This window comes from Phallusia mammillata, chromosome 6 (genome assembly GCF_965637545.1).
Source record: "Phallusia mammillata chromosome 6, kaPhaMamm4.hap1.1, whole genome shotgun sequence".
Taxonomy (NCBI): Eukaryota; Metazoa; Chordata; class Ascidiacea; order Phlebobranchia; family Ascidiidae; genus Phallusia; species Phallusia mammillata.
Genome location: NC_137257.1, coordinates 7379981 through 7501876, shown reverse-complemented (window position 1 = coordinate 7501876; position 121896 = coordinate 7379981). Strand labels below are relative to the sequence as shown.

Genomic DNA, 121896 nt, shown 5'->3' with positions numbered 1-121896 from the left:
ATCGCATCACATGGGATTGTGGTAGACCGCAAATTCTTGACGATCGTCCAGAAGACCTATAGGCGACCGCGCTACCCAAAGCTTTAAACTGTTTTTATAAACTAACAATAAAGTAATCCTAAAATGTTTTTAGCTTATATCTATATGCAGTTTCATATCTTTTGCAGTATATTTTGTATTTCCATGACGTTTTAGTCGAAACGGTGTTCACTGATTACCTGCGTTCAAAAATACTAGGGTCAAATCAAATATGCAGATAATGAAAAGTAAATGAAAGATAGTGAAAACTATACGAGACTGTGATTTTTATTAAACGTGAAAAGGTTTTGGCAGTGTCAATTCGCAAAAAAATAAATAATAAAATAGTAATGATATAGCCAATAAAATATATTTAGGTAGCCAACACGATATTGATGTATTTGCGGTTATTATGTGCATGATACATTAGCAGCAAAAACACTGAGATATTAACTAGGTTCACAATGCAATACAACTAAACAAAACACAGTGATAGAAAGCCAGTACAGGTAATAAATAACGTTTGAACTCAAATCATATTTTTGCGCAAATGCAACAGTCCAAGCAAAGTTAAAAAAATAGCTTTAAAATGACATTACGAGCTTTTCGTGCATATTGTTTTAAAGTGAATATGCAGCGTACGACATACTGTTTAAGGCAGAAAGAAAATGCCAATTTTGTCATTGGCACCTTATCAAACACCTCAAAACGAGAATTTAAACATTTGCAGTAACTTCTGCTGCCTGACTTGGCGCTTTTGTTGTGGTGCCAACAGATATTTCATCAGCCAATACAACTGTGGTTTTAAAAACAATGACATTGTGCAAGTCAAGAGACAGTGTTGATATGAAGATGATAATGGAATAAACACAAATCCATTCGGAAATAATGGATATCATCCTGTACGGTCCTTCATGCTATAAAAACAATTTAAACGGTAATACATTTCATGATCTAACATGGTAGTATTTTGGGCTCAGTAGATTTATACTAACTGTGTTTTACTTTATTTACATTGAACTGTTTACTGATTTACATGGTTTCAAATAACTATTTGTTTATAATAACACACGCTTTTTGATAAACAAAATGTTAGGTTTGAATTTCTGTCATTCCACTTTGTTTCCCTTAAACTTTAGAGACTTTAACTTTGATTAGAAGGCAATAGGATAAGTAGAGGCAAATATCTAATTCCACATTTTGCGGTTTTTATTTTAGTGCGCCGTATTGCTTGATGTAAAAGCACGTGGTTTCCACTTTTGCCTTTAATAACTATTTTACATTACAACAAAACTGCTGCAAACTTACCTTTAGCGACACTGCAAGTCCGATTCCAACTATAGAATATCCCGCAGGTCAAAGAAATAAAATAACAAATAAACAATTAAACGGTAGCCTAACCATCACTTAAATTCGGTAGTCTAACCGTCACTAAAATCATTATCTATTTTGTTAATAAAAAACATATCTTGATAATTGTTCCCATTAACGTATTACATACAAGAGACTGTAGCATAAAACACAGATTGGTAGACGTTATTAGCCAAAAACTGATTTGGGAGGGTTATCATACGACCAGATTACGTAAACAAAATTTGCATTGATCGGTCACTTCAAACGGTAAAGTTAAAACTTTGATTAAAGTAATAGAATCCAGTAGTTGTAAAGCTATTGTTTTGTTGTTTGATTTGTTTTTTCTTGTCAAGTTGTCATAATCGAGATCATACCGTTTGAAAACGGTTTACAATTTGCACAGAACCTTTTTTAATCGCCCAATAATCTTATAAAAGGTTACGATGTATTTTTAAAAATCAGGAATATTAATTTAATTTAAATTTTTGCAAAGGATACATAACAGTGTACCAACAGTGATTAACACCGCTAGAACAGCCCGAACCCAGACTATGACCTTGCCATGAACGTGAGGTACGAGCTGTTTCCAAGATAAAACAACCACAAGCCAACTGTAAACAGCTGCTCCAAGCACCGTGGCACCCGCTCCAATCAGATGTGGAACTAACAAGACATCCCACTACAAGCAAAAAACAAACAAACAATTGAATTAAATGGACCTTTGTATGGCAGTTTTTGAAATCAAAAGGTGCTAAAGGTGGGAGACACGGTTTTTTTCGGTGTCCTTGCTGTTTACTTTAACAATGGAACTGTGATGATAAAGTGACAATGCAAATAAATCTTGACTGACTAAAGATGTATTGTTTATTATTCTGTATACCTTTCAAACGTTTATTCCTATAATTGGGACATAACAGTTTGAATATACTTTTTCGAACAGATAATGTACTTATCAAAACGAATTTATAAATTGAAACCAACAAATGCTTTGGGAGGGAAATGTGACATTTTAATGCCCAAAGCAAGTCTAAATACCAAAATCTTGTTTATGTCTGTCGAAAAAATGCCTAAACCACTCAATGAGAAATACTAAAAATCGTGTTTTTAATCTTTAAAACGTAATGTTTAAATTTTAAGTCCACGTATATTGAAAGAACAAAATTGAAAACATCGCAAATACTTACTTGGAACGAACCAACGAAGGTAAGGCCGACACAAGCAAATACACCAGCGTACCATGCTGCTCTATTGTGGCCCGATTGCTTGCCATGTACGATTACGTATCTAAAAGGATTTGTTGCGTTACCAGCATACATGGACATGGAAAACCAATTTTATTTTTTTACAGTTTATTTTTTTGACATGAAGCGCTGATGCATTGAATGAACTGTTAGGTTGTTTAATTAACCTGTCAGTTAACAACTACACACAGCACATCATAATATAATGCACTTTAGGCATTTCACGACACATGATAAAGGCAAGTTGTAAGATGGAACTAACGCGAATAATAGTCGTGAGGTCAACATGCATCCCAATCCTGGGTTCACGGGATCCAAATTAACACCTTAGCTGATTCGGTATAGCGCCTTCAATGGGCCTGGCGTACTGTGACTTAACTTTTCAAGGGTTTTAAAAGAACGACAGAGTAACGTCAGGCGTCTAGAACTCAGTAAAGAGCGGAAGGTGTAACAAACACTCACTTGTAATAACAGTGAATTATACTAAATCCAAACAAAGCACCAAACCCCATAACCAGTGTAAAAAGGCATCTTTCTGGGCCAGAAACTCCTGTGTCGCTGATATAAGGAAATTCATCCAGGTGTCGGCCGTTGGAACGACCAATTCCGTAACTGAAAAAAGCACGTAAGTTTGTTACAGTCAAGATAGTGGCTGACCAGGAAGGGCTTCAAACCGAGAAGATGGGAACCCCAAAACCTTATAAGGTGGTTCCAAAAAATTAAGATTTTAAATTACAACTACACTGGGAAAACAACTAAAGTTATCTCATAGCCAAAAAGTACCAAAGTGATTGCTAAGAACCACTGCTGTTCAAAACAGTTGTCCACTGTGGCCCTAAGGTGCGTTTTTTTTGCGAAATCCTCTCATTTGAACCTAGAATGGGCCAAAAACCTATAAATTGTGTTGCTGATTTTACATGCCCGGAAACTTAAACCTTGTACAGTCTTGTTTAGGAAGCACAAAGGGCTTTAGGAAATGCACATGCATGAGAGGTCGCCACACCATGACGTTAATGTCGAAAACAAATTCCCAATGCATAGCTGGTCATGTTTCAAATTATTGCTCGAAGCTTTATCACAGTTTGACATTAAAAAGTGGAAGAGAAATGGCCGCCGGGACTTTTTCGACCCGCTGAGTCATACGCACGCGCTTCAAGTGACGTTTGTGAACTGTGACGTAATAAGTAAGCTGCTGAATAACGTAAGTGAAAACCAGTTTAACTGCGATCAATTTTTCGTGGGCAAAGGCTAACAAAAAGATTTTTCTCTTTTTTATTAAAACAACCACTCATTTAAGCATTAATAAAGCTTAATAACCTCATATGCTATAAAAGTTTATCATGTATATATTACATTGATGCATCCACACGCTTTCGTGTTTTAAAATATAGATTAACGATAGCCTACCATGCAAGTATTCCGCCACCAAGTAATAAGAAAAAGGCAATTGGCAAATACACGAACGACTTGTATTGCATGTACATTTCTCAGTTTCAAACTAACTTTAACAAAATTACCAAAAAATAACTTCTAAAGTCAAGAAAAGTCAACAGTTAGGCGAATAACATTAATAAAAGAAGAAATGATATGCAAGACTGTGACGTTGGTTTTGAAAAAGTAGTGTTTTTACCACGTTTGTGAACGTCACACTTGGCCTATTGAAGCACTAAAGTAGAGATGTACCGAATATTCGGTTTGCCGAATTTATTCGGCTGAATCGGTCATTTTTGCAAAGATTCGGTTTCGGCCGAATAATTTGTTGCGATTCGGCCGAAACCGAATCTTTTACGAGCACCCATTCAAAGCGTTAAACGTGTCCTTTCTTCTCAGTACCAACGAAAATCGCGTCAAACATTATATTTTTTGACATATTGACGCTTTTCCCACCGCAGACAAAAAATCAGTTTTCCATTGTCGGGTTGGCAATCGTGGTTGGGACAATGTTAAACCCCACATAACTAAAATACGGACGAAACACAACCATTCTGCACTAATTGTCTGGTAGATAAACTTCTGCTTTCATGTCAAACGCGTAGGATACGACTTTGCGTGAAGTCATAAATGATTCGGTTGATTCGGCAAAGCCGCCGAATATTCGGTTTCGGCCGAATCGAAATTTCGCCGATTCGGTACATCACTATACTAAAGGTGCCGAGCCACTGACATGACAAACGTTGCAGTAGGCTAGTGTAGCCCAGGTCTTCTCAACAACCTTACTCTAGCTACTGCTGACTATTAAACTATTCACTTTTACACTCTAGCTACTGCTGACTATTAAACTATTCACTTTTACACTCTAGCTACTGCTGACTTTTACACTGTCATAAACAGGTTGCCGTGTAGCTCATGGAACTCTGAAACATTGTATGACCTAACTGCGTATACCACCTATCTGATTTCCTGAATGCGCTTTGACGTGAGCAGTGCCGCCAAAGTCGAGTAGCCTAACCGTGGTCTCGCATTATATGTTGCACCATAAAGATTGCTTTGTAGCTCGAGGCCAGAAACTCTACGTGCTATTTATGCACATGGAGAGATGACACTTAATGTTACCATGTCAAACTTTCATTCTGTTCGCTAATTTGCGTCCCTTCTTAATCGTCGGTCTCATTCGTGTTTGAGAAAAAAGGCGAAAAGTGCTGCTCACAGTGATGTCATAGCCAACATATCATTTTTGTCTTCTCATGATCTTAGTCATGGCCAATATTCGCATGTGGGAAAAAATGCAGTAAAAAATGCACTATCCGGTGTATAGCCTAAGTTTAATGTTTATTGCACTGCTTTGCTACTTGGTATTTTCGACGTTTATGAAATTTAATTGTTGTGACATGTTATTGGAAACTTTTTTTTTCAGTGCAAACTCTGCTTTGCACCCATATTTAAAAAATAATGTAATTTTATGGTAACAGTAGTTGTAACGTAAAACTCAACAAACATTTTTTGACATTTTCCAGGTAGGGATTTTCCCTTATTAATTCCACTTCGCCTATTTTTTTTCGGAACGCCACAGCTGTCTTTTAACTTTTCAGTAATCTTTTAGGTTTTAACTTTATTGCGAAATAATAAGCTACTACAAAATATTTTTCGGTTTTTAGTTCCTTGTTTAGTTGTTTACGTTTTGAAACAAAGCAGAAACAGGAAATCACTTCACCACACGACTTTGCATCTTAGTTGTGTGACACTGGCAGACGAGGTGGTAGGCTGGTAGCCGTTGATGTATTATTGTAATTGGAGTTAAAATGGTGACACGAAAGCCTGTTGTTGTGCTGTTAACATGGCTCGGTTCAAGCCCCCAATTAACTTGCAAGTATTCAAAAATATACCAGGATATTGGCCTAAAAGTCATTTTAAAGTGTCCAAGCTTAATGAGCTTTATATGGCCCAGAAGTGGTATAAAGGATGCTTTACAGTTTCTCATCAAGTTAAAAAAAGAAATTGGACCACATGGTTGTCCAATAATTGTACATGGAATTTCAGTCGGATGTTACTACTACAGCTTGATTATGCATCACTTTAAAACCAACCAAAATATGTTTTCAGTCATAGAAAAGAATATACGATGCCAGTTTATGGACAGTCCAGTTGTTAGTGATCCAGCGGGTTATGCAACTTCCATTGCAAACATTGTTGCCAGTTCAAACATTGGCAGTTTATGCATTTGGGCATCTATTTCCTCATACTTTTATTTAACAAGTCCGTTTACTTGCCGATACTATGAATATTTTGTGCACCTATTTTTGTTTGAGCAACCAGTTGTGCCCACTTTGATGATGTCATGTGTTGGTGACCCAATGACAACAAGGGAAAAATTTGATTATGCATATCAGTGTTTTGTACAAAGAGGTTGTGAGACAACTAAAAAGTATTGGGAAGATTCTGTACATGCGCAACATCTCAAATACCACCCAGTTGCTTACAAGGAACTTGTTTACAATCTGATAATTGAAAGTATTCCTGAAATGGGAAAACCCAGTTCTCTTCTTTAAGGCCCCATCCACACTGCTCGCACGATCTTTGTTCATTGATGTTTTGTCCGCAGGCGGCGCGAGCTTGATCTCACGCTGCGTGCGTCGCTCGCAGCCGAATTGAAAATCCATTGTTCGGGCAGCGCGTGCAGGCAAAAGTGAACGAATTTGCTATGCAGGGGTTGAGCCACATGGTGTTTATGTTAGTAAAACTGCATATATATGTTCTTTGATATATTTTGTGTATCCCAAACGATGTTACATAAATACCAGATAATGTTTAAACTCGTTATGTTGTGCTAGCTAGTAATCACAGATCAGCGAATATATAGCAATGAGTAATAAAGTAAATATTATTCAGGAAAAATTATGTTTAATAATCTTATGCGGGATTTCATATCATTTAGTCTTGACAAAATGTTAGCAGTCAACCAAGCATGAAGTAGACAATGTGGTTAACGCCGACGCAATTCCAAGCCAAGCGAGCGATCGTGCGTGCGAGCAATTAACCAGTGTGGATCGGGCCTAACTGTAAACTATAGCTGTGCCATAAAACTGCCAAATATTTTATCATGATCAAATAAAGTTTTTTGTTGGATGAATTAGACTGCAGTGTTATGTTTTTTGACCCAGCATATGGATGTGTTGTAGCGAGGTGTTTAATCGAGGTACATCGTAATAGAATGACACAACTTGCGAATACGCCGCATAAGACGAGAGTCAGAGAAAGAAGGCAATCTGTCCGGTTCGCTGTAGTATGAACGCACACGATAACGGTAGTGAGAGAGTCCGCTACAGTGTTTACATTGTACTGAAGCACAGCAAAGAATCACCACTTTTGACCATAACCTATGTAACATGTATATTGTTACTGTTTTTGTGAAATTATGACTGCCTTGAAAATTGAAAACTATCAGGAGTTGCTGTTGTTACAGTTCTGGCCTAGCTTATATTTTTTCTTATTGTTTTTATGTATCCAAGTTTGTACTGTGTAAGTGTCTTGTAGTGGTACTAGAAAACATTCTTCTAGTTTGTCTCATTTGTTTAGTATTTTACACAACATTTTACTCAAGAAAAACTGTTTTATATTGCTAAATTAAATCCTCAATAACCTTCTCAATTGATATTGCAGTCTATAGTTTTTTGTCCGATTACACAATTTCCTTTTACTTTATTTTTTAAATCCTGTAGTCTTTGATTAGTTACTTATCCTTATTTCTGGTTTTTTTTGTAATTTGACACAAAACATATGCAGTGATGTTCAGGATAATGATATTGCCATTCTAGTTGCTATTGCAACTAAACATGCGAATGTATATGTATTCCATTTTTCATGAAACTAATACACATGAAGTATATTTTGCCTTTTGTGTGTTTACCAGTGTTGTAGCGAGGTGTTTATTCGAGGTACATCGTAATAGAACTAGAAGAGTGGCTTTCTGATATACTTCCATTTTATATATTCTATACGATATTTACCAATTTACTATACACATCATTTGATCTACACATATGATTGTTTTTGTAAACAAAAACAAATGGGTCCCCACACGCGTGTTTGTGCAGATTTACGGTAAACAAGTGTTGCGGTGATTTTTAGATTCTTAAGGACAATTTTTTAGAAAGCATTAACCCAACAATAAAAAAATGTTCGTATTCTTTTTGCACTATTATTGTCATGTAATTACAAAAACATTAAAAAACGTAACAAATACTTTAATCTAATCTCTTGCTTTGACCCAGATATTGTCGTCCAAGGTCGGGTTTTGAACACATTTTTTTAGAAAGCCTTAACAGTTGTGTTACAGACACTTTAAATTAAAAAGCAATTTGCTACAAGTGTATACATAACAAATTGTTTTTCATTTAACTTTGTTTCGCAAAACGAATACCATTGGCCTGTAGTAACCTCTCAGGGTGCACACGCCAAACGACTGTTTGACCTTTTGACACCGTTTTCAATAGCACGCCGCCCTTCGTGTTCAACAATACTGTTAAGCCTAATTTATACATGCCTTGAGTATTGACTCCTAAATTGATTGTCAAAAAACGCTACGTTATGAAGAAATTTCTGAACTGTGTTTGTAATACCGACTAGTTGACCTTAAGTAACCCGTGATGATGCGGCGGCCAACCTGACAACGAGCATTTAAACCAACATTTATTTGGCAAAAAAGTCAAGTTAATTTTTTCATCTTTACTTTGATTAACAAAGTTTTTCTTGACATATACAAAACCGAAGCACGGTTATTAGGTTAAAACACGTCATAGGTGTAAAACCTTCGCCAAAACTAAAAATGTGAGTGATAACTTAATAAAACGACATAGCATTGCTGTGCAATACAGCTGATTTCTAGTCACCGAAACGACGTCTCGTAAAACGTCTGTCCGACGTCAAGCTGAGCCCTTCTGCTATCGTAAACCAGTGAGTTACTCTCTTGGGACTTCTGCCTACAGTGTCTTTCTTGACCAAACGAGCGTTAGACACATTTACGTTTCGGGGGCCTGTGGGTGAACCTCTGGATCATTCGGGGTCAAACTTCTAAAGGATCAAGTTCAGATTGATAACTAACATATGTCCAAACTTGAATAAATTTGAAGCACTCCTTCTTTACCACACGAGCGATAAAAACCAGCGTTAAAAATTTTACGTTTCGGGGGCCTGTGGGTGAACCGCTGGGTCATTCGGGGTCAAACTTCTAGAGGATCAAATTCAGATTGATAACTAACATATGTCCAAATTTGAATAAATTTGAAGCACTTTTCTTAACCAAACATGTGTTACAAACCAGCGTTAAAAAATTTCCGTTTCGGGGGCCTGTGGGTGAACCGCTGGGTCAAGCGGGATCAAACTTCAGGAGGATCAAATTTGGATTATTAACTAACATCTCTGTAAATTTGAATAAATTTGAAGCACTGTTTCTTGACCAAACGCGTCTCACGAACCAGCGTTAGACAGAAAAAAAAAAAAAGGGGGTGACCCATAATAACACAATGAGCGAATACGCCGCATAAGACGAGAGTCAGAGAAAGAAGGCAATCTGTCCGGTTCGCTGTAGTATGAAGGCACACGATATAACGGTAGTGAGAGAGGCCGCTACAGTGTTGTAATTTCGTAATGCTACATCCAGAAAGTCTCCAAGCTATCATACTTGAGGCAAGGATTAATTGTCACACATGGAAAAGGGGTGGCAATTGTTAGCATTTTACAGGATTAATAAAAAAAACTTTTGCACTATAATACAGAACCAAAAAAACTGGTGCAAAACCTTCATGCCCCATGAATATAAACTCTGCTTTAAATATGTGTAATTTTTCATTAAGATTTGTTTAATCGTCTTGGGTTATGAATAAACTACAAACACAAGGCACCATTACGATACCTAATCTTCGTTCGCGAAAATGAGCTTAGAAATATGATATCAATGTCGTATGGTTTAGTGGTCATGGTTGATTAGACACAAGTAGCAACACCGCGAAGCACATGTTTGGATTTGTTATGTAACAGTTCAAAGTTCGCAGTTACGTACATTACGATTGTGCATGACTTGATCGCGTGTTTTAACATTAAAGTTTTAAGTGCGTGGCATAACGATTTAGGTTACAAGGTTTCATATTTTGTTGTATGATTTAAAGTGGAAGGCACTGGCTCTGGCAGACCAGGTGGTAGCCGATGATGTATTCGGTGACACGAAAGCCTGTTGTTGTGCTGTTAACATGGCTCGGTTCAAGCCCCCAATTAACTTGCAAGTATTCAAAAATGTACCAGGATCTTGGCCTAGAAGTCATTTTAAAGTGTCCAAGCTTAATGAGCTTTATATGGCCCAGAAGTGGTATAAAGGATGCTTTACAGTTTCTCATCAAGTTAAAAAAAGAAATTGGACCACATGGTTGTCCAATAATTGTACATGGTATTTCAATCGGATGTTACTACTACAGCTTGATTATGCATCATTTTAAAACCAACCAAAAAATGTTTTCAGTCATAGAAAAGAATATACGATGCCAGTTTATGGACAGTCCAGTTGTTAGTGATCCAGCGGGTTATGCAACTTCCATTGCAAACATTGTTGCCAGTTCAAACATTGGCAGTTTATGCATTTGGGCATCTATTTCCTCATACTTTTATTTAACAAGTCCGTTTACTTGTCGATACTATGAATATTTTGTGCACCTATTTTTGTTTGAGCAACCAGTTGTGCCCACTTTGATGATGTCATGTGTTGGTGACCCAATGACAACAAGGGAAAAATTTGATTATGCATATCAGTGTTTTATGCAAAGAGGTTGCGAGACAACTAAGAAGTATTGGGAAGATTCTGTACATGCGCAACATCTCAAATACCACCCAGTTACTTACAAGGAACTTGTTTACAATCTAATAATCGAAAGTATTCCTGAAATGGGAAAACCCAGTTCTCTTCTTTAACTGTAAACCAGTGTTTCTCGAACTTTTTTTGTTGCGACGCCTCTGGAAAAGTTGTGTCGACTTGCGACGCACCAGCAAATAAAAGTTAATGAGGAAACTTATTATTGAAATTGTGTTTATTGATACAACAACAAAAAACATGAAACGGAACTATTCTGCGACGCCCTTGGAAAATTGAAACGACGCACCAGGGCATCGCGGCGCACAGTTTGAGAACTACTGCTGTAAACCATAGCTGTGCCATAAAACAGCAAAATATTTTATTATATTTAAATAATGAGTGTATAAAGAAATTTTACTGCAGTGTTATATTTTCTGACCCAGCATATGGATGTGTTTACATTGTACTTGAGCCCAGCAAAGAATCACCTTATTTAACCAATAACCTGTGTAACATGCATATATTGTTACTGTGTGAGTTTTACTGCCTTAAAAATTGAAAACTCTTAGGAGTGCTGTTGTTACAGTTCTGGCCTAGCTTACATTTTTTCTGATTGTTTTTATGTATCCAAGTTTGTACTGTATAATTAAGTGTTTTGTACCACAGAAGTAGAAAACATTACACACTACTTAACTTCGTCTAATTTCTTATTCGTATTTTACTCAAGAAAAACTGGTGTATATTGCTAAATTAAACCCTTAATAACCTTTTCAATTTATATTGCAGTCTATAGTTTTTCGCCCGGTTACACAATTTCCTTTTGCTTCATTTTTTAAATCCAGTAGCTGAAACATAAAGCCTACCTCGAGTTATCAAAATTTCATTCTGTTTTTAATTAGTTACTTATACCAGTTTAAGTATTTTTTGTAATTTGACACAAAATATGTGCAGTGATGTTCTCAATAATGATATTGCCATTCTAGTTGTTATTGCAACTAAACATGTCAATGTATACATATTCTATTTTTCATGAAACTAATAAACATGAAGTATATTTTGTCTTTTTTGTGTGTTTACAATTGTTGTAATTTGGTAATGCTACATCCAGGAAGCCTGCAAGCAATCATACCTGAGTCAAGGCTTATATGTCGCACATGAGAAAGGGGGTAACCAAGGCTTGCATTTTACAGGATTCAAAAAAGCATTTGCACTATAACACAGAATCAAGTAATAGCTGCAAAACCTTGATTTAATTATTCGTCTCGGGTATGAATAAATTACATACACAGCATCATTACCTAATCTTCGTTCGCGAAATTGAGCCGAAAAGTATGATATCCATGTCATGTGGTTTAGTGGTCATGGTTGATTAGGCACAAGCAAAGTCTATATAAAACACAAGTTGTCCAACCTATTGTTACGCAATAAAGCCTATGTAGCCATTTTGTGTCCAAAATGATACTGTGGGTAGAGATAAATAACACATAAACTGTCTGATTTTTACAAACTGGAGACCATAGACGCGAATTTGATTCTCCAAATTGAATGAAAATTTCGGGTTCTAACATTTCAACGCAATATTAAAAGCTAAATTGCTGTTTTTCATGTAAATTTGGCCGCTTAATTTTCATGTAAACTTTAAATATTTGCGTTCAGTGTGCATTATCACGTTCAAATGTTAGAACCCAAAAGTTTTATTCGATTTTACCTATCAAACTCGCGTTAAATCCCACCAGTTTGTAAAAATCAGACAATTTATGTGTTTTTCCCTATACCTGCTGTATTAATTTGGACACAAAATGGCGTCCATGCGACTCTATCGCGTAACAATGGGTTGGACTACTTGCGTTTTATATATACTTTGGGCACAAGTAGCAACACCGCGACGAAGCCGGGAAACACACAACACATGTTTGGATTTGTTATGTAACAGTTCAAAGTACGCAGTTACGCACAAAGCGATTGTGCATGATTCGGTCGCGTGTTATAGCTTGAAGTGCGTGGCATAACGATTTAGGTTACAAAGTTTCACACTTTGTTGTATGATTTAAAGTGGCGAAACGAGTCTCTGTTGTGTGTCACCATTGTTTTTTCTTGTCTTGTGGGTAAAATGTTTTTTAAAAGTAACTGTTTCTAGTTTATGAACCAATGGGGGAACGTAGACCTATTGTGGTTATTTTTCCCTGGCTTGGTGCAACACCAAAGCACATTGAAAAGTATGCCAGTATTTATACGTCTGTGGGCTTCAGAGTGCTGGTAAAAGTACCAGAAACAATGGATTTTCTGTGGCCCAGAAGAGGAATTCAAAATGGGTACAAATTTTTAGAAAACTTGAATAAAATGATGGGAAACGAAGAGTGTTCTATCATTATCCATGGCATGTCAATTGGATGCTTTTTCTACTGTGTTCTACTGCTTATTTTTGAAAGACAACCTGAATTATTCAAAAGAATTCAATCAAACATCAGGTGTCAGATATTAGATAGTCCAGTAATCGGCAGCTTGGGCAAGATGGCAGAAGGAACTGCTAGATCTGTATCAAATTCAGTCACCATTCAACACATTCTTAACGCATTTCTGCATTTTTACTTTGGGACCAGCATGCCATTTACTGTTTGGTACTACAACTTATTTAACCAAATTATAAAGGAGCGTCCATTGCAGATTCCTACATTGTTACTGTCCTCAAAAGATGATCAGTTGGCTTGTATAAAAGAATTGGGCAAAGTAGTTGATTGCTGGAAACAACAGGGAGTTTGTTTAACCCAAAAAGTTTGGGAAACATCAGAGCATTGCAGTGATCTTCGAAACTTCCCTAGCCTTTACAAGGATTATGTTATGAGGGTGTTATCAGATGCCATTCCCGAATACATGCAGAAAAAATCATTGCTTTAAAGCATTTCAAATCAGTATAACAAATCTTCAATTTTTAAACTTTTGGCAGTTTGCTTTTCATTGTGTTCATGCATGTTTATCTGCAACACAAGATATTTTTACAGTTTTGCATGAAATTGATGTACACTGTTTTGTGATTTAAATTTGGAATAGCTAAAATATAACATGTACAGCGAAGAGGCTGTTTCTATGTAATGAAATTATTGACTAATTCACATGTTGTACACTGAAATGTTATGTATCACAGATATTACACATATTGGCATCTAAAACGACACACACACACACATAGGCGCCAACTTTCAATTTTTCCCGGGTATGCCATATTATATGACGTCACGAAATTTCAAATTCGAATCCTGTGGGCACATATGCCGTCAATTCTTGCAGTATATGAGTTTACACAACGTAATTCAACCACCAGGCACTTCTGCTTCTGTCGCAATTAAACGCATGTTTGTGCGCTGTATACAGTGTTATAACACTGCGTTACACATTGTTTTGGACCCATTTACCGAAATTGCTTGGAGGCGGAACAATAAAGATAAAATAAATTTTGCTCGGACATCACCTTACGTCACAAATTACTGTAATGCTTAACATATATTTTCTCTGTAATAACTATCACAAAAAAGATTTGTTTTCACGCAACAAAGCGCACATACTTCTGGCTTAGTCAATACAAAAATCGTTTTAAACGTTTTAAAGTCGCTTGTTTCGTTTACAACGTGTTGCATATTTAAGTGAGTTGTTTGTGACGCGTTATTAAATTTAAAGTTAGTGTACTTCAAACGATGTCCTAAACTGCCAGAAACTTTCGATAAGCTAACACGTTAATTTTAGGAAAAGTACCAACCTATACGTTTGTGACGTAACAACACGCGTTGTTTTTTCGGTTGAAACTAGACCAGGGGTTCTTAACCAGGGGTGCACGCACCCCCAAGGGGTGCGAGAACTGTTCCTAGGGGGTGCGGGGATGCTGAATCATTAAGGTTGGTTAGGTCTATTCTATTTAAGCAATTACAGAAGGGGGTGCAAAAATTGGTTAGTGATATGAAAGGGGGTGCGAAAATTGGTTGGTGATTTGAAAGGGGTGCAGCAAGGAAAAAAGGTTAAGAACCACTGAACTAGACAGTCGTTGTCCTTGCGGTAGAAGCTGTCAGAACAAAGATTGGACTGTATTCTAAACTTTTTTATCACGTGGTTATTGACGTTTCACCCGGGACAGGGGCGTTTGCCCTTCTCCCGCAAGCGAACGCCAACCTTTGTTGTGCTTTTTACCACCCTTTAATGTTTAAATTCAAATGCTTATTGAAGACGTTACAATTGTAATCAATGCGAAAAATTAATGGGCTGTGAAACAATGAACGCGATTGAAATCAATTGTTTATGTTACGTATTGGTTCGTATTACAATAATTTCTATAAACGCATGACTAACGTTGGTCTAATTCTCGGGTATGCGGCATACCCGAGGTTTTCGTTCGGGTATGCCAGGCATACCCGTGTTCGGCGCCTATGCACACACACACTGTTCTAGTTTGTGATGTTGTGAGAATAAATCATGATTTCATACGTACTAAATTATTATACTTTTTTTTCACAAAAGGTGATGATGCTTTTGCTTTGTGTATACTTTATCAAAATGTTGACATTCTATGCACTTACTTGTATCTCATGAATATCTTTGTTCCAGTTCATTATTTGATAGCTTTTTAGCTTTTGATTGAATAAAACTGACTGATGATGTGTGGTTTTTACTTTTTAATGAGAAAAAAAGTAACTATGCACAATGCTATGCTGAAACTGTTGAAATATATATTTTTCCTATGTTCAACTTGCACTAATACAAAATCGAATGAAAATGATAAGGGCAAGGTGTTTTAGATTTTCGCCCAAGAGTCTGATGTGCTAGCTAGTGCATGAAGCATATATAACACCTTGACAACTACAACTGTTGTATTATGGTGTCATTAATGAGTGACAGAAATAACTACATGTGATTAGTGATGCATTGAATGAGGGTTATTTGTTATTGCACTAATAGATAATGTAAATGGAGTCGTTTTTAACGCTTCCAAACACCTTGAAAACATACTCACGTTTATCTACAGATGTACTGGTTGACAAACGAAAGCGTTTGCAATACCACCCAAAAGTTTCTTAAAAATATTTGTCTGTGTATTAGATTTGTTCACGTTAGTACATTGAGCATTGCGCCGCAGTTTTCCTTTGATACGTGATTCAGGAAATTTGTGTTTCCAACCGGGTGCCTTGCAATGTAATTTAGTGTTCTGCGTTGGATGCGAATTGCCCTTTTTTGCGTGTAACTTTCGTACCACATGTTTTGTTTACTACAGACACTTTTCAAACTCCTTGCTACTGCTTTACTTATTCGGCCACATGTTATCCGCTTAGCGATCACCCAAATCGATGTCCAATTAGAATATTAGATTAATTTGTTTCATAACCATTCTTGCATCCACATATTTGTCGTTTTGTGCTGCCTGTTAACAAACATTTTAGCAGCTGGTGAGTAAAACCAATAGGGACAATTTTATCTTAAGTGTTAACCAAAGAATTACAAACCTTTAAAAAATAAGACCTTGCTCCGGCTTGGTTCCGGTATGGAAAAACAAAGAAAACAATTACCACGCAACAGTAAGCAAGGCTATGCATGATTGGTCACGCAGAAAAAAGTGTCAACAACAAGAAGTAGTGAAGTATCAAGAATCGAGATTGACGATCTGTATTGCAGAATTGACATATACGTGTATTATTATTATTATTTGCCCAAAATCTGACGAAAGTTTGAAAGTTTTTAATCAGAAAAGGCAAGACAAAAAAATCCTATATTATGCTGCCTGTACCTACAACTCAAATAGCGTGCAATGTATACAGAAATATGGCATGGACTTCATCTTCACTTTATAAACTCCATCAAAAGAGGTTTAGTAGCACATCCTCACTCAGAAAGGAACAAACAAATCGTCCTCTGGTGTTGTTTCTGCCCTGGCTTGGAGCAGCCCCTAAAGCTTCAGAGAAATATGTGACAATGTACAGAAAGTTTGGTTTTGATGTTCTAAAAAGACAACCCAAACCAATACATATTTTGTGGCCATTACATGGTCTTAAAGAAAGTAGACAGTTTTTGCATGAAATACAAGCTGAATTGAGTTCGGAAAACCGACCAATTATTATTCACTGTGTCTCAGTTGGAGGATACTACTATGCACTCATGTTAATGTTGCTTAAGGCTGAACCAGAGACATTTCAAAATATTATATCTAACATTCAATGTCAAATTATTGATAGTCCTGTTCTTGGCACGGTAAATGAAGTGGCAATTGGTGTAGCCCAAATGGCCAGTCAAAACCAAACAGTGCAAAAGTTGATAAAAATCCTCATGCCTTTGTACTATGCTGCAACTTCACCTTACACAGCAAAGTATTACAATGAATCAATGGACACTATTAAACTACATCCACCAGTTGTCCCTTCATTAATTATGTCTTCAGAGAATGATCCAATGATATTACCACGTTCAATGGAAAGTCATGTAACCGCATGGACAGGCATTGGTATTGATAACAATATACACATGTGGGAGAACTCAGAACATGCACAACATTTAAAAAACTATCCCATTGAGTATGAAAACATGGTTGGATGTTTTGTGAAAAAGGCTTTAAGTAAAAAACAGTAGTACATTTGAATGTAAAAAGCATTGTTGCAGATTAATTTTTTCTTCGGGCGCAAATTTAAATTCTTAAAAAATATGTAAAGTTTCATATAAATCTGAGTCAAGCTTATTTTTATTAGGAGTTATGCTACTTGTTTAATTTAGTATCATGTTTATAATGTCCGAATATTTGCAAACGATATACACAATTTTTGTAGGTTTAATCGAACAATATACACATATGTTTTATTGCAAGCTTGTTGATAAATTGTACTGACATACATTTGTATTCAGTTGTATTTTTAAAAATATTGTAATGATTTTTGCAGTAACTTGCCAATACTGCCAAACTTGTGCAATGTGACATTTTGTTACAGATTGTGTCAAAATATTATGTAACATTGTGTTTATCAGAATGTTCCTCACTTTTTTGCTGCTCAGGTTCCGCATTTCGTTGATTTATTATAATTTTGTTTTATTTACTAAAACAGAAATTGACCAGAGAAAAATTTCATTTGTAAAATCTTTTTCCTTAGAGGCTTGAAAGCACTTGTTACACATTCTTTTCAAAACACTTGTATTATATATGTATCGGGCACCATTGTTGCATAAGCTGACAGGATGTGGCTGGAACACTTTGAGGATTTGCAACATAAGTTCACAAACCAATCAGCGACAAAATCGCCCCCTAGTTGTTCTCTTACCATGGCTTGGAGCAACACCTAGGGCCACAGAAAAATATATCAATCTATACAACAAATTAAACTGTGATGTTGTAAGCAGAAAATCTACAGTAAAAGACTTTCTGTGGCCTATTTATGGTTTGAAAGAAAGTCAGAAGTTTCTGCACAAAGTTCAGAAGGAAATGCATTCGGATGACACACCCATATTTATTCATTCTATGTCAATTGGAAGCTATTTTTATGCACTGATGTTGATGTGCCTGGAAAAGGAACCACAGGTATTTACTCAAGTATCTTCAAACATTTGCTGTCAAGTGATTGATAGCCCAGTTGTAGGAACACTTAATCAGATGGCATTTGGTGTGGCGCAAATGATTACTAAAAGCAAAATCATGCACAAAATTCTGCAGTCTCTAATACAGGCATATTTTGCCACTACCAAACCATACACTGTGAAATACTATGAGCAATCCATTGATGCCATACAGAATAGGTCACCAAAGGTTCCAGCAGTATTTATGTCATCCCTGAGTGATCCGATGATGGTCTCCCATGCGCTTAAAGATTTTGAAAATGCTTGGGTTAGTAGGGGCATTGAAGTAACAGTGAAAATGTGGGAAAACTCTGAACATGCTCAGCATTTAAGAAATCACCCAGATGAATATGAGAATGTGATACAAAGTTTAGTAAACAAGGCTTTAAAGCAATAGTATGTTCTGTTATATTATATAGTTCCTTTGTTGTGTTAGACACTGACATTATGTTATTAATAATTTCACAAGCGTATTTCTGTTTGCCCAACAATCTATGGTGGCCCACATATGTAATATAAACTAAGCTGCAAAGATATTGCACACAACACATAGCATTTTTGTGATTTTAATTGTTTCATGTGTAGCATGATTGGCCTGTTGCATGACTGAACTGATACCAATAGTTTGTTACTGAACCAAATTCAAACAACAGCAACTATTTATGCCATTTAAAATCTTTGTTTTGTGTTGTTGGTCATCAATGCAGCAATGTCAAAATAATTAAATGATTTTATTTTGATTGAAAACACCTTAAAACTTTCAATATTGCATTAAAATGATATAATGGACAGTATTGAAACTTATTGCACATTTAATGACTGTTGGTTATTTACGCTGTATTTAAAATACACAAGCTATTGAGATGGATTATGTATGTCTAAACTCTAAAGCAGGGGTTCTTAAACTGGGGGGCGCGCCCCCCTAGGGGGGCGTGAAGGGTTCGCAAGGGGGGCGCAGAACAATCTGGCAGCAAAGTTTTCACTTGCAAACAATTGTAAATTAATGCATTGGAATTATGTCGGCGCTGATTTCGAACTTATTGTTTAAAGCAGGGGTCTCAAACACGCGGGCCGCATGCGGCCCTCCAAGGGTTTTTGTGCGGGCCGCGAAGTAATTTTTAGAAGTTATGTGTTTTACTTAGGCGGAATATCCTATTAGACCGTTGAATTTACATGGTACAATCGTTCTCTATTGGTGGTATATGCAGCGTTTAAATGAGCGAGATCATTTTTAAAATCAGCAATTGCGATTGTTGCGTCATATTTTGTACATTGTTGCATCATTGTAGGCCATTGTTTCCACACAAAGCAATATAGCACAGTTGCCTCTTTCACTTTGCTACACTGTATATCTGTTTCCTATTTATTACAATTTTGTTTTTAATGTAGTTAGTGGCATTAATGCACATTTCACTTTTTAATCACGCAATGTCTTTTCTTGTCATGTTACACCGTAACAAATGTGTCGATAGTGCGGCCCCCGACTTACTTAAAAGTTTGTTTTTGGCCCCCAAACCAGTTTGAGTTTGAGACCCCTGGTTTAAAGTATAAACGCTTCAATTCTGAAATGGATGACCAGTTGTATTAACCAAACTTTTCCAACTGCGGGCCGCCGCATAGTTTACATGCCCTAGTGCCGTCTTCTCAAACTTAGCCCATGAGGCGATTTTTATATGGGCGCCAAGATATGGTCTTTTTAAAACCCCATTTAAAATCTGTTAAATTGTATAGTTAGTCTCATCTTACAAGGAATGCTTGTATATTACGTCATAAGTGACACAATAAGGCAATTATTTGCGCACAATTAACACTTTTTGTTTTGTCGGTGACGTAATAAACTGGGTTTGGATCAATCCTGGGCGTTGCAATCGTTTGAGAGTCGGTAATATTAATTTTACATGTCGTAATTTGGCAAACCAAAAATTGGGTCGCGAGCCGGATGAAATGACCTCGCGGGCCGTAGTTTGGTGACCCCTGTACTATATAGTCGGCTGTACATTCTTTATTTGTTCGCAATTTCGCATTAGAGATTGCCCTAACTTTGAGTGAATCAACATTTTGTCAACAATCAACAAAAGCCTACTTTTTCGCAACTTATCAGTGTTGAAGTGGCTTTTTCCAACGTTCGGAACTAACTTGACAGTAGCTTAAAGCGGACCTACCCTGTATGTTGTTTCCGAAAAACAAGACAAGCATCATTAGTGCTAACGTTTTTTTGGAGGGGCGTGAGCAGTGGCGGCTCGTGCCTAAAATTTTTGGGGGTGCTGCTCCAATTTTTAGCCTTTATTGGGCAAATATAAGTTGGCAATATATAGAAAAGCCACATTTCTAGTTTTCTAGTCATTGTTTTGTGTAGAAAAACAAGTAATACAAATCTTAATTAGCAACTCCATTGTAACGTAATGGTTGTAACGCAATAATGTACACGGGTGTAAACAGCAGACGGTATCATTGGGCAAGGGCGTCCGCAGGTTTTCGGTTAGGGGGGGTCAAGGTGGTATCACTCTGCCCTTACCGGACCCCCCCCCCCCTTTTTCAAAAAGTTGTGCGTAAATTAAATAGGCCCAAATCGTTTTGTTTACCGCTACATGATAACTGGGAGTCGTTATCTTAAAGCCGCGAGGTTTTAATCTCTTGTATTGGCTTGTTATCTAACGCCAATTGTGACGTAACAAGGGTTGGATAAGGAGTTTTATGCGTTAACAATCGGAAAGTTACATTCCGGTTGGGACGCTGGTTGTTAACTGCACTAAATGCAACGTATCAACCATTTTAAAAATGTAAAATGAGTAAAAAATGGATAAAAACGTTTAATGTTGTATTGTTTCGACCCGCCAAACAGGTAATGGTTTGTCACGAACATTAGATCGATGTTCATTGAATTTATGCCTTCTACAGTTACCAACTTTAGTGCATTCTTGACACACATTGTGCAACTTAACGGTAGCATTATCGATTTAGAAAGGCGTTCAGTCCTTGAGAATCTGTTCCCCGTGTTTTAAGCAACGATTTCGATTACCTGACGCCTATCGCTTATCTTGCAGCTGCAGTTTTGCTGGGTAAGCTAGATGGCAGCGGCGAAATCAGAAAACTACAGCGGCGAAATCAAAAACTACAAAGCTGTCGCGAAAATTATTTGTTGTTTCTGTCAATTGGACGGATAGAGAAACCGCCAAAGTCGAAAGTTGGATTAGGTTTCGGTCTTGTACCTTCGGGTTAAAGTGCTCGGGACAATTGAGTGGTAGTAGTTTAGGCCAGGGGTCCTCAAATACTTTTTGGCGCGACCCTAAAAAAATTGCTCTAAATTCTCGCGACCCAAGCATCAATTCTGTGGAAAATACTAATCGACTCAATATCAATATTATGACTGCTATTATGCTATTGTCAGTTGCTGTTTTCACATAAAACAGGAGGTAAACGAACGTATTTATTCTAACAAATGAGAACTGTGGGCTCTGTGTTGAGAACACAGCTAATCAGAAAACGCATGCTTGCATAGGTGCGCTTAACTTTTTGCATTGTTACATAGCTGTATGTCACAGTTGCGTAGTCATACGTAACAATGCAATAATAATTAAAAGGTTGAAAAAAGCCGAAATTCATTAATACTGCAGATGCGATGCTTATATTCCTGGGAAATTTAAAATATTTCGCGACCCAGACTGGAAGGTCTCGCGACCCAAATTTGGGTCGCGACCCACTATTTGCGGACCCCTGGTTTAGGCAACGGGAAACCACAAAATCACCATATAGCTGCATTTGTCAAAAAACTAAAGAAATTGAACAGAAAGCGTATAATCATTTTTCATCCAACAATTTTCCAGGGGGGGGGTCAGCTGACCCCATTTGCCCCTATGTGCGGACGCCCTAGTCATTGGGGAATTTTGTTTACTTGCACAGCGACAGACCAAACTCAATAACATGCAGTAATAATGTGGCACAAAAACACACGTGACACAGACTCGAAACAAAGCGGTTGTAAATACGGTAAAACACAACAACAGTATATAGAAAAAAATTATTAATAAATTAATAAGTATTTCAATTGGACAACATTTAGGTAAAACTGGTTATAACAATGACTACTAACTAACACACTTGCTATTCAGTCATTAATATGGTCATGTATCATTTAAGTACCTAATAGCCACAGTCAGCATTTTCAACATATTCCATTACACGTCACAGATTATAATTGCCACAAAAAAATAGCCATAAAGCTTTTTATTTGTATCATAACTGACAAATTCAACAACCACATTACATTTGTGTCAGAACTTGTTTATTCAACATCTTTTCTTAATTTTTGTGTACAACTATTAATTGTTTGTAAGTTTCTTAACTGCTAAACTTGCTGCTTTATTTGGTGGCAAATAGCTTATAATTCCTTTTTTGAAGTACAAAACTCTACAAGCTTGGAAAATTACAACACTCTCACTTAAATTTAAAACATATTATTAAACCTTGTGCTTCTATTTTACAACCAACATGGATCATAAAGCTGTAGTTTAAGCAAAATAATTGATAGCTTCTTCCTTGATTTCCAAATGACAACCAAGAAACTGCTTTTTTCTATTTAGTGCTATCACTGCAAGTGCAAGTCTTTTTGGAAATAATGGTGTTCCTTAGAAAAGTTTGCATCATTTTCAGTGTTGACATCCTTTTCAAGAACCGTTTTGCCTTTGAGCGACTCATGGAAATTGCTGGCTAACTGGCTTTTCCTTTAAAAGTTTCAGTAACTTTTCTAACAACAGGATATGTTTGGTGGTCACTACTATCTCCCCTGTAGAATGTTCATTTTTGAGCAACATTTCCTGTGAAGCAATTTAGCAGCTACTGTCTAAAGAAACATAACGTGTCCATTATATCAATACACAAGATTGCAATTGGTTGCAAATACTGTCCACGTGGTGTGTTAAGAAACCAAAACTTGAAATTGTCATCACTAAGGTATTTCAAAATTCCTGTTGCTTGTGCAATTGTTTGTTCTGCATTTAATACTGCCTAAATTTCAGTGAGGCATTTAACTTCACAGTGTGAGTAGTTCTTGTGGTTGCTTATTCCTGCATGACATATTTGGAATAGAAGATGTTTTATCCCAGTTTTCTTAACTTAACTTTTTTATTCCAAAACTGAAGCCCACTTACACTCATCTTAAAAATTCACGCCTAACCTTCAAACAAATAAATTAAAACATGGCAAAAAATTGTTTAACTGTACTCACTGTCGAACTTAGAATATAGCAAACGGGTTTGGTTTTGGAGCACAATATAGACCCGGAACAGACAACACAACTACAGCGGCCGGTTCACACGCTGCGTGATTGGTGGAGCTGAGCGAGCCGCAGCACCCAGTCGCCTATTTCGCCCGGCATGTAGCTTTTCCAAGTGCGCATGCGCACAAGTGCAAAAGGTCATGAAACGTCACGATTCGTCATGAAACTGGAGCTGCAGTTCCACATAGATAACATATAAATGCCATAATTTTTTTTTTAAATGAAAAAAATGCCGATCAAGGCGGAAATTATACTTATAAAAATTATACTTAGGAATAAAAAATAAGTATCATGAAAGTTATCTGTATTGTTGTGGTAGGAATATTAGGTGAAGATATCTAGGGGGTTGCTGCAGCTCCGCAGCACCCTAGCACGAGCCGCCCCTGGGCGTGAGAATAAATAATTCGTGTAAAGTGGGGCGCGACCGAAAAAGTTTAAGAACCCCTGCTCTAAAGCATGTCATTATTTTATGTAAACAATTAACATACCAGATGTTCAGAGGGTGTATTTACGTTACGCAAAAAGGTCTTAAACTTTACCAACAACATTTAGTGCAACCACCAAAAGCTTAACACGCCGTACCATACGGTGTTTAGTACGACCCTCAACACGTATAAGAATAATAAGCGCATTAGGGGTATCTGAGATAAATTTTTATTACTTACCCCTACCAAGACCCTAAAAGCCCTAACCGCCAACATTTCTAAAAGTTTTATAAGTTGATCGCGTAGTTTGCCTAGATTGCATATTTTAGGGGAGCCCCTTTAATGGATGTAATTCAGCGATCTTTTAAAATATTGAGAATGAACTTACTTGCTGCTGCAGACGACCGATACGTACGAGAAGAAAGGTTTTTTATGAAGAGTTTTTCGTCAACAGGCTAGTGTTTCACAAGTAAAGAACAAAGTAGCGCAAGAAACCCTACTAATGTAGGAAAACATGTCTAACCAAGAAGTTAGTCAACAGTCGGGTCCCGTTATTCTTTGTTCTTTTTGGAGGGGGTGGGGATGAAAGGGTGGACTGCAAGGCAACCGATTGAGGGATTGTGCACTGATTGTAGCAAATGCTCCTTGTAACGGTACCGGTAACATCCGCATCACATGTATCGAAAGCTATTTTGTTTTCCAGGCTGTAAAGTGTAAACGGTCGTTTTTCTGTCCACTAACAATCGTTAATTAATAAAATAAACATCCGTTATTACAAGGTCCCACAATAGTTTTCATTACCTCGAATGCAGACTGCAGTAATAAGTGGTATCGGTTTTCTGAGTAAACTTTTGGGCATTTTGTTGTACCTGGCCAAGATTCTATTGTTTTGATACACGCGAAATAACTGAATCATGTTATTTCTGCAAGTCATCATTTGCTCCGACGTACGGCGAAGTGTGTGTCTGTTCGAATGATGACTGCATATAACTTTCTGGCAAGATGACCTTGGGTTTTAATTTTTGCTTGTGTTAGCAACCTGTATCCCGAAATGTCGTGCGTGAGTAAAACTTGTGGTGCAGTGCATTGTAAAGTATGAATGGATGTAGCCGACCCCCGATAATGTCGATTCCTATTCCTATGACAATAAATATTGTGTGTTGTCAATATTACAATCATCGTCGGTAAACGTAACAATGTACGTCGTTGTTTATGTGCTGCATAAAACAAATGAAAACATTTCTGTCAATTTTATTGCTGGTCATATGTATTGATTTCAAAAAATAGAAAAAAGTTTTTGCACAAAGGGTGCTGCTTGGATAAAAAAAACATTAAAGCGATGGATTTTAGTGATTTCGAACCTCCATTATACAACAAAGAAATTGTAGCATACTTGTTGTAGAAAATGTACAAGCTATACATATATTACCTACAACTGTTTATCTTTTACAACAGATTTAGTAATTTGTTTGCAAAAAAAAACATTTGAAAAGAATTGATGTCCCTCAGTCAGGGCACATCACTTTCCTGCAAGTCCTTATTTTCATCTGGCAAGTCCAGCAAAGTCAATTCACCTGAGGCAATATCAGCAGGTTAGTTTCATTTTTGCATGCCATTTATAACAGTCTTCTGCAAAATTTATGGCCAGAATTCTTCTGCAAAATTTATGGCCAGAAATTGGCCATCGAGTCAGCAAAACCAACAAAATGAACTGGAAGACATTTTGACAAATTGTGGAACGTTTATAGTTTTATATCTCAGGTTTGTATCTTAAAACACGGCTACTCAAATAGTTTTGTCAATGCTCCAAGTACAAATGGTAAAAATTTTGAGGTCCGAACTAGGGTTGGGCATTTGACCGGTCAAATAAAATCTGGTCAATTGACCGGTCAAATACTTGTCAAATAGGTCAAATATCGGTCAAATACTATTCCCATTATTAAATTGCAATTTTAGTTAAAAGTTGGAAGTTTAATCTTCTTCTAAACCATAAGTAATGGAAATGAAGGTTTCAACTCATGTAAATTTGTTTGTGAAATAGGAAATGTTCAGTTTATATTATATTACAGACTTTTCCGACTGCATTGCATGCTTCATTTCATCAATGGCCCCACCTGTGTGTCTGTAATTTTCATTCAGTAATCACATTTGTGAACTGGATTCTCATAATATTCTATATACATCAGATTAAAGTCTAATTTTGACTGAGATTTAACTGCAAAACTCGCTTATCCTGCTTAAAATCGTAATTTATGCTGTTAAGCTGTTGTCCATTCATGACAAAAAAGGAATATACAAAAGCTTGATATGTACGTACTTTATCCCAATAAGTACTGAACAGTAACTTATCTACAAAAATCTATTCTGGGCAATTATAATGGTTTAAATTACTTAGATTTTTTATCTGTCAGTAAAAATGTGCAACATTTGCAAAATGCCTAAGTAAATACCAATGAACTAACTTCCCCTCATGGACCTATCACACTCAAATTTATTAAGATAAAACGGTGCTAGAAGTGATCCATGTTTTTTAATTGCATTGGAAACCTTGCAAAGTTTGCCATAACGTAAATCAGATCTTAATTTCAAATGTAAAGTATATCCTAATTGTTATGGGATTTTTTTCAAATGAACAAAACACATCTACATTAGCTTAAAAATCACTTATTAATACAAGAGTATGCCCTAAACTGTTCTACCTGAGGGTTATTAGAAATAAATTACCCTTTTCAACAACCAAAAAGCAAGTCCAAGAAAATTTACCAAATTTTATTTTTGAAATTAAAAATAGTATTTGACCGGTTAAATAAAGTGCTGTCAATTGACCGGTCAATTGACCGTATTTGACCGGTCAATTGACCGGCTTGCCAACCCTAGTCCGAACACTTCATCAGTAATGCAAATGCAACATGTCGTAGGAAATTTGGGTTATAGCTGAGGGAGGAAATTGTGGCCAAAGACATATACATTTGTTAAAGGCGATTGTTTGTGTAAAATAAAATCTTGACTTATGCACATTTACTCCAAGTTTATTGGCACAACATCATCCAGAAGACATTTATCTCATTTTCCATAATTACTTTGTATGGCAATGATTCAGAATTAAGTTTATTAGGTCACAGATAAAACTGTGTGCAAACAATCGCCTTTTTGTTAATTGTGTAGTGAAATAATGGACGTACAGGGGCAAATGACTTTGCATGAGACTTTATATGCTCCATGAAGTCCCTTGATAAATCTCTATGCGGACCCTGGTTTAAAAACTGCTGCTACGTAGCAATGGTCAAGTAATGGATATGGACCACAGTCTGCCATTGGAGTAGCCCTGTCTTATAAGATGACAACAGTTGCATGAGTAATTTAGGCAGTTGGCGCACTGTGTATTTCGACATCACCTTACAATATATCATAATATACCATCAAATAAATATGTAAACTTTTGGCATAAAAATAAAGTTTAATTTTTGAGATGTATTCCTAACTGATAATTATATATGCAGTTGTATTTCATGTGGTTTTAGTTTAGGTACTTTTTAATTATGTTTTTAACCAGTTGTTATGTTTTTTAGAACAAAAAAGTCAAATTCAGCACACCCTTCACATTGAGTGCAACATTGCGAAGGTGAAAGCTGAAATTATAAAAGGTAAATCATATCTTTCTTAGTTTAATTGTTGAATTTACACAAAATAAAATTAACAATTAAATGACAATTTAAAGACTAAAAAATGTGCTCTGCTGTGTCACCATGCAAAAAATTAGTTTTATTTAAAAAAAAGTAATATATATATAAATAAAACAGAAACTTGACAAAGTAGTGGCATTGCTTAAGTATATTGGAAAGTGTAGAAAATAAAGTAGGAAACTAAAAGTGGGCAATGATAAGACAAGTAGGCTCAACATCAACAGCCAGACATGAGCATTGATGGTAGTATTGTAGGAGTGTGAAACACATTTGTAAACTGAATGGCACAAATATAGTCAAGTGGGGTAAAAAAAACAATTTTTTGAAACTTTGTTGCCAAATTTTTATTTAAGGCAACAAAAGGTCAGTTTTTCTTTCCAACAAAGCTGATGGGACTACTTTTATAGTTATGTGACAAGTTTTTGATTTTACTAAAAAACAAACAAAATATTTGACAAAAACTGATGTTGTTTTTTAACCCCAAAAGGTACAAAAACAATGTCGGGTTAAAAAAACAAACAAGTAGACATTAGGGGCAGTTATAACTTTGTTACAATGAATAATCTCAAAAAACACAAGTCACATAACTTTCTTTGTTTTCAAAATTTTGCAAACCAAACTTACAGCAGTGAACAAACTGTTTGTACACTAATTAAACACTTTCAAATGGGTGCTAAGACTTTCCATGGCTTTGTACCTTTATTGCATTGAATTTATTGCCTTTAAATTGCTCTTTTTTCATTTACCAGTCTTTTGTTGGTATGCAACTAGGTTTAAATAGAGCTCACCCACTTGCTGGCCGGTCATGTAACCTAAAACCTTATTGAAATAAAGTTTAATTTTCTATTCAAAACTGATTGAATTACCACAAAATGAATTTATAACCTCTTTTTCCTTACTTTATAGCATGTTTCTCTAGGTCTGGACCCAAATTTGTACTTTTGGCCATGCAGGTATACTTTTTGGTAAAAATTCCTCCGTCCCCCAAAGCAATTTTATACAACTTTGGTTTAAGTACATGTTTTATAGGCTTACTTTTTTATTTTCTAAACTTCCAGGTGACAAATAAAAATGTTTGGGCAAAAAAAAATTTTGTGGTGTAAAAAATACATAGTTTTTGATTACCCCATTCCTATAGAACCGTTTGGGGTAAAAACGAACAACAAGATATCTGAAAACATTAAAAGCTAGCCAAGTGGAGTCTTTTTTGTTTAATAGGTCATAGTTATGACACAACACAGAACAAAGTTCATTAACACCAAACTTGTAATAAAGATCTGCAGGAAAGTTTCTGAAGGTTATTGAAGACTTTTTAACATACAAATTTAACTACTGTTGTTTCAATCTGCAGAACATTGCCTAGAAACAAAATCTGAGAATGGTTTATGGCTTATTGTTTAGGCACAGAATAAATACCTACATCCTATGAAAAAGAAAGCATTTAAAAAAAAATTTTGGTTTACCTAGGAGGATATTGTTTTTTTTTACCCCAACTTAGGCAAATTTTTTTTTAACCCATTTGACTATATGTCATGTTGTATCTAGTGTAGTGGTGCGATTTAGTATTCTCACATTGATAGTCAATTAACTGAATGGCACAAATACGTCATGTTGTATCTAGTCTAGTGGTGGGATTTAGTATTCTCACATCGACAGTCCTATTTAAAATAATGTTATAAATTACAAGCATACATGTTTACAACCCAAAACTTTCAAATACAGTACTTCACGGCTAGAGAATCACCCTATTTGACCCAAACGTTCAGTGTTAACGTTTCTTGACTTGTTTTTGTCTACTTTTTCAGAACAAGACGAGAAGAGAATCAAAGAGCTAAAAGATTTAGTTCCGAAACTAGAAGAGGATAATTGGAAATATCGCCCAATTGATGAACTTCTTGGTTTGACATCATAATGTCAGCAACTGAAAATCCAGCAAAAGAAATAGAGGATGGTCAGCGCCGCCACATGAGTCGTGAAGAGATTATTAAGCAACTGCCTGATGATCTTCACAAATTAGGTGCAGTCAAGGGAATGATGGGACCACCATCACTTGAAGACTATCAACCCATTGCCTTTACTGATAACAGAGCTACATTCTTTGAGACTTTAGTTAAACAATGCAAAGCAAACCCCTTTGTTCCCCTTGGTATGACAGCCACTGTGTTTTTTCTTTCTAATGGTCTGAGGCAAATGGTAAAGCGTAATTCATTGAAATCTCAGCAAATGATGCGTGGCCGTGTGCTTGCTCAAGGATTTACCATTGTTGCTTTAGTTGGGGGTTTGGCATGGGAAGTACTAAAATATGGCAAAAATGATGACAATAAAGAGAAATAAATTAAACTTGTATTTGTTACATTTCAAACTACTTAATTTACAAAACCTTTAATTATGTACTTGTGTTTTGTTTAAAATACAAACCTTCTGACAAAATCCCCTCTGGATTTCTAGAATTTTATTATTGTAGAAATATAATCGTACTTAACTTGATGATTTGCGCCAATTAGTCAGGACAAAAAAAGAAGGCAGTAACTGCCAGGTCAGCTATCTTCAGTATAGTTCTAATTGATTTTCAAGGGTGACATTTGCAACCTAGGTTCAACATCCCTGTTTTTTTTTACGAGGTTCGAACACATAACACCCGTCTAGATTTTTTATTGTCTGTCTGTAGGTGACGCGCCCTGTACCATTCGGCCATCGCGTTTTTTGTCTATTGGTTCCAAGCAATCCTTACCCCAACGCGATTTTAAAAATTATTGCTTTCTCTCATCCGTTAATTTGCGCCTTTTCTGGCGCCGAAACCAAACGACGTTGTTGTTTCGAGGAAAGTGTTTGTTGATCAAAACGGAATCAACTTTGCCTGCTTTTTGCTATGTTTTGTTTCAGAAAAGCCTGTCAAAGTTAGGAGGTTAGTTTGCACCATTTTTTCGTACAGAATCTTTTTGGATCATTCGATATAACGACAAGAAATTTGTAAACACATTCGAACCAAAACTGCAATGGAGTCTAAGCATACCTCAGTAAGTAGTCTCTTTGTATATAACACATAAGTTAACTAAAAAGCAAAAAAGTTACAAAACCTAAAAAAGTTTCGAAAATTTGACTTATATTAAAAACGTCTTTTTGTTGATCTACAGAACCTGCTACGGCTTTGCTTGGTTAAAAACTATTTGCGAAAAAGTTTATATGTTTTATGTTAGATATAGCAAAAATAAAGTAAATCAAATTTATCCAGTTTGTGGTAAATCCACTTAGCTTAATATGATTCGCAACACAAAATTTATTGGACATCTTGGATGTAATTTGTTGGTCTTCCACCGAAGGAAGGAAACATTCCTAGGGTTCAGTGGGGTGGTACTAAATACTGCATGTGACCGCATGGTATTCTGCTTAGAATACTGCGTTGTGTGTGAAATGTGAGAATACAAGTCCCAACAAGGATATATTAGACTACATTGTAGTAGTATTTTAATTACAAACCCTCACCCAATCCGAATAGCTCTAACCGTCAGCGCTTTCAAAAGTCTGCAAAATCATAATTTTCGTTAAAGCATATAAGTCCTTCACAACTTCCTGCCGTATGATAACATGCAGTATACTATGCTATATTATGCGGTATTTAGTAACACTGGTTCAGTGTAATGAAAAGGCTATTCACCTAACATTTTCACATTAACTATTATATATATATATACATATGTAAATACAGTTTTAATCAGATGGAAATTTAAACATTCTTTTAGTTGGAACAGTGCCTTCTCAAGAAACATGGGTTTAGTACATTTATTACATCTGACAGTGCTGATGTAGCACAAGTGTGCAGTGCCAAATTTGAACCAACATTAAGAAAAATTGCCTTTAAGGTTTGTCACGAACACATTTTTGTTTTCTTTGCGTAGGCTGTAATGTAAAAGTTTTTGCATCTATGTTCGATTTAAAAGGTATTTTACAAGTCAATCCAGAAACGTGTGCCTCTTTTACAAAACAAATGTATTACATTTACCATTGCAGACTTGTAAAATTATTATGTCTTTCATTGATTTTTAAAAGTGGTTGGTGCTTTATTCAGCAGCTACATGACCGACCCTGTCACAGGGTTATTCGTAAAACTGTCAAAGACTGAACTGCAGGGTAGGGCAACTGTCCACAACGTTGTTTTTTGAACTCTTTTGCACACCAATTTTTAACTAAATGCGGAAATTTTGCACTAAGGACATTTTATTGTCATGCCTGGTCATCTTTATTAATTGGCTTGTAACTGCTTTTGAACGCACACTTATGCATGTGCACTTGCGAAACAATTTTGACTACCATGTCCCGTATCTTGTCAAACTGTTGATTTAATTTTTTGCAGGCAATGTCCAATGATGACACTGCATGTATATGTATGGTTCTGAGAGTTACTCGATTATTGTGTGAACAAAATGAGCGAAAGGGCATACACATGTTGCTATCAACAGGTCTACCGGATATAATTGGTACATTTATGTTTATCTTTGTTTGTAGGCCAACGATGATTTTATCTTTAAGTAGGCAGATAACCGATATTTTAACGAACTCAACTGTAAAAACGAAAGTCATGTCTGAGCATTAAAGCTTTTGACAATGATTTGCCTTGATAATGATCAGACTGGACAATGCTTAAGGCGAGACACAGTTGCAGAAGAAATAACATAGTTACAAATGTGCCATTTATGGGCCATTTGATAGCAAAAAGGCCCATACCGATAATCGGTCTATATCTATTGCATATTATGTATGGTTATTTATGTACATATATATATATATATATATATATATATATATATATGTATATATATTTATATGTATATATATTAACTTTAATATTAAACAAAAAATTTATTGTTTTTTGTGTCTTAAAAAATTATACTCTAAACTTATAAATTCTGTGAGTTAAAATTATTTTATTTTAAAGCATCTCTCTATTTTAATAATTCATTCATGAAAACATGTTTTTAGGAAGGATATGTGGCTACATTTCTGATTATCTTATTGCTCATCCCAAGCCTGCCATTTCACTACTGGATACACTAAGAATATTTTTGGAAACCCTTGTAGTAAGCAAAGCTCTGTGGACTGAATTCCTTGTTTATATAAAGTCTGGTTTACTGTATTTATATGATATGTTGTAAAGTTTCCATTTTAATAACCTATAATTTTATGTTTGCAGCTTATGGTTCCTCTAATGAAGGACAAGTGTGTCTGGTTTAAGTCTACTTTGTATTTGATTCTCTCACTTCTATCCAAGTGTTACATTTGCCTAGAGATCAACTTGCTGGTAAAACCATTTTATTTTGGATTTCATTCTTTGATATATGTACAATTAGGGTTGAGTTTATTGTGTACAGCAAAAACAAAACATAACGACTCAATCACAGTAAAGGGCAAAAAATTATTGAAAAGTTTTGTTTTCGCTTTCAAGTTTTGTTTTTGGAAAAAAAAACACATATTGTTGAGAGCCCAATCAGTGGCATATCAAGGGTAAAATGACTCAAATAACGAAAATCTGTGTCAGATTAATATCCACATGGAAATTCTCGTTTTCGCCTGTTTTAACTGATGTAATAAAATGTATGTTTTAGGTAGTGGACCCTCTTAACCAAGTATTATCAGTCCTGGGCAAAAGTGATGTCTATATAATTCGGGACATGGTTTTAAACACCCCAGAACTAGTTGCTATGTGGTAAGTTAAAGTTAAACTACTACGTTGAATTGAAATTAATTCTGACATTTGTTTTATTTAGCAAACAATTCGTCTCTGACATTGCACAAGTTGGTGATTTTTTGGCACAACATGCTATTGTTGAGTTGGTGGCACGGATTACATCCAATGCTTTTAGACAGTCGCAGTCATTAACATGGAACAGTAATGATGAAGTTCTGGCAAATTTGTTCTGTAACCTTTCTTACACTGAAATGGATGCGGTAATAACTAATTATGTTTGTGGTGTCCAGTATTTTCTTATTATGAGTCCCCTTTCTTGAAGGGAAAACATCTTAAGTTTGTCCATTCACTTTTTACTTTTTGCATGAAATCTGATTTGTATTAAATATTCATAGCTAGTTGATATAGTCTTAATAATAAATGTGCTAGATGTTTGATTTGACTTGATAGCTCTAGTGCAGTGGTTCTCAACCTTTTTGCCTTTGCGGACCCCTTTTGGTACTGTCAAGCTAATCGCGGACCCCTTTGAAGGTTTTGGTATTTTTGTCCTTTTTTTTATTAAGAAGCAACCCAAAAAAGCTGCAGAATATACCAACCAGGTTTGGTCCAGGACCAAAATTTCAATCACTTTGACTGGGCTGCGACATCGGAACTCAATAATAAAGAGCCATTACATTGTGATGTGAAGTTGCTTGAAAAATTACCACTGTTGCATCACAATGGGGTTGAAATGTCATAATGCATTTTGGTTTGTCGCCTATGAAGAACGATTTCAAACAAGTTTCATGCTATTTTGAAACGCAAAGACATATCTTTTAAATAGCGCTTTATCAATATCGTTGTCTGCAAACTAAGGAAGTTGTCGCGGACCCCCTGAAAACGCTTTGCGGACCCCTGGGGGTCCGCGGCCCCCCGGTTGAGAACCACTGCTCTAGTGGTTACCCCATGAATCCCGAAAATGTTTTTTGTACTTGTTTTGTATGCTGCTAGACACTACAAACTAACAGTTTCAGTGGTACAATGGTCTTTTGAAGGCAATCACTCATATGCGTTTGTAATCTACTAGCAATAAATGCTAGCTACCATCGTGTTTAAGGACCAAGGACTGCCATTGATTTAAGTTATATTCTCAAGAAAAAATATGGTAAATTCACATGTTTTTTAAACCACTATTCCTACAAAACATGATAGTTTAGTAACTATTTGGCCATTTACGATATAATTGCTTTTGCCCAACATCAAAGTTGATCACTTGTTTTCAGACAACACTTCTGTATTTGAATGCTGTGAATGAGAGATCAAGAAGATGTTTGTATGTATTTTATTAATAAACTAACTATTTGCTACTTTTTAATAGAATAATTTAACCAACAGCGTTGTTTCTCAAAAATTTTACGCTAAACTTAGATCAGGGGCGTGCAACTGTTTTTCGCAGTGGGCCACAATTTACTGTTAAATTAATGCTGAGGGCCAGACAATAAAGCAACACATACAACAGTTTATTTAATAGCAAAGCGCACACAATCAAGTTACTCTATCTCGGTACTATTTTATCAATGGGATATCTACTAACCTTTTTGTAGAATAAATCTCAATATATTTAGTGCACCTATAAATCATGTTATTGAATCTTTGCTAGAAATGCATACTTGAAAACCGCATTTCATGCACACCATGATGCAACAACGGGAATATGTCGTCACAGTGGATAAAACCTTAAAACCAAAGTCAAAAATACCAGTAATAGTACAAATAGCGACATTCCATGCTCTAACAGTAAAAAGTATTCATAATTGATAGAGTACTTTGAAGTCTGTGCGGGCCATGAAAATAGGTGCCGCTGGCCCGAGGGCCGTATGTTGCACGCCCCTGACTTAGATCAATCAAAATGTAATGTTATTATAATATTAACTTAGGTGTTGTGGTTAGCTTTGTTTCCACGCTTTTCAGGGTGAGAACAACAAGCTACAAGTCCGTAAAAATGGGAAAGCATGTTTATGCAGAGCCTGAACATGCTTGGGTGCATTTTTGTGAAATTTCAAGAAGAATATCTTTATGTTTTCCATTGGAAGGAGAGGTATATACATCATAAAACAATTTATAAACTGATTTTATTTGCCAAATAAATCCGATTAATAGCATATATAATCGGTTTAATGGCATGAAGGTTGCAAATCCCTACCACAACGTTTCGTAAAATAGTCTAAATGCCAATTATGTTAAACGGTTGTCTTTCTGTTCTACGTTTATTTTTTGTTTGATTTCGGCTGTTTTAGCAACAAATTGTCGATATTTTGTAAAAAGGTTTAAACTCGAAATGAGATGTTAGAGAATTATATGACATGACACTTTTACCTTATACTTTCCGACTCAGCAACCTCTGAAACCCAAGTCTAGGACTTGGGGACATAGCCCTGTTGCTCAAAAAAACTGTAATGCCGTATGTTGGCTACATAAGGCCATAGTGTCATTGTCTTCCCAGCTGCAATGGTAAAATCTTGTAGGTTGACACAGTGTGCACTGCCTGTAGCTTAAACAATGACAAAATACTAAATGCAAAAACCAAGAGCACAAAGGGCCATGTTATCAGCAAACATTTCAAAGAAAGAAGTTTTTTTTACATCAAAGGATGTTTACTTGATCATTTTAAGGCATTTACAAAGTAAGCATAAAATGTAAACATAAACTTTAGCAAATATGTGGTTCTGTTTTAGTTCAATCAAACTTATGAAAGCCTTCAAAGAGATATGATCAAAAACTTTACTGTATCAGGTAGGTGAACTTTTAGTAGTTAAACTAATTATTGTGCCAGGTGAAATAATGGTCAAATCTTAATTGTATTAAAAGCAAAAATAATACTTCCTAATAAAGTGATTACACATTATCAAAAAACAAAGTGGTACGAAATGTACAATACGTTTCAAGCATGTAAAATATATTGCCAAATTCAGTTTAAAGAGAGTTTTGTTTTGCTTGGTAATAATGTAACTTTTCAAAGCCTAGTCAGTATGTTTTTTCATTCAGAAATGAAATCTAAAAATTTACTTATATTATTTATCTTAGACCACGATGGGGATATTGTTGTTGTTATTACCACTAACTGCCCGTTGATTGATCATTTTGATGAGGACATCGTTAGTCAATCGGTTGATGAAATCACAGTAATATTTCAACCAACACCCAAGCTTACACATTCAATTGTGGAGAAATTGCTCAAAAAATATTTCACAGATGAAACAATTTTTCTTGACACTGTAAGTACTGAATTTTATTTTTGTGCTGTATTGCGTAATGGTTTGTTTAACTAAAACTAAACTGAAATAGTTTTATAGACTTTGAAAGAACAATTTTTTAGCTAATCATAGAACAATTAGAACATTTTTTAGCTAATCATAAAGATTCACATGCTAAATCGTCTAAACCCAAAAAGTCAATTTAAACCAGATAATAAGTTTCAGTTTAAGGCATGTTTGCAAACTTTACTACTTTATATCTTCACAAACCAATCACATCAACAATTGTACAATTTAACGACCCACACAGACTTTATTTTGTTTTACTTGTTGAGATAAAAATCATTCATAATGGGTAAATGCAAGAAGTTAAAAAAGCAAAGTGTCGGTTGGTATTTAAAATAATTCTAGAATAATATGCTATTCTTAATTTCCCAAACCTACCAATGGCCTAATTAAAAAGGCCCCTAGTAACTTTATCACAATTCAATATTTCTGCCATTATTTCTTCAGTTTTGTATCATTTTTGTTGGCATGTATATTTTCTTTGTTCTGAGATTACAATTTTATTGAAAAAATGTCTTCAACCTATGATGATGTTTAGATGAAGTAGGTTTTCTGAAGTTTAAATGCTTGCATGTTTTAGGCATTTTGTTTCTGCTAGTTTACATCATGTTGTACTTTTAAGTCTTTCAACAAATCAGCAAGCAAGCCTGCCAGTGGATTTGTTGTGAAAGATTCCATTAACAACAACTCCAAACTTGCCACCAGTCAAAATGTTGTGGTAAGTTTAAATGCAAAACTGTTTTTGCACTTAATTATTGAGAGAAAATGATATGCTTTTTAACCAAAACTGTTTGGGAACTGCTTACACAATCTTAGTGATACAATGCTGCTATTATTGGTCATGACAGACTTTTCACAAAAAGATAAATCGGTGTGAGCCAGCATCATCATTTTCACCTGGCCAATATAACATCCTTAGTGTTAATACATTTTTATTAAAGTTAGCTAACAACCCAAAGTTTGTGGCTCACACCGAAAAATCTTTTAACATCTCAAAGTTGTGGCTGGCACCACAAAAAAACTGTTATGTAAATTTTTACTATAGTCTGAAGCAAAATGTAATTTATAAATTGATTTGAATATTTGTTTTCGTATGTTAAAATTAACATCACATATGTGTGTCACTCCTACACTTAAATTATTTATTTTAGGCAACAAGTCAACCCACCTTAAGAATCAAGGAAAGCAAATGTCTTGTTAATACACACACAGTCGGTAAGATAACTTTCTAAATTTAATTGTAATAAAGATTGTTTTTCAGCTTGTTGATTGAGTGGATGGCCTTTTTTATTTTTGAGATCAGCTTAACTAGTGATTTTGGAAATTTTGGGCTGTATATATGCTGATTCCAGAAATGAATGTGTTTGCAGTTGTTAACTAATAATCTAGCACAGGGGTGGCCAACCGGTCAATGCCTAAGAGCCACATTATACACATAGGCCAACATGAGCGACCTGTATTAGCCAGATTTATTCTAAATGTCGCACACAAACATAATAATGACACAATTTGACTTGAACAGACCACGGGCCAGTCATTTTTAACACATACAAATTAAAATGTCCTTTTTTTCTCTTACTATCAGTAACGAGCGGTGAGATTCATTTCTGGTGAGGTACTGAAATCTTTTTTTTTCTCTGCCATTTTGAAGGCTAACTTGACAAAAATTGCTTACCGGTACTAAGATTTTCCCTGCTTTGAACTTTGCGGTACTTTCATCTAATGCGCTCGCCCAAAAGTAGGGGTCGAGTTTAAAAAAATGCAAGGTGGTGAAACTAAATTTATTGCGACGTCACTAATGTATTCAACACCAACAATCGCTCAACTCAAACCCACAACCATGAAACAGACTGCCCATAAAATAACGTTGGTCATAACCCGAAAAACAACGGATTGAAACATTATTAATTTTGGAACACGTTGTTGTAAATATTGCTGTTGCTTTGTGTTTTATTTGCATTGAACGAAACAATGAGGAATCAGTCATTGTTCAACAATTGAATATGTGCTATCATAATCAAGCCATTTGTCTAATAAGGCAAGGTTTGTGGCCAGACCGATAGTAAGTTTGTTTAAAAGCAAAATTTCATAGCCACAAACTAACCATAAAATCCGCAGTGGCCCCAAACTTCCACAACAACGTAAGAGAAGCATAACACCAGGCAAAGAGCCGCATGCAGCTCGCGAGCTGCGGGTTGGCCACCCCTGATCTAGCTGGTTTAACTTGACCAATGCAGCATATGAGGCAGGCAAGGGTGCTAGTAATTTTTTTTTACCACTCAGCTTGTTTACCTCTTTTTTGGCCATGGACACAATTAATAACCTATCGTTTTTTTCGGTGTCCTTGCTGTTTACGTATTCGTTCAACAATGGAACTGTGATGATGAAGTGACTATGCAAATAAAATTTTACTTGACTTGGCCATGCGCTCATTCCAATCTTCAAGTTCTATTTTTCAATACTAGTTTTCTACCCCAAGCCTTGGCCACTGCTATAAAGAATTATGGGTCCCCTTTCCCTTTTTTTTTTTTCTTTGTTTTTTCTTTGTTTTTTTCTGCCCAAAGTTTGTCCACCTCGTTTTGCCTTGAAATGTTTGATGGATTTGGATGAAATTTTCACAGATGGTAGATATAGTTATGTAGATGTGCCATTTGTTTTGTTTGACTCGATAGCCCCAGTGTTTACCCCACTAGCCCCCTAAAATGGGTAAATTTTGAACAATGTCCGAATTGGATGAAATTTGAAAAGTTTGTTCATTGTGCCATTTTAGGGCATCGTTTGTTGTGTTTTACACTGTAGCCCCAATATTTACCCCAGTAGACCCCTAAAATGGGTGATTTTTTAAACAATGTCCGATTTGGATGAACTTTGGACAGTTTGTTCATTGTGCTTTTTTAGGGCATCGTTTGTTGTGTTTTACACTGTAGCCCCAATATTTACCCCAGTAGATCCCTAAAATGGGTGATTTTTTTAAACAATGTCCGATTCGGATGAAATTTGGACAATTTGTTCATTGTGCTTTTTTAGGGCATCGTTTGTTGTGTTTTACACTGTAGCCCCAATATTTACCCCAGTAGACCCCTAAAATGGGTGATTTTTTTAAACAATGGCCGATTCGGATGAAATTTGGACAGTTTCTTCATTATGCCATTTTAGGGCGTCGATTATTGTGTTTCACCATGTAGCCCAATATTTACTGCTTAAGCCACCTATTTTTTAAAAAACGTCCGATTTGGATGAATTTTTGATAGTTTTATGAATTTGGCATTTGTAGCTGTCGAATATTGTGTTTCACCCTGCAGCCCTATTATTTACCCTACCAACCCCCCAAAATGTGTGAATTAATCAACAATACATTTTGACAGTTTGTATAATATGCCATTTTGAGATGTCAGTGTTTTATGCTATTTAGGCACACAAACTTATAACAATGTCTCAATTGCATGAGATTTAGACAGTTTGTACTTAACATAACTTTTTTTTTTAGGAACACTACCAATCACTGTGTTTGACTTTATAGCACCGTTTCTTATGGTTGTCTGTTTACAACTTTGCGGTTTTGGGGACCCATGAGTTTCTGCCTGCAGAAACAAATCAAGATTATAAAAATGTTGGCTAATATAGGACCCAATATAAATAAATATAGAGAATATATTACAGTTTGCAGAATAGGTTGTAGTGTATATGCTATAGTAAAATGTGCTAAGCCACCCTTCTAGTTTTATAGTGAATTAAAATTTATGGCGATGCTGCCTTGTTTAAAACAATTTAAATATAGCACTATATTTGTTAGGGCACATTACTTTAATAATGTTATCATATCAGTGTTTCACAAACTGAAAAATAGAACATGGTTTGTAAAGTTTGGAGAAAACAGACACAGTTGGTGTTTTTTGTGCAGTTTCAGAAAGGCGTCCAATTCCAGCAACAAAACAGCTTGAGCAACATAACGCCCAAAGAAGTTCTGTTCCAAATCAAAACCAAGTAAAAATTATTTTTGTATGTTCACATACCAAAGATTAGCTCCGTTAAGTCCATATAATTATTTCCATCCTGGATTTCTGTAAAATCCTTATTTTTAAATTTGACATTATCTTTGGTTTGGGTCCTCATCATAGTTGGGACAATGCCAACTTTTGTTTTTCTTGTGGAAGATCTTAAAGACCTACTATTTAAAAATGCCAAGTATGGGAAATATTAAGCGGCATTAGCACTGCAAAGTAGGTTGGTTGGCAGGGCTAATTTGTTGTGGATGTTCAGTATTTTTTTGGCATAATCGGTTTTGAAAAAACAAAAGGCTAATATACAGATATCCTTGTGACCCACATTAATGATTCCAGACCTATAACACATCCGCATATGCTTTGCTAAAAATTAGTTTCTCATAAAAATCGGTTTCTCTTTTTAATCTCTGCAGAGCATGAATGAGTCCAACTTGTCATCAAAATCTACTTCCTCCACACAACATGACTCTTCGCAGAGAGTTTCAATGCCAACCTGTTTTGTTAAAATTTGTAAGTTTTCAAAGATTAGATTTTTATGCTAGAGTTTGGCCAATCTATCTATGTCCTTCAGTAAAATCCTCTTAATAATAAAAAAAATTTGAAACAAACAAATTCATTTTGATTGGAAATATTTTAGTTTTAATGATAACAAAATAGTTTAAGTCTATGGTCATTTTGTATTATTTTGAATAGTCGCCTTATTGAGCATCAAACTATAAAACAGAATGCTCAATACTCAGTAAACACAGCAAAGAAAACAAAATGATAAAACTGGTAAAAATGCTGTTTGTTAACCATTGGGTAAAATGTAAATAGTAAAACTAACAAAAAATTTTTACACAGGTAAGGACTCACAGGAAATTGTTCCTGAAACGCAGGGAATGGGTCTTCAGGAAGAAGCAAACACTTCCAGTGATCTGCATCTATCTCAGCTTCAATCAAACAGAAAAACCCATCCACTGAAAAAGTAAATATCTAGTCATATAAGCTGTTGCTGTCAGGCTTACTGTATACTCAATAAAGCATTTCTGGCAAATGTATTGTTTGTACTTCATTTTGATGTCCTATTCAGGTCGCCTTTATCAGGGATAAGACATGCTGCAGTGTTGTTTCAATTAATACATTTGCGAGAAAAGCATTATTGAGTTGACTTTTATATATCTACTGGTTTGCTTCTAAACTTTAGAATTGATCTGACTACAACAGACGTTGTTGTGTTTCTGAATTTGAAAAGCCATTTTGTAGTGATGGGACGATACCAGATTTTGATGCGAGTATCAATACCGAGTAAAAGTACCACTTGTACATTCCGAGTTTTTAAATATAGTGTTGTACTTAGTTGTATATCACTAGCTAATTTATCTGTCACGGCCGGGGTACATGCACGCACACACACATGCAAAAACATGTAGAAAAATGTGATCTCTACATGATAGCGAAAAATATATATGTAACCCTGGCAGAACTTTTTTTCCAATTTTGTGCTGCCTGAAGCAAAAACTGAGTGCGGGTATCGATACCACTGAAATCATTTGATACTGAGCACTGGGTACTGGGTACTCGGCCCATCACTACTTTTCAGGCAGTCAATGACTTTTCAAATGGTAAACATAAATGAATTGAACCAATGCAATATTTTTTTTCAAATTTCTATCTATTTCTTATCTATACAAACATGACAAAATTTAAACCCTTTATTCACATTCTGTAATCACCTTTTTTTATAACTTTGATACCAGGATCTTTGAGCAATATTTTATATTTTGCATGTAAAAGATACTTGTGTTATAGTGAAAATTTCAAAAAGAGGTAATCAGTTTTTAGCTGTAGCTAAGAACTTTAGTATAAAATAAACAAATTATGCCCTAAAATATACTAAATGCCCCAAGTGCGCCGCAAGCTTAAAAGTTCGAAAACCACTGCTTTCATCTTTGCATGTGATTTAGTCGTAAAAGTAAAGCATATTTTTTTTAAAGCAACGACAGTAATCGAAAACCTGTTTCTGAAACGGAACAAGTTATTCATCACACCAGCAAACCCATTAAAAATATTACAGCAAAACCTAGAGTGCACAAGAAGCAAGTTTCGACGGGTCAGTTGAAGTTATTTGTGAAACATTCCACTGCTGCTGTGGTAACAAAAGTTTTGTTCTTGCATTTGCAGTACATGATTCAGATTCAAAGGACGTTAAACAGAAGAAAGACCAAAAGGTTACATAAAATGAATAAAATTTAAAATTTCAATATTGGAAATAATCAATTTATAAGGGGTTTTGTATTTTAACAGTACTTTACCATTGTTTTTTTATATTTGTCTGCAAACATAGAGTTCATCTGGTGTTGGAAGTGTCAGATTCTGTGAAACTGAAAAAAAATGTTTTTCATGTTGTCCTACAATGTAAAACAGTTTCACAGTTTGTAATTTTTTATTTAATGCAAAGGTCAAATCTCAAGACAAACAAGGGCTTTCTTCACTTGATGGTGCTTCAATGAAAGCATTTGCTTCTTCTGAATCTGCAAGTTGTGTGGAGGCAAAGCCTGTTAAACAAAAGAAACAGCGCAGCACACGTCCCGACAAACAAGTATTTTGAAATATAATATACTGTCGCAGAGATTGTGGCTAAGCTTCATCTTTTTTAGTGTATTAGTTTTTAATTATTTTATTTTAGTTTTTCTGTAAAGGTACATGAAACATGTCAACAGTTCATTTTCAACATTCCTGCCCAATGTTTCAGTGTTGTAAGCCACTTTTATAGTTTAAGCAATTACCGATCACAAAAGAGTAAAATACCAATTCGCTGGATTTAAAATATACATGTATTTGAGAGGGCAACAAACACGGCATTTCTAGTTAATAACGGCACTTTTTTTTGCAAGCCGCCCCATACCATCAGTGACTCCCAAACTTTTTCTCTTTGATAGTAGCAGTTATAAAACTGTTTTAAAGGATTCTGAAGTGGAGTTGCCTATTTTAAAGTAAAGTTTTTTTAGCTTGATTTTATTTAGCCTAGTTATTTTGCGAGATGTCCCGGTTTCAGGGTAAACAGACAACTAAGCAGAGAAGGCAAGAAGAAGAATCCACAGCTGTACAAAGTTCTTCTGCTGAGAGTTGTGATCGCAAAGTTACAAAACCTATAAAACATTATGCAGCTGATGCTTCTGTTTCAAAACCAAAGCAGGTGATTTACTTTTGTTAGTTCAATATTATTATACACCAATATTTCATTTACTCAAAAGACCTTTTCTTAATTTTGTGACTTATTAAACAGAAAAAAGTTGTTTTGTTTGTTGTAATTTATAAAAAAAAATAACTGGCTGTTGTAACAAAAACATAATAGTTTAAAAGGAGTTTGCAATACTACTCTTTTTTTCTCTGTAATCTCTTGTTAAATGTTTTCATTACGGTTGCAGACCTCATCTCGTCAATTAAGAAACAAATCTCACACAACCACAGAAAACAAGAGAACAGAAAAGTCAACTTTATCAAAAACAAGTCTTGCAGAAACAATCAATGCCCAGTTTGAGGTAAAGATCAAAATTGTTTGGCATTCACACTTTTTGTGTAAAGTTTATTCAACACCTGTTCCTCAAATCTTCATTTTAGAATCTGCAAAACACACTTAACACAAGTGCACTGACAACAACTTCATCTGAGGTTAGTTTATTGATATAATATTGTGCAAGCGATTTTGGCTAATCACCTCCCAGTCAATGACACATATAGTTTATTGCATCGTAAATCCTGAAATTCTGGGAATTACTCTGATAGCTGTTTTGCATTTCAGGCTGCAGGAAATATAAATCCCTCAGTAAGATCGTCAATGCAAAAAGTTAATGATAAACAACAGAAGACATTTAGCCGCAGCGCAACCAAAACCACAAAACACAATATGGAGTCAGGTTTGATTAAATATGATGCTAAAATTTAGGGGGAACTTTTTTTAAATAGATGATATGTGCATATATTTGGATCTATTGGCAGACATTAGGTATTTTAGATGCAGTATGTGCATAGCAAAGCAAAATTGATGTGAAGATCATAGCACCATCAGTAACTTCACTTTTTTGGAATTAAAACTTAGGTTTTAAAGTAACTTGCGTATCTAAATGTTTACGAAGTGTTAGCACAACAGAAAACATTAGTAAAAGACCAAGCAGTATCGCGTTTAGTAGAAATAACTCTTCAGTTGTGTACGATTAAAATTGGGACCACAAGGATATTTGCCGAAAAAATGTTGTTGACAAGTTGTAAGCCAGTGGTTCTTAACCGGTGGGAAATTTCCCACTAGTGGGAAATTTAATGTTTTCGGAGGGGAATTTTGTAAGCTTGAAAAGAGCAAACTCGGGCTCAATGGTCAAAACCGACTTTGCATTAACCGTTTAAAGCTACATTACTAAACATTTTCTGCAACAACATGTAAGATTGATTTAACAAAAAGGTTCACAAGACACATACAAATCCATAGGCCCTTTGTTACATCACAGACAAGACTGAAACCATCAATGACTTTGCTATTGTGTACTTATAAAAGCCTTTCATTTGTTGATTGTGATGCAATAAATGACTAATGCAAGCATAGCAGACTCTTCAGTATTCCAAAAAGTTTAATCTCTCACAGAAGCACTATTTAAACTAAATAACATTGCAGTATAACTCCAGACCAAAGCGCTCTACAAAATTATTTCATTTAAAGAATATTTTTTTTGTTAACGTAGGGCACAAAACATGTTTATAAAAATAACAGAGGGGGGAATTCGAAGTTGGTGGTTGACTTTAGTGGGAAACCTCACCAAAAAGGTTAAGAACCACTGTTGTAAGTGTACCCGAACCAGTGTCTTTTAGTGTACCTGCGTGTTAAGCCAGCCTCGAATCAAAATCAATTATTATTAAACTGAAAGCTGAAACTTACTTTTAAAAAAAAAAAACGGCATAAAGGCATTTTTTTATCAATTTTTAAGTCTATGGCAAAGCTCTATGCTTTCGTGCGTTTCATTTTTCTACAGATGGAGAATCCAATTTGGCTCGTCTGCCCTGTTTTTGAATGTTTTTGCACACAGACCACCTAGTCAGTTACCATGTCCCTTTCGACTTGCAACACTTCTGCATACCCTCGCTAGCTTTTAGAGATTGATTATTGCAGTTTGCAGTCTCATATTTTAGAGAAAGAAAATCAGTTGTTGAACCGAAAAGAAAAGATGTCAAAGCCATGCACTGAGTCGTCTGGGAAAAAGAAACGAGTTTCGGGAAAAGGCAGAAAGCAATACACTGCTGAAGATGTAGCAAAACAACTTTTTAACCCAGGTCTTTTTAGAAAGGTTTTTGTTCAGGATAAATACAGTTTAATCGAGTTAACATTGGGCTATATGTTGTTAGACTTTGACAGACTCTCAGAAGAAATGCCCGAGACGGTCAGATGTGAATCTCCAAAAGCAAAGGTAACTTGTTTTTAATTCTTTCAAATTCCTCCAAAAAGTTGTTTTGAGTTTACTATGCCATAAGTTTTAAGTTTTCTATGCGGATTTGCGGGACATTGATTTCAAATTATTTTAACATATTTTTTCATTAAATCTCGTTTCACATATTTTTCATTAATTGCACAGTAGGCTATATTGTTTTCGTTTTTGCTTTGGTCCGGTACATCAATAAACACTTGCTTTTGCTGCCAAACTGCTTTGTGTGGTGATTCGCCGGAACCTCTGGTGTTTGCAGATAGCCAAAGACTTCCTAGCTACAACATCGGACTCTTTGCCGATGGAAGAAAATTCTGTGGATGACATCCAACATCCGCTACTATCCGAAGAGAAATCACCGAAGGTGAACATTTATGCCCCAAAGGGCCCGTAACTGTTGGAGCAGTGCAAAGAGTTTCAGAAACACTGCTCTAAACCGAAGAACTACACATCCAGTCAACCCAGTACCGTGCCGTAAAAGTTTTGTAAATTATGTTGCACATACTTATTTTGTTTGCAGAACAACACTTTGGTTATCAACGGATCACCAGAGCTAAAACAAGATACAACCATCGAAAATCGTGGTCATGCCACCAAGGTGTCGATTACTTTTTGAAGTTAACTCTATAAATGTTTTTTTTTAAAAGCTTACTGTTACGGACATTCAAAACCGATTTTTCGCATAAAACGGCTCAGAAGTCGTAAAAGATATGTCTTGTTTTCATGACCCAAAATTTTCAGACTCCGGAACGCACTAAGATCAGTCCTGCCATCATTGGATCAACGTTTCAGCAACATGATTCTAAAAAAGTTTCTAAACACCAAAGTTTAAAAAAGGTTTTTGTTATTTTCTTATTTGAAAATTTGTCTGCACGACAAGCCTGTACAAGTCGCATGGTTTTAAAACAAGGATTTATGCTGCATTGCGGTTTTGATGCATTAGATTCTAATTGTTACCACTGTTAAATCTCCACTGTATCATACAGAAATAATTTGCTTATGGCGCAGTACGATATATATTTAAAGACATTATTGTGTTGTAGTCCAAAGGAGCCCATGTGTCCTTCGACCCATATGAGATGAGCACCGGACAGACAAAAAGTACATTTTTAGGTTTGTGGTGAAACAAAACTTTATATCTTACATGTCTGTTTTATTCTGTATTGGAAATACTACTTCTTTTCAGTCCGAAAGACTCCAAGACGACGCACCAAGAAAGAAAAACTTTTTGACACCAGTGCATTTTCTTCAGGTAATAATAAACCATGTATAAATCATTTGGGCCAATTCAAGTCTTAAAATTATTTGGGTCAATTTATAAGCATGTAGAGCCAAACTGTACGTATTTTCTCTGCAAGTACTTACAAGAACACATCTCTCACTTACAACATAACATTCGGTTGGTCACTAAATTTTACTTTTTACAAATTAAAAGTTTTCTGAATTGGACATGCTATTGCTTATTGGTGAAGATCGATACCAAGGTATTCGTTTCGAACAGTGTTTTGCAACGTTTTTGAACCATAGAACTCATTATGCATGAAATTAGTTTTGCGGAACACCAAACTAAATTTTGTAATGATGCAATATTATAAACAAGCTCACACAACTACTTTATTGTACGTAAGCACCTACAGTCTACACAACTACATTCTTACTATTACACAACTATTCTATGACGTAACAATAAATGAAGCAAATGCCGATGTAACATTAAAACTTGTAATGGTGGAAAAATATTTTCATAAAAGAAAATCTATTTAAGCTCTAGTGTTAAATCAGTGATTTTCGACCGATGTTTCATGGAACACTAGTCAAACTAATAATTTTCTTGTGCTAAACACCTTACGATTTTCACAGAATACCGGTTGAAAGTCACTAGTTTAGAAAGCCATTGCTGGTAAATCAGTGTTCAACAGAATTGCTACATGTATCTGTTTTAGCTGCGTCGACCTGCTCCGACGTCAGCTGGGTTCAGGAGCACAAGAAAAAGGACGGATACAACAGCAAACCTGCAACAAAACCGCGCACGTACGAACCTAAAAACAAGAAAATAAATCCTCCCAAGTTTTTGTCTGCACCTCCTGTTGCTAAGCAACCAAAGAAGAAGAAAACTACAGTTGAAGTGTTCGTTTCGTCTGACGATTCGGTAATTTTTTTTTCAGTATACCTTGTTGAATTGTTCAGTTATTTAAAAGCATTAAAGTTGTACTAAAAATGTCCTCGCAAAACATACTTGTTAGTTGCTTTTGCCATTAAACCATTACTGGTGTTTTTTTTGTATGAAGTCATCGAAATGTGTTTCAAGCCCCGAAAAAGCAAGGGAAGAAATTGCTTCACCTACTCATTCATCATTCTTTCAAAAAGTACGTTTTATTCGAAATCTTGTTTTTGCTCTGAATTTAAAATTAAAAAACAATATTGTTGACTTAACATGTTGCAAAACAATAGTGTATGTTGTAATCTAATATTGAATAAAAGAGGCTCCTAATTCATGTTAAATAGTCACATTTTTTTTCATAAAGCAATAGTCTGTAATGACCCGAATAATAAGATTATGCTCAATTCAATATCCTCACATTGAAAACTTTTAAAGAGCTCTTCGTGATATTTGATTTGCAGAGTGTATTTATGCATTTAGCCTTCAAAGTTTTTGATCAAGAATTTTCAATGCAAAAACACTTAACGAGAATTTCGTTTTTGTACCAAGGAACCTCTGCTCTTCAGTTTTCCTCCGGATCTTAGCAAATCGTTTGACGACATTATTGAAGAAGAGGAGAAAAGACTAAGGAAGGGGCCAGATCTAATAATCAGCAGTGTATGTTGCTTAACCATAAAATAAAATTAACAACAAAAGTTGGGCAAACCCTCGCTAAAGCGTCCCATGCAAATTCTTAGTTATTAGCCAGAAATGCTCTTGCGATTTGTCCTTTAAAGTTTGCTTCAGCATTATACGGTTTTCGGCATATAAGACCCGAACAGAGCTTATAACGGCCAAGTAACAATCAGAAATGGTCATCCATCTCCCCTGACCAACCTCAACAGACGGTTCCTGTTAATCGCACATTTCCATTTGTTGCATGATCTATTAATCCTAAGCATATTTTCGTAAAAACTTGTTAAAAGCAAAATAAGCTTAGCAAAATGGATATGCTGTTAACCACTATCACTTTGTTACATTTCACATTCGGTGTAAGTGAAAAACTTTCGTTTAGGGGAGATTGTTTAGAAACTCTCTTATAACATTGGTATTGTCTACTTAAGTTCTACCTTACATTAAAAAACATACCTACGAATAGGAGGTTTATAAGTAAAACGTTATTTTGTTTTAGAAACAATCAACCCCACGAAAGATTTCCCCCTCCAAGATAACAGCAAGAAAAACTCCAGTGGTGATTCACAAAGTCGTGCTTACACCACTTTCACAGAAATCAAATGTAATTATTCTTTAACAAAATCAAACAAACGGCGTAGTTGACCCTATTTGCAATAATCACCGCAAATATTCCTATCAACTACAATATCACAAATTGTGTGTTTTTAACAAAGCTTTGTGGGTACTTTTTTGTCATAAGTTAATTTTCTTTTTAGCTTCAATCCTGTAATTGTCGCAGTGTTTTAAATATGTAACTTTTTTAGCCACTGTTAACTAAATGCACACCGGCACAACACGATCTGCCATCAACGCAATATACTCACATATCTTCTGTGAAAACTCCGAGGATAAAGCAGGCACATATACGCGGCGGTTTCGTTTGGAGAACTACCCATTGTGTTGCAACTACCTTAATTTAAACGCGTTTAAATAGTTAAAAATCAAAGGTTTCACTGTGCTAAATTCTTACAGAATGTTTCTATTTTACATCTTTCATTCAGGCTAGCTATATGCGTTAATCCAATGTTTTGAAAAAAAACTAGCGGGTTGTTTCGGGCGACTGGCGTGTGAAGTGTTTTTAAATGGGTTAATTGTGGGGTTTATAGACTTCATTGAATTTTAAGCAGGCCCATCGAACGTCAAAAGCAAAACTACAGCCTTATGCATAAAGAACGGAGTTTATGATTTACTCACAGTAACCTTTCATGCTGAATTTATTGCAAACATATCATTCAAATTTGATCATTTTTTTCGTGGCAGACTTTGGATCAAGATCAGCATTTAAGTGAAGTTGAAACAAGTTTTGGATTAAAATTTGATAATGAACCTGTGGAGATTGGTGATATTGCGACGATCGTGGAACCCTTTATTAATGTTAGTTTGTTTATAGAATTTTTTAAGTTTATTTGCATATTGCATTTGGAATAACTTGTTCTCTAGAAATAGTCGTCAAAACTTTGTCAGTTTATGCAAGCTTGGTATTTAAGTCTGTGCGATAACATTTATGCACCCTACATGTTTTATTTATGTTTATTGATAGATGATTTATTTATTGCTACATTTCGAACCTTAAGCGTTGAAAATTAACGTTAGGTCGTTTACATTAAGCTTTTGTGCTTGAAATTTAATTATTCGTAGGGTGTGGTTTTGTTTGGGCTACAGTTAAGCACAACAAATTAAAGAAAAATAACAACTTTATGGGTGCACAACTGGCGGCATTTGAAATACATTTATTACAATTGTGTACTGGTTGCCGCTGGTTGATAGAACTCACGTTGCCAAGTAGTATAGGCTTGAAACTGAACTAAAACGTTTTGGGTAACAAATATAACAGATATTTACATCATCGGCATCTAACTTCGACTGACACCTTGAAAATTGTGTTAGGAACCGTTGGGGCCACTAAAAAAATTGCAGGCGGCAAAAACCAGCAACAGTCAAACACCACAAGAACTCCAACTCAGTTCTAGCAGTAACAAAGAAAAACAAGAACGAAAACACAGAAAACGGAAACGAAGAATATCCTTTGTTTTTCTAGTGTTACTGGTTGCAACTTATTCTGATAACTTAACGCGAGTAAATAAAGGAATGAATTTCTTTCTTACCGTATCGCCCGGTTTAATTAACTTTCAAGAATTAATGTGCACAAACCGAATCGTAACACTTAAAACCTATTTGCAAGTTTTTACATTTAATCCAATGTATTTATGTTTGCGTTTAAAAAACATACAACGCAAGAGCGATATAGAAAATACGAAACACATCCAATATAGGCATAAAACGTCACTGCGAATAAAAACATTCAAATATTTTGACATTATTCTTAACTTTTCCGTGATGACGTCACGTGCGCCATTCGTGCGCGAGTTCGTCGGATGATAGCACAGAAGAGGATGAGAGGTTGACCTCCAGTTCCTCTTCTCGTAAAAGGACCCGAAAGCGTCCAAAGAAACTGGAATTTTCCATTTTTTCGTCGCTGTAAGATTCCGTGTTGTTCTAAAATATCGTCGAATTCTAGAGTAACGCGAAACGCTTTATAGTCCTGGACTTTTATAGCCGCATGTAGTTGTGTTTGTTTCTTTACAAGTGTTTTGAAATCGGAAATTAGACATAATTGCGGCATCATACTTTAATAGCCATTAGTTCAGAGTTAACATGGAGTAAATTTACAGTTTTACTTTCCGTTTCTTTGAAGAAATGACCGCTTTTGTTTAAAAATTTAATTTGCAACCTTGTCTTGTTCGCATAGGTCAGGTCCATCATCGTCCACATCCAGCCACAGCAAGCACAAACCCTTATGTTCATACCAGGTAATGATTATTGGTTCTAAAAGTTGTAGAAATTTAAACAAGTTTTTCACACTAGAGTCTTTTGTCAAAATTTATGTGAAAATTCTTACAGGATAGCGATGACGTCAGTGATTACGATGACGATGATGAAATGAAGTAAGATAAATACTTCTTAGGTTAACAATAACGACTTGCTTTAAAGTAACATATATGGGTGAACGAACTACATTAAACAAATCAATATTTTTGCAGTGTTGCCATCAATCAGCTTGTTAGAGAAATCAGCGTGGTTTACAAGCAGAAGCGAGCAATGCGTGAACGTCCGATCAGAAATATTTGCAAGGCTATGTCCAAGAATCTAACTGATGTAAAACACCTTTGGAAAAAGTTTAATATCAAACGGTACATTTTTGTTACTAAGCTACTGTCTAACCCAGTGATTGTTAAACTGTCCAAAATGTATGAGATTTCCCGCGATGTTTTAAGCATTGATGACGAAATCAGGCGTACAGGAAAACGTTTTAAAGCTATTTTTTCGAATTTTGTTGTTTTAGAGAAAACTTGTTTGTTAATGCTATTTGACATAAGTTTAAAAACCACGGGTATAACCATTGCATGAGATAAACATAAAAAAAACAGTATGATGACATCGGCCTTACTTCGTATTTAAGGATTCTTAAACTTTCATTAAAAATCCTCGTTTACCGATTTACCCAAACAACAACTGTAGTCGGCATGCCCCTTTGAACCTGATTGCAAACATGTAAATGGATAGACAAAGAAATGCACTCATTCTTCTAGGCCAGCCACTGCCCTAGATGATTTAAAAGCTTGGGAAACATTAGAACGTGTATTTGCAATTTTAGACAGAAGGTAAGTAGTAACTTTGCTATCGGTTGCAGAGAGGGGGACTTGGAAGGATTTAAGTACAAGTTTTCCAAACTCGCCAGACGTCATTCAGCCTCGGTGAAAAAGATCGGGGCGTTAGAGGGCGCTGCGCAGCGGTGTCTTACCTCACTCAACCACCAGTTTAAAAACCTTCTCAAGAACTCCGTAGACACGTAAGTAAACAGTTTGGAATGGGTAAATTTTAACCCTACAACTTATTTACCAGGAAAAATCAGTATTGATAAAAGGATAAGATAATTCTTGACCTATACTCCTCCGTAAATGTTCCCAATGTACTATTACCACAGTGGTTCCCAAACTGGGGTCCGTGAAGCAATTTCGCGAAAATCGCCAAAACCTGGAAGTATTTTAAAACAGTCTTTTACGTCAGGTCGTGTTACTGAATTAGTGTAAGACTGTAAATCAAATAGAATTGAAGATGAACAATTTTGCTTGCTAGAGAACGCCCTTTATTTCATTACTAGTAATAAAAATTGCAATTGTTTATGCACAATTAAACTGTGTTTGTTTTTCTTGTATGTGATGTCAAAAACTGCCTTTTGATCATTGTTATGCGTAATTTTGCAAAACTAGTTAACATTCTGCATCTTGTTATTGTAAATAGAAAAACTTTAATATTGTTTGTGACTCAAGCTGTCGTTTTGCTATATACGTTTAGCTTTGTGAAGTGCGCGTCCTTGAAATTATGTTAAAGGGACAATGGTGGCAAAAAAATTGAAAAGTTTGAGAACCATTGTGCTAGAATTCTAATTTTCTCCTGTGTGTCATCATCAATATAAAGGGGTAGCGTTTAAAAACTTTAAATGTTGGTGTCCAAAGTATTTACCACAGTAATATATACTGCACTTTCCAAGATAACATAAAAACACTTGTTGTTCAGCTTGACTGATATCAAGGAGGTACAGTGCCAACTCGCCGACAATCAACGCCGATCAGACAAGGAGTTTCAACTAGCTGTTAGGCAGGTCAACGAGAAAGTTCGCCGCGATTTGGAGAAAATTTCCCGCAGTTTCAAGTGGTAAACCCCGATCGTTTGCTGCCTGTAAAGTGCGTTTAGTAATGAAATGATTTAGGTAATTCGTTGAAAAGGGCGAAGTTAGTGCAAGAATATTGCTTGAAAGGGTTTGTACTATTAATGAATTTTGCAAAAAAGTACCTTTTGCTCAATGAAATACCTTTAATAACTCACCTGAAAATGATTCTGGAGATTTCCACAAGAGTTACTAGGTTTTTTCAACGAGTTTTGTTCCATCATTTTGATTTGGTGTTGTGTTGCTTTAGGCGTTGTGTTTTTGATGCATTCAATCCGAAGTCAAAAGTGTTCATTGTGTTGTATTTCCTCGTTTTCTATTTTTTGTTTTTGTTGTTACAAATCTATCCGTTCTTGTTGGTGAGATTTTAATAAAAGTTCAACTCAATCTGAGGTAAATGACTGGATTGTGTGTAATTCACACATAACTCTTTAACATGTACTGTAACTTTTACATTTACAAATCGTGTGATCGTAATACTGCCTACCTTCGAGTACAAGAACTCACCAATCAACAGTTTAACGTAATATTGCAAGCTAAATTGCTTTTTTCATGTAAAATTGGTGGCTTATTTTTCATGTTAACTTTAAATATTTGCATTCAGCGTGCATTATCACGCTCAAATGTTAGAACCCAAAAGTTTTATTCGATCAGACAATTTATGTGTTTTTCCCTATACCCGCTGTATTAATTTGGACACAAAATGGCGTCCATGAGGCTCTATCGCGTAACAATAGGTTAGATAACTTTTTCTGTATACTTCGGTTGTGACAACATGCCGTGGGTCGCGACCCCCGTGGTGGTCGTTTGCTATTTTACTGGGTGTCGCGAGGCCTTTTGGTGAACAGTAAAAAAAGTAAATGTTTATCAGCAATAACACAATGGAAATTAGTTCAATCATTGAAAAAACCAAACCATTTCATTTAAACTTACTTTGAGTTGCATTGTGACGATTGCGATGCAAACCAAATGCTTTATTAAGTCACTATGTAGAAAATATTTCAATGTAAGTGCCACAGCAATGCATAGGCAAACGAACGTCAAAACACTTTCAGTAGGTAAAGCATGTCAGTGTGTCGTGACTAAATACTTTATGTGGGTTATGAAAACGTTTTTCTGCATATCAAGTAGCTTAAACCTGCCCAAACGGTTTGTATGATCGCTGTGTACAGTTTACATTACCCAATCGCAGTCTTTCCAAAACACGAGCCAAGTTGTCTGCAAAATCATTTGCATTTTTTTAGTGTCTCTTTCGTCTCTAAAGCTGGCAGATTTGCTGCAAACCCCTCATAACCACGTTTAGCAACTAAACAAACTTCGGCCAGTGTGGGATTCGAACCGATAACTTTCCGAACATTTCCAAGCACTTAGAGACAGTTGAAAGCACAACAATTAAATATTTTGCAGGATTTTTTCTCATGTTTTACGCAAACGAACTGGCATTTGAGGCGAACAGTCGGCACATTCTTTTGCCACAGGACCAGTGATAGCAGAACCTGTCCTGAGGATGCAAAAGTATGTTTTTAATTTTAAATGGCAAGAGACAAGTCAAATGTATTTACATTGTCACTTCATCACATTGCCATTGTTGAACGTTTTTATAAAACAGAAAGGATGGCGAAAAAAACTAGTTTATCTAAAAAAAAATACAACCAGGAGCCCCGCTCTGAAAAGTTTATTTTTTTGCCAACGGGAGCAAATAAAACCACAATCACTAAAGTCATGCATCTGTAAATTGCAAACACAATAAACTTATCACTGTAGCAACTATTGTGTCAAATAAATGAATGTCGCATAACCATATCTACCATGTGTGAAATTTAAAATAAAAGTATTTTATGCCAAAACGCACAAACATATGATAGGAATACAACATGCTTTGGATAGTTAGGTTCGGCTCAGACTCAAGTCTTGCCATAAGGTGATTCAGTCCCGAAATCAATCTTAAAATTCAAAACAAAGAGAAAAGATTTAAACAACTGGCTTTTAAAACATTTTTATTGTGTTCAGACTTGAGCTCTTTTTTAAAAAAAATTCTGAGGTGTTATCTTATCAAGTTTAAATATTTTTAATATGTTATACTGACCATAAACAATTTTTTTGAACTGAACATTCATTTTCAGACCGAAATGACTGAATCAAAATTTTCCAACCTTAGTGCAGAGATTTTCTCTTTATTAACAGTGAGGTCATAAAATCAATTTTCTTTCATTGTCCTGATTTGATTTATCCAACAAAGCATCATTATTGTTGCCTTTGTTCTCAATTCTTAAATGTTTGTTGTCTTCAAACGCTGTTTTGTCCAAAACTTCCCTAATACGAAGTTTTAATTCCTCAGTCCCAGAGCCTTCTTGTGCAGATATTGGAATGATGTGTTTAAATTCCGGTTTATCTTCTGGTAAAAGAGCTTTTGGAATAGTGTCAAGATGAGCTACAAATTTAAATAATTACATAATTTATTGTAGAGTGATTTGCCTGGGTGAAAAATGTAAAAATATAAATAAGAGCATAACTTTGGAACTAAAGCCTAGAGATGAAAATGATTTAAATAACTTGGTAAGCATTAAAAAACTTTTACGAAGTCAACAACAGAGAAACTATGAAAGAATAAGTAAGCTGCAGACAGTACACACTGTTTCAACCGAAAAGGTCTCATCAGTGCAGATGATGAAGAAAAAGGGCCTTATAAAGTTAACTAGAAAATTATGTTTAATACTTACATTCATAGTTGTTAAGTTGATTTATGAGTATTTCAAAATTATCGCTTGAATTTTCACTGTCCATTTTATTAATGGCAAGAATTTTGTCTTTCTTCAAAAGCGATTCGTCAAACAGTTCCAATTCCTAAACAGTAAACAAGAAATGTTAAACACTATATGAATGACTCTGCAAGCTTAAAGTGAGTTGCTCTACAAGTTTCGTGTAGTCAATCAGCGCTTGCTACATGCACAACTTTGCAAGGTTTAAGCTGGTTTCCTAACGAGCTTCATGCGGTCAACCATAGCCCTTGTTACATGCACTACTTTGCAAGCTCAAAGCGGGTTTCCCAACAAGCTTCGTACAGTACCATAGCGCTTGTTATATGCACAACTTTGCAATGTGCCAAAAAAGTGATGAGTTATGTTTCGTATACCTTTGTGAGATATAGAATAGTTTCGAAGGCATTTCTGAAATCATCTCTTGGTGAAAGCTGAAATCCATTCACATCAACAACATAAAGAATGACGTCCGTTCGTTCAACGTGTTTCAAGAAAGAATGCCCACGTCCCTATAAATAAATGCACTTAATTGGTTCACAAAGTTGTCAGCTTTGCAATCGTAACGTGTGTGGTGCTAATTCCAACTTCGTCTAAAAAAATGATCCAGTGGTTAGTGCAGTGGTTCCCAACCAGGGGCCACGAGCTATGTTCCGGGGGGCCACGGGCGTGGATTTACAAGAAACACCCACTACATGTCGTTTTCACTTTAACTTTATTCCCGAATTTAATCGACTATTTCACATACTGTTTGTTTATAGTGAGGTTTATCACGCTCATTTACTCTATTAGACCTATTTTAGGCCAAAATTAATACCGCATTCCAACGCAAGATTGCTATCTACATTTCAAGGGGGGCACAGGTCCTACATGGTAACTTGAAGGGGGCCACGAGGTCAAAAAGTTACTTTAAGGGGGCCATGGTCCACGAAAGGTTGGGAACCACTGGGTTAGTGCAACCCCCTTGCAATCAGGTTGGTAGTTTTAATCCCAATATAACAGTGGTTCTAAAATTGTGGTACGGGTACCACTAGTGGACTTTTGGTACGCGAGTAGCTTTCTGTGATACCTAATTTAAGGACATTCTTTCGAAATTGCTAAACATGCTAGTCAGGGCGATAAATAGGCCTATTTCTTGGTCTATCCACTCAAACCAGGTTTAGGATAGGTGGTAGGCAGCGATAGAAATAGTCGTCAAACTCGTCAGGTGCTTCACTGTCCGTATAAGATTGAGAAACACTGCAGTATAACATACTTTGTTCATGAATGCTCCTTCGATAAGTCCTGGCAAATCGGCAAGTTTTATCGATCGAAAATCATCGTAACTTATCACTCCAATCTCTGGGTTCATTGTGGTAACTAGAAAAAAAATTGTATTTCAACAAAACTGGGAAATTTGTGAATTTCTATTTACTTACAAGGGTAATTTGCAACTTTAGGTGTAGCGTTGGACAAGGCAGTCAACAATGTTGATTTGCCAGCATTCGGAAATCTTTAAAGAAACAATAATTGTGTGACATTAACATGACATCAAAAATCACATGTTTGGTGAAAAAAAATAATCTTGCACTTTCATGAGTGGTTCTCGAAAATTTTTGACAGTTTTTTCTGTAAACACCCTACATATTTCTTTAAAAAACAGTTTTGTTTCAGGCTAAGATGAACATAAATTCATAACTGGGATCAGTTCTGAAGCATCTATGCAGACCAGCGATCACGGCTAGAATTTTCTCGCCTACGCCTTGCCTATAGGCGTCGATTTCCGGGGTGGCAGGGGTGGCGGCCTCCCCACTAAAAATCTCTGGGGTGGCAGCCATTATGAAATAGCTATGCTGCCACCCCAGAAATTGCCTGGCCGTACTTATATATGCGCATTACAGATATGCGTTTATTTCATTTACATGCGCTCTTTCTAATGGTTGGCATATTTCGAGCATGTAAAAAGCAAGCTACGCGAAATTCCTTTTGTTTTTAAACAAGGCATGGGGAAAACCTATTTTGCGCTACTCGCTTCAGTGATTTTCGTCAAGTTTGCTCCTCCAGAGCAAGTCCGAACAAGACGTAACAATGGCAAATTTCACGTTTTTATGTGTTCTGGAAGTTAATTAGCGGTTGGGGATTATATTGTTACATAGAGTGTTGCATTTCCATGCACGGAAAAATTAATTGCAGCGGCCATCCATGCGCGCAAATTTTGTGTCGAAACTGAACACGTGAAATTTATTTACAAATCTCTGCTGATATATCACATGCCATGTTGCGTTTTCTGCGTTATGTTAACTTTTGAACCATACTGCTTCGGATAAATAACGGGTACCCAACACGAGATACATTTTTCCAGCCACTAATCAGTACATTGCTGTGACTACATCACTGACGCATTGTGACATCATATCTACACAACTAGATGGACGATTTGTGACGTGACTTTCATAGTTGTTACGTCCAAGTTTAGCAAGATAGCGTGCGTAATATACGTGTTTATACCCTGCCAATATCCGCCAAATGCCATCTAGAAACCAATGTATGTATCGTAGTGGGGTTTGATCACATAAGGAACTACCTGACCAAATTTTGCCAACCCACAAAAGAAAATTTACCTAAAATGCTAAAAAAATCAACGCCTATGGCCTTGCCATATGGTGGTGAATACTTGGTGACTGGCTGATTTGGTATGGCACATTCAATAGGCCTGCCATACTGTGATTGTTTAAGGCTAACAAGAAGTTCTCTAATATTAAAAAATACTCCAGGAAGCATTATATGTCCCCCTCCCCCCCAGAAAATACCACCAATACATTCATATAGCACTTGACATAAAGTATTGGTGTGATCATAAACAACCAACATTGAAAAGTGGAACTAGTTGAGAAACCATTTTAAACCTGTTTTAAAAAACATTACCTCATGGAAAGCAAAGAAACATTTTTACAAAAATATTTTTTCATTTTATTAGCATCACTAGTTGATTTTAAAAGAGAAAAAAGTATCTATTGGGTTACTCGAATAAATGTTTAGTAATTTCAATACAAAAAATCAATTCTTTTAATAGAAAAACTTAATCATGTCAGCATCAAATTGCTGACTGTGTAACTATATAAAATTTAACAGCATGCAACACACACAAAAACAGAAAATCCCGAGAATTTTTCACTTACCCAACAAATCCAACATCTGCAATGACTTTCATATCAAGCCAGAGATTTCTCCATTTGCCCTTTTTCTGTTGGTAGTTGTTTCGGGATGATGCACCTTTTCCACCGGTAGCAACAAGCAGTTTATCTTCAGGTTTTAATATGTCACCTGCAAATTTAAGTAAATATACTAGAAAGGTTAGCCTAGCCCAGGGGTCGCCAACCTTTACTACTCAAAGAGCCACTCGGACCAGTTTCACACAGTAAAAAAAACACTGGGAGTCACAAAGCCGTTTTAAAATTTAAAATAAAATGCAAAACGTTTTTTAGTCTTATGACTTTCGACTTTTTGTTGTTAGCAATAGTGTTTCATTGTATATTATACACAATCGTAAACTAGTCTCGTCAGCAGAGAAAACAACTGTACGTAGCATTGCATATTGTGTTTTTGCAGATTTTTATTCCTTTGTTTACGCGTTTGTTGCATAACAATTAACAAATAGCTATTGTTACGCGCGCATACACACTGCAAACAAAAACAGTATTGTCTCATATTGCGTGTTAACCTGTGCGCCGCCAGGTTGCCTCTTTTAGGCTTCACGTTTTGTGGTATAGAGATGGGGTTGCAGGTAACTACAACAAGCGAGTACAGTCATGCTACTGCACTTCAATTTTCGTGTTCGACTTTTGTGTTCGGCATAATCGTCACATCTTTAATCAAATGTACAACATTTGGTAAATTCAAAAACTGAGCCGCATCAGAGGGATCAAAAAGGCCGCATGCGGCTCCGGAGCCGCGGGTTGGCGACCCCTGGCCTAGCCCTAGCACATATTGCTATTACACATAGACCATAAACTATTTTGAAAGAATAACATATTTATATTGGGCCTCACAGTAGCCAATGTTTTTCTAACCTTTGTTTGTTTCTGCAATCAGAAATTCATGGGTCCCATCACATGCTAAGTTGTAAATATTGCAAATTCTGATATAAGTATCAATACATTTGGACCTAACAGTTGAAACATGACAATCAATATTCTGCTATACACTTAAAAATAGTGTATTCTATAAGGTGTCCAAATAATTGATTGAGAAACCACCCATTTTTGGGGCCTAGTGGGGTGACTGATGGGGTTCAATGCCCAAACCAATAAACTAATAAATAGTTAAACCACAAAAACCAAAACTACAGTCCTGTAAACTTTCATCCAAAATGGCCAATGGTGTATGATTAAACTGCATACCACACAGCACACACTTATTTTTACAAAAACTCAAAAGGTGACTCAGCTTAACAAACAATTTGCTCAAATCTGAAGGTAGCTATTGCCATAACACAGGGGTGTGCAACCTTTGTCACTGTGGGGCCAAATACAATTACCATGGTTAGACCGCGGGCTGCACCTTTAAAACACAAGGCGATTTTATTTTGTTGCATGCCAAATATGCCCAACTACAAGTAAAATTCGCATTTGATTCCAGTCGCATATTGTCAGGTCTGCTTAAAAATACATAGTAATTGGACTCGATTGTCAGAACCTGTGAAATCCAAGCGCTTCTGTGGGCCACACAACCTTTAATCAATGGGCCCTCGTTGGACCACGCGCCGCAGGTTGCACACCCCTGCCATAACATATTTTGGAAAAAAACATAAAATATCCTGTTTTTTTGACTCACCAATTATTTTGTTTTCATCAGCATCAACTATAGTAATCCCATGAGGGACCTGAACGTATATGCTTGCACCTTTCAAACCGAACAGTTTGTTTCGACTGAAAAAGAAATAATAATAGAAATTATTTTTAATTTAGGTTAAAAAAATTGTTGTATTACAAACTTTGCAATCCTGATGTCAAAAAAAATTTCGAGTTTTATTTATCAAATGGTAAAGCTCGATGTTGAAAGTAGAATTACAGTAAAATCAAATTCATATCTGCTGTTTATTTTTGGTAACAGAAATAGTATAGTGGTCAAGTGGTTTAAATCATCTTTTTGGGGCACATTATGTTATACCCAGGTCTAGTCTTTCAAAAATGTGCACTTGCAAATCACACCACATACATATTGTCACATTTACAGGCATTTTTGACTTAAATATCATCCACTGTTGCATGCCATTTGCTACAAGTTAAGAAAACTGAATGCCTTTACATATTCATAGCTCTATACATCATTATACCAGAAATTTAACGCTCTTTGGTTTTTGGCACCAAACAACTGTTCGACCATTAGGTTTCTGGTATAATGATGTATATAGCTATAAATATGCATTTATGTTAAGACATTATGACAATGTTGAGAGCACAATTCGTGTATAGATGGTAAAAGCGCTGCAGATACACCATTACAATAGCCAGCCATATTATCTTTTTCCACAGAATAAATGCAGTTTATAGAACCAACGGCACAGGTAAGGGTGTACATTTAAGAAAAATGCACAAATAACAATGGAAAACTGCAATTGAAAAGATTTCAACGACCTTGAATTCTCCCCATTGTCAGCAATGAAGCGTTGTGTTGTGTACGTCTTTTTCATGTCCCTTAGAGTTGTGCTGTTGTCTTTCGCCGCGACAACATAAACATCACCGCCATGTCCACCAATTCCCCCTAAACTGGGAAAACTGATGCCCCCGCTACCCCCACGAACATAAACCCGCAGCTTGTCCACAAACTTGTGATTGTACTGAAAAATATTCAACAATATAATTTAAACAGACATTTAAAACATTTGAGGACTAGGGTAATGAAAGAATTTAAGTTAAATTCAAACTTTTTTCTTTTATTACAACAGAGACGTTAAATTTAACTAAGCTGGCCTCACAAGTATTCATCTGCAAAGCAGAGACTGACTGGAAAATGTCTGGCGAAAAATTCTAATAAATGCAATTTTCTTTGTCTTTCTTTAATTTGAAAGTGTGGCAAATAAACTACTGAATTTAATTGTTTTTACATTTTTAATACACTTAAGGTACTCGCATGCATTTTGGCAAAGTAAAAAAGTTCTAAAACTGCAATATTTTTTTTTTATAAAACACACATTGCCACTTTGAGCTTAACGTTTTATAAATCAAAACATAACATGTTAAAAAAGACATTTCATTAAATCTAGAAAACAAACTTTCCGAAAAATATTAAAACCAATCTTTACCTTTCTGATAAAAGTACGAACTGTTAGATGAACCATTTTCTTTTTTAAGAAACGCAAAATCTCAAAGTTTTAAAATCTGTTTTTCATTTGGTCAGTAAATTGTACGTTTTAACGCAAAAATCTTAATTGTTGTCAACTGAAATCAGAAAAACAAGTATTAATTTTTTTGCAAAACAAACATGTATGTGTTTACAAATTCTCAACACGCGCGTAACGCATGACTAGGTTGCCCACTAAACCATACATTTTTTATTTATTTTTTGTGAGGATTTTGTATGAAATTATTTTATTTTTTCATTATTATTTACACCCACATTAGTTTTGCCCAGTCTTGCGTAAAAAGCTATGAATATATTTTTACCCAAAATTGAAACAAGACTCGATATTTGTAAATATGTGGGATTAGGATTTTTTTCGTACTGACCAGTAATTACAAGTCAACATATCAATACCAAAGCATTTAATTCCTCACAATTGCATACCATACGCAAGGATGGCAGTACGGTACGGTACGATAGTACGGTACGGTACGATAGTACGGTACGGTACGCAGCAATTTCATCAAAAAGTACGGTACGCAAAGAAAGCTGAGGTACGGGTACGGTAGGCTACGTGGTACGGTCCTTCAGTAGAGCGTACCACCGTACCAAAAGCGTACCGTACCACCGTACTGGTACGCATAATAAATGTTGATCAAACGGTCATTTTTGCATCGTTACCATTTGCAGATAATATCAAAATTGTTCAAAACTGGAATTTGAGTTGTTTATTGCATGCTTTTATCACAATGTCCCTGTACCAAAATAGTGCTTGTAATAGGAGGGTTTACACGCACTGTAGGCCTATTATTAAAACGCGCACATGACAAGAACAGAGATCAACTCGGCATTTGTAATTGATTCTCAAGTAAGTTAAAAATAAGCTAGGTACAGTGTTGTTGTCTCTTTCGTAGCAATGATTTTAAGAAAAATGCTGTTGAAAATTATACATTGACGTTGCACGAGCCCATCGTAGAAAACACATCAACCTTTCATTTCGAATAAGCTGGTTGTAGTTGCGGTAACTTAGCTAACCTGCAACGAAACATAGCTAACTTGCAGCAACTTAGCGTTGCAAGTTGGCTAACTTGCCGCAAGTTAGGTTATCTTGCGGCAACTTAGTTAACTTGCCGCAACTTAGCTGACTTGCGACACTAAGTTGTCGCAACTTAGCTAAGTTGCAACGCTAAGTTGCCGCAAGTTAGCTATCTTGCAAGTATTTTTGTTTGTTTTAAAAAAGGCCTTAAGGCGTTGCGGCAACTTAATTTATTCGACAACGGCGCCCCATAGATATGTCATGGTTCGTATCAATGTAAAGATTTGTTCAAAAACTTTTGTTTCGTTTCGCATGAAACTTAGATTTTTTCGATTGTCCTTATTTTTGGTTTCAAGTCGATGGCAACCCTGTTTAGAGTTTAGACACCTCTCTTTTAAGTGCATGTCATAAAATGTATCCAACCTAATCCCGATTGGTTTATTTGAAGGTACGGTACGCAAATTTTCGTACGGTACGTTTTGATTTTTGACATTTGGTACGGTACGCTGTACGTAACGAGGTACGTGGTACGGTCAATGCAATACGTACCGTACCGTCCTGCCATCCTTGACCATACGTTGTCACATTTTGTTGACTGTTTGTCGTTGATAGTTGTAGTATATGTATAGATATATATATATGTGTGTGTGTTGTTTCGAACGATATCCAACACACAATCACATAATTCAATCCAACTCGATTATTATTACTCGGTTATTAGGAATACAAAGTCACTACGGACCAGTGGCGTAGCCAGATTTTTCAAAATTGTACCATTTTGTCCGTTTAAAAATCATAAAAACGGCAAAGGCTATGAAAACAACACCAGATACGTAAACAATGCAGACATCGTTAAAGTCGCTGGTATAATATTGCTGCCAGGCATAATATCAAGTTTATAGAGATCTCTTCTAGCAAATATAATTTTATTCCGACGTTTCGACGTCCTATCCTATTTCGACGCGTTCATTTCTGTTTTCCTTAGTTTATCGTGCACTGCACTAGTCGCATCAGAGCAATGATACTATACAACACGATCGGACACTTCTGTCTTAACCAATCAGATGTTTCTGCCGTGTCACGCACCACTGAGATTACGTTACGGACGGGTAGTTTCCTTCCGCAAAGTGCAGTCTGTTGGTTAAGTGTTCCTATTTTCGTGCTCTTTTGCAAATTTTACTCGGTTAAACGTTTTAGGGATCTTTGATTATCTGTTATTTAAAAATGTCGAAGCATTGTTGCATTCCGGGGTGTGCTGGAAAACGACCAAACCCTTTGTATAAGGTACCAGCGAAAAGGTTTTGTCCATCTGACAAAAAAGACTGGGCTAAAAAGTTGGAATGTATTATTTTGTCACTGCGAGCTGATCGTGATATTCATAATTTGTTTTTACGAGACAGTGTCAAAATATGTGACAAACACTTTGCTAAAGAGGATTTTGTGCAAGGTAAGTCTGTTATATCTAGGTACAAGGAGTTTGTGGAGCTGTATTACATAATTTTGGACAATCAGGTGACCGACCTAACATCTTTTACAGCCAAGAAGCGAAAGGTGTTAAGGACAGGGGCCATCCCAATCTTTTACATGCCGAAAAAATTACATTCCAGTACTGCAGTTGAGCGTAGATCACCAAAACATCGAGTTTTTGTAGAAAAATGTTAATACAAAACATTTGCAACATTTGTCAGTGCAGCAAAGCAGTACGTGGCCACATCAAACTCCAGGAAGGTTAAGAACGTGTCAGATTCAGAAATACACATATCTAAATCAAGTCAATATGACCAGGAAGAGTATTCAGTTTATGTTAATGAAAATATGCAAATTGATGTTCATCATTTTGGATGGCCAGGAAAGGTTACTCTTGAAGTTAAAGAAAACACAGTTCATCAGCTTTTGATGTTAGTGGAAAACTTAAATATCTGTAAGGGGATACAATGCAGTGACCAGGGAATGAAACAAAACATGCAGTCAAGCAAGTACTCACGAGCCCATGCAAGCCATTTCAAAATAGTCCACCAATGATCACACATTATGCAACCAGGTTAGAGTCTCAGTAGTTACAAGTTGATTTGCTTGAGTACAGGTGTGTTTATTCACAAAATATTGTTTTTTCCTCAGAAATACTGATTGCATTTTATTTGTGAAGAAGGGCCAAGATGCATGTGAAAAGTGCAAAAACGAAGCTGGGACAATTCAAAAAAGGTTAAAAGAACGTGTCCATTACAGAAAAGTTGTATTGCATCAACCATTACAAAAAGTTTCGATGTCCAGATCATTAAGTTCCAGAGAAAGGAAACATTAGTAGATAAACAGGAAAAGTAAGACTTATGTTTATTTAATTGAGGGCACTGACAGCAGTAACAAGTTTATGTTAATCGAGAACGTATCTAAAGACTAGTATGATAGAAATGTATATTTGCAGAATATGTCATTTACAAGCCCAAATTGATGATCTGTAACAAAACCCTGCAAAACAAATAACTTTAGAAAAGGATGCATATGATGATATTCAACAATGTTTACTGACAGGCCAGTATTTAAAAACAAAGGATTGTTCTGTTTAGCTGAAGTGTGAAAAAATAAATTCATATATCTGTATTTTAGAGAAGGAAAATGGTACTATTGACAAATTTCATGATCTCTTTTGTTCTCAACAAACAAAATTGAATCTAACTGAAAAAAAATCCCACCGCTTTCATCCAGATTTAATCAAGTTAGTACAATTTTTTGCAAAAAATATATATTGAGGGTACTGGTAATGTATATTCATCATGTATAGGTACTCATTAATACTGTATGGAAAGGGGCCCAAAAGCTTACAAAATGTTACAGGATACTGACTTGCTTGTCTTGCCTTCTCAACGGACTCTTAGGCGATATCGGTAAAATGTCCCAATTTTTCCAGAGTGGCAGATTTTTGTTAACAAATAATATGTTACTTAGAAATGCTTTACAGCCAGATACTGGAATTGACGAACACCTTTTAAAAAGTTTGTTTACCCAATGCAACATAAGTGACCATTCACGTCAAGTTATGACCATGGTCACAGCCACGTAGGGGCAAGAGGGGGCACTTGCCCCCCCTTGGAATTTCAGTGTACCTCAATTTAACATATTTTGCAGCAAACCTAATTAAAGTGGCAGCGTGGGGATTTGTGACATCGTTCAATGCTTTAACTTTTAGGCAACTCAATTGTGAAGTACACGATTTATGGCTTCAAATTCTTGATGTGGTAAAGTATCAGCCAAAATTTACCCCCTCTTGCAAAATTTTCTGACGGCGCCCATGGTTATGACTATTGTAGATGAGATAAAAGTAAGAGGTAAAATACAAAGTAGACCAATGATTCCTAATTGAATGAAGAAATTCAAGGAACCTGCTGGTACATAATAATATATATCTTGCAGAAGAACTTGTTTTTCAATCATCAACAAACAAATTTATTGGTTATGTTGACTTTGCAAATAGTGGCTCTGGATGCTACAACAACCAACCCTTAGCTTCACATGTTCTAGGAATATATGTAAAAGGTATGATTAAATTTTTAATGCTAAAAAAATTTCATGATATTTGATCTAATAGATGAAATGTCCCCAAATCCTTATTAATTCTATGTAGTTATATTTCTAACCAGTGTTTCATATCGGAACGTTATACTGGAACGAAATAAATAATTTTTGGCTCAAATACCGGAACGAAATACCGAAATCAAAAATATTCAAAATACCGGAACGGAACGAAATACCGTTATTTTTTATTCCGGTATTTCGTTATGGATATTTGACATGAAACCATTGCTGAAAATTTCGCGCCGTTAAACTATATTAAAAATTGAAGCTCCTTCAATTTACATCCGTTTGACCATCCTTGACAAATGTTATGTGACGTAACAACTACCGACAATAATTCTTGTGTGTTGCAACTTTCTTTCTTTTTCACTTAATAATTGCAAAGACCACAAAGAAATGTTCGTTTGTTAAGACCGAAATACCGAAAAATACCGTTATAAATTTATTTCGGTCAGACCGGAACGAAATGAAAATATCAGTCCAGAACGAAATAACGAAATAAATAATTTGCTCAGAACGAATAACGTTATTTGGTTTCGTTCCGTTCCGGTATGAAACACTGTTTCTAATTATTACATTAATAAAAACAATGTGTTTTAATCATAGGTGGGTGGACACTCTTCTGTAAATGTAAATTGGGTCTGTAAATTATGTTTTATGCATGATATTTATTGTAGTGTAGCGAAGTTGCTTTTATTGAGCGTGTCCGGTTAAGAATGAGCCTGGAAACGCCAAAACGAGAGACGAAAACAAACGCAGGAAAAAGGCAAAACGAGAAAAAAGGCGTTTCTTGCAAACGTAATGCGTGTCGTCACTACACAGCTCCCCCCAGAAACGACTTTTAAATTTTGCGAGGACGTCCCCGTTTTTTTATATTTGGGGTTGGCAACGGCTGCGAAACATCAATTATTGCTGGCTTCAAACGGTCAATAGACACAGTTTGTTGCTTACCCCCGACATCTAAAACAATATATCTTTCATGGCGCTGTTGAACCTTAAAAGGACCTTCGTAAGGAGGATTAAGTGGGGGTTTGTAAGAATCCCTACGAACGAAAACAAATTGACAACGTAATAAAAATTGCGGTACAGAATGTTTAGGGTTACAATGGCGTGATGCTGGCACCGGTAGCAATCTCGACAGTGCCTTGCGCAACGTTCGCACATATTCGTTGGGCAGGGGTTCTTGCTGTGTAGGTGGAATGAAATCTCCTGGAATTGGTATGGTTGAGCCGTACACCAATTCTGCACTGGAGGTCTTCAGATCTTCTTTGGGTAAAGTGCGTATACCCAAAAGCATCCACGGTAACTCGTCGCACCAATTTACGTCTGTAAGTCGTGCAACTAATGCAGTCTTGAGGTGCCTGTGGAAGCGTTCAACCAGGCCATTCGACTGTGGGTGACCAGGGGGAACTAAGTATCTTTGGAATGGAGAGGACATGACATGGTCAAATATTTGCAACCTGTACCATGAGAATCAAGCTACTGGCCCTCAAACTTTAACAAACCTGCACAAAATTTCCATTCAGCACCTTTATCCAAGCACTTATGACAAAATGAAAGTAAACTATGCTGCTCAAATTCTGTCAAACAGCATTGCAGATGCCATAAAATCCAAAGGACACCCAATTTTTGCCAAATTTCTAAAATTAATGAATGATTTCTTTGATATTTGCAATAGTTCTTTGGGGCAGAGTTACCCTGAAAAAGCACCGATATTTCACCTGGAAGATGCGCGATTAATATGGCTGGAAACATCTTTTGTTGGTTTTCTAAATCAATGGTCACAAAATGTGGAAATTAGGCGAAAACAAAATGGGGAGTATTTCCAAGAATCTGAGAAGCAAAAGATGAAATTATCAAAGGCCACTCATGAAGGTTTAATATTTACAGCTCAGTCTCTTGTTGCAGTTACACGTGAGTTACTGGCACAAGGTGCGGAGTATGTAATCCTAAAAAGGCTATCTCAAGATGTTTTAGAAGCATTTTTCGGAAATGTTAGAGAGTCTGGTGATTTTAGTAGAAACCCAAATATTAATGAATTCAGTCACAGGATGCACAATATTAATTTTACCAGATCAATTAAAAGAAACATCAATGGAAATGTTAGTTTTTGTGGTGAAAAAGTTTAATATTTTGTCTTTTTTATGTTTAGAATTGTTTCTCTTTTTTTGTTATTGTTTGTCAGTCGGTTGCTAGTCAGTTGGATGTGTGTCATGGAGACTATATATACAGCTTTTGTTTCCCATTATCATTTAATGTTATGATTTGGAATGTGTGCTGTGCTTACTGATGGTTTTTCAACAAATTTTCTCTGTATTAATTTTGTACTTGCGTGCATTTTTAATTCATAAATAAAGTATGGTGCATCTTTATTTCGCACGGTGTAAATTTTTTTACAATTGCCTACATAAAAAGAGTAAAGTATGTTCAAGGATTTTTTTTTTCAGTTGTTAACAAAGTCAGTCAAATACACGTAAGTGTGAAATGTCTATAACCTTACTTATAGATTGCTTTTATAAGGGAGCTTTAAAGCTTAAAATTAATATTTGTAATTGTGCAACAGCAATGAAGATTCTTGTCTTGGTCGTCTCTTGTACTTTTGTTGGGACTCTTGAAGCCAAAGCAGCACAAATTTGACATAAAGAAGTATTGTAGTGGTTGACATGCGAAAGCATTAGACTTAATATTACGAACTTTTATAATTGCCCAAAGCCATATGCCATTTAAACGCACAGCGTATTTTTGTGTGTCCTAAATTTCGTGTTTGTGTGTTGGGGATTAGGCCGTCGCAATTTCCCTTTGTTACGGAGTCAGGAATCTTGCGTTTCCAGCCGTGTGCCTGCAAAAGTGATTTAGTGTTCCCTGCTCAGTTTTGTACCATGTGTTTTACGCTATATAAGATTTTGCGTTTCGAAAAAACTCTACGCACTGGAGTGAACACTACTCTACTCTCCGCACTCTACGCTCTGTCAGAACGGGGAACACACTGGCTTCAGTCTACAGTCGCGACGGGCCATGTCCACAAAACTAACAGTCGCCCCCCACAGTATAGGTTTTTAGGTTTGTTTGTTTGTTATTGTTTTTATGAAACCTCAGATCAGCCGTAATGACCCTAATCGTCAGCATATTTCACGCAAATTACATTTAAAATATTTGCATACGTCACGGAAATTAGTAAACCTGGCTACTGTGAGTTGTTACGTTAGTAGCTCCACTCAAATTTACATTAATCACAGAGGTGGGCGCAACAATGCCAAGGTCACAAAGCCACGGTTTTAAATTATGTGAGTTAAGCTACAAACTTTTTTATTATGGCAGAGATCCTTTTTTTCTCATACTTGTCCGCAGAAGGGCCATAACGAATGTCAGGTTCTAATCACGATTGATTAAATCCACTTTGAGACTCATTGCAGCTGTTGCTGTTAACGTAAAATTTATTTTTGTTCAGACCTGCTTCTGTTGCTAAGAAGCCTGTAAATTAAAATATGATGTCCTGTTTTTATCCTCAGGAAGCAAAGAATCCTATTAAATGCAAATCATTGTTTTGGTCAATTTTTGTCTATTTTTTCCTGTTGAAGTGCTATCATGCGTTATGACATAAGTATTTTTATAATTTTTTGCCAGATATAAGCTACTATTCTTTGTAATATAAAGTACAGTATTATTTGTTGAGGTTCAAAAACGGTTATAGCTTTGTAAAAACTGTGCTTTCTGTACTACACCTAAACATGTGACCTATTTGTCCTTATCGTACCTAAGATGGCAACAACGTAGTCATTGTGGAAATCACAGAATGTATTGTGGAAAACAACTTGTCATAGAGAAATACCTCCGTATCTTTATGAAAATACGCGCATTATGATATGTTGTATGTATAAAATACGTATCGTACAGAGAACGACTAAACGCCCTAAGTTGCAAAGCTTCAGATATTTTACAATATACGATAACATGTTGTTGTTTCGTACTTAGTTGAACGGGTTTTTTCCTGGGGCGCCGAAAATTTATCGTTGCTTACAACAAACGTGTCGGAGATTACGAATATTGTCCGCCAAAAGACGATAACAATAGTCACGATCTAAACACGATCAATTTGAGTGAATTCACTTTGAGACTCATTCTCCGCTTTCACGAAATTTTTTAGCGGTCAGACACACCGCGCATCCAAAAATCAAAATCGATCCGATGAGACTAGTAATTGGCGCTGAATACTGGAGAAAAATAAATTCGAGAACAATCGCAAAAATGATCTGCGTTGATTGAACTATCACCAATGGACCAGCTTTTTCCTTTTGGAGAGCAACGGTCATAAATACATGAGCCAATATTGCAGCTATTGCTGATAACGTAAGAAAGATAATGTCATGAAGGCATGGAATGCGCAAAGGCTGTTTTACTTTGGCAAACACCAGAGACAAGATAACCCCTAACCACGAGTAGTGAAATTGAGAAACGCAGACGTGAACTGTTGGACCCAGTTTACGCAGAAAAACGTATGTTAGCGCAGTGAGAACTGCAGAGGCGAAGGCTAGAGAAGCTCCCTTTATGTGAAGAAGATGATTTTGAACGCCACCTCCGAAAATGTAAGACGGCCTTGCCACAAGAACAAGACCAACCAAGGTAAGGATGGAAAACAAGCCTTCTATCCACGTACACCGTTCTAAACAAAAACAGAAAACAACACATAGATTTTCAAGAAAATCTCCCAGAAAAACAATGTTTCAATATGAACTGACAATTAATCACGACATATTAGGAAATGGTTAAACGATTGTTTGCAATTTACATCGTTTAAAAATATTAGAACACACAATGGTTTCTAGTACTACGCTACAACCAAGTGCGCTTACCTTTTAGGCAAATACATGAAAATATTCCGACCAGCATAACATTGGTGTACAAGATTGATACAGAATCGCCTAAAGGAATAAACAGAACGCTGTAGTTGCACGCCCAGTTTGCAACTATAGCGGAAATGGAGCAGCCAAACAAATAAAAGTTTTCTGCAATGTTTCGACCAAAGATTCGCTCTTTTCGGTAGTGCATTACAGGCAGAACAAACAAATACTGCAGCCCGGAGCGCACTAGCTGCATTTCCTCAGCGGTCACGTCCATGTATTTTATAAGTAACAGTGAAGTTGCGCTGCTTATGGCTGACAGAAGAGCATAGACAAATCCGATTAGTTTCCTGCATCTTAGATTTGGATCAGTTTGCCTGTGATTATGGTTCTCTTTGTCATCAGACACCATGTTTCAGTTTCAACGTTAACACAGCTTATGCGTTCTGGATTGATTTTGGCCTGTAAAGCAACCAAAAAATGAAACGGGACGATGGAAATGCGAAAACCGCATCAAAAAGATACATACGGGAAAAGTGCAAAACTATAAGATGAGACTACGGAAAAGCACATATTCAACATGAATAAAATACGGGTTTGGGTGAAAGTTCGCGGGCAGTTCTTATAGCGTTAGACGGGACAACGTCAAAGCATTTGCTAGACATAACTAAAATACGGTACTGAGTGATAGCTTTACAAAAAAAATCGTGACAAACATTTTGAAAAGGGATTTTAAGAAACAAAACGTTTAGAGAACAAAGGCGTTTATAGTAACGTTTAGAGGGCAGAATTATTACCATTGTTCAAACGTGTTTTAAACTGCAAATGTGATAGTCGCAAATTGTATTTGTAAGCGTAAAAGTCTTTTGTTTTGGTTCATTAGGTTGCAGAAACAACCTGCTGTATACTGCATAAAATTGTTATTGATTTGATAATTTCGACGTTCTGGGTTATTTGAGTTGCCGCCATTTAACAGGTTTTCAGCAACAGACTTTTTTCAATTTCAATCGTACAAAAGTCTGTTTAAACAGCTTTTGTTTTCTCTCTCAACGGGCTCAATAATGTTTCCTCTAAACCAGTGGTTCTCAACCTTCTTTACTACGCGACCCCTTTAGAGATTTTCTAACACCACGCGACCCCTTTACACACGCACGCACACAAGAAGTTTAACTACCAGCATGTGTTGATTGTGTTCATCACACATTTGCAATCTAACGTGGCTGCAGTAGTTCGGCGAATTGCAATTTCACTATTTCGTGTTTTTTTATGTTAAGAAAAGCCAAAAACTCCAATTATAGAAGTATACAATCGCAAATATGTTTGCGCCTGTTCTAAATCAAACGGTCGTGTGAGTTACTATGCTAAACAGAAGTCACAGGGAAAGTTTTTATGATACGGATAAAATCATTCAGAGTTGGGTTGCGCCTTGGCGACCCCCTCAAAAGTGCTTGGAGACCCCTTTGGGGGTCGCGACCCCCAGGTTGAGAAACACTGCCCTAAACGATCGAATGTTTGCACAATATTCACTATTCTATGCTGACCCAAGCTTTATGCTTGCCTGTACGACATTTGAAAGTACTGGTTGTTTGATCATTCGTTTATAAGTACCTTGTTATATGTGCCAAGCTCAGTACACATTCAAGAGCATTTTAGCGCTAAGTACAATGCATATCCTAATGGTTTCTGTTCTGTTGTACTGCTGTTCTTGTCGATCAAATACGATCAATAAACAGAAACAATCAACTTCCGCAGCGTTCAAGAGTGCATGACGTGAAACGCTACCAATAGCCTCAACCTAAACAAAAAAATTGCTTTAAATGCACAACATTTACAAGCCCAAACGGTAAAAACTAAACAGCTTAAATGTCGAAGTAGCGCACTAAGGAAATGTACTGGAAACTGGAGCATTAGCTAGAAACTATTTGGTCCCATATACATCTAACTTCCATGTTAGCTCTCAGGGCCACATGCGGCTCCCAACTACTTATTTTGCAGTCTATACCAGTCCTTCTAACCTCAGCAAATCACTAAAGATTATTAATACCATGAAAGTTTGAAATTTACTAAAAGTTTACAATGCAGCCTATTTAAACACTATCATTATTTAACCCAATCAATCTATTATCGAGGATAATTACATACAAAGGTATTTATTCTATGGTGTCTCATAAATCATAATCACTAAGCTTTCTGCAGCTTAGATTCTTGTTGTTCGCTGTTATTCCGCTTCCTTTTTTATTCGTTTTTTGTGGCCTCTTACTCACTTGAAAAACCAATGGCACGACAACAAAAAAGGTTGAAAACCACTGTTGCAAAGCATGACTATTGTATTTTTATTACCGAATTCCTCTTATCATAGTGTTTTATTAACAGCTAAACTCAGTGACTATTGTGCAGTTACTTATGGATATTGTTACAAGGACAAAATTTAGCACCTTTTTGGTAAAATTGACTTTGCACTTTGGCCTCGTACGTTGCACTTTCCCAGATGTCTGTGTGCTTGGCTACAAGACTACTATTTTGTCGCACTACGACTATACTCAGCACTTTGTGGTGATTTCTGTACTTATACTATTGAACAGACTTCTTTTAGAGACTATTGGTTAACAAAGAACGTTAAAGCTGATAAGACAACTTCAACGTGAACAGCTTGTTAATGATCTCCTTAGTATATATGTTTCTTATTCGCCACAATATGCAACGCTTGCAACACACACATCTTTGACTGTGGTCACGATTGCAATTGTGTATGTTTTATGCAGAAAATTACGCTGCAAATAATCGCTCTGCGTCGGCCTTTTTTCATTTACTAGTAACTAGAATACACAGCTGTACAGTCGCAGTAGAAATCGAGTATATGAGACTTTCGAAGCTTTTCCACGCACGCGCCTTACTTATGGTGCACTATAGACCAGTGCTCCGCAACCGGTGTGCCGCGGCACACTGGTGCGCCGCAAGACGATGCAGGGTGTGCCGCCGCAAAACCGTAACTTTTACATCATAGAAAATGTGTTTATTAATGTCATAATGTACTTTAAATTGGCCTAATGCAGGTGCTTTAAACACGCGGCCCGCGGACCACATGTGGCCCTCCGAGGGTTTTTACGCGGCCCGCGAACTCAGTTTTAAATTTTAGGTGTTCACCTCATGTGAAATACCCTGTCAGGCCACCGATTACAAGAAACAATCGTTTTTTGTTAGTAATGTCTAGAAATAAATGCAACGTTTTAATCGTATATGATGGAAATAGTCCCTCCTGTCGTCATATTTTGTAGTTGTTTCGTCATTGTATGCCATTGTTTTCACGCGTAGAAGTTTAGTGCAGTTGGTTATTTCACTTTGCTATACTGTATATCTGTTTGTTATTTATTACATTACAATGTTTTTGTGTACAAAGGGATAAATGCGCAACACACAAGCACATAATATTTTTGTTTATAAATACTCCAACAAAAGTTCCAATAGTGCGGCTCTTGACTAATGTAAAAAAATGTGTTTGACCCTAAAAAAAGTCGGATACCCTGGCTTAATGCTTTTTTTAATCACATTTAAATTTCGAACGCAGCTACTGAAATTTTGCTCCATTTCTGCACAACTTACTTACAATGCTTTTCTTCTTCGTTATTCATTAAAATGACAAACGATCTTGCTTCAAAAACCTTGACGAGGAACTTCGAGTCGCTATGTCCAATATTGAGCCTAGCATACCGCGATTGTGCTCATGTAAACAATGCTAGATATTTCACTAAATCCATCATAATGTGTTTTTGTGCTGTTGCGTACATCTTCAATCGCATTTTTGGTTCGGGTGTGCCGCCGAACATTTAAAGCTTGTATGGTGCGACGTGAGTGAAAAAAGGTTGCGGAGCACTGCTATAGACCACGCGCACAAACCCTTGTGCTTCCCGTAGGGGTTGTTTTGCGGTTGGTTTTAAATGACACGGCTGAGTGCGTCGCGTAATGGTAAACGGCAAGTCTTACAATCGACAACATTTTACTTAATTTCTTGTTAATCCTTTTTGGAATATGTGATTCATCAAGTGTAATATTGCTTTTTTATTAACTTGATGATGATGCTATGATTGCTTGGACAGATACAGAATTGAGTTGCCTTAGTCTTAGATGGTATACCTGTTTTCTGATTCTGTGACACTAGTGTAGTGTTTCTGTACTGTTTCGTACTATATTTATGTTCGGTTTCGAAATTGATACAAAGTCCGGGGTTTAGTCTAGTAGGTGATCCACCACAAAAGCCAAACCTACCGCTCATTGGAATAATAATTTAATGCATCACTGTGATGAAACAATAAAAAGTCAGCAAAATACGTACACAGGCTGATTCACGTAGTCTGTTATGACATCACACTTATAAGGATCAGACATTAAAAAAACAAAATATTCAACCAAACGTTGTGAACAAAATGGCAACAACCCATTTAGCCCACCTGAAATGACCAGCAGAAAGAGGGCATTCCTGTGATTTCAACGCGGCCTAGCAAATAATTAACCTTTGCGACAAGCAAGTTATAGCCATGTCACAACATAATAGACGTTAAAAACACCGTGAGGCGTCAAATATAACAGAAGAAAACTTCGCTTAGTGCCTTCTTTCACAATGAGTTTATGGAAACACTTCGCTTGTCACACAGTAGTTTGCAATTTTGTATCCGTTTTTATTGCAATGAATTACAACTATGTGCAGACCTATTGTGGTCGCGTATAACTGCAGGCGTTACCTTTTTTTAAAGTTACAGGAATTTTGTATTTACTATTCTTGAGGATGGCCGATTTTATTGTTAACGCCTTAAGTGGATCGTCTCTTTAACAAATGAGTGTTCTTATCTCGCATTGCGCTTTTGCCCTTGCTTCAACCCAGTTGAAACTGAAATTTAAGATAAGCACTTAACCGAAATTAAAGAATCAAATTCAAAGCTCGCCAGCTTATTTAGTATAACACGGCACTTTAGTAGAGCTACTAACATAAGAACTCACAACAGACAAAGTTTGTAGAGCACAGTTATTTATATTAACATTGATACTGAGATAGATTCCAAGTAATTTACTTTGGCAATCATTCCCTATTCTGTAGTCATTCTTGCAACGATTTTCACCTTTCATACTTCTTATCACAAGTTGGAAAACGTTTATCTATGACGTTTTATTATATTAGTAACGTTAATTTTTGCGTCAATTTAATTTATCTATTCATCTTCGCCTATACATCCAAGTCAGCTATGCGCTGTTGTTCAACAAACATGACACAGTTACGTCGTTCAATAGGTCGTTGCTTTGTGAACGCCGAGACTGGTACAAAAAGTGCTGTCTTATCGTTGCGCAGTGAACCGTCGAAATTTTCCCATATAGTACGGTGACCAGACCAGCGAGTCTAGGGTTACCATATCTGCGGAAGCAAAGTTCCGGACAGTTGTACTATGTAGTGTTTGCCTCGACGGCGTCTTGACTTACTCCAAACGCCACAGGAAATAGCAGTGTTATTTCCTCGATTACTGATGGAATCTCATGCTGTCTTCTTTAACTTGTTAAACGCTATCTGACACACAAAGCTGAACTTTAACTTTCAGTTGTGTTCTTGAATAAGTACCACAACATATATCCCTTACACATAATCCAGTAAAACTCTGATCCAGTGAGAACACAAAACCAGGGAGAACACACTCTCTGTAATCTCCAGCATTAAAAGAGAAAAACAGCGCTATTTATACTACGTATTTTACCCACAATGCAACCGTAAACTTCTTTTCTTTTCGCATAAATTACATCTGTCAATTTTACCTTTAACTGGGCAAAGTCCATATTTGCCTGTTTCAGGTGCCAAGAATATTCTCGAAAACATATGAACGTTGACGGCAGTAAAGGACAGTACGCATAGGCGCCGAGTTTTACAAAAATGCAAGGTGGCGAACGAAAAATATGACGTCACATCAAGTGACGTCACAAATGCGTGCAGCCACAAGAGCTCAAACACCCAATATACTTCCAACAGAATGCAACATTCGCAAAAAAAAGGAAAATAAATTTTTGAAATAATATTTGATTTGGAACACGTTGCTGTAGCCTAACGTTTATCATCCATAAAATGTTTCGTCAAGGTGCTGTTGCTTTATATGACCTAAGATAACCATTTATTACAAAACATTCGCATTGTACACAATAATTACCAAACATTTACTTGCAAACAATGGTGTGTTTGACGTCATAAAGGAGGTACTGACGAAACCAGGTTGTAGTTTTAAGAGATGTTTTGTTGCTTTTTCGGCAGCAAGCTTGTTTTTAAAGCAAAATATACCCAGTTTTTGATCAGACTTTTCCATGCTTTGTGCAAAACCGCTACAAACTAACCTAAATATCCACGGTGGCCGCCATCGTGCTCTAGAAACCCAAGGTGGCGGCGCCACCCCGCCACCGCCACCGCCTACTCGGCGCCTATGACAGTACGTATAACTGCGAAATACAAGGCAAACATGTCTCTATAAGTAGACTCGGACGAGAATATGACTCACCGACACAACCAAAACATGTACTGGAAACCGTGTGAAATGTTCGTTTATGAACTATTTTATATTTATTCTTTATTGGCTGCAAACGCTGCTCTAACGCAGCGTGCAAAAGTATAACGTGCAATTTGTGTAAAAGATTGCATTTACATATATGGTCTGCTACAAATAAATATCTTGGGCGATACCAAACATGGGTTATGATGCGTTATCCTGCATGTTGTTACATTTTACCAACCCAAACAGTCTCATTTTTGACAAGATAGCATTTCAAAAAGCGCAGTTTTGCTTCCCAAAAAGTTATTAAACAGAAGGTTCCACAGGATCCGGTCCTTTTAATTGAGTATTAGTAGCTTTCAAGATGGGAAAATGGCCTTTATTTCATCCACTGGTCTTTGATGTACCATGTACGCTGATACGTTGTTTTGCATGAATGCCCACTAGAAGAACTGGTGTGCTGTAACAGCACGCCAATTTTAAAGCCGTATGCAACACACGACTCATTAAGCCGTGTGTTATTTGGAGGTGTGTTGTTCAACGACACACCAGCCGTGTTGTTTAAAGCTGCAATTTTGCGACACACCTGGTGTGTTGTTTGAACACACTGCCTCATACAACACGCGTGTTGCGTGTTGTTTAGAACTACAAAGCATAAAACACCAAATACCTCTATTTACAAATGAGTAGGGTTGGTTCGGATATCAATAATTTCCATTATCCGGCTAACGGATATATACGGATATTTTGAATTTAACTATCCGGTTAACCGGATAATAACAAGTCTATTACAACATCATCCAATTGTGGCACAAATGTTGTTTTAGTGTTTATAATTGTCCAACATTTGTCAAGTTTGCGCCTTACTGCTTAAGCAGTGTAGTTCTGAAAAAGAACTATACATCAGTTGTTTTACATTTTGCCCTACAGTCAATTTTTCTGAGTGAAAGTATGCCCCAAACATTGTGATTAAACACATAGGCTATATTTCTTTTTCGAATCTCACAATTTGTCGTTCCGGTTGAATCACTTTACAATGGATAAATTTTCTATTATATTAATGTGACTTCAATTATTTCGTAATTTTAACATCAGTAGGGAATATGTACAACAAAGTGAATATTCGTATTAATTAGGATAAACATAAAGTCGTCTGTTGCACCTATCACTGCACGTTAACTCGTGTTTTCTAAAATTATTTTAAAATGCATAAAACGCTTACGCGGCGCTATTCTTTTGTTATCCGGTTAACCGACACAAAAATATCCGGATATCGGATAACAAAAAAACCTTCGGTTAGTCGGTTAATCGGTTAACCGGTTATCCGTTATCCGGATAATTCAACCCTACAAATGAGTGTTCTTATCTCGCATTGTCCCCTGTAAGACATGGATAACCAGGGGATGTTGCAAACTGGTCATGTCAAGTAAATAAGCAATTATAGAACATGGTTTTACTGTAAGATTGAAGGTCTTACAGCCTTTGCGTGTTCCGATTGGATATTAATTGCTCCAGCAATTGATTGTTTTTGTAGTTTATTTCGATTCTACTCAGAGCATCCACGAATATCAGTTCAATGCAGTACAACAGAATATTGACTGAACGTTGAAGTGAAGTAAAAGTAGAAGTAGAATAACGCTCGGCCTAACTTACTACGTATATATAGATCTACACATAACGTCAGTTATTTCAAATATTGTTTACCAACGCTCAACGGTTATGCAATATCATACTCAGAAACTATTGTCCACCTAACGGTCAGCATCTTAACAACTCTCCAACCACTGCGCTTTTGTCGTGACAACGCAGTCTGAGTAAACACAAACAACTTCGTACACAACGAGTTACTAGGGGAACAAAAGACCGTTACTGCACTCGATCAATCGGCTGTTAGTGGACAAACATTATTTAGGTCGTTGGACAAGATATCAAAAGGGCCTTCAAATTCAAACGGTTCGTTGCTAGTAAACAACGGCCAAAATTTCACTAGTGGAAAATTCCAGGAAATCAGCACAAATTAATAAAACCCAAAATTAATACGTTACATTACTGCCAGTTAATGTGATTGAGTGGTTGATGTTACACGTAAATTACTAATGGAGTTATTCAAAATAAAAAAGAGGTCGATTACTTAAGAGACTATTACACTCACACAGCAAATTGCTGACTCAGCAATTATTGTCACATTTTTTTATTGTAAACATATATGTTCCGTTGCGCCACCTACCGGAAATTCTCAAACCGGCGTGTTGCGATTCCTTTGTTAGCAGCTCTACCGTTTTATTGCTTTTGAATGTTTTCATTTTGTTATTGCTGATAAACATTCACTTTTTAATGTTTTTCAAAAGGCCTCGCGACTCCCTGTAAAATGACGAACGACCCCAAAGGTCGTCGCGATTCACGGCTTAAAAACTGCTGGTCTAAAGTAACAGATTTTTCTACTTTAACAGATTTGTAGTATGGCTAGATGCTGAATAAAAAAACTTACCAATGTGCCATTGCGACATGGATATATAAGTCTAAATGCAATGGAACTATAAAATCCAAATTAGACTTTTTTCCCTTTAAATCGAGTTTTAAATTTCACTTGTATATGTCGATCCACATAACAACAGAAAAGCGTTTGTTGATTGCAAAGTTGTATACCCATTTTGGCCCCGTTATTCTACAAATGAAAAGACGGTTTAAGACAGAAAAGGAAAAAATGAAGTGACTGCATCATATTTCGTGACGTGACCTTCCGCAAAAATTCTTTGAAAATTACTAAATTCTTAAATATATAGTGATTATTCTCTAAAGGGGATATTTTACTGCAATACAAACTTTGAAATATCGTTTACCAATTCTTAATCTTACGAAACTTTTTTTCCGCCTTTATCACTACAACTACAGACAAATGTTAAATAGAAAAGCTTTCTCTTCAGAGGATTTTATATGTTTTTTCTAAAAAGCGTAAACAAATTAACGTTAGGTATTGATTTGTTTCTCTGAAGATATGTTTATAGCAGCCGAATATGCGAAAATGAAAACATTAGATCACGAATAGATCACGAATTGGGCAACTGTGATGAGTGAGGTTGCACCAGGCGTATTAGTCACGCAACGACCGAAACGCGAAGTCCTTCGGTTAAAAACAAACGACGTCTTTGCCTCAAAACTAACGTGTTACTAGTTGTCTTATTTTTTGGTTTAGAAAGAAGTTCGTAGCATTCTTAACTGTGCAAGTTGTCTGTGTAGGAAATGAAAGTTAAAAGACATTATTCAATTTTAAGAGTCTGTTTGTAGTAATTCTCGTTTTCTGCTGTCAACTGCAAATCAAACGTTAGCGTCTGTAGTAGAAGACATCCGTTACTTAGAAAAGTTGTAATTCAGAAAAATAAGTTTACTTTTCAAAAGTCTTGGCTGAAATTGCTCTCTGCACTCTTGCTCTATTTACTTGCAGATGTTTTTTGCCGTCTTGTAACCTCCAATAAAAATGAAAAAGTTTTGCGATTTTGTTCTCGTAATGGTTATTGTTCCTGCAACTTTTGCCATTCGCTGTCATGTTGGATTTCAAATTGAATCCAGTTTTTACGATCAGTCGGATTGGGGTTATGCGGAATGTTCAACAGGCCAGGTACATTTAGTTAACTTTACTTTCAAAATATTTGTTAATATTTCAAAACGTTCACTTACCCTAAAACCCAGAAATTCTACTATGTAAGTATGGGTTTTGATTCACTAAACGTCTAAAATCTTTAGAGCGTAAATAACACTAGGCCCCTTTTAAGGCATATGACTAACTTTTGCGTTTACAACGAAAATGACAAGCAAAACTCAAAGTTTTTTTTACAGGTATGCGGACGTATAGAGGGAACAGCAACATTTCATGCAAATCTTATATTTAAAATTAGTGTAGATGCCAGGTTTAAAGGGGCGCAATGTGAAACGATTAGTAACTGCAATTTACCCTGTAAAACCGTGGCGCAAAACTTGGTGGAAAAGTACGACAGCGAAATTAGAGACAAGGGTGTTACTTTCAGATCTGTAAAGTAAGTTTAAACGCCTGGATGTTGGTCAATTTATCAAGTTTAAACTGAAACGAATGTGGTTTCATACGAAACACTGCAATTAGTAATACATCGAAGTTTTGGTTGCACCAGACATTTTTTTCGGATTTGCCGTATGTGCGATATTTCGGCTTCGGCTCATAATCTTTTTTAATTTCGGCTGAAACTGAACTTTTTATTGTATGGTATCAGTGTCTAAACATTTTAAACGAATACTAAAGGTCATAAATATACTAAGAGTTGCTTCTACAAAACAAATGGCACATTGTTTGCAAAATACCAACTTAGATATTTTGTTTAGTTGGTCATTTTCCGGGGTCTGATTCATTATCAAATCAAGTTACATATTTTCAATTGTTTGCCTTCCTGTAACTTGAACGCATTATTCTTCTGATCAGGGAATGTGACAAAGGTTGTTGCAATTGGAACAATTGTAATGGACAGTTGCCTATTTTTATCACCACCACCACAACAACTACAAAACCTACAACAACCACCACAACTACTACAACTACAACACCTACGACAACAACTACAACCACAAAACCTACAACAACGACAACTCCAACAACAACAACAACGGCTACTACAACCACAATTCCTACAACGACAACTACAAAGAGAACGACTACCCGTTCACCACATGCAATAAAGTGTGCGGTTGGTCACAGTGTAGAAGATGGGTCAGAAACGAATGGAATTTGGAAACAAAAGTTTTGCAATCAAGGGGAAGGTTGTGTGCGGGGTGAGGGGCAAGCTGAAATGTTGGGACACAATTATCGCAAAAACGGTAAGTACGTCTTATGAGTCTATGTAGTGTACGCGGATATAGATGAGTTTGGATAAGTTAATACGCGGTGTCAATTTGCTTCAGAAGTATAAACCGTAACGCAAGAATGTTGTCGCAAAAATACACAACCTGACTTAAAATACTACAATGTCAAAAAACGTCTGACTGAAGAATGTAAACTGGTTGGGCCGGTTGTAAATGGTTGTTTTAAAGTCAAACCTTTATGTTCTTTCAACACAAGTTCTAAAAATAAAATTCCGTCTAAGGTTTGTTGCAACCCTATTGCCCAAATCGGTTTAACACCAAAGTTAAATTATGGAAAAGGGGCAAACTATTATAAAAGTTTCATTTGTAACAGTTCAAGTTTCTTTCGATACAGTGTCCATTATTATCGGGTCCTGCGCAAAAAGATGGGCTTGCTCAATGCATTCCTGCTCAGTGATCTCCAATCACGTGCTTCTTCGTTCCAACAAGGCTTCCCAGGATTTCGCTGGACTTAAACGTTTACTGATGAGGTAAAATACATCCAAGTTTATTTAATTCACACAGACACATGATCAGGAGTGTGCGGTGACTAATTTGCTCGCCGAAACTGTTGCAAAATGTCAAAGTTTGCGTTACGATGATAGTTAACACGTTTTCCCTACTGTACAACAAAGTATAGAGTCGTTTTGGTCTCAATGTAAATGAAAAGTGTAAAAGAGTCATGTATCGCCAAAATCCTTGTTGCAAAAATCTAATGCAATGTAACAAAGTGTTTTTAGGAGAAATAATGTTGTTTTAAAAAAAGATTGTGCAAGACAAACTGCTGTCACTCAAATCTTTGCAACACCGTTCCGATACCAACAACTGCAACAGCGAGTACAAGTACAACCCCTACAACAACAAGTACAACTACAACCCCAACAACTACAACCCCTACAACAACACCCACAACATTACCTAAAATTACACAAAGTGGGACAACATTGCTGAGTCAAACTACAATAGCAATTCCAACTACAAAAATAACGACAAAGCCCGAAGTGTTTTCACCAACAATTACAACAACAGCAGCACATGAAATATCCACAAACGATCGGGAACTTCCACCAAGATCACATTTTGATAAATTGGCTTCTACCATCACTTTGGCCTCGGGTTTGAAAACGGAAGAAGTTAAAACCGTGGCAGTCACGAGGAAACTAAACGTGCACCACGTAGTAAAAAGTTTCACAAACCAGTCATATCAGGCTGGAACTGCAGGAAATGATGGAGGCGGAAGCGGTTCAACTTATCGAGTGACTGTGAATCTTTGGACTTTATTTTGTTTTTTTGCTGTGTCTGTCGGTTTTCATACATTTGTTTAAGTTTGGAGTTCCAGAGAAAAATTGCACAGTAATTAATCTCAGCGCGGATAATGGCAAACGGATATGGATTTTGTTTGTCTTTTCATGTGCCTGAACCGATTTAAGCAGACACAAAGCTAACAACGCTTTATTATTCGAATCACCTTTTTTACCTTTCACACAACAAGAATGGATAAAAAAGTCGCGAGTCCAGTTTTTTTTTTAAATTAATCGCTGTATAATGAGCGTTCTGTTATGGTATGTCTAAATACATCCACATGCGCTACGTTGAGTCACAGATACAACCTGGAATTCCAACACTCCGCGTAAGATAAGGCAAGGTGATCAAACGGGAACAAGGAATAAGTTCAACTAAAATTAGCTGAAGCAGGTTTTTCCATCGACCGAGACACATCGAGTTTTGCTTTCAAAGCGCCACTGTCTGACATTATAAATACCTATTTTTACCGTAATAAACCTGAAATTATACAACAGCGGGTAATATTGTGATCTCAGCATCTTAGACGTTGTTGGATAAGATACAAGGATTAAGAGCCCTTCGTAGCAGATGTGTTATGACTTCCAAGTTTCATTAACATTACATATGTTTACCTTTTTACTGAAAAGAGCATTTGTACTTAGGAATCGTCTACACGGTGGCTGAATGAGACCGATGTATTTGACAACAACATTGAGTCACAATACTCAACTATAGTTCCGTTTGCTTTTGCGTGGACACGCATTGGAGTGTTTTTTTTTTTTTTTTTTTTTTTTCACGGGGTTCGAACCCAGGACACTACCGGGGAGGAATCCCGATCAGGTTTTTTATGTCTGTATATGGGTCAGGCGCGCCGACTATGGGTCAGTCTTTTACCAAGGTGGTTTGACGCGTGCTGCGCCACAACGTGTTTGCCAGGAAAGTAGCAGTTTGTGCATAATTCTGCAATCACATAACACGCGCACTGTTAATTTTATTTCTGGTTTGAGCCAAAAAAGCCGTCAATAAAAGGGGTTAATGCGATTTGTTAAGTTTGGACCGCCACGTATTATTTTGCAAAAAGACAATGTCTGCATATCGGTAGCATTAATAACCATTGACAATGTTTGACCAAGTGGTATATTCACGCTTTGTATGTATTTTCGACCAAAGGAGTGTGTAAAAGGGACCACTTACCATTCGTGCGATTTCTCTTTTTTATTCAGTTCCTCAAATGTATTCCGTACATACCGACCGTTACTAGCCTCATATATTAACGTAGTCAGAATTTTTGCACATTACCACAATGCTTCACGTAATATTTGACTTATATTGAAGAAAAAACATAATTGAGACAGTAAAAATTAAAATGAAAGAAAATATTAAGAAATAGAGGCCATAAATTGAGTGGTAAAATAGCTGAAATAAAAAAAACTAGAAGAACACTGCAAAACAGTAACATTGCAAATTAAAGCAAATGTTGGTAAAGCAACATCCAATACGGAATAATTAAAGGGACTTTTTTTCCACAATCTATTCGTTATAGTACTGACACATGCTGCTTGGAAAATCTAGGCTAAATTATTCTGTTAGAAACCTTCGAGACCGGTTTATGAATGGTTGCTTTATTTTAGTTGCCTGGTCAAAATTACAAACTTTCACACACATTTTTTTAACTAAATCTTTGAATGCTAAACTTTTGTACTTCACAAAAATCATACCCATTAAGATGGGTATATAATAGTGAAAAACACACAAAAAGTTTAATCAATAAAAAGTTTTTCAATCTTCTTTTTCGTTCCTTTAAAAAACGGAAAGTAGCTTCGTACCAATTTAAAAAATATCATTCACTATGATTTTTGTTTTGACTTTTTGCAATACTTCATGGTTGATTTTTTGTTTGGGGTCAAATTTTGACCTGAAGGAACAGCCAGAAACACTCTAATGATTTTGGTTGATGCTGACTGCAGCCTACTACTTTCCTCATGCATTTGAAATGTACAAAACAGTACTTTTTTATCACAGTAAATACATTCGAAAGGTTGCGATGGTATTTGTGATGTGTGCATCTTCTGCCTTTTTTACTGGTACTGGTGCACAACAATCGTTGACCATAACTTCTTGAAATCTTTTTTTATTGCTTTATCTGGTATTTGTGCTTTGACTGTGTTATAAAATCACTAAATCTTTGTATTACAAATAAAAAACAGCTAATATAACCCCTGCACTAGCAGAGATAAAACCAAGCTAGAGCAACAATAAGAGGTTGGGCTAAAATTGGAAGCAGAGGCAGGGACCGTGACCAGAATCAGCGACAGTTGCAGCAGCGCAGTCGGACGTAATATGTCCTTGATTATATTAGCAGTTTTGAGAAATCGTGTCACCATATTTCAAACTTACACGTGTGCATTGAGTGTTTGTTTTATACGTTATTACGACGGTTGCATTAAAGTCACCCCCACATTTTACGCCTCGCCAGTAAAATCTACGTCGTCCCACTGTTTAGTGTTTTGCAGTCAGTGTTGTCAATACATACTTAATATCAGAAGTAAGAGTGTAATAATGTTTTTTCGCAGGATCATTATACCACTAATTCACGGATTTGAAGATCACGTTAACATTTGTATTTTGTCTCTCCACCTCATTTTGTTTGCACCATTTTTACTGGAAGTTTTAAATCAATTAGATCCAACAAATTTTGCATTATACTATCAGCACCAAGCTGAACACCCCGGTCTTATTTGCAATGAGAGCTAACAGCGCTGTACTGATAAGGATGGAAGATAACTTGATTGCAAAATTTGAAAGAAGGGTCTGTTTATCTAAACACCATCCTTATGAATACACTTCAGATTGCGTTCTAGGGCACCAATATAAAATTCCCCAAATCTCAGATGGTGTAGCCCAGGGGTGGCCAACCCGCGGCTCGCGAGCCGCATGCGGCTCTTTGCCTGGTTTTATGCGGCTCTTACGTAGTTGTGGAAGTTTGGGACCACTGCGGATTTTTTGGTTAGTTTGTGGCTATGACATTTTGCTTTGAAACAAACTTACTATCAGCCTGGCCACAAACCTTTCCTTGAAACTGCAACCTTATTAGATAAATGGCTTCATTATGATGGCACATATTCAATTGTGGAACAATCAATGATTCCTCATTGTTTCGTACAATGCGAATGAGACACAAAGCAACAGCAATATTTACAACGTGTTCCAAAATTAATAATGTTTCAATTCGTTGTTTATCGGGTTGTGACCAACGTTATTTTATGGGCAGTCTGTCTATTGGTCGTGGGTTTGAGTTGAGCGATTGTTGGTGTTGAATACATTAGTGACGTCGCAATGAATTTAGTTTCACCACCTTGCATTATTAAACTCTACGCCTACTTTGGGGCGCATGCGTTAGATCAGGGGTCACCAAACTACGGCCCGCGGGCCGGATCAGGCCCGCGAGGTCATTTCATCCGGCCCGCGACCACATTTTATGGTTTGTAAAATCGCATTGATAACTTTGTAACATTTAAAAATTAATCTACTTGTTACGAAAGTTTTCCTGTCGCGATATGTAGAATTGATATTACCTTGTTTTGTGGGATTACAACGCCGAGGATTGACCCAAAGTCAGTTTGTTACGTCACAAACAAAACTACATGTAGTGTTAATTGTGCGCAAACAATTGCTTTCTTTGGTCACTTGTGACGTAATATACAAGCATTGCTTGTAAGATGAGACTAACTATACAATTTAAGTCGCATGACCAGATTTTTAATGGGATTATAGAAAGACCATATCCCGGCGCCCCTATTATAAAATCGCCTTGCGGGCTAAGTTCGGAAAGACTGCGCTAGGCCATGTAAACTATCCGGCCCGCGCGAATTATTATTAAACTTATCCGGCCCGCAGTGAACAAAGTTTGGTGACCCCTGCGTTAGATAAAAGTACCGCAAAGTTCAAAACAGGGAAAATCTTTTAAGTAAACATTTTTTGTCAAGTTAGCCTTCAAAATGGCAGAGAAAAAAAAGATTTCAGTACCTCACCAGACATGAATCTCACCGCCCGTTACTAGTAAGAGAAAAAAATGATATTTTAATTTGTATGTTTTTGTTTGTGGAATTCGTTAAAATGAGAGTTTGTGTGTAAGACGGTGCAAATCATTCATTGTTAAAAATGACTGGCCCGTGGTCTGTACAAGTCAAATTGTGTCATTATTATGTTTGTGTGCGACATTTAGAATAAATGTGGCTAATACAGGTCACTCATGTTGGCCTATGTGTATAATGTGGCTCTTTGCGGTAACACAATAACAAATGTGGCTCTGAGGCACCGACCGGTTGGCCACTCCTGGTGTAGCCAATGCGATTTTAACTTTTCGTCAAAGGCCGAACTGAAATTTATATTTACCAGCTGTTCTTTACCACTAAATAAGTGATTCGAACAATATTTGTCGATTTCCTCGTGCATTAGTACGTAGGAATCGTCTCCACGGCGGCTATGTGAGACCGATGTATTTGACAACAACATTGAGTCACAATACTTAATCAGTTTGTGTTTGCGTGGGCACGCAGAGTGTTTGTAGTCTTTTACCCACGCGGTTTGACGCGTGGTTAAACGCTACAACGTGTTTTCTTGGAAGGTAGTAGCTTGTGCATAATTCTGTAATCACATAACACACGTACTTTGTATTTTATTTAAAAAAAATATTAAATAACTCCTGTTATTTTTTGAAATATTATTTAAACCAGTGGATCGATAAACAAGTGAATTCAGCCCGCGACACAGGAGGCTTGGTAAGTAATATAATGAATCAAACTGATAATTAAACGTTTTAATGCGGCTGTAGTAGATGACACTAGCAGTTTAGAAAATTTTAATTTAGACACTGCGATAAATTCAGTTTCTAATTTTAACAGAAAATTTTAAAACAAAATCTAAAAATGTTTTCACTCTTGCTCTATTTACATGCAGACTTTTTTACAGTCTTGTAAGCTCCAATAAGAATGGAAAAGTTTTGGCTATCTTTGGTCGTAATGGTTATTGTTCCCGAAACTTTTGCCATTCGCTGTCATGTTGGACTTCAAATTGAATCCAGTCATTACTCTAAGTCGGATTGGGGTTATGAGGAATGTTCATTCGGCCAGGTAAATTTATTTAACTTTACTTAAAAAACTTTTATTAATATTATTCACTTAGCCTAAAATTAAGAAATCCGAGTTTAAAAGTTTTGGTTTTCAAATCACTAAACTTCCAAGTATTTAGTGCGTAAACAACACAAGGCCTCTTTCAATTTCACGTGATTAACTATCCATTTACACTAAAAATAAAAATCAACTATTTAAATACCAAACCTCCTACATTTTGTGTCAATGACTTGATGTTTTTAAAGGTATGCGGACGTATAGAGGGAACAGCATCATTTCTTATCAAGTTTTTTTTTACGATCAGTGTGGATGCAAGGTTTAAAGTGGCGCAGTGTGAGACGATTAGTAACTGCAATTTACCCTGTCAAACCGTAGCGCACAATTTTGTGCAAAAGTACGACAGCGAAATTCGAAGCCAGGGAGCTACCTTCGAATCTGTCAAGTAAGTTCGAATGTCGCCCAATTTATCAAGTTTAGTTTAGAAAATTGGTTTTGCACAAAACAGAGTGATTTAGTAATGTACCGAAGTTCTGTTGACCTAGACCAGGGGCGTGCAACATACGGCCCGCGGGACACAGTCCGGTCCGCCAAGCTTTCTAGTGTGGCCCCCACCAACACACTGATTAAGATAAACAATGCAATTCTTCTGAGAATTTAGCAAAATTTTTCACTAGGTTTTGGTAAATCTTAAATCTAAGTTGCTCTACAATACGTAACAAATATAAGCTATATCAGCGTTTTCCAGCCGGTGGATCGCACAGCAGTTACTGCAAGTAGCCTTCCCTTTGTCTCGTAAACAATTATTTTATTGCGAATACCAGTGTTGCGCTGAAACTCTGTATGTTGTAAAATGTAGAAAATATATTTATTGATGCTTTTGGAAGAATTTCGAATTTATTGTGCACATGAAAAAACGTTATGTGGCTCTCGCTTGAGGTCCGAAATTGGTTATACGGCCCACCGACGAAAATTGTTGCACACCCCTGACCTAGACCAAGGTGATGCAAACCTTGACACGCGTGCGGCCCGCCAACACTTTCTGCATAGAAGTGTTACATGGGTTGAAGTAGCCACAGCCGAAAATACTAATTAATTTGCCGGTCAATATGGGTTTAAGAGCGTTTACGCTGTTTGTAACGACACAAACGGATTGAATATTTTCCTTTTGTTTCAAACATCGGCAGTTGCTGGACCTTTAAAAAGTTGCAACTGAGTGCTAGCAGATGTACCTTGTGGTTGCAGTACTCAAGTCTCAAAACATAAAGTCGATAAGAACAACAAGTTTATTCAAATACAAAAGAGTTTGTCATTAGCGGCTCGCCAAGTATTTTCCAATCCGTATTGTGCCCCTTCACATTCTCTTAGCTGTGGACCACCCTGACCTAAACATTTCATCCGAATATGTCGTTTGGAAGATATTTCAGCTTCGCTCAATCTTTTATTGAAACCGAACTTTTTATTGTTTTATCTGCATTTATCAACTGTTGCAAGGTTTATTAAAACAATTAAAACCAGCTCATAAAATCCGACTGGTAAACCACATTTGTTCTTCACAAGGTGCTAACCATGACTACCGTACATCAACCCTGCCACGTCGAGTATTGAGGCTTACAACACGAAACACTCGGGGCGCCATAGGACATGTGTAACGTAATAATTGTATACATAGGCGCCGAGTAGGCGTTGGCGAGGTGGCGCCGCCACCTTTGGTTTTTAAAGCACGGTGGCGGCCACCGTGGATGTTTTGCTGGTTGGGTTGTGGCTCTATCGTACGAAATATCGTCAAATCGAAGAAAATTGGAAACAATTTTGCTTTTTCGCCAACAAACATGCTGGCGAAACAGTCACAAAACTGCAACCTGTTTTGGTTAGTGGTACTCATATTTTATATCCGCCACTTTGCATTTTTGTAAAATTCGGCGCCTATGATTGTATAACAATACCACGTTAGCGCAGGAACTTGGCCGAATGACCCGACGCGCCTGACCCACATACAGTCATAAAAGAGCCTGATCGGGATTCGTCCCCAGGAGTGTCCTGGGATCGAACCCTGTAAAAAATACCACGTCGTTGCAAAACACTAGCTGTTTTGTTTAGCTTGTCATCAACAAAAGCTTGATTTCAACTGTCATAAAGTCCAGTTCAAAACACACAATGAAAGAAGGATCCATTTGAGGAGGGTTCGTTGCATTTCTAACTGTAATGGAATTTGTTGCCTGCGAGTAACTTAGTTAGGCTAGAAACACTGGCAAATCTAGTTCAAACAACGTGTTTTCGTCATATGCATTTAGATTCCGGAGTCTTATCCAATATCAGAACTAGTTAGATATTTTGAATTGTTTGCATTCCTGTAACTCAAACGCTGTATTCTTATGAACAGAGCATGTAACAAAGGCTGTTGCAATTGGAACAATTGTAATGGACAGCTGCCTATTTTTATCACCACAACAACAACAACCACTACAACCAGCAGCACGACGAAACTAAACTTGCATAACCCAGTAAAAAGTATCACAAACCAGTCACTCCCCACTGGAAGTGGAGGAAATGATGGAGGCGGAAGAAGTTCAACGCATCGAGTGACTGTTTGGACGTTATTTTGTTTGTTGGGGATATCTTTCGGTTTTAATCAATGTATTTAACTTAAAAGTTCCAGAGACAAATTATGCTTAAATTTTATTTCTGGTTTGATCCCTCTAAATCAGTAGTTTTCAAACTGTGCGTCGCGACGCCCTGGTGCGTCGTTTCAATTTTCCAAGGGCGTCGCGGAATAGTTCCGTTTCGTGGCTTTTTGATGTTGTATCAATAAACACAACTTTCACAACAAGTTTCATCATTAACTTCTATTTGATGGTGCGTCGCAAGTCCTGAAAGCTTTTCCAGAGGCGTCGCAATAAAAAAAATTCGAGAACCACTGCCTTAAACAGATTATTAATCTGTAAGTTATATATTATTTATCTGAATTTTTTAAACAATTGATTTCTTTTAACATGCGAAAATTAATATATATTAATTTTGTTTTTTGCAAAGGGTGACATGATAAACCAAATTACGATTGTCAACATGAAAATACAACAATACTTTTTTGTTTAACTTTGTACCATCATCATTTCGCCGAAATGGTAAGTGCGAAAATTGTTAATAAGCATTACGCACCACTGCGCACAGTTTCCAAAAATTGTATTTCATTTTTATTTTTTTTAAACCATAGAGAGTGGTCAAGGTACGTACAAATCGACATTTTGAGGTATGGGAGAAAACGTTTGAGCTTGTAAAGTCACATTTATGGTCTCAAACAGTATTTTCCAATGAAATGACTTTAACCGATACTCGTTTACATAAGTCGCCTATATACAAATGCATACACAGTACATAGTCCAAAGTTACGATCAAATAAAAAGACATTCCGAGCCTAATATTTTTCTATAAATTGGCACAGATGTACGTTAGAGAAAGAAGTTTCACCTCGTAGAGTCACATTTCTGGTCTCAAACAGTATTTGCCAACTAAATGACTTTAACCGATACTTGTTTACGTGTCGCCCATATACAAATGCATACATCGCTAAGCCAATGTTACGAAACAAATAAAAAGACTATCCGAGCCTAATATTTTTCTATAAATTGGCACAGATGTACGTTAGAGCAAGAAGTTTCACCTCGTAGAGCAGGGGCGGGCAACATACGGCCCGCGGGCCGGATCCGGCCCGCGACGGGATTTTGAGCGGCCCGCAGACAGTTCCAGGTCTTACATGATAATGTGGCCCGCGGCCACAGTCTGCCGCAATCCCCCACTACTTGCTTACTGCGTCAAATTATAGTTGTAACGGACATTAACGCTCCCCAATACCAAAAAACTTTCCCGCCGTTGTTACCATTGCACCTTACGTCCATTGTTACGACATAACTGCCAACCATGTGTGTGGCCTGCTTTCACGGTTTCCTTTGTTTCCACACGTATAGCCTAGTAAGTGTTTCACCAGTATCTAAGTCTGTGGTGTATGCATTAAATTTGCTGTGGTGAATAATTTTATGTTATATCAGTTAGATTGTTTGGACTGTATTGTATTTGTGATGTTCTTGAATGTATTTGGTTTAGGTGGTCAAAAATCCGTTTTAAATCACTGGATAAATACGCGATTAATGTATCGATTCAGGAATCCGGCCCGCCAAGTACTTCATTTTCCCATATCAGGCCCGCCGACTGGAGAAGTTGCCCGCCCCTGTCGTAGAGTCACATTTCTGGTCTCAAACAGTATTTGCCAACTAAATGACTTTAACCGATACTTGTTTACGTAGGTCGCCCATATACAAATGCATACATCGCTAAGCCAATGTTACGAAACAAATAAAAAGACTATCCGAGCCTAATATTTTTCTATAAATTGGTACAGATGTACTCTAGAGCAAGAAGTTTCACCTCGTAGAGTCACATTTCTGGTCTCAAACAGTATTTGCCAACGAAATGACTTTAACCGATACTTGTTTACGTGTCGCCCATATACAAATGCATACATCGCTAAGCCAATGTTACGAAACAAATAAAAAGACTATCCGAGCCTAATATTTTTCTATAAATTGGTACAGATGTACGTTAGAGCAAGAAGTTTCACCTCGTAGAGTCACATTTCTGGTCTCAAACAGTATTTGCCAACTAAATGACTTTAACCGATACTTGTTTACGTAGGTCGCCCATGTACAAATGCATACATCGCTAAGCCAATGTTACGAAACAAATAAAAAGACTATCCGAGCCTAATATTTTTCTACAAATTGGTACAGATGTACTCTAGAGCAAGAAGTTTCACCTCGTAGAGTCACATTTCTGGTCTCAAACAGTATTTGCCAACGAAATGACTTTAACCGATACTTGTTTACGTAGGTCGCCCATATACAAATGCATACATCGCTAAGCCAATGTTACGAAACAAATAAAAAGACTATCCGAGCCTAATATTTTTCTATAAATTGGTACAGATGTACTCTAGAGCAAGAAGTTTCACCTCGTAGAGTCACATTTCTGGTCTCAAACAGTATTTGCCAACTAAATGACTTTAACCGATACTTGTTTACGTGTCGCCTATATACAAATGCATACATCGCTAAGCCAATGTTACGAAACAAATAAAAAGACTATCCGAGCCTAATATTTTTCTATAAATTGGTACAGATGTACGTTAGAGCAAGAAGTTTCACCTCGTAGAGTCACATTTCTGGTCTCAAACAGTATTTGCCAACGAAATGACTTTAACCGATACTTGTTTACGTGTCGCCCATATACAAATGCATACATCGCTAAGCCAATGTTACGAAACAAATAAAAAGACTATCCGAGCCTAATATTTTTCTATAAATTGGTACAGATGTACTCTAGAGCAAGAAGTTTCACCTCGTAGAGTCACATTTCTGGTCTCAAACAGTATTTGCCAACTAAATGACTTTAACCGATACTTGTTTACGTGTCGCCTATATACAAATGCATACATCGCTAAGCCAATGTTACGAAACAAATAAAAAGACTATCCGAGCCTAATATTTTTCTATAAATTGGTACAGATGTACGTTAGAGCAAGAAGTTTCACCTCGTAGAGTCACATTTCTGGTCTCAAACAGTATTTGCCAACGAAATGACTTTAACCGATACTTGTTTACGTAGGTCGCCCATATACAAATGCATACATCGCTAAGCCAATGTTACGAAACAAATAAAAAGACTATCCGAGCCTAATATTTTTCTACAAATTGGTACAGATGTACTCTAGAGCAAGAAGTTTCACCTCGTAGAGTCACATTTCTGGTCTCAAACAGTATTTGCCAACTAAATGACTTTAACCGATACTTGTTTACGTAGGTCGCCCATATACAAATGCATACATCGCTAAGCCAATGTTACGAAACAAATAAAAAGACTATCCGAGCCTAATATTTTTCTATAAATTGGTACAGATGTACTCTAGAGCAAGAAGTTTCACCTCGTAGAGTCACATTTCTGGTCTCAAACAGTATTTGCCAACTAAATGACTTTAACCGATACTTGTTTACGTGTCGCCCATATACAAATGCATACATCGCTAAGCCAATGTTACGAAACAAATAAAAAGACTATCCGAGCCTAATATTTTTCTATAAATTGGTACAGATGTACGTTAGAGCAAGAAGTTTCACCTCGTAGAGTCACATTTCTGGTCTCAAACAGTATTTGCCAACTAAATGACTTTAACCGATACTTGTTTACGTAGGTCGCCCATGTACAAATGCATACATCGCTAAGCCAATGTTACGAAACAAATAAAAAGACTATCCGAGCCTAATATTTTTCTACAAATTGGTACAGATGTACTCTAGAGCAAGAAGTTTCACCTCGTAGAGTCACATTTCTGGTCTCAAACAGTATTTGCCAACGAAATGACTTTAACCGATACTTGTTTACGTAGGTCGCCCATATACAAATGCATACATCGCTAAGCCAATGTTACGAAACAAATAAAAAGACTATCCGAGCCTAATATTTTTCTATAAATTGGTACAGATGTACTCTAGAGCAAGAAGTTTCACCTCGTAGAGTCACATTTCTGGTCTCAAACAGTATTTGCCAACTAAATGACTTTAACCGATACTTGTTTACGTGTCGCCTATATACAAATGCATACATCGCTAAGCCAATGTTACGAAACAAATAAAAAGACTATCCGAGCCTAATATTTTTCTATAAATTGGTACAGATGTACGTTAGAGCAAGAAGTTTCACCTCGTAGAGTCACATTTCTGGTCTCAAACAGTATTTGCCAACGAAATGACTTTAACCGATACTTGTTTACGTAGGTCGCCCATATACAAATGCATACATCGCTAAGCCAATGTTACGAAACAAATAAAAAGACTATCCGAGCCTAATATTTTTCTATAAATTGGTACAGATGTACTCTAGAGCAAGAAGTTTCACCTCGTAGAGTCACATTTCTGGTCTCAAACAGTATTTGCCAACGAAATGACTTTAACCGATACTTGTTTACGTGTCGCCTATATACAAATGCATACATCGCTAAGCCAATGTTACGAAACAAATAAAAAGACTATCCGAGCCTAATATTTTTCTATAAATTGGTACAGATGTACGTTAGAGCAAGAAGTTTCACCTCGTAGAGTCACATTTCTGGTCTCAAACAGTATTTGCCAACGAAATGACTTTAACCGATACTTGTTTACGTGTCGCCTATATACAAATGCATACATCGCTAAGCCAATGTTACGAAACAAATAAAAAGACTATCCGAGCCTAATATTTTTCTATAAATTGGTACAGATGTACGTTAGAGCAAGAAGTTTCACCTCGTAGAGTCACATTTCTGGTCTCAAACAGTATTTGCCAACGAAATGACTTTAACCGATACTTGTTTACGTAGGTCGCCCATATACAAATGCATACATCGCTAAGCCAATGTTACGAAACAAATAAAAAGACTATCCGAGCCTAATATTTTTCTACAAATTGGTACAGATGTACTCTAGAGCAAGAAGTTTCACCTCGTAGAGTCACATTTCTGGTCTCAAACAGTATTTGCCAACTAAATGACTTTAACCGATACTTGTTTACGTAGGTCGCCCATATACAAATGCATACATCGCTAAGCCAATGTTACGAAACAAATAAAAAGACTATCCGAGCCTAATATTTTTCTATAAATTGGTACAGATGTACTCTAGAGCAAGAAGTTTCACCTCGTAGAGTCACATTTCTGGTCTCAAACAGTATTTGCCAACTAAATGACTTTAACCGATACTTGTTTACGTGTCGCCCATATACAAATGCATACATCGCTAAGCCAATGTTACGAAACAAATAAAAAGACTATCCGAGCCTAATATTTTTCTATAAATTGGTACAGATGTACGTTAGAGCAAGAAGTTTCACCTCGTAGAGTCACATTTCTGGTCTCAAACAGTATTTGCCAACTAAATGACTTTAACCGATACTTGTTTACGTAGGTCGCCCATGTACAAATGCATACATCGCTAAGCCAATGTTACGAAACAAATAAAAAGACTATCCGAGCCTAATATTTTTCTACAAATTGGTACAGATGTACTCTAGAGCAAGAAGTTTCACCTCGTAGAGTCACATTTCTGGTCTCAAACAGTATTTGCCAACGAAATGACTTTAACCGATACTTGTTTACGTAGGTCGCCCATATACAAATGCATACATCGCTAAGCCAATGTTACGAAACAAATAAAAAGACTATCCGAGCCTAATATTTTTCTATAAATTGGTACAGATGTACTCTAGAGCAAGAAGTTTCACCTCGTAGAGTCACATTTCTGGTCTCAAACAGTATTTGCCAACTAAATGACTTTAACCGATACTTGTTTACGTGTCGCCTATATACAAATGCATACATCGCTAAGCCAATGTTACGAAACAAATAAAAAGACTATCCGAGCCTAATATTTTTCTATAAATTGGTACAGATGTACGTTAGAGCAAGAAGTTTCACCTCGTAGAGTCACATTTCTGGTCTCAAACAGTATTTGCCAACGAAATGACTTTAACCGATACTTGTTTACGTAGGTCGCCCATATACAAATGCATACATCGCTAAGCCAATGTTACGAAACAAATAAAAAGACTATCCGAGCCTAATATTTTTCTATAAATTGGTACAGATGTACTCTAGAGCAAGAAGTTTCACCTCGTAGAGTCACATTTCTGGTCTCAAACAGTATTTGCCAACGAAATGACTTTAACCGATACTTGTTTACGTGTCGCCTATATACAAATGCATACATCGCTAAGCCAATGTTACGAAACAAATAAAAAGACTATCCGAGCCTAATATTTTTCTATAAATTGGTACAGATGTACGTTAGAGCAAGAAGTTTCACCTCGTAGAGTCACATTTCTGGTCTCAAACAGTATTTGCCAACGAAATGACTTTAACCGATACTTGTTTACGTAGGTCGCCCATATACAAATGCATACATCGCTAAGCCAATGTTACGAAACAAATAAAAAGACTATCCGAGCCTAATATTTTTCTACAAATTGGTACAGATGTACTCTAGAGCAAGAAGTTTCACCTCGTAGAGTCACATTTCTGGTCTCAAACAGTATTTGCCAACGAAATGACTTTAACCGATACTTGTTTACGTAGGTCGCCCATATACAAATGCATACATCGCTAAGCCAATGTTACGAAACAAATAAAAAGACTATCCGAGCCTAATATTTTTCTACAAATTGGTACAGATGTACTCTAGAGCAAGAAGTTTCACCTCGTAGAGTCATATTTCTGGTCTCAAACAGTATTTGCCAACTAAATGACTTTAACCGATACTTGTTTACGTAGGTCGCCCATATACAAATGCATACATCGCTAAGCCAATGTTACGAAACAAATAAAAAGACTATCCGAGCCTAATATTTTTCTATAAATTGGTACAGATGTACGTTAGAGCAAGAAGTTTCACCTCGTAGAGTCACATTTCTGGTCTCAAACAGTATTTGCCAACGAAATGACTTTAACCGATACTTGTTTACGTAGGTCGCCCATATACAAATGCATACATCGCTAAGCCAATGTTACGAAACAAATAAAAAGACTATCCGAGCCTAATATTTTTCTATAAATTGGTACAGATGTACTCTAGAGCAAGAAGTTTCACCTCGTAGAGTCACATTTCTGGTCTCAAACAGTATTTGCCAACGAAATGACTTTAACCGATACTTGTTTACGTAGGTCGCCCATATACAAATGCATACATCGCTAAGCCAATGTTACGAAACAAATAAAAAGACTATCCGAGCCTACTATTTTTCTATAAATTGGTACAGATGTACTCTAGAGCAAGAAGTTTCGAGTTTTGGACGTTTCTATTGCCTAAAGTCGAGTCGCCTGGAGTTAGTGTTCTTTAATTCCAACGTTAATTAGCCGGTATTGGTTGTAAGCCACTACACCACGTCAAGGTTCCGGCAATCGTAGTGGTTTTATTTTACAGATAAAATCCTCAATTTGACCATTACAAAATGAGGCAAAAAAACTGCTATGACAAACAGAAGAAATCCAGACACAATAGTTAGGCATTACATGTTTGTCGGTGATGTAAAGGACATTTGTGCCAACGGTTTAGATCTTTTTCTGGATGTTTCATATAGTCGGTGGGGCAATTTTACTGCTACCATCGTGGTATGTCAAACTGTCAGTTTTCATCACAAAATATGTGATTGCTTCCATGTTTAAAACATGGGTGAAAAAAAATGAACGTCAAAATTTTTGGTGTTCATCAATAGCTTGGCAAGTACGGAGTCCTTAACAACAAACTGAGGTCTGATGCGTCTTCCCTGAAACGTTTGCCGAATGACTTGATCTCCAATTAGTTGTTGTCGCAGACGAAGGTCGCAAAAGTAATAGTCAATAAATCGCAATAGATCTGTCATGCAATTTGGAGTCAAACTGGTTTTATCTATTGTAAATTGTGCATTGTAACCTCTCAAACGCTGTCTGTATCCCTTACTAAATAAACATAAGCGATAACAATCAGGTCTGCTTCGGGCCTGTTCGGGTGTTGTGGAAATTAGATCTGATATATTGTTGGTAATATATTTATAAACTACTTCTTGTTGCCCGGAAAAACTGTGAAGACCAGAAATTTGAACACCGTTTAGCTCCAAATCAGTGTCTTTGTAAATAATTCGTTCCGAAGATTTAATGGCGTTTTGGTCAATTCGGCGACGCTTTCTGCGAATTACCTTCACTGGTTGGTGTTTAGCAACAGACGTGGTAATAACTTCGGTATTAGTTTTTTGTAGTAAAAAATACAACTTCCAGTTAAAACGCTATTCTGTATATCCGTCCACGTCCTTTGTCCCACTATATCGTCATCAAACTCCATTGCACCGCATTCATTAAATTTGTAGGCGACGTAATGACCAGAATCCACATCCGGACCAACATGAATTGACGGCAAACGAATCGCGCGTATCGATGACTTTGTAGTAAAATATCATGAGTCAATTGAGGTTTTGCAAAAAATGTTTTGTGATTCGGTTTTACAATCTCGTGCAAAAAAAGGCAAATCTTCAATATCTGCATCACCTAAAACTCAAACCATTACACCAGTTGTGGAGTCAAAGTTTAAAAAACGAAAAAGAAATGCCACAAGTTTTTATTCGTCGGACACCTGTGCCAAGCGCCTTAAAAATATAAAAATGACTGCCAGGATCATAAGCCCGCGTGCAACACACAAATGAGCTAGTCTTGACTCCGGTTGTAGATTTCCATTTATTTTGTCCAGGGAATATAATTGTTTCAAAATGTGGTAAGCAACTTTCTGATTTTATTTGGCATCACATCCCTTTCACCCGCACCTCGATTTTCGACATCGCTCTCACCACACCCTGTTGTCAGTCATTGTCGTGTCTAGACTTGTGTTCCTTGTGTATCAAGCCCCGTGGTAAAACATACACCGCTTTAACGGAAAATGCTGCGAACTCTCACTCCGACTCCTCACTCGGCTGGCTTACGGATCGTGTTGTGGATTGTTATGTTGCGAGAACCGTTCGATTGTGTAACATTATTTGTCCGGGAAAATTTGGGTGTGTCATAAGTGTCATAGCTTCGGAAATTTTAGAGGGCAAGAAGTTTCGAAATTTACGAAAAGCTTTGCAAGGAATGTTTTTTAATAAAGCGATTTGTGAGAATATTTTTATTCCGGTGTTGTATAACAGTCATTTTGTTGTGTTGTGGGTAAATAGAAGGAGTAAGGAAATGATATTGTATGACTCCGCAAATTGGGATCACCGATGTTTAGAAAAAAATGGTTGAAGATCACTTTATTCCTTTACTTAGTACGTATTTAAAGGGCAAAGTACATTTAAAAAATGACACCATGGTAACACAACAGGATCATTCAAGTTGTGGTTTGTGCGTTTGTCACACGGTCGACGCAATTGCAGCAAATGTTTTACAAATTCCTCATTTACCTTTCGACCCACTGAGATACAGATATTGGCTTGTCAACGCGTTAGTTCAAGAGTCGGTTAGTTTAAATACACAAATTAAAGCATTTTTGGAAAAAGAAAACTTGGTTGTATGTGGTTTACATAATAAATTCAACAATTGCTGGATTAGTTCCGTTTTACAGGCTGTGATGTCCCTGTTTGTTGATGCGCCTACTTTTTTAAATTCAAGTAGTACATTGGAAAAAAAGATTGCGGAGTGTGTTTGCGGGCTTGTTGAAAAAAGAGATAACGTTACATTGTACTTGCAACTGGTTCGTGACATTTGTATACATTTAAATTGGACTCTTGGGCAACAGCAGGATGCAAGCGAATTTATAATGCTGTGTGATTTTACCGCTATTTTTAAAGACTTTGGTTTAAATTCGTCGTTTCGGGTACAAGCAACAAAACAGTGTACGACTTGCGGCAATATTGTAAAATCCGCACATGAGCAGTCTGTCTTGACATTGCCGATGTTTGAAAGCATTTTAGACAACTGCAATCTTAAAGCATATTGTGATGTTGAGTTTTTAGGCGTTATTTCTGGTAATTGTTCAATTTGTAACGAGGACGCAAAACAGAAACTAAGTTTACGTATTGTAACCGCTTCTGATATTTTATGTATTGTGTTGCACAGAAACTTAGGTGGTTCGAAGAGTTGCAAGCGTGTAATTCCCGATCGTATGTTGTCATTTTGCTCTGATACGCAAAAGGTTACGTATACTTTAGCGTCAGTTGTGGTTCATGTTGGTCCGGATGTGGATTCTGGTCATTACGTCGCCTACAAATTTAATGAATGCGGTGCAATGGAGTTTGATGACGATATAGTGGGACAAAGGACGTGGACGGATATACAGAATAGCGTTTTAACTGGAAGTTGTATTTTTTACTACAAAAAACTAATACCGAAGTTATTACCACGTCTGTTGCTAAACACCAACCAGTGAAGGTAATTCGCAGAAAGCGTCGCCGAATTGACCAAAACGCCATTAAATCTTCGGAACGAATTATTTACAAAGACACTGATTTGGAGCTAAACGGTGTTCAAATTTCTGGTCTTCACAGTTTTTCCGGGCAACAAGAAGTAGTTTATAAATATATTACCAACAATATATCAGATCTAATTTCCACAACACCCGAACAGGCCCGAAGCAGACCTGATTGTTATCGCTTATGTTTATTTAGTAAGGGATACAGACAGCGTTTGAAAGGTTACAATGCACAATTTACAATAGATAAAACCAGTTTGACTCCAAATTGCATGACAGATCTATTGCGATTTATTGACTATTACTTTTGCGACCTTCGTCTGCGACAACAACTAATTGGAGATCAAGTCATTCGGCAAACGTTTCAGGGAAGACGCATCAGACCTCAGTTTGTTGTTAAGGACTCCGTACTTGCCAAGCTATTGATGAACACCAAAAATTTTGACGTTCATTTTTTTTTCACCCATGTTTTAAACATGGAAGCAATCACATATTTTGTGATGAAAACTGACAGTTTGACATACCACGATGGTAGCAGTAAAATTGCCCCACCGACTATATGAAACATCCAGAAAAAGATCTAAACCGTTGGCACAAATGTCCTTTACATCACCGACAAACATGTAATGCTTAACTATTGTGTCTGGATTTCTTCTGTTTGTCATAGCAGTTTTTTTGCCTCATTTTGTAATGGTCAAATTGAGGATTTTATCTGTAAAATAAAACCACTACGATTGCCGGAACCTTGACGTGGTGTAGTGGCTTACAACCAATACCGGCTAATTAACGTTGGAATTAAAGAACTCTAACTCCAGGCGACTCGACTTTAGGCAATAGAAACGTCCAAAACTCGAAACTTCTTGCTCTAGAGTACATCTGTACCAATTTATAGAAAAATAGTAGGCTCGGATAGTCTTTTTATTTGTTTCGTAACATTGGCTTAGCGATGTATGCATTTGTATATGGGCGACCTACGTAAACAAGTATCGGTTAAAGTCATTTCGTTGGCAAATACTGTTTGAGACCAGAAATGTGACTCTACGAGGTGAAACTTCTTGCTCTAGAGTACATCTGTACCAATTTATAGAAAAATATTAGGCTCGGATAGTCTTTTTATTTGTTTCGTAACATTGGCTTAGCGATGTATGCATTTGTATATGGGCGACCTACGTAAACAAGTATCGGTTAAAGTCATTTCGTTGGCAAATACTGTTTGAGACCAGAAATGTGACTCTACGAGGTGAAACTTCTTGCTCTAGAGTACATCTGTACCAATTTATAGAAAAATATTAGGCTCGGATAGTCTTTTTATTTGTTTCGTAACATTGGCTTAGCGATGTATGCATTTGTATATGGGCGACCTACGTAAACAAGTATCGGTTAAAGTCATTTCGTTGGCAAATACTGTTTGAGACCAGAAATGTGACTCTACGAGGTGAAACTTCTTGCTCTAACGTACATCTGTACCAATTTATAGAAAAATATTAGGCTCGGATAGTCTTTTTATTTGTTTCGTAACATTGGCTTAGCGATGTATGCATTTGTATATGGGCGACCTACGTAAACAAGTATCGGTTAAAGTCATTTCGTTGGCAAATACTGTTTGAGACCAGAAATGTGACTCTACGAGGTGAAACTTCTTGCTCTAGAGTACATCTGTACCAATTTATAGAAAAATATTAGGCTCGGATAGTCTTTTTATTTGTTTCGTAACATTGGCTTAGCGATGTATGCATTTGTATATGGGCGACCTACGTAAACAAGTATCGGTTAAAGTCATTTAGTTGGCAAATACTGTTTGAGACCAGAAATATGACTCTACGAGGTGAAACTTCTTGCTCTAGAGTACATCTGTACCAATTTGTAGAAAAATATTAGGCTCGGATAGTCTTTTTATTTGTTTCGTAACATTGGCTTAGCGATGTATGCATTTGTATATGGGCGACCTACGTAAACAAGTATCGGTTAAAGTCATTTAGTTGGCAAATACTGTTTGAGACCAGAAATGTGATTCTACGAGGTGAAACTTCTTGCTCTAACGTACATCTGTACCAATTTATAGAAAAATATTAGGCTCGGATAGTCTTTTTATTTGTTTCGTAACATTGGCTTAGCGATGTATGCATTTGTATATGGGCGACCTACGTAAACAAGTATCGGTTAAAGTCATTTCGTTGGCAAATACTGTTTGAGACCAGAAATGTGACTCTACGAGGTGAAACTTCTTGCTCTAGAGTACATCTGTACCAATTTGTAGAAAAATATTAGGCTCGGATAGTCTTTTTATTTGTTTCGTAACATTGGCTTAGCGATGTATGCATTTGTATATGGGCGACCGACGTAAACAAGTATCGGTTAAAGTCATTTCGTTGGCAAATACTGTTTGAGACCAGAAATGTGACTCTACGAGGTGAAACTTCTTTCTCTAACGTACATCTGTACCAATTTATAGAAAAATATTAGGCTCGGATAGTCTTTTTATTTGATCGTAACATTGGACTATGTACTGTGTATGCATTTGTATATAGGCGACTTATGTAAACGAGTATCGGTTAAAGTCATTTCATTGGAAAATACTGTTTGAGACCATAAATGTGACTTTACAAGCTCAAACGTTTTCTCCCATACCTCAAAATGTCGATTTGTACGTACCTTGACCACTCTCTATGGTTTAAAAAAAATAAAAAACTGTGCGCAGTGGTGCGTAACGCTTATTAACAATTTTCGCACTTACCATTTCGGCGAAATGATGATGGTAACTTTGTAACCTCATATGCAAGTCCATAGACCAGTCAACAGAAGTGAGAGAACAGCGTGTTTTAATTTGAATAATAAAGTTGTAAAGGAAACTTGTGTTGTGATATGGATATGAATATCACAGAAACAAAACACTTCGAATGAAGTTTAAAGCAAATGTAGTGATATATCTATATGATATATAGATCCACACAGGATTTCTTGACGGCTTAGCGTACGCCACGAGCTGTCGCGCTGGCACAGTAAAGTACACACAAACATTGGTATTTGGCTCATTCGCACTTACGGCGATCTTATTTGTATTGACTTTCGTTTCACTCATCGAGTCAGTTTTTTTTGAAAAGAAAGGGCAAATAGGGTTTATACTATTTTGCAAACACTCGAATAAAAGGAGAAGGTTGTTTTTAACTGTGTTTCTGTTAAAAAAGTAATGGAACAGTAAGCGTTTTTCTTTCTACTTTTTTCATTTCAATTCATTCCAACTAGCAAGTGAGGTCCCAAAAATCATACGTTTACCTCTAAAACTGCGCTGGCGTACCGGCATGAGCTAAATCAAATTTACTTAGCTAGCGCCCGAGCACAGCAAAACGGAAACGTGGTTTCGGCCTCACCCTGTTGTAAAAAATCTTACGCATCGCAGCTATTTAAAAAAAAACTAGTTCGGCAGACGTATGTATAGATCTACCCCAAAAAGTGTCCCGAGGCAGATGTTGCTCGGTTTGTCAATAAGACAGCACAAGGTGAAGCAATAACATGACAAATTATATTTATATTTCGGATTTATATGCTGCATAAAGTCAATAAGTAAATGAAAACTAAAAGCAGCACCTATCAACAATTAGAAACACAGTAAAACACGGTACCAAACAAATGTAACAACTGCACGTACAACTTCTGCTGTAACATTTAAATGAACTGCTTGACATTATTCACAGGCGAAGGAGAGTATTCCTTAAATGCAAAAACGCATTCAAAGCATCATTTTACTAAAATATTTCAAGAACTTAGTACTAAAATTTAGTAGTAAACCACGCCGACCAGGTTAACATAACAAAACAAATTCAAACGTTAAAAGAATTTGGAAAAAAAGAGCTTATCAATCTAAATACAGGGTATGCAGCGTATGCACAGTTAACATCTGTATGAATCTACTTTACAATGCGTTTTTAAGTACTAATAAAGTTTTCAAATACACAGATTTTGTTGCCACGGAAGCAAATTTCAGCCTACGACACTGGAGACTTTACCCTCAAGGTGCAATAAATTATAGTTATAAACGTTATTTTTGCAATGTGGTGACATAAAAATAAACCAACTTACGATTGTCAACATGAAACCACAAAAGTCTCAAAACCTAGATTGTCAATTTACCCATTGTCAGGTATAAATAAAATGCGATACATATAAAGCATTTTAGTCTTAAAATGTTAAAACCCTAAGTAGAGTAAGCAATCCAAATTTCTTGCCATTTACGCTTGATTTTGGCATTGGTTCATACCATAATCTTCACCAGGATTGTTCTCAGCATTTGATTTTCCAGCCCAGTTCTTCGCAAAGTGAATTCCACCCGAAAACAGCCCACCAGCTATTTGCAAGTAGAAATTGGCACCAAGATTTCCTCCTTGTAAATCAGCAACTGAAAATCCAGTCATGGCAGCGGCAGCAACACTAGAAGCACCTACACAACAAGATAGAATGCAATTTAATTGAAAAACAATTTCCTGGATGGCACTTGTAAGAAACTAAAACATAAAAAATGTGACACCTTTTTTTATATTTTGTCATCACAGTAATGTATATCGAGTCCATTAAAAGCGTTTTACCGGTAGGCATGCCACCGAGGCTTAGTTGATAGAGTAGCCCAGAAAAAGCTTCTGTCATGGGTTTAAATCTCGCCGAACCTTTTGTCATGTGGAAACGCTTATAAGACGGACTTTATTCGGTATAACGGACTTTATACGCTTTTTGTAGGACATGTATACTGTGATTAACAGTATGAGCTTGTCAGACTTAAAAACAGTTCGCAAGTTTTAATACACACAAGCAACTTATGATTTAGTAATGTAACTTTATTCGCGAGAATGTTTCCGTGTAACTAGTCTTTAATAGTCAATAACTAGTTATAAGCCCTGGCAAACTAAGATTTAGAAAAATGGTGTCGCGAGCCCTGGCCTGCATGAACGATTCTTAGCCAATCCCAGTTATGAATTTATGCTCATCTTCACTTATAACTGGTCATTCTGGCTATCCTCTACTTTAAAGCTGACTTGTGCAGCATGTCAGACAGGCAACAGTGCTTTTCTTCGACTGGACGTGACATCTGTGAGCCAATCAAGCTTAGTTGGTAAAGCCCGAGACTTAAAAGGCTCGTGGGTTTGAATCCCACCAGAGGCAAGATTTTCTTGACATACGTCTTGTCATATAGGAGTGCTTGGTGACCGGCTGATTCTATATTACTGTTCAATAGCCCTGGCGTACTATGGTTTGACCCATGAGGTTCTCTTATTAGTGCAAACCCCCACATAAAATTATACCCGCGCGTTAGATGTTACAATGAAAATGTTTTATGGAAGTCATAGGAAAACAAAACAGAGATTACACTTATGTCTAATGTGCAAATGCTTGATGATTCCTTTTACTTGGTTCATGCATGTCGTGTTTCGTTTTACAGTTCATTCGTACTTAGTGAGATTACGTTACCCGTAGAGTAGTTGGTCTTTATTAACTTGTTTAGTTTCTTGCTCATGCACTTGCAGAACCCTTGACACTTATTTGCGCAACCACACAGCAGCTGTATTGAGTAAAGCAAGGTGAGAAATGAAGACACCGTAGACAACAGGGCGAATCCGAAAATTCCCACCATGCCTAAAACACAGAAAAACATCGTTTTAAGTTTTACGTAAAGGCTGAGTCGATGTACAGAAGCTTTTATGACAATGAAAAACGCATATATGATCATGCATATTTATGAATATGCTTGTGAAATTTCCTTTCGAAGAAACTGCTTTGTACCGACCTTCTCGATTTGAGAAATCTAAGGTTTTGTTGATGATGCTTTCGAAGAAACCGATTTGAGCATTAACCAACCCGCGTCTTGTGACAGTCTCTTGTTCGTCGTGTACACCTTCCAAAAAATCCACAGCGTCTTCCCTTTAAATGAATTTTCTTCACCTAACAAGGTAACAACCAACATCACTGAACAATTGTAACAAAAATATTACCTTGATATCTTTCCAACGATTATATCTGGCATGACAAGTGCCATAATGCACAGGGCAAGTTGAGCTGAAGACAACACCACCAAAAGAACTTTTTTCCATGTGTCCTTCGACATTGTTTTCTAAATCTTTATCTTTTATCTCAGAGTCGTAAGATCTACACAACCGTAAGAAAACATAAACATCTCATTAGCTCAACACTTAACAATCAGCCACCTTTAACAAGTTACACATGTTGTTAAATGGTAATCACATTTATCACGTTTTCTTTGCTTTTGTATCTTTGTACAACTCGCGATACGTGTCAGTACTTGTGTTTTTTGGATTGAGTGCGCGCGTTATACGAATTATTGTCTCGCAATGAACGAACCTAAAACAAGGCGTACCTAAAGCATCATGATATTTTGTTTTACACGTTTGCTTTTTGTTGGTGTTTTGTTTTACAGCAGTTACAATAACAAAAATAGTTAGAAACCATTGGCTAGAGCTAGAATAGGAGACGAATAATGTGTTTCTTCTTTTTGTCTGGTTTAGAGTAAAAGTACATTTTGCTTCAGGTAAACACAAAAACGACAAGAATAAAGCGAGCAACTCCCAATGCTGCAGTTAAAGTAAAATCCTTTGTAGTTCCGTTGCCTTGAAAGATTTGCTACCAACAGATTCCAACAAGATGTTGTAGATGCGGGTGCATTTTGACAACCTCTGGATAGATATTTTTGTAAAATACAAGAAGTTGTAAGCAAAAAACAACAACTGCGGTTTACTCAAAAACCCTGTTTTGGGGGGTTTTGCTAAATACACCAGAACTTCAAATATAAACGTTTGGTTTATAAACTAGTGTCTAGTGATATACCGAACCCGCCTAAAAAGGTTCGGGCCGAAACCGAATTTTCGGCCGAGTCAGGCCGAACCTAAAATCCCCCGTTTATATGGATGTTTTCAACTGAACCTTGTGTCGTTGATACGAGTGAAGTGAATTATGACAAATAAAAATCACTTCCACAATGCGGAAGCGCTATTAAAATTGACAACGTAATATTTTGCAGACAACGTAATAGCTCGTATTTTATAGACACAAATTTAGTTAATTTGTGACGTTTCGTATTGTCGGAAATGAGAGTTTAGGCATTAATTCCATGCAATCAAAAAGTTCGGTTTCGGCCGAATTTTCAAAAAAGTTCGGGCCGAAACCGAAACATCGAAAAACAGCGTATTCGGCCGAAATGTTTCGGCCAACCGAAACTTCGGTGTATCACTAGTTTAAACGTAAAATAATCATTAGGAAAGTTAAAAGCACTCATCAATGGTATCAGACCCTTTGACAATTTAAATTAATGACAGTACGTTGTGAAAATTCCTTTTCCCTTTACAAATCTCCCCCATTTGCTTCGCACTGCGCACGTTTCTCTAACCCAGGGGTCACCAACCTTTTTAATGCCGAGGACTACCTTAATATCACCAAATCGCTCCAGGGCTACTAGTTGAAAAACATATTTAAAATATTATAAAGCATACACAAAAACTAACAAGTATTTGGAAACAAGTGCCTATAGGCTTTGTAGCACATATAATCATTGCCCTGCTCACAAAACCAGGGTTTTTATGTGATTCCTATGATACAACATATTTTTGTTGAATAATAAAAGTCAATTGTCATGATGGTCGCCCAACTTTGTAGTAAGTGGCTGTGGTTAGAAGTTTAGAACATTAAATAAAAATGTTGCATTACTTTCAATAGAATCAACATAAGACGCAGCATGTTTTAGCAAACCACAAATGCATCTTGCTATTTCAGAACTAGTCCAACGGGCGACTTAACAGAGGCAAACGGGCGACAGGGTGCCCGCGGGCATAGGGTTGGTGACCCCTGCTCTAACCAATAACCCCATTCCACACGGCACCGACTAACACAGTGTTTACCGCCCCTTTTACGTCTACATAATTTATAAACGCCCTTCTTAAAAAAACGAAAATCAAAACGATTTTATTTTACGATAATTAATGTTTTAGAGCCGAAAGTATAAAAATGCGAAGAGTTAGTTCAACATGATACCACTAACTGCAGACAATGTACAATTGCTTTCAACTTGGTACCAGGGATGGGCCAAAACTGCCATTGTTCTGCTTCGTCGATCACCCTCGGTGTACTGCAACGGTCATGCACCGCTCCTATTCTCATGGTCCTTTTTGCAGCTCCCAGCACTGTATTCAAGTTGTAGAGCTATCTTCTGTGTAACATGTGAGGTAAGCCAATCCTATAGTTGACAACAACGTTTTTCAAGTTTTTCAACAACAGCACTAATTAAAAACACATTTGAGCGCGCGTGTTCCCACTACTTGACGTTTCTAAAAACACTCGCTATTATTTTTAGAGACCTTACTTCAGCACCTGAACAGAGAACAAATCACACCTTTAATTGTGATGCCAACCAACCCGTTTGTGACTTTCCCGTTAAATTAAAGCATGTAATCATTTCATATTACGGTTTTGCAGTGGGTCCAACGTTTGGCTTAGCGATCGACCGCCGAAGTAACAAGTACTGAGGTTCTGACTCGGCCAAGCACAAATCTATTGCTACCTGTAAATTTTGCTCTCAAAGCTCAGACAAGCCCCGACAATGAGGCAGCGTGACATCATCTTTAAAATCACATAGCAAAACAAACTACCAACACAGTAACTAATCAAATTTACTTTCACCGGTAGCTGGATGACAAAAATGACTCTGTCGTTTTTATTCGTTTCAACTGCTCTATCCTAGCGCCCTAATAGACCAATTATCCTCCAGCGCCCCCTCAATGATAGCAAACGCCGTCAGGGGGGCGCTAGCGCACCTGTTGAGAACTACTGATCGAACACAATGATCTCAGTCAAACCTTTTTCGGTTGCCACCCACAATAGCTCGTCTCGGCTTCACTTTATCCCGACGGTAACCTAAAACCAAAGCCGATAGACCAGTCAATAAAAGCGAGAAACGATTTTTTTTTAAATTTAGAATCAGTATATAGTTGTGAATGAAACTGGTGTTGTGATAGGGACACGACAGTGCGACATCACATAAAAAGGACAATTGGAATGACGGTTAAAGCGATCTAGAGTTATACCACGTTTCACGAGACAGTTATTGCTCGGAATATGCAAACAGGACACAATTATTCTCAAGCGCCCTCTTTTTTTCTGAACACTACAATTCATTTCCTTTAGTCACATATTTCTATAAATTGTAGACTTTTCTTTGCTCTATACCAGGGGTGGGCAACCTTTTTTACTGTGGGGCCAAACACAATTGCCAAAATTTGATCGCGGGCAGCACGTGTGTTTAACACAAGGTGATTTTACTTCGTCGCATACGAAAAGTGCCTTGCTGCAAGTAAAATTTGCATTTGATTTTAGCAGCATATTGTCAGGTCGCAGAAAAAGAGCACCGGGAGCACTAATCTGCTAAAAAATATATAATAATTTGGACTCGTTTTTTTATATTTTAGATCCAAGTGTCTCTGCGGGCCGCACAACTTTAATCAAAGGGCCGCATGTGGCCCGCGGGCCGCAGGTTGCCCACCCCTGCTCCATACAATTCTAAATGATTGCACCAATGCAAGTAAATGTGAGTTGGACATGACACTGCGCCTATGTACAAAACTGAAGAAAGAACTGTGCTAGTAGCTCCTTACATTCACAGATACAAATGGTATCCTGATCGTTTAAACCAGGGCCCGCGGGCCACGATCCATTTTGCCAAGCTATTTAGTGTGGTCCTCACCAACACACTGATTCAGAGAAAAAAAAGCAATTCCTCTGGGAATTTTGCAACATTTTCCTCTAGTTTTGGTAAATATCTTTAGTTGATATACTATACCTAACAAGTAAAAGCAAAACCTGCGTTTTCTAACCGGTGGGCCATATAGCATTTTGTAGGTACTTCACCGATTGCGGCATAATTTACTTTGTCTAGTAAACAATTATTTTATAAACAATAATTCTGTTTTAGATACGTATTGAAAATGGAACCCTATTGCAAAACGGAAACCTTTCCTGACACCAAATACGTTTGTCCACTGTCATGCGGAACACGCAAACCGTGATTTTTGCCTCCACCCACCTCTGCCACTTTCGTTGCCGGGGCAACAGATACGAACGAAACTTGACAGCTTCGACTGATATTGGTTCCCACCCAGGGGTGTCAGATGTACGAGGGTAAAGCGAATTGTTACATGTTTGTATCTACATCGCAGAATTATTTATTTTGTAGCACTGTTTAAATAAATGTATCCTTTAAAAATTTTTAAATAATGTCATTATTTATCCACCTTGTGGTGTGCAAACTATGTGCACCATAAAATCTTTCTTAAAAAGACAGTTTTTCCCTTTGGCTGAATAAATAAAAAAGTTGTTATTGCAAGTATGCAATCAAATACAAGTTTACAATATGTTGTTTGGTGCTTCGTTTGCAACCCCGTCTTGCTCAAAGAGGAAGTAGTGCACGCCGAAAGCAAATGTTGTTTGCTTTTGCTTTCAACATGTAATTTTGTTGTGGGGAATGTCATCCGAGTTAGGTGAATCCCAGACACATGTGCATTTCTGTGAAATAAATTGTGGTGTTCTGGTGCAGTTAGGTGAATTCCAACCACATGTGCACTTATTTGAAATAAATTGTGGCTTTCTGGTGCAATCTAAAAAAATCCCATTCAAGCCTTCATGAGTAGTCCAACCACTTGTGAATTTGCAGCTACTTGGCATTATACTTAGGATTGCAAATTCAGCAAAGCATTTGAAATATCTGCTTTAGATTTCAAAATCGGTTGACGTACATTCCAACCAAAGACAAAAAACATTATTGTATAACTTGGAAACGACTTTATTGCTTTGATATTTTGATTACTAAGCACATTTACTGACAGTGGTAATAATACATTCCGCTTATCAAGATAGAAACACAATGCATTGACCGAAATAAATTTCAAAGCTTCATTTCCCACTTTAATTATAGCTGAACATAAATTCATAACTGTGATCAGCCCTGAAGCGTCTTATGCATACCAGTTATGAATTTATATTCATCTTAACTGATACTGGCCAATCTGGCGATTTCCTATTACTGTTATGTGCAGCATACGAGACAGGCAACGGTGCTCTGCGTATTGTGATTCGACCACAGCTGATCAAATCTTAACAATCGTTCAGATCTGTGTACTAAATTATACAGCACAAATCATACGTTTTTTAGTTAAATACTGTATTGGTCAATGTAGTCCACACCAGGTCAAAACAAAAAAACTGATGAGGTACAACAATGTGGTTAATCTTCAGTATTATGCTGGCAGCAACTTTTGGTGAATTATTATTGTTTGTAAGTTACACAGACAGAGTAAAACGCCGTAAAGGTATCCACGCCCGCCGCCTTTGCTCTCTCATTGGCTGTTTTCGCAATCACGTGGTCGGTGTCGTCGTCCAATCCCGTCACTTCAGTCCTCGTAACAAACTTGAAGACAGGTGGATGGGGCGTTTGAAATCGCCATAAAAGAGTATAGTTTTATATGTCAGTAATATGGACTTTTTGATCAGAATAGTGTTTCGCCATTTTAATAGTGTATTGCTTTTTAAGCATAAAACTTATATCAGTGAAATTCGAGTTTGTTTTGACTCCCTGGTGAGATTTGAGATGTGTATGCATTGTTTCGCACCCCAAAAAATGTGGATAAATTTTAAATTTTGTTGTTGTGTGTATGGCTCCAAATATGCCATGACTTAGTTGTTTTAAAATCCGAGTTTGTAAGGCGCTTAGCTCGCATGAAGAAATAAAAACAAGACAAATTGAAGGCGGGACGATGGTGAGTTCGAACCCTGAAAGGCAACCACTTAATTTGCAGTATATTTGATCTGAGAGAAAATAGGTCTAAAACAGTGTTTTCAACTTGGAATGTGGCGATTGCCGTTGGGCTATGTATAGATTTGCGTAGGCGGTAAGCAGTGCAGGTCCAATACAAGCAGAGGTATCCGCGTATTGTGAGTTTTCAACGATGGTAAATGTCACAGCAATGATTACCTGGTATAGATAACTGTCTTCTACCGAACATTTGCCGTCCAGTTGCTTATGTAAGACGTTACATCCACTTCACTCCTTCCAGTTGCTATGAAAGTTCTCATCGGAAACCCCCTCGGACACTGTGTTTAGCAAGTTATGTTTTTATCAGTTATATTTGAAGTTTGCAGTTTGTCTAAAGTGGTTAAACATTTGCCTTTGATCGCTGTAATAAAAAGCGGTGTTCCTTGCTTCTCTCTTTGTCTTCTTTTCCGTTGTAGCTTGCTATTTCCCTGTATCCAGCTAAAAGTACGTAATAGATTTAAACTATTTATTATCTTCTAAAGCAGACCTAAAAATATGTCATATCTTTGTCTATAAACTAAATACAACGGATTAGTGTTAAATGTGATTTCATAACTTACGTAGCGAAACTTAGTTGTAAGAGTAACAAAGCAAAGCTATAGGGTTGCTACAATTTGCAATAAAAACTTCTAGGCTTGTAGTTTTCATGGTTTCGAATCATGGTTGTTAAGAAGATGTTCAGTAATTTACCGGTGGAATGTACTAACATGGAATTGCATTAGATTGTCCATCTAGACTTCCTCTGGTTAATTTTCGCCACTCATCATCCGGTTTTCCAAAACAACACACGTCATTTGAATCAAGCACGGCAAAATTGTTGAGCGGGTAGCCTATGTACAGAAACAAAATTTTTAAAAACTTTAGTATTGGACAACCGCAGGGGTTTTGTTTTACCTGTGGACAAAAAAAAAGTGTATGCGTTTGTGCGTATCGTAGCGCTGTCTTTATGAATTATCGCCTTAAATCTTTACCCCTTGCTTTTCTAAATTGTGACATGTGATATTACTGAATCAACATTGTTTTCGTCTTTTGGAAACTCTTCCAATTTGGAACCAGTTGATGCATAGGCAAGGTTTGGGATAAAAAAATAACTTGAATAAATCTCCTTCCAAGTAAAAACAAAGAACTGCGACGATTCAGGATCATTGATTATTATTAACTGTGGGAAATTTCTTTGCTTTGTAAAACAATAAAAGTACAGCAACTGATTTAGTGTTTTCACATTGAAATTCCTTGTTACATGGTTTTCCAGCTTTTTTGCTCTTTTCACTATGTCAGTACAGCTGAAATAGTGCTTAGATGAGCGCTTAATGCCTTAATCAGTAAAAACCACTTGCACCGCAGAAGGATCGTTTGATCTATGAAGGTATGTTGCTAGAAAATGCTCCTTGTCCTTTATGTAAGATGAACATAAATTCATAACTGGGATCAGCCCTGAAGCGTCTATGCAGACCAGCGATCACGGCACACTCATATATAAATCACAGTACGCCAGGCCCATGAAGGCGCCATACCGAATCAGCCGGTCACCAAGCATTCACCACCATATGGCAAGGCTCTAGCCTGCGGTGGGATTCGAACCCACGACAGGAGTAAGTAACGCTACAAATTAATAAAACCGCTTCGAATGGTTGTTATTTTTTCGCCTAAATAGCAACTTCGACTCCATTGAAACCGGTAACCGTCTCTACGCCTGGGGGAATCCCCAAACTTGTCGGCGATCACATGACCTTCGGCGTCACTTATTCTCGTGACTTCGGATCGAACGACGTATCGCCACAGCGGCGTCATGAAGATACGCTAAAATGTATATATTTGTGGTTAACATAACGTGGAAACGACATCCCCTTGCTATGCTATTTAGCCAACAAGTAGGTTACGTTTTGACTTTTTTGCCTTCCTGTGTTGACATAACCTTTTGGAATCTAGAATGTTTAAAACTTTTCTGCTCTTCTACTGTTATTGGACACATTTTCCCTTGCGCAAACCATCATACGTTTGTTTTAAAGTTGTACACACAAAGCTATAGAATTTTTTTGCACCAACTTTAACTCTACAGCGACTTATCTCGTGCCCCTAACACTCCTCTTCTCGCTGCTGTTCTCGCAATCATGAATTCATAAAAAGCCATGGCGTAAGCGAGATCATTATTCCATCAGCGCTATGAACCAATGCTATTACTGGGGAGTTTTAAATCAAATTATTGCATAAGTTCTATCGAATATATGTTTCTGAAGTTTCACATCAGATGTATCGAATATCTGCTTCTAAACCAGTGTTTCTCAAACTTTTTTCCTGTACCGTCCCTTTTAGGTCTACATAATTTATAAACGCCCCCCTTGAAACAAACAAAAATCAAAACGATTTTATTTTACGTACAATGTCAATGCGATAATTAATGTTTTAGAGCTTAAAACATACAAATGCGAAGAGTTAGTTCAACATGATACTACTAACTGCAGACAGTGCACATTGCTTTCAACTTGGTACCAGGGATGGGCTAAAACTGCCATTGTTCTGCTTGGTCGATCCATCTCGGTGTATTGTAACCGCCATGCACCGCTCCTATATTCTCATGGTCCTTTTTGCTGCTTTTAATGCCCCCTTTTTAGCTCCCAGGACGGAATTAAAGTTGTGGAGGTACTTTCTGTGTAACATGTGAGGCAAGCCAATGCTAGTTGACAACAACGTTTTTCAAGTTTTTCAACAACAGCACTAATTAAAAACACATTTGAGCGTGCGTGTTCCCACTACTTGACGTTTCTAAAAACAATCGCTATTGTTTTTTGTTTTTTTACAAAAGTGCAAGGTGGCGGACGTAAAATATGACGTCACTACATGTGACGTCACTAATGCGTGCAACCACAAGAGCTCAAACTCAAAGCCTAACAAAGTTCCAATAAAATGCAACGTTCGTCAAAATCATTAATAAGGGAATGTTTAAAATAATATTAATTGAAAACACGTTGCTGTAGAGTTTATCATTGGTTTTCGCCAGCACAATGCAAAATCAGTCCTGATTTTCTTCACATTTTACGATGTTTCGTACGATACCGCTATCAAACTACCCAAAATTTCCACGGTGGCCGCCATCGTGCTTCAAAAACGCAAGGTGGCGGCGCCACCCCGCCACTGCCTATTTGGCGCCTCACGCGAAATACTTAATTTACACGTCAAATGGCAAGTAGCTAATTGTTTCGTTGACAATTTCGTTTTCTAGTTCAAAACGACGCGTTAAGCGGTAGGGTGTTTTGTCCAGAATTGCAAGCAGGTCCAACACTTAACTCGCAACTTTAGCATGTCGCAAAGGCGAGCGGCATCTCTTATTACCTGTTATCCGATAGACAAAAACAACTATTGATTTAAGCGAAATTTTTAAAATCTTCAATTACGGCTCTACTATCTAGCTTACTCAGCAAAACTTCTATTGCAAGATAAACGTGACTGTCGGGCCATTAAAATACATCAGTTGCTTAAAAAAAACCTTTGAAGGACTACATGAACGTCTTTTGAAACGATGGTTCAGCTTTTAAGTTGCGCAACGTTACGAATGCAATAAAATTGGTTACTATGCAAGGCATAAATAATGCCAAGCATTGACAAGTTGCCAATTACGTGCACCTTAACAACATGGTTGGATTTACACCGATCGAATATTTGTGACAAACAATTACGTGTTTGGTACGTCATAAACACTTTAGCATTCTACGTTTTAACAGTTTAGTTGGATTTAACAATGTTTGAATGCGAAAACAGTTTAGTACATTACATTTAGTGCAGTCAGCACTTTTGACTTTAGCGTCCTCGGCGGATAATCCCCTTTGTATTGTCAGCGCAATAAACTCTTCATTTTTAACCCTCGTTACGTCACACCCAATACAAAACGATAAAGGCGCACGGCTTTGAGATAACGACTCCCTGTAATCATGCAGCGGTAAACAGAACGTTTGGTCTATTTAATTTACACACAACTTTTTTTGCATGGGAATTCAGCAAATTTTATAGACTTTCTGAGGGGGGGTGTCAAAACACCAAACATCCCCGTCCAGATCCGCCCATTGCTACACTTCAGATTTCCTCTTTAAACTTACATCCTTGAATATGTTTTTCCTGGTCTAAGCAGACAACACTGCAACTAAACTTCACCACGATGCGGTCAATACATCATTCACAACTTCACGTTGGAGTACTGTATATTTCTGAGCAAAAGCCTACACATCGATTGTCATTTTTTCACTTATTTAAGGAATAAAAATGTCAAATTTACGTAAATTGCGTGTTATTTAAATCTGGCATTTTAATGTAAAAAAACGGGGCTAGGATTTAAAAAATGCTCAAATCCTAGGATTTCCCGGGGTCCAAACCCCAATCCACTCGGGGTCGCTTTAAAGCCGTTCAGTTGCGCGAAAAGGTATGTGTACAGGGTGTTGGAACAGTAAAGTGTACCAAAACAAAACTTTAGGAAGGTACAAAACATTTTGCCGAAAACAAATTTGCACAGATATATGCACCAGTGTTCATGGGCACCGGTACGTATAGGGCGAAAGGGGTCACATGTAACATACCATGCCAAATTTTGAACCAATGATGTACCATAGCTACAAGTTCATTCGGATAAACAAATGTTTAGAAGTGGTCTGTAGTAATCCGAACACGAGTAATCAAATAACATAAAAGAATTTACATAAAACATGATTTGTGAACAAAATTGATGCGGACCGTCGAACATAGTGTACATGCAAAAAGTTCAAATTTTAAACAGCCACAAGCGAAATGAGAAGATTTGCCTTAACAAGGTCAAATTCCACCGTCCATTTGTTGTTTGTTGTATCATAAACTTCCACAGATCTGAGAGGTGCTGATTTGTTATCATACCTGCAAAACAACAACCAAACCACGGATATTAAGTGTTACCCAGTCGAACTTTATCCAAGGGCTATCTCCGAATCATACATGATATACCAGAAATATATTGCGGTTATCACAGAAGTTCTGGTCTAACGAGTACGTACGATTTTCTGACGTAATTCAAATATATAACTACGAGTTTCGGCGATGTTTCAATGAATATTCACAATTGAAATGAACCGCTGTTTTCTTCTTTGATTTTTGCAAGGTTTATGTAAAAAAATTCTTGGATGCTTTTAGCGAAGTTTTTTTTAAATTCATATGTTTGTTTGTTTTTAAATAAGACCATTTGTCGCATTATACGAAAGTTGGTTGATTTTTTTAAAATCAGACCACTTGTCGCATTTGTGTAAGTTGTACAATGAGATAGTATCATTTTCAAAAAGGTCAAAAAAAACGTGTGATCCAAACGTTGATAACAACGTTCCAGACAATCCAAGAGATTAAGGTTACTTGCGCGTCTCCGCACAAGTATACGTCCTGTTTCGACTTTCCTTTTGCAAACATTTCCTTTCAAATTCTTTTGGCGACAATACCCAAGAGATCGCATACTGCAATGACCCGCTGTTATCTCCCTACCCGACCCCAAAAACAATCAGAGCGAGAGAAAGACTTCGCCCCGTTTAACAACAATGCATGCCGCTGCGACGGTTTCTTAATTACAAGCGTAAATAGCGGTTTTCTCAAGGCGGCATTAGCTTATTTGAAATATTGCCTGCACAGACACGCAAGCGTTTTAGAGACGGATTTGAACTTAAGAGCGTTTTTAGTGCGAAATGTGAGTTAATTTTGTCTGCTTTTTGTTGGATGACCTGCAACCTCAGAGAGACGGATGTAACTGCTGGAAACAAGTTCAAAAAGTTCTGGAAAGCTTGCAAGCTAATCAGGCAAAGATAATCAAGATCATACAGGCTAAGTGTGATGCAGATTTTCCGCTCATGGTTCCTGCTAAAACTGATGAAGACCTAGACAAGTTACTGGAAAATGTTCCGGTAAGTTTATAACCAAATGTTATAATGTATCCATTTTAACATGAATGTAATTCCAGGATTTGCAAATGCTGGCCAAAAGAGTGGAGCAAAATGGGATGAAAGCTACCATTCGAACATTCATTAGGTTATTTATGTCCAGGGATCTAGCTGCGTCCTACTCATGGTCGGGATTGGGGCCCAAACACAGCATTCGAAAAAAGCTTTCAAGGATCACAAAATGTATTCAATTCTTCGCAGTAAGTAATATTTACTTTATTTTAAACGTGTACAAGCTTTTACAGATCAAAATAACAACTTAATTGACTTTGAATTTGTGCAGATGTTATTCCACTCACTGACTACAAGAACGAAAAGAACAAAACAATCTCTGACGATTGACGACATCAAGATTGTTCTGTCAGGTGCAGCTGATTGGGACAATGGCTGGATGCAACGGCAAAAAGAAACCGACGGCAAAAGTGGTTCTTTAACAGAACCTATTGCATCATCCGATGAGGACGAGGCTTAGTGCAACTGAGCCTTATGGTCGCCCATAAATTACCTAATGCGACCATAATGTGATCACCCACAACTTTTTCATTGCGACATGTTTGTAATCGCCTAAATACTCTGATGACTTTTCGTGCATTAAAAACATGTTCTTTATTTGAGTGTAAAATTTGTGAAACGATGACGTTACAGGACAGGTTTATCACAGTTTAATGAAAGAAAATCACATATGTTGGAAGGAATTATGCGAGTATATTCTCAAAAAATCATGATAGGTTTATCGTATATTAACCCTTGAAAAACGCAGGTATATGTTCGGATTATGCGAGTATATTCTCAAAAAATCATGATAGGTTTATCGTATATTAACCCTTGAAAAACGCAGGTATATGTTCGGATTATGCGAGTATATTCTCAGAAAATCATGTAAGAACTTCGTATTAAGTCATGTATGATCCGATGTAAACTTT

The 121896-nt window shown here is 36.7% G+C and overlaps 12 protein-coding genes and 1 pseudogene across 17 annotated transcripts in view; 9 read left to right on the top strand and 4 right to left on the bottom strand.

The window, feature by feature from the left end:
• Positions 1-288: 288 nt before the first annotated feature.
• On the bottom strand, positions 289-5028 carry LOC145234090 (DNA damage-regulated autophagy modulator protein 2-like). The gene is made up of 6 exons (XM_080098868.1): positions 4020-5028; positions 3075-3224; positions 2556-2655; positions 1870-2050; positions 1327-1355; positions 289-935 (listed from the first exon to the last, which is right to left on the bottom strand). The coding sequence occupies exons 1-6, from the start codon at positions 4094-4096 to the stop codon at positions 735-737; spliced, it is 738 nt and encodes a 245-aa protein (XP_079954994.1). The 5' UTR covers positions 4097-5028; the 3' UTR covers positions 289-734.
• A 775-nt stretch (positions 5029-5803) lies between these two features.
• Positions 5804-7940, top strand: LOC145234632 (uncharacterized). Its single transcript, XM_080099344.1, has one exon. The coding sequence runs from the start codon at positions 5852-5854 to the stop codon at positions 6596-6598; it is 747 nt and encodes a 248-aa protein (XP_079955470.1). The 5' UTR covers positions 5804-5851; the 3' UTR covers positions 6599-7940.
• A 1773-nt stretch (positions 7941-9713) lies between these two features.
• On the top strand, positions 9714-11946 carry LOC145233675 (uncharacterized). The gene has a single exon (XM_080098447.1). The coding sequence runs from the start codon at positions 10251-10253 to the stop codon at positions 11004-11006; it is 756 nt and encodes a 251-aa protein (XP_079954573.1). The 5' UTR covers positions 9714-10250; the 3' UTR covers positions 11007-11946.
• Positions 11947-12761: 815 nt separating this feature from the next.
• Positions 12762-14181, top strand: LOC145233676 (transmembrane protein 53-like). The gene has a single exon (XM_080098448.1). The coding sequence runs from the start codon at positions 13036-13038 to the stop codon at positions 13780-13782; it is 747 nt and encodes a 248-aa protein (XP_079954574.1). The 5' UTR covers positions 12762-13035; the 3' UTR covers positions 13783-14181.
• Positions 14182-16441: 2260 nt separating this feature from the next.
• LOC145233944 (transmembrane protein 53-like) lies at positions 16442-18000 on the top strand. The gene has a single exon (XM_080098703.1). The coding sequence runs from the start codon at positions 16639-16641 to the stop codon at positions 17485-17487; it is 849 nt and encodes a 282-aa protein (XP_079954829.1). The 5' UTR covers positions 16442-16638; the 3' UTR covers positions 17488-18000.
• Positions 17937-19327, top strand: LOC145233945 (uncharacterized). The gene has a single exon (XM_080098704.1). It carries the CDS (start codon positions 18050-18052, stop codon positions 18854-18856), a length of 807 nt encoding a protein of 268 aa, XP_079954830.1. The 5' UTR covers positions 17937-18049; the 3' UTR covers positions 18857-19327.
• A 5764-nt stretch (positions 19328-25091) lies between these two features.
• LOC145233712 (uncharacterized) lies at positions 25092-29754 on the top strand. The gene is made up of 3 exons (XM_080098487.1): positions 25092-25751; positions 27729-27803; positions 29648-29754. Exons 1-3 carry the CDS (start codon positions 25658-25660, stop codon positions 29752-29754), a joined length of 276 nt encoding a protein of 91 aa, XP_079954613.1. The 5' UTR covers positions 25092-25657.
• LOC145233711 (HIG1 domain family member 2A, mitochondrial-like) lies at positions 29754-30329 on the top strand. Its single transcript, XM_080098486.1, has one exon. It carries the CDS (start codon positions 29754-29756, stop codon positions 30174-30176), a length of 423 nt encoding a protein of 140 aa, XP_079954612.1. The 3' UTR covers positions 30177-30329.
• A 67-nt stretch (positions 30330-30396) lies between these two features.
• LOC145233708 (uncharacterized) lies at positions 30397-54274 on the top strand. Of its 3 annotated transcripts, XM_080098479.1 has the most exons (41): positions 30397-30859; positions 31583-31702; positions 32194-32317; positions 32820-32917; positions 33031-33138; positions 33443-33543; positions 33605-33785; positions 34788-34837; positions 35476-35602; positions 36240-36297; positions 36589-36779; positions 37447-37542; positions 37976-38039; positions 40726-40808; positions 41242-41338; positions 41672-41795; positions 42805-42920; positions 42992-43038; positions 43269-43409; positions 43866-44006; positions 44239-44352; positions 44432-44482; positions 44613-44727; positions 46202-46263; positions 46538-46642; positions 46799-46876; positions 47020-47115; positions 47322-47391; positions 47465-47530; positions 48222-48427; positions 48567-48644; positions 48989-49096; positions 49611-49715; positions 50414-50527; positions 51041-51172; positions 51501-51631; positions 51903-51963; positions 52055-52098; positions 52195-52344; positions 52845-53003; positions 53732-54274. In XM_080098479.1, exons 1-41 carry the CDS (start codon positions 30839-30841, stop codon positions 53871-53873), a joined length of 4275 nt encoding a protein of 1424 aa, XP_079954605.1. In that variant the 5' UTR covers positions 30397-30838; the 3' UTR covers positions 53874-54274. The 3 variants fall into 3 exon arrangements, with proteins under 3 accessions (XP_079954605.1, XP_079954607.1, XP_079954608.1); XM_080098481.1 differs by lacking the exon at positions 46538-46642; XM_080098482.1 differs by lacking the exons at positions 51041-51172; positions 51501-51631; positions 52845-53003; positions 53732-54274 and having other exon boundaries at positions 52195-52214.
• A 1005-nt stretch (positions 54275-55279) lies between these two features.
• On the bottom strand, positions 55280-63083 carry LOC145233709 (GTP-binding protein 10-like). 2 transcript variants are annotated; one of them, XM_080098484.1, is made up of 10 exons: positions 62922-63083; positions 62254-62456; positions 61451-61545; positions 59797-59941; positions 58057-58130; positions 57894-57997; positions 57016-57150; positions 56603-56726; positions 56036-56313; positions 55280-55383 (listed from the first exon to the last, which is right to left on the bottom strand). In XM_080098484.1, the coding sequence occupies exons 1-9, from the start codon at positions 62955-62957 to the stop codon at positions 56072-56074; spliced, it is 1158 nt and encodes a 385-aa protein (XP_079954610.1). In that variant the 5' UTR covers positions 62958-63083; the 3' UTR covers positions 55280-55383; positions 56036-56071. The 2 variants fall into 2 exon arrangements, with proteins under 2 accessions (XP_079954610.1, XP_079954609.1); XM_080098483.1 differs by lacking the exon at positions 55280-55383 and having other exon boundaries at positions 55542-56313.
• Positions 63084-71339: 8256 nt separating this feature from the next.
• Positions 71340-78078, bottom strand: LOC145233710 (solute carrier family 35 member G1-like). Its single transcript, XM_080098485.1, has 3 exons — positions 74012-78078; positions 72416-72865; positions 71340-72225 (listed from the first exon to the last, which is right to left on the bottom strand). Exons 2-3 carry the CDS (start codon positions 72813-72815, stop codon positions 71681-71683), a joined length of 945 nt encoding a protein of 314 aa, XP_079954611.1. The 5' UTR covers positions 72816-72865; positions 74012-78078; the 3' UTR covers positions 71340-71680.
• A 41134-nt stretch (positions 78079-119212) lies between these two features.
• LOC145233627 (kelch-like protein 13) overlaps positions 119213-121896 on the bottom strand; it is a 7762-nt gene continuing 5078 nt past the window's right edge. For both annotated transcript variants that reach the window (XM_080098393.1, XM_080098392.1), the window contains one exon: positions 119213-119912. In XM_080098393.1, coding sequence (XP_079954519.1) covers positions 119792-119912 — 121 coding nt within the window. In that variant the 3' untranslated portion in view covers positions 119213-119791. The remainder of the gene's footprint in view (positions 119913-121896) is intronic.
• Positions 120319-121582, top strand: LOC145233629 (uncharacterized; annotated as a pseudogene). The gene is made up of 3 exons (XR_013861144.1): positions 120319-120937; positions 121077-121173; positions 121257-121582. The product of XR_013861144.1 is annotated as an uncharacterized LOC145233629 (transcript).

Excerpts from the sequence above, each read along its gene's own strand:
- LOC145233675 (XM_080098447.1), top strand. The coding sequence starts at position 10,251 with ATGATGTATTCGGTGACACGAAAGCCTGTTGTTGTGCTGTTAACATGG.
- LOC145233676 (XM_080098448.1), top strand. The coding sequence starts at position 13,036 with ATGGGGGAACGTAGACCTATTGTGGTTATTTTTCCCTGGCTTGGTGCA.
- LOC145233712 (XM_080098487.1), top strand. The coding sequence starts at position 25,658 with ATGTCCCTCAGTCAGGGCACATCACTTTCCTGCAAGTCCTTATTTTCA. Across the intron at positions 25,752-27,728 it reads ACCTGAGGCAATATCAGCAG|AACAAAAAAGTCAAATTCAG; the intron begins GTTAGTTTCATT and ends TATGTTTTTTAG. Across the intron at positions 27,804-29,647 it reads GAAAGCTGAAATTATAAAAG|AACAAGACGAGAAGAGAATC; the intron begins GTAAATCATATC and ends CTACTTTTTCAG.
- LOC145233710 (XM_080098485.1), bottom strand. The coding sequence starts at position 72,815 with ATGGTGTCTGATGACAAAGAGAACCATAATCACAGGCAAACTGATCCA. Across the intron at positions 72,226-72,415 it reads TTCATGTATTTGCCTAAAAG|AACGGTGTACGTGGATAGAA; the intron begins GTAAGCGCACTT and ends GTTTTTGTTTAG.
- LOC145234090 (XM_080098868.1), bottom strand. The coding sequence starts at position 4,096 with ATGTACATGCAATACAAGTCGTTCGTGTATTTGCCAATTGCCTTTTTC. Across the intron at positions 2,656-3,074 it reads ATAATTCACTGTTATTACAA|ATACGTAATCGTACATGGCA; the intron begins GTGAGTGTTTGT and ends AAATCCTTTTAG. Across the intron at positions 2,051-2,555 it reads CCTTCGTTGGTTCGTTCCAA|TGGGATGTCTTGTTAGTTCC; the intron begins GTAAGTATTTGC and ends TTTTGCTTGTAG.
- LOC145233944 (XM_080098703.1), top strand. The coding sequence starts at position 16,639 with ATGCTGCCTGTACCTACAACTCAAATAGCGTGCAATGTATACAGAAAT.
- LOC145234632 (XM_080099344.1), top strand. The coding sequence starts at position 5,852 with ATGGTGACACGAAAGCCTGTTGTTGTGCTGTTAACATGGCTCGGTTCA.
- LOC145233709 (XM_080098484.1), bottom strand. The coding sequence starts at position 62,957 with ATGGTTCATCTAACAGTTCGTACTTTTATCAGAAAG. Across the intron at positions 58,131-59,796 it reads GCAGATGTTGGATTTGTTGG|ATTTCCGAATGCTGGCAAAT; the intron begins GTAAGTGAAAAA and ends GTTTCTTTAAAG. Across the intron at positions 57,151-57,893 it reads AAGGAGCATTCATGAACAAA|GGACGTGGGCATTCTTTCTT; the intron begins GTATGTTATACT and ends ATTTATTTATAG.
- LOC145233711 (XM_080098486.1), top strand. The coding sequence starts at position 29,754 with ATGTCAGCAACTGAAAATCCAGCAAAAGAAATAGAGGATGGTCAGCGC.
- LOC145233708 (XM_080098479.1), top strand. The coding sequence starts at position 30,839 with ATGGAGTCTAAGCATACCTCA. Across the intron at positions 33,544-33,604 it reads CCAGAACTAGTTGCTATGTG|CAAACAATTCGTCTCTGACA; the intron begins GTAAGTTAAAGT and ends TGTTTTATTTAG. Across the intron at positions 50,528-51,040 it reads TCGTGGAACCCTTTATTAAT|GAACCGTTGGGGCCACTAAA; the intron begins GTTAGTTTGTTT and ends AAATTGTGTTAG.
- LOC145233945 (XM_080098704.1), top strand. The coding sequence starts at position 18,050 with ATGTATCGGGCACCATTGTTGCATAAGCTGACAGGATGTGGCTGGAAC.